General features: G+C 43.6%; 3 protein-coding genes, 1 long non-coding RNA gene and 2 pseudogenes across 15 annotated transcripts in view; 5 read left to right on the top strand and 1 right to left on the bottom strand.

Moving 5' to 3' along the window:
- The first annotated feature begins 944 nt into the window (after window positions 1-944).
- On the top strand, window positions 945-1802 carry LOC141407239 (p53 apoptosis effector related to PMP-22 pseudogene; annotated as a pseudogene).
- Window positions 1803-11715: 9913 nt separating this feature from the next.
- Window positions 11716-12488, top strand: LOC135971903 (uncharacterized). The gene is made up of 3 exons (XR_010588275.2): window positions 11716-11780; window positions 12033-12141; window positions 12251-12488. It is a non-coding gene; the product is annotated as an uncharacterized lncRNA (long non-coding RNA).
- A 6763-nt stretch (window positions 12489-19251) lies between these two features.
- LOC141407237 (uncharacterized) lies at window positions 19252-41421 on the top strand. Its single transcript, XM_073996734.1, has 7 exons — window positions 19252-19430; window positions 19517-19877; window positions 20849-20992; window positions 21614-21662; window positions 28508-28612; window positions 37617-37694; window positions 41336-41421. The coding sequence occupies exons 1-5, from the start codon at window positions 19399-19401 to the stop codon at window positions 28537-28539; spliced, it is 618 nt and encodes a 205-aa protein (XP_073852835.1). The 5' UTR covers window positions 19252-19398; the 3' UTR covers window positions 28540-28612; window positions 37617-37694; window positions 41336-41421.
- Window positions 41336-73787, top strand: LOC102121806 (uncharacterized). Of its 12 annotated transcripts, none has more exons than XM_073996720.1 (14): window positions 41336-41457; window positions 46759-46854; window positions 52684-52762; window positions 65229-65348; window positions 65970-66029; window positions 66930-67044; window positions 67441-68390; window positions 68658-68736; window positions 70355-70429; window positions 70857-70947; window positions 71202-71310; window positions 71458-71546; window positions 71628-71719; window positions 72047-73787. In XM_073996720.1, the coding sequence occupies exons 2-12, from the start codon at window positions 46805-46807 to the stop codon at window positions 71485-71487; spliced, it is 1758 nt and encodes a 585-aa protein (XP_073852821.1). In that variant the 5' UTR covers window positions 41336-41457; window positions 46759-46804; the 3' UTR covers window positions 71488-71546; window positions 71628-71719; window positions 72047-73787. The 12 variants fall into 12 exon arrangements, with proteins under 12 accessions (XP_073852821.1, XP_073852827.1, XP_073852823.1 ...); XM_073996726.1 differs by having other exon boundaries at window positions 66957-67044; XM_073996722.1 differs by lacking the exon at window positions 72047-73787 and adding an exon at window positions 71804-71943.
- Window positions 73788-131734: 57947 nt separating this feature from the next.
- Window positions 131735-132943, bottom strand: LOC107130295 (gamma-aminobutyric acid receptor-associated protein-like 3; annotated as a pseudogene).
- A 2645-nt stretch (window positions 132944-135588) lies between these two features.
- The window catches only part of ZNF774 (zinc finger protein 774), a 10137-nt gene continuing 2009 nt past the window's right edge, over window positions 135589-143716 (top strand). Inside the window, exons 1-4 of the mRNA XM_005560515.4 lie at window positions 135589-135716; window positions 138008-138130; window positions 141905-142011; window positions 142776-143716. The exon at window positions 142776-143716 is cut by the window's right edge and continues 2009 nt beyond it. Coding sequence (XP_005560572.3) covers window positions 138027-138130; window positions 141905-142011; window positions 142776-143716 — 1152 coding nt within the window. The 5' untranslated portion in view covers window positions 135589-135716; window positions 138008-138026. The remainder of the gene's footprint in view (window positions 135717-138007; window positions 138131-141904; window positions 142012-142775) is intronic.

The raw sequence follows: 143716 nt of genomic DNA on the forward strand, positions 1-143716 counted from the left end.
TAGAGACAGAGTTTCACTGTGTTAGCCAGGATGGTCTCTATCTCCTGACCTCGTGATCCGCCCGTCTCAGCCTCCCAAAGTGCTGGGATTACAGGCGTGAGCCACTGCACCCAGCCTAATTTTTTATTTTTAGTAGAGTCAGGATTTCACTATGTTGGCCAGGCTGGTCTCAAACTCCTGTGCTCAGGTGATCTGCCCGCTTCGGCCTCCCAAAATGCTGAGATTACAGCGTGAGCCACCACGTGAGACAGGCAGATCACCTGAGGTCAGGAGTTTGAGACAAGCCTGGCCAACATGGCAAAACCCTATCTCTACTAAAAATACAAAAATTATCTGGGTGTGGTGGCAGATGCCTGTAATCCCAGCTACTGGGAAGGCTGAGGCAGGAGAATTGCTTGAACCCTGGAGGCAGAGGTTGCAGTGAGCCAAGATTGTGCCACTACACTTCACCCTGGGTGACAGTGAGACTCCATCTCAAACAAACACCTCCAATGCTCTTTCTCAAATACCATGGCTACCCTTCTTCCTGCTTTGCTTCATCTGTCACACAAGTAATATATACTCATTAAAGAAAAAGACAAGCAAAATGAAAACAAAAGTCATCCCTAATCCCACTGCTGAAGAGTTACTATCTTACCAACATTTTTCTAAGCATATGTACAACTTTAAAACAAGCACAAAAGAATAATATTGCGCCGGGGACAGTGTCTCACGCCTGTAGTCCCAACACTTTGGGAGGCCCAGGCGGGTGGATCACTTGAGGCCAGGATTTCGAGACCAGCCTGGCCAACATGGTGAAACCCTGTCTATATTAAAAATACAACAAGGAGGGACTCCCCGCCGCCGCCTGGGCCCGGCCCCACACCGCGGGTCGACGTGATCCGCTGCAGCCTGGCCTGCGAGCGCTGCCGCTGGATCCTGACCCTGCTCCTACTCAGCGCCATCGCCTTTGACATCATAGCCCTGGCCAGCCGCGGCAGGCGGCAGTCAAGCGACCACGTCCAGACGTCCTTGCTATGGTGGAGATGTTTCCACGAGGGCAGCGACGGCAGCGGGTCCTAAGAGGACGGCTGCTAGAGCCTCATGGAGTACGCGTTGGGTAGAGCAGCAGCTGCCATGCTCTTCTGGGGCTTCAGCATCCTGGTGATCTGTTTCATCCTCTCCTTCTTCTTCATCCTGTGTGTACCCCAGATGCTTGTCTTCCTAAGAGTGATTGGAGGTCTCTTTGTCTTGGTTGCTGTGTTCCAGATCATCTCCCTGGTAATTTACCCCGTGAAGTACACCCAAACCTTCAACCTTCAGGCCAGCCCTTGCTGTCACTTACATCTATAAATGGCCCTACGGCTTTGGGTGGGCAGCCACGATTATCCTCATCAGCCGTGCTTTCTTCTGCTACTGCCTCCCCAACAATGAAGATGACCTCCTGGGCAATACCAAGCCTAAGGACTTCTACACATCTGCCTAACTTGGGAATGAGCGTGGGAGAAAATCGCCACTGCCAAGATGGATTCCAGAAAAAGAAACTGTTTGTCTAGGCTACTTTGAACCTATTTTTTGGCAGTGTTCATAGTCAAAAATGCTAAAATAATTTGGGAGAAAATATTTTTAAAGTAGTGTTATAGTTTTATGTTCACCTTTTATTATGTTTGGTGAAGTTGTGTATTTTCACTAATTACCTATATTATGCCAATATTTCTTTATATCTACCCATAACATTGATGCTACATTTGTAAGATAATATGAACATGAAACTTAACACTTTATAAGGTAAAAATGAGATGGTTTCCAAGATTTAATAATCCGATCAAGTTCTTGTTATTTCCAAATAGAATGAACTGGGTCTGTTAAGGGCTAAGGAGAAGAGGAAGGTAATGGTAAAAATTGTCAATGACTGGCTGGGTGTGGTGACTCAAGCTTGTAATCTCAGCACTTTGGGAGGCTGAGACAGGCCGATCACCTGAGGTCACGAGTTCAAGACCAGCCTGGCAAACATGGTGAAACCCTGTCTCTACTGAAAATACAAAAATTAGCCGGGCGTGGTGGCACATGCCTGTAATCCCAGCTACTGGGGAGGCTGAGGCAGGAGAATTGCTTGAACCTGGGAGGCAGAGGTTGCAGTGAACTGAGATCGTTGCATTGCACTCCAGCCTGGGCAACAGAGCAAGACTCTGTCTCAAAACAAACAAAAATTGTCAACGACCAAACATTCTGAAAGAAATGCCAAAAAAAGCTTTTTTTTTTTTCAAGACTTCAAACGATTTAAAGAAGCAAAATAGTTTCCTAAATGCATATTGTTTGTGAGAATTTCTCACTAATATCCTGAATAATTCTTTTTTTTTTTTTTTGAGACAGAGTCTTGCTTTGTCGCCCAGGCTGGAGTGCAGTGGCCGGATCTCAGCTCACTGCAAGCTCCGCCTCCCGGGTTCACGCCATTCTCCTGCCTCACCCTCCCGAGTAGCTGGGACTACAGGCACCCGCCACCTCGCCCGGCTATTTTTTGTATTTTTTAGTAGAGACGGGGTTTCACTGCGTTAGCCAGGATGGTCTCGATCTCCTGACCTCGTGATCCGCCCGTCTCGGCCTCCCAAAGTGCTGGGATTACAGGCTTGAGCCACCGCGCCCGGCCGATTTTTTATATTTTTAGTAGAGACAGGGTTTCACCGTGTTAGCCAGGATGGTCTTGATCTCCTGACCTCATGATTCGGCCACCTCGGCATCCCAAAATGCTGGGATTACAGGTGTGAGCCACTGAGCCCGGCCCTGAATAATTCATTTTTGCTAAGCTTCATGTTGACTCTATATATCATCTAAGAAAGTATTGTTTTGTGGTCCAAACCTGTTGCCATGGTTAGTAAGGCTTTCTTAGGTGTGAAATATTTAGATGAAATTTTCTCTTTTAAAGTTCTGTATAGGGTTAGGGTGTTGGAAAATGCTATATTAATAAATCTGTAGCATTTTGTGTTTATATGTTCAAAACCAGAGTAACTGGATTGAAAGATGGACTGATAGATCTAATCTATCAGTCTAATTTATCATGACTGATAGATCTGGTTAAGTTGTGTAGTAAAGGATTAGGAGAGCCATTCCTATCACAAAAGTGCCTCTAAAACAGTCTAAGGAGAAAAATGGCTTGCTTTTCTAAACTTCAGATTTATCTGGGCTCTAATCATGTAGACAGGCTTCTGACAGATTGCAACTGTCAGTAGAAACCTACATATAGTTAAAATCCTGGTCTTTCTTGGTAAACAGATTTAAAATGTGTAATGTAAAACATGCCACAGAAGAATTCAGGGATTTGAGTTTCCCTGAATAGCATATATATGATGCATCAGATGAGTTATTACTATTTTTTACCATTTCTACTTACATAATGAAAAACAATTCATTTTAAATATCAAAGTATTATTTTGTAAGTTGTGGAAAAGGGCAATTGAAGTTTTCATTATGAAGTTTTCCCAATAAACCAGGAATTCTAAACTTGAAAAGAAAAATAGAATTAGCCAGATGTGGCTGCACAGGCCTGTAATCCCAGCCACCCAGGAGGCTGAGGCAGGAGAATCACTTGAACCTGAGAGGCAGAGGTTACAATGAGCCGAGACTACACCACTGCACTCCAGCCTGGGTGACAGAGACTCTGTCTCAAAAAAAAATAATAATGAAAATAATATGGGGATTATACTGTACGCTCAGGTATACATTCTTTCTTACATGTATTGTGAATATATTTTGACAATAAATATCTTTACTTCACTTAAAATAATCACCTCATATTTTGTTTTATGGAATACAATATTATTTTGTTGTATGAAGTCAAATATTAGATTGAACCATATATCTGATCTTTTTTTTTTTTTTTTTGAGACGGAGTTTCGCTCTCTTACCCAGGCTGAAGTGCAGTAGCGCGATCTTGGCTCACTGCAACCTCCGCCTCCCGGGTTCACACCACTTGCCTGCCTCAGCCTCCCGAGTAGGTGGGACTACAGGCGCCCGCCACTACACCCAGCTAATTTTTTGTATTTTTAGTAGAAAGGGGGTTTCACCATGTTAGCCAGGATGGTCTCGATCTCCTCACCTCGTGATCCACCCGCCTCGACCTCCCAAAGTGCTGAGATTACAGGCGTGAGCCACCGCGCCTGGCCTATCTGACCGTTTTTTACCTATAAAAATAGCAGTTGGCTATACTCCCAGTTACTTGGGAGGCTGAGGCAGGAGGATCCCTTGAGCACAAGCGTTCAAGACTGCAGTGAGCTATATAATTATTCCTTTATTGTGGAACATTTAGATCATTTCTAAATTTTCACCAGTGTTGTGATAAACCTCTTTTAATGAATCTTTTTGGTCTTGTTTATTGACATATAATTTTATCATTTCCTTAGAATTCCCAGAATTAGAATTGGTGGGTCAAAGAATAGATACCTTTTTTTTTTTTTTTTTTTGAGACAGAGACTTGCTCTGTCACCCAAGCTGGAGTGCAATGACATGATCGCAGTTCACTGCAATCTTTGCCTCCTGGGTTCAAGCGATTCTCCTGCCTCAGCTTCCTAAGTAGCTAAGATTACAGGCGCCTGCCACCACGCCCAGCTAACTTTTTGTATTTTTAGTAGAGATGGGGCTTCACCATGTTGGCCAGGCTGGTCTCGGACTCCTCATCTCAAGTGATCCACCCGCCTTGGCATCACAAAGTGCTGGGATGTCAGGCATGAGCCACTGCACCCTGCCAGGAGGTGACATTTGAACAGAGCCTTGAAGATGCTGTGTAGAAAGTCTGACAGGTGGCCAGGTGTAGTGTCTCATGCCTGTCATCCCAGCACTTTGGGAGGCCAAGGTGAGAGGATCGCTTGAGGCCAGAAGTTTGAGGCCAGCCTGGGCAGCACAGTGAGACCCTGTCCCTTAAAAAAAAAAAGAATTAGTAAACCTGGGAGGTGGAGCTTGCAGTGAGCTGAGATCCGACCACTGCACTCCAGCCTGTCACAGCGAGACTCTGTCTCAAAAAAAAAAAAGAAAAAAAGGGAAAAAATTAGGCCAGGTGTGGTGGCTCACGCCTATAATCCCAGCACTTTGGGACGCCAAGGCGGGCAGATCATGAAGTCAGGAGATTGAGACCATCCTAGCTAACACAGTGAAACCCCATCTCTACTAAAAATACAAAGAATTGGCTGGGCGTGGTGGTGGGTGCCTGTGGTCCCAGCTACTCAGGAGACTGAGGCAGGAGAATGGCATGAACCCGGGAGGTGGAGTTGGCAGTGAACAGAGATCGTGCCACTGCACTCCAGCCTGGGTGACAGAGCAAGACTCCATCTCAAAAAAAAAAAAAGAAAAAGAAAAAATAGCCCAGCGTGGTGGCCCTTGCCTGTGGTCCCAGCTGCTCGGGAGGCTGAGGTAGGAGGATCACTTGAGGCCAGGGAGTTGAGGCTACAATGAGCCATGACTGTGCCACTGCACTCCAGCCTGAGTGACAGAGCAAGACCCTGCCTCAAAAGAAAAAAAAAGTTTGATAGGGCATATGGAACAAGAGACAGGAACAAGAGGGAAGAGCATGAACAAAGGTATTGAAGAGTAGCGGGACACTGTGTTGGGAACTGAGTGGTGTGGACTGCACAGTGGTGGGAGGAAGGGCAGAGGAGAGTTTCCAAAAATAGCTGGGACCAAACTGGGAAAGGCCTTGAATGCCTTCCCAAGGAGTTAGGAATTTATTCCATACCTGGTGCCCATGAAGGAAGCAGATTGCTTCAAGGTTAAGCTCAGGCTTTGGAGACAGACTCTCCGGGTTTGGATTCAGGCCCTGCCACTTATTAGCCATGGGGCTGGGCTCACCCAGCCTCAATTTCCTCATCTGTAAAATAGGAGTAATAATCACAGGATTGTTGTGGGGTTTCAATGAGAGAATGCATGTAAAATGCTTAGTACAGTTACTGTCACTTATTTCTCAATAACTGCTGGCTTTGGTCATCAATAAAAGAGAGAAACAACATTATCAGATCTGTATTTAGAAGGCATTCTGGCAGATAGGGACAGATTTGGGCCAAAATCTCAAGCCAGTATTTTTCAAGGGTACACTAAACCTTGGTACATATCTAATTATAATACATTTTTTAAAAGCGTTAAATGAGTATAGTTGAAACTGCAGAGGTTTTTTTTTTTTTTTTCCTTTTTCTTTGTCTTTCTTTTTTTTTTTTTTTTTTTTGAGACAGAATCTAACTCTATTGCCCAGGATGGAGTGCAATGGCACGGTCTTGGCTCACTGCAACCTCTGTCTCCCAAGTTCAAGCAATTATCCTGCCTCAGCCTCCCAAGCAGCTAGGACTATAGGCACGTGCCACCACACCTGGCTAATTTTTGTATTTTTAGTAGAGCTGGGGTTTCACCATGTTGGCCAGGCTGGTCTTGAACTCCTGGCCTTGTTATCCACCCGCCTTGGCCTCCCAAAGTGCTGGGATTACAGGCATGAGCCACCATGCCCAGCCAGTTCTTTTTTTAGGAAAGTCATTTTAGTACACATGGCTAGCCACACACGGCTTGACATGGTGGGCGTGCTGGCATCCAGAGAAAGAGAGAGCCAAAGCTGTCCATCTTGCAGACCGATGGGAGGGAGCCAGGACACAGCTAGGCTTGCTCGTGCCCAGAGAGAGAACGAGTTAAGCTGCTTACACTGAAGGCAAGGGAGAGTCAGCTGCGCAGCTCTGTGTGGGGGCAGCTGGCTCAAGCAGGGCAAACAGTGGTAAGAGTAAGCTCCTAAGAAGAGAGCTAGTGTAAGAAAGCTGTTAATGAGAGCTGCTGCTGAATAAAACTATCTTTCACCTGCCTACAGTCCCCTGGAGTGTTCTTTCTGTTTACCCACCCACTCCCCTCAGACTTCAGCATGAGCAGGACCTGGACTCTGGGATCTGACACACATCTCTACTGAAAATACAAAAATTAGCCGGTATGGTGGTATATGCCTGTAATTCCAGCTACCAGGGTGGCTGAGGCACGATGATTGCCTGAACCCGGGAGTCAGAGGTTGCAGTGAGCTAAGACCACGTCACTGCACTCCACCCTGGGCAAGAGAACCTGACCCTGTGTCAAAACAAAACAAAGTTAAAGACCATTTGTCCAGTATAAACTCTTTCAAAATATATACTCAAGCATAGAAAAGTCTAGAAATGTCATCAATGGTAATTTCAGGAAAGAATGTTAAGGTGATGTTTTTTCTGCATTTTTTTTCTTTTCTTTTCTTTTTTTTTTTTTTCTTTTTTTTTTTTTTTTTTTTTTTTGAGATAGGCTCTTGCTCTGTCACCCAGGCTGGAGTGCAGTGATGCAATCAGGCCTCACTGCAGCCTCGACCTCCCAGGCTTAAGCCATCCTCCCACTTCAGTCTCTTAAGTAGCTGGGACTACAGGCACAAGCCACCACACTTGGCTAATTTTTGCATTCTTGTATTTTTTGCAAAGATGGGGTTTTGCCATGTTGCCCAAGCTGGTCTCAAGTGATCCGCCCACCTTGTCCTCCCAGAGTGCTGGGATTACAAGTGTGAGCCATGTGTGCCAGGCCTACATTTTCTTTTCTATAATAACCATGACCCTGGATTTCATGTACCAACATTTTCTTTTTTTTTTTTTTCTTTTTTTTTTGAGACGGAGTCTGGCTCTGTCGCCCAGGCTGGAGTGCAGTGGCGCGATCTCGGCTCACTGCAAGCTCCGCCTCCCAGGTTCACGCCATTCTCCTGCCTCAGCCTCCCGAGTAGCTGGGACTACAGGCGCCCACAACCGCGCCCGGCTAATTTTTTTTTGTATTTTTAGTAGAGACGGGGTTTCACCGTGGTCTCGATCTCCTGACCTTGTGATCCGCCCGCCTCGGCCTCCCAAAGTGCTGGGATTACAGGCGTGAGCCACCGCGCCCGGCCAACATTTTCTAACAATAATATTTACAAAGCATACTATGAAAAATGTTCAGAGAAAAGAATACACAACTGTAAAAATCATATATAACTAGTTTTCTTTTTGTTTGTTTGTTTGTTTTTAAAGCCAAAAAAGAAACAAAGTAGATTGTCCAGGGAGATAGTTACTTCCACTTTGCACTTCTCTGGTGAACTCATTAGGAACTCTAAAAAGTTCCAGGAGGGCCAGGCACGGTGGCTCACACCTATAATCCCAGCACTTTGGGAGGCTGAGGGGGCAGATCACGAGGTCAGGAGATTGAGACCATCCTGGCTAACACGGTGAAACCCCGTCTCTACTAAAGATACAAAAAATTAGCCAGGCATGGTGGCAGGTGCCTGTAATCTCAGCTACTCGGGAGGCTGAGGCAGGAGAATCGCTTGAACCTGGGAGATGGAGGTTGCAGTGAGCCAAGATCGTGCCACTGCATTCCAGCCAAGGCGACAGAGTGAGAATCCACCTCAAAAAAAAAAAAAAAAAAAAAAAAAAAAAAAAAATTTCAGTAGTAGAATCATTGGGTCAAATTACCCTGGCTTTAAGTTCTGGTTCAGAGAATTTTAACAACTTACATTGTCACCAGCAAGGTCTTTGACTATATGAGCAACTCTCACCTTAAAGTATTTCTCATCTGACATTAGCTGCCCGGCTTTCCACTGATACGTTGACTCCAGGAGGCTCCTTGAGTTCTGCGTGTTCGGCTGGCCTCCAGTGGCCCCATTACTATTTTCTGCCAGGTAAATGTCAGTTACCTGCACACAGATCTCATCACTCATGATATGCTGCAGCTTGAATCAAAGGCAAGCTGTTAGTGAAGACAGAAAACATTTCTCCACTACACAGTCAATGTTCCTTTAACTGATCCAGTCACTCCACTCAAAAAAGGTTTTGGGTTTTTTTGGCTGGCAATTTTAGAAAATTAATCACACAAACCACTGTATCATTTTCTCGGAGAATAATCAAGCCAAGATTTTCAACCATATCAGTGATTCATTGTAAAACTTTCATATCTATTTAAAATAAAAATCATAGAGAACTCAGGTTAATGTGCTGTTTAAAATTCTAAGGCTCTTTAAATAATTTTCCATGGGTAATATTTTTATTGCATTTTAAATGTAATAATTTGCTTTTACAACAATTAAATTAAATGCAACAATTTGCTTTTACAAATATTCTCTCTCATTTGATCCTCACAACTACCCTGGGAAGCAGGTTGGAGAGAGAGTTGGGCCTGTTAGGAGAGAGATTTACACAATGCATAAGAAAGCTCACTGTGAGCCAGGGCAAGGAGGGGAGCCTTGGAGAATCATGAATGCAATATCTATGTCTATATTCCCAGACCAACAGCAAAGCCTGAAACTCATTAGGTATTTAAGAAATAGCTGCTGAGTTATTGCCTAGGGGTGCTCAGCTGAAGAAGCAGGGTTGGGACTAACAGTCAAGCTTCCTGACTCCTAGCCCAATACTTCTCCAAACACACCACTTATTTTTCTATATCTGATAGAAAGTAAAGTGCTTAAGTTGTACATAATGTTAACTCACTTTCCATACATGCCAACCATGATTGACTATCAGTAACTTTTGTGATAATCTTAGGAAACTAATTACTAGAAAGTTGAACCTTTCAGGGTTCTCATTCTCATGTCATATACTATTTCTATTGTGAAATAAAAATCCTTCCAAATGAAACTTTACCCATCAAAATGACAGAGAAGTGAAAAATAGATACAAGAAGAAAGCAAAATGTTTATTTCAATATCGATTTGACTATTTTGCTGTAAAATTATCATAACCACCAAGCCATTCTATTTTTAGGAAGATACATTCTTTTTGAAGTCTTAGGAACTATGATAACTATTTATTTATTTATTTATTTATTTTGGAGACAGAGTCTTGCTGTGTCGCGCAGGCTGGAGTGCAGTGGCGCAATCTCAGCTCACTGCAAGCTCCGCCTCCCGGGTTCACGCCATTCTCCTGCCTCGGCCTCCTGAGTAGCTGGGATAACTATTTATTCTTAATTTTAAGTCCTAAATGATCAGTATGTATATTAGTAGATAACTGGACACAGAGCAAGGTCAGAAGGGTGACTGAGTGTGGCAGAAAGGGCAGTATCTCCAGTATTATCTGGACAATGAGTCCAGATAATGGATTCTGATACAACCATTCAAATAATGCTTATGAGTACTTGATAGCAGGGAAAAGCTTAAGATACAGTATTTTAGAGAGAAAAAAGGCAAGTTGGAAAAAAATATATGGAAAGCATGACTTCAGTCATGCATAGAGATGCTTCTACTTTAAACCCTTTTTTTTTTTTTTTTTTTCTTTTTGAGACAGGGTCTCGCTTTGTCGCCCAGGCTGGAGTGCAGTGGCACGGTGATCTCGGCTCACTGCAGCCTCAACTTCCTGGGCTCAAGCAAGCCTCTCACCTCAACCTCCTAAGTAGCTGGGACTACAAGCATGTGCCACCACACCCAGCTAATTTTTTGTATTCTTAGTAGAGATGGGGTTTTGCCATGTTGCCCAGTCTGGTCTCAAATTTCTGAGTTTAAGTAATCTGCCTGCCTCGGCCTCCTAAAGTGCTGGGATTACAACACATAAGCCACCGTCTCTACTTTATACTTTCTTGTTGAAGTAGACTGTATTACTGATTCCCCACCCATGCCCTCTTTTTGGATATCTGGCTCCTCCTCAAGTCTCTGGAAAGGGCAGCACTACAAATCCAGGGACAACTAGGGAACTCCCACCCTCGCTGCTAGGCAGACCAGTCTGTGGCTTACAGTTTAAATAGTTGGAAGAAGGACCTGAAATTTGAGGCTGGAGAAGGAGGCATGGGGTTCTAGGCAAGGGAGGCATTAGGCCTGGAACAAGGGACCAGGGGCCTGGGCAGGCCACAGAGCACCACAGTGCCCTCACTACCCTATTAATGGGCCAGGAATCTGGAAGCTAGCCACCACATGCCCTCATGCCCAAGGTCTTCCTGCAGGTGGAGCTGAAGAGCCAAGAGGCTCAGAGCAGTGAGACCAGTACCCGGGTCACTGCAGCAGTACCTGCTTATCAGCAGCAGGTGGCCACTTATCAGCAGCTGACCTCTGAGAACGAGGTGCTGCACAGGTAGTTACTGGCTGCAGACCCAGCTCCTGGACCAGCTGCAGCAGCAGGAAGCTCAGGGCAAAGCGGTGGCTAAGATGGCCCGCCAAAAGTTGCAGGAGACCCCGGGGAGGGAGTTGCTGAGGACAGGGCCCCGAGAGGGACAACCTGGCAACCTCCGTGCCTTCTCACCCTCTTTCCTGGCCTCTTAGGAGCACCTGGAAGCTACCAGCCAGCAGAAACAGCAGCTAAAGCCCAGTTGAGCCTCATGGTTCTCCCTGGGGAAGGTACGGGAGACCACTCGGAGGAAGAGGCGAGAGCCCCAGGAGGAAAGGGGAACTGTTAGCAGCATAGGATTGAGGAGTTGGAAGAGACCTTTAAGACAGCTGGTCATTATGCCGACCGGGTGTCCGCGCTAAGTTTGGTATCAATATGGTGACCTCCTGGGACCAGGAGGCCATCAGGTTGCCTAAGGATGGGAGAACTGGCCCAGGTCAGAAAGGGACCAGGTCAGGTCTCCCGCACCAATCGGTAGTGGGACTGTGCCTGGGCAGTATAGCAAGATCTTGGTTCTTAAAAGTAATAATACAGAACAGCTCATTCCCCTCTGGGAATGGGCTGGCTCAGGGCTACACAGTGAGGGTGGGGGCAGAGGTGGGCCCCCAGTACTTCCCTTGTTGGGTTGTCTGAGGACCCTTCTGGCCACTCCCTAGAAGAGATGGAGGAGGCACCTCAGCCCATGCAGAACATCCCAGAGGACCGGGAGAGCTGGGAGGTCAGGTGAGCCTGACTTTCCCTGCCCCTACTTTGTCACCTTCCTCGGCGGTCCCTCCCAGATCCCCTTATGTTCTTGGTTTCCCTACCTTCTGATCTGTGGACTTTCACTCCTTCCGGGAGCCAGTGGTCAAACACCATTTCACCTGTGACCAACAGGTGCACACTCTGAGCCCCAAGGGAAGGGGCTGCACTCCACCTCCCTGCCCTGGTTGTTCTGTGTATGTCCCTACAAGAATACTCACCTCTTGCCTTCAGGTGACATTTTTCAACGATGCTGGAGCCAATGCCCAGGAATAGCAAAGGGTGTGCTGCCAGCCCCTGGCTCACCCGGTGGCTTCATCCCAGAAGACCCCAGGGACTGGGGGTGAGTCTGTGTGTGGGGAGACCCACCGAGCCCTGCCGGGGGCCATGAACGGTGTGGGTGGGGCAAGGCAGGTGGTTCCTGAGATGTGACCACATTATTTTGGCTTCAGGACGACTTTATGGAGGAGAAGGTGGACATGAAGGAGCATGCGGAGAAACTAGAGCTTTCACTTCACTTTTACCTGACACATATAAATGACTAGGAATGACCTTCAGATAGTGTTTAGCATCTGTAACCTATCTGGCAATAATGTGTTCATCAGGGACCTCTGGATTAAATCACATACTGGCATATTTAAACTGAATGTCAGTCTGAAAAATAAATGTGCTATATTACCTGAAATACCACTCTTTGTGTAGGAATTTTGTCATATGTTTAAGAAAAAGCTAAAAAGAATGGAAATCCTGTGACAATAACTTAAGTCTTTCTTCAAAGTGCATGCAGTCATTTACAATACCTCATTCAGCCAAGTATTTGTTCTCTTCCTCATTCAGTATAAGGCAGCTTTCAATTTGCGTAGAAGGCAACATTAGAAGGTTAGAGTTCAGCAGAAACAGAATTTTAAAATATGAGTTCAAACTAAATAAATGTGAATTTCTGTAGGAAGTGAAGAATCAAAATATCAATTTAAAGACTGCAATATATGATAATTATTTTTAAAGTATTTGATTAAACCTGATACGTTTCTCTGAAATGAAAAAAATCAGTTCTAAAACCAAAGGTGAGTTTTATAAAACATGAAAATGTAAATCAGCCCTATCCATAATACTTTCTCTAAAACTTTATCTTACAGTCACTTTCAAATAACTATTCAAAAACATAACTGCTATAATAACATCTTGAAATAAGTTAAAACATTTTAAAATAGGAACACTGTAGTGTAAAACAAAGAATCTAGGGGAAGGAAAAGTAGAGAGAGAAATGCCAATTCCAGTCCAAAGCTTTATTTGCCAAGTTTTCTTGGCAAATAATTTTACCAACTTATGATTTTTTGTAAACAGAATGTATAATGGAAATACTGACTTTTGTCTAAAGTGGCATTATTGACTTCTGTGATGCTACTATAATGTAATAAATTATGAAATTGTTGCAAGGTGCTGTTTTTGCCTTAAAATTTTGTGTGTCTTGAAAACTATAGTGTTAAAGGTATTGAGACTGTGCAAATGTTGGGCACGCTTGTCATGAGATAATCAGTTTTTATTCTCACAAAATTGTAACTATGTAAGTGTGTTTATTAAAAGAACATAAACTAAAAAAGTTACAGGAATTAAAAGTTGTGGGATGGAAAAGTTATGGGATAAAAAATATGGTGGAAAAATTGTGGCAACAAGTCCAAAAAAAGTAAAAAAAAAAAGTTGCATGAAAGGTTTTTTAAAAAAGTTATGAGAAAGAAGTTACGGGAAAAAGTCATGGAATAAAAATAAATAAAAGCAAATAAAAATAAATAAAAGCAGGCCCCTATCAGCATAAGCCTGGAGAAATGGGTCTGGAGTCTTCACCCCACCATGTCCCTACAACCCCTTCCCAGTCACCTTTTTACCATTAGGTAGCAAGACAAGACGCCTGACTAATGGAGAGAGAAAAACAGACCCTTTACTACCTTGACCAAGGCTGAGTCCTTACATTTCTGGATGATGATGTTTGTTATTTAAGAGCCAGAGGTTGATAGATTTGGTTTGTTTGCAGGAGGTCAGATGGCCTCCTTACTCTCACCAAGGCAACTTTTCTCTCGGGGGCGTTCCCATCTTCTTATTCAGAGAGGCATCTGAGGCGGGACAGTGGAGCTAACTGTAGACCAGGCGAGGGCACAGGCTGCTAGGGGTGACCCACCCTTCCCCCATGTATATACTGTATCTGTGTAACATTCTGTATGTATCGTACCTAGCGGAGGTTGCAACTGGCACATGAGGCAGAGGTTCTGATAGTTATTTGCAGCTGGGAAACTTATTTATTGCTAGCATAGGAGCGAGGAAGGAGGCAGGGATGGAGTCATGGCTCCCCGGTGATGGGACTCCTGTTTTCTTTGTTTTTTTATTTGGGAATAAATGGATTTAGCTATACTGCTCAGCCTGGTATGTTCCCGTTTCCCTCAATGGGTCCTGCAGTTTGTCCCATTGAAAGAGGAGCCCCAGAGTGTCTGAGCATGCCCAGTTGGGCTGTTGGGAATCTTCCAGGCCTGTTGCCTGGATGCTGCCTGGTGACACCTGGTGGATTTCACAGGGACTGCCATGGTGCCTAATGGGCACAGTGCAGCCCTGACAGCCAACAGGTTCAGAAGACTGATCTAGCTGTGGCCGGGAAGACAACACCAGCACCCGAGGGCACTGACTTTCACCCACCCCAGGTGTCTTCCATTCCATCCCCCTGCCTCCCTCTCCTGTCTGCACCGGGTGGCCTGTCTGTCCCTCCAGAGTGCAGGCTGCCCCGCAGGCTCCCTCCAGGTTGAGTTCATGGCCTTGCCCCCTAGTGGCCAGATCCGGCTTCACAGGATAAGAACCCGCTAAGCTCCAGGGACTTTCTAGGAAAAGTGTCCCTTGGAAAGGGTGTGACCTTTTCACCGCTCCCAAAAGCACCCTAAAAATGGCTTGGACTTTTCCCTCCCCTGAGCTCCACAGAGAGCACAGCGAGCAGAGGACACATTCTCTGTCATCCAGAAATGAGTTGGAGTCTCAGCCAAGGGACAGCAGGACTGGAAGACTGTCAGTCCACACAGCTGCCTGCACAGCACCCCCATGCTTGCCCAGGAGGCGGGAAGGATGGCGGGGGCTGGCTGTCCACAGGCCGGGCATGACAGGGAGGCTCCCTGGAGGTGGTGCCCTTTTGAGGGGCAGTGTCAGGAGACAGCTTCCTCTTGTTGGGCCACAAGTCTCCACAAGGACAGCACGAGGACTGATTCCCAGTGCTAGAGGCCAGGCAGTTGGCCACGTGTGTGTGTGTGTGTGTGTGTGTGTGTGAGAGAGAGAGAGAGAATTTATAGCTATTTATAGAACAGGGCAGGGGCATACCACAGAGGGGGCACAAGTTTTCAGCAATGGTCACAGCTGGATGTGCCAGCTCACCACTACAACAGACTAAGTCACAGATGAAGGGGGCTGGCTTTGGGGCTGGGGGAGCCACTGTCAAGTCACAGGACACCCATCCAGGCAGGCTTGGAAAGGGAGGTCTCTGAGAAGAGGAGGGATCTGTTCAGAGGTCGAAGGGGAGCCTGGGGCTCTCAGGACGGGATGGACTTGCCTGACCCAATCAGCTGGCATTGGAGAGAGCGCAGAGAGAAAACAGGTTAGAGAAAAGCCAGAGCTGGTGAGGCAAGGGCAGAGCATGGGTGCACCGTAGCAGCTGTGAGAGGGCTGGAAAGGGGAGGGTGTAAGTGTGGGCATGGCAAGGTTCCCGGAAAAGAGAGGCTGGAAGGGAAAGGGGAGGAAGATAGAGGGAGAAGCCAGAGCTTCATAGGTAGTGCCCGGGGGCTGTGGCGGCCCTCCCCACCCCACACACGCTGACCTCTCTCATGGCACCCAGGCAGTCCACCCACAGTTCAGACCAATGCCAGCCCCCAGGACTTCCCTCTTCTCTGGTCACCCTGTCTTCCAACCCACTGGGCCAGGGCCACCCCTTGCTTGGGGAGCCCCACCCAACAGCCACCAGGCCTGATAGAGAAGGAACACTGCTTGAAACAAAATGGTGAAACTATAAGGGGATGGCTGGCTGAAGTGAGCGCCAGAGGCCCCTCTGGGTAGTCAGAAAGCCCAGTGTCCTCTGAGGGACCCTGGGGAAGGCAAGGAGGACAGGTAGCTGGATGCCACTGGACATAGACTTATAAGTCTAAGAGGGGAGCCTCAACTGGTAGGCAGGGGGCTGCAGGTTGCATAGGTGAGGCTGGGCCCATCCTGCTCAGAAAAGCAGAAGAGGAAGAGTCCATGACAGGACAGGCAGGTGGGCTCGCTAGGCGGAGCTCGGCTGGGCCAGCAGGCACTGTGGTCTCCTTGGCTGAATAGCACAGGCGACCCCTAGGAGCAACAGGCCAAGGTGAGTGAGCCTGCTGGTCAGCGGTAGCGCTTCAGCGGGGGCCAGGGACCCTGCCTTCAGTCCACACTAGCAGCTATGATGGTACCTGGGAGGGAGGGAAGGGGGCTGTGTGTCCCTGCCTGGTCTGTGAAGCGTGTTGTGGGATGACCGTGTGTATGGGACTCTCAGGCTTTTATCCTCGATCACCACTGGATTGCTGACAGATAGAGGACATGGGACCCTAACTATCACCCTTAATCTGCAGTGGATTTGGCTCTCGGCACTCCCAAGCTGGGAGCTGGATACCTGCCCTGGCAGCATGATTCAGACTGCATGACAGGTACAGCATGCCCAGGATGATGTTCCTAGGCCTCTGACGGCCTCAGAGTCCAGCACTACACACAACCCGCTCCAAGTTCCCAGCCCCTACACCATAAACCATGAGCTCTGTGTCCTCTCTGATGGTTCCACATCTGCCAGTTTGGCCATGGAGCCTGTTCTAAGAGCCGCCAGGCTCAGCCATGGAGACCTGGAGCAGTGACACTGAGTCCCGTGGCTCGCAGGGAGGGAAGTGAGACAGCCAGCAGCACAAGGACAGAAAGAGGAAAGAGCAAGTCTGCAGCTCCAGAAGGGAGGGGCAGGGAGCCTGGTTCTGAGGTCCCAGGTGTGCCCCCCGTGTGGAGCTGAGGCAGCGGGGCGGGCAGACCTTTCATGCAGCAGGCAGCAAAGCATGTACCTACCATGGCTGACGCTCCTCAGGGAACACCGATAATGATTCTGAAAGACAGCATCAAATCACATGGCAGGTCACACGCATGGGTGGGGCAGGCCTGAGGGTGGGGGACACACATGCACACGCCGGAGTGTGCACACACATACTGTGAGGCCTCACGGCCCGCATGCACACACTAACACACATGCCCACAAACAACACGCATACGCCGCCTTCCCCGCCACCTCCAGGTGCCCAGCACCCTCACCGGCCCGCATGTGCCGCATGGATCTGGGACATGCAGCCACACGGCACACTGAAGCACATGTGTGGGCAGAGTCACAACACAGATGCTCGCCCGCACACAGAGGCATTTGCACCAGCTCCCTGCACACTCGTGCCTGGTGTGCTCAGAGGAACACCCACGCTGCTCATGGAGACGGGGCTTGCTCACTAATGTCCAGCTGTCATTTCTCCACCTGAGAGCCTTCCATGGCTCCCTACTGCCTACAGCATTGAACCCCAACAAGTCATACTCTTCAGACTTTGAAGGTTCTCCACCGTATGCCCCACCTTCCCCACAGAGCTCTTCCTCATTCTGTCTGTGTTCCCTGCTTTGGCCGGGGGCTATCCTCGATGCGACCCACACTACACCTCTGCCCATGGCAGCTTTTTACCCAGTTATCCTCCAATTCCTCACCACGTAAGCCTATCTCAGTCATGCCCCGGACTGCATTGAAGCCAGCCTGCCTTGAAGAAGCTCTCCCAGACTGCCCTTTTCCCCAAGGTAGGGTCATGATTTGTCAAAAGTTTAGCGTGTGTTAGCAAGACTGGAGTCGGAGCAGGCATCAAACCTTACATCCCACATGTCACACTTCACCATAGACCTGGGTGCCAAATAGTCTGAAGAGTCTGAACTCACATTGGCAGTTAGCAAAGTGCTCCTACGGCTGCATCTGCAGTTAATACAGCATCTCTATGGCCACTGCCTCCCTGGATCTCCACAGCCATCCTCGGAGAAAGGCAGAACATCATCATTTGATAGAGGAGATACTGGGGCTCTCGGAGGGAAAGGGACTTGCCTAAAGCCCCAGGATGAAGCAGCAAATCTGGACTCTCACAGACAGCCTAGAGCTGCCAGCATTCCCTTAAGATCTGTGCCCTTGGGCCTGGCTTAATTTTTTCCTCTCCAAAGAGCCATTTGTAGCGACAGAGGTTGGCAAAGCCTGACTCATTTCTGGATGCCAGTTCCTTTGCCTGACTTTCAGTGATTCCTACCTTACCCTGGGGTTTTGTGTTTCTTGTCTCAACACTATCATTTCTCATTCCTCCACAAGTTGAATTGCTCACTCCCACCACTTGAAGCATGCTCTTCTTGACACAGTTAACTCTAGGCACATGGTTGGTGCTTAAAAGAAAAAAAGAGCATTATGACAATTTCATTGATTAACAAAAGTGATGGCTCCACTACAAAGTAAAGTAGATACTGCCTGGGCCTCTGAGTTCAAGAGGCTTTTAGACAAATGGCTCTGAGCTAAAACATGAGCATGCACGCATCCGCATCTGTCTCGGTCTGATGCGATAATCTGGATGCTTAGTTGTTATCCTTGAGCATTTTCCTGCCTCATTAATGCATGTGTAGCCAGCACAACAATAATGTGCTAATAATGGCTAAAGCTGAGGGCTTTCCTAGGCCAGGCAGTGGCATGAAAAACTTTAACGTGGCCTTTAAAACTTTAACCCCTAAAGCTGAGGACTTTCCTGAGCCAGATAGTGGCTGTAAAAACTATAAAGTTTTCACATAGACTCTCCTTGAATAATTTCTGTTTTTCAGATCAAGAAACTGAGACTTACTATCACATTTGGGATTTAGTTTAAAAAAAAAAAAAAAGAAAGAAATTGAGGCTTAAAGCCGTCAAGTATTTCAAAGCCAGCAAGTGGCTAAATCAGAACTTGAACCCAGGCAGTCTAGCCCTGGGATCCTGTGCCCTTACCCAGTATCCAGTGGCGGCTACACAAAACTAACGAGTACATGTTTTCAACTATAGTTTAAGGGGGTGACAAATTTTTCACTATATTTTATGTAGGTGACTTTCAGTTTGGGGGTATTCTACTTACACAATCTATTCAGCTGGATATTAACTGAGAACAAACAGAAACTAATGAACTCTGAAAAACATAAAACGTGAGCAACATGATGTCACTGCAAAAGACAAAACAGCACATAGCCTTCTGCTGACTCTATTTTGCTGACAGTCCATGAGCAAATACTCAACCTGAACTCAGCAGTGCTGTTCTCTTGGGAGACACACACACACACACACACACACACACACACACACACACACACACACACACACACGAGTTGGTGGTTTTATGCACCGCCCCCCCTCAACACACACCAGAGTTGGTGGTTGTGCCGCCCAGAGCCTCCAGTCCTTGAGTATGAGGAAAGAACCAGATGGCTCCAGCAGTGCTGGGTCAAGGCGAGGAGGGGGCAGCCCGAAGCGCGCGCATGCTCTGGACTGGTTGCACCAGCCGAAATGGGTGCCCACGGGCCGCCAGGGGATGAGGGGTGAGGGGTAAGGGGTGAGAGGGACGGGGGCGGGGGCAGCCTTTCCCAGGAGGTAACGGGGGCGGTGGTGCTGTTGCCCTTTTAAGCTGCGGCTTGACAGGAGTAGCGCCTCCCGTCGGTGGAGTCGGTTACAAGGGGAGCAACCGCCCAGGCCGCCACGCAGCTCCCCGGAAGGGCCTCGGTGCCCCTTGCCATTTTCCAGCTCTGCTCCGACTACAGTCGAGGCAGCGGGGAGAGGCGGAGCCGCGACAGCGCCACCGAGCGGTCCGCCCTGTGGTCGCGGCCATGACAGTGGCTCCGGACCGGCTCACCTTCGGCGCCCTTCCCTCCGGAGATGAGGGTAAGATGTCCTTGTCAGGGTTCAAGGCCAAGCTGAAGTTGCTGGCCTCCATCTTCCACAAGAACCAGGACCCGCCGCCTCAGCTCACCCTCCACTGCAACATCAAGGTGAGGTGCCCAGCGCGGCCTCACGGGGCAGGGCGAGGGCGGAGAGGAGGCGCCCGAAGTCCCGGGTCAAAGGGGAGCCTGTCCAGGAGAGGCCCCGTTTTCCCGGGCAGGGCGAGCGGGAAACTGGCCGCAACTGGCCCTCCCGCAACTGGCCCTCCCGGATCCCAGGGACTGCCGGAGGCTTCAGTGGAAGGAGGTGGAGGGGGCGTCTCTCTGACTCCTTGCGCGGGGCTGGCTTGGGGGCTGCTGGCACCTCTCGCCCCCGTCGCCGTCCCCCGAGGTGCGAACCCTCGTCGCCTGCAGCCCTTTTGGGGCCCATGATCGCCCTCAGTCAGCCGGCCTGCTCCCCGGGATTGCGACGGGGCGTGGCAGAGCGGCTCCAGCTGTTGTTTGAGCCCAGGCAGGGGAGGGGAAAGGCCTTTAAGATTATTGGTTTTTTGACCAGGCGCAGTGGCTCATTCTGGTAGTGCTAGCAGTTTGGGAGGCTGGGGCTGGTGGATCACCTGAGGTCAGGAGTTCTAGACCAGCCTGGCCAACATGGTAAAACCCTGTCTCTACTAAAAATACAAAAGTTAGCTGGGCATGGTGGCAGGTGCTTGTTGAGATGGAGCCTCTCACTCTGTCGCCCAGGCTGGTGTGCAGTGGGATGATCTCGGCTTTCTGCAGCCTCCTTCTCTTGACAGTCCATTGCTTCAAGCGATTCTCCTGCCTCAGCCTCCCGAGTAGCTGGGATTACAGGCGCCCGCCACCACGCCTGGCTAACTTTTGTGTTGTTTAGTAGAGACGGGGTTTCACCATGTTGGCCAGGCTGGTCTCAAACTCCTGACCTCAAATGACCCACCTCTGCCTCCCAAAGTTGTGGGACCCACCGCGCCCAGACCCAAGGCCCTTAAGTGTAAAGGCCTCATTCTTCAGTCAGGTTTTCCTTGTTCCTGCATGTTCAGCCAATCGTTTTTAAGTTTGTGTTTAAGGAGAAACTAACAATGAAAAGGGACTCCTTGAGGGAGGAAAAGTTGGAATGCAGCCTCTGGTGCTGTTCAAGCGATCCCTCTCCCCAGGGCCGTGCTGGCCGCTGCTGTGTTCTGGAAAGGCGCATTGTACCCTGGTTGCTGCAGGTAAGAGTCCTGTACAGGCGCTCTGCCCGCTTTTCCTTACAGGCTTTTGTATCAGCTATTTTTCCCTTATAGAATGTGCCCCTGACAGCCACCCCCTAACCCTACCCAATTTGGCTTTGCATGTCTGACCATCAAGGCTCTTCTGGGTCATATTTAGTTCATGCTGATATTTCCCCTTCCTCCCCTCTTTCGTCCTTACTATTTTTGCTTTGGTCGTGTTATGCTGTGTTCTGTAAGGCTTTAAAAAATGTTTATAGTGGCAGGGGAGAATGTTTTATAATTATGCTTTGTGCTTTTTATCTCCCACTCAATAAATGCTTGGGAAAGATTTGTTTTATTGAATGTCTGAGCCTATTCTAGCTATCTTGTGCTTGAACAAAAATCTTAACTGCCTTGTAAGTTAACTGCTAAGACTTTGTCAAAAGTGCAGAGATAACATCAAGAACTTGTCATGGATAGTACAAAAAGGTCTCTAAGGGCTTGATTGAAGTCTGTAAATTGACTTCATATGAAAGAGAGTGTAAGAAGTGAAAATGTAAAGCATGACTGGAGAGCCGGAGTGATGAAGCCAGGGACCCTTTCTCCAGATTCTTTGTAACAGTGTTATGTCATCTCTTCTAGAAGATCGTTCTGAAAGATAATGCCAGCTCGGAACCTAGGAAACCCTCCAGTGAGTTTCTGCAGCTTAGATGGTACAAATCCTCATTACACCGTTGCTTGCTCTGCCTCAGCTTGCTTACAATGATGTTCTCAGTATCTGTAATTGCTGTCTGTCTTTGAATCCTTAAGCATTTTTTTTAGATGACAGGGATATATGTGCATTTTTATTTTACCAAGTGTTAGAATTTCTACTCTGCTTTTGTGGGCTCTGGGTTAGCTACTTAGTTATTGTAAAATGATTAGCAGGGAAAATCGTGTGTGTCTGTGTCTGTGTGTGTATTTTAAGTTTATATTTTTTTTCAGAGGACTTAGAATTTCATTTTATATGATAATTCTGTCAATTTACTTTATTCTCCACCCCACATTTATTGAACAGCAAAGTATGAAAGTAATGTGTCGCATAACCGACCTTCAGAAGAATTACAACTGCTGTGTATCTGAAATTCATTTTTTTATTATTATTATTATTATTTTGAGACAGAGTCTCACTCTATCACCCAGGCTGGAGTGCTGTGGTGCAGTCTTGGCTCACTGGAACCTCGGCCGCCCAGGTTCAAGTGATTCTACTGCCTCAGCCTCCTGAGTAGCTGGGATTACAGGCACCTGTCACCGCACCTGGCTAATTTTTGTAGTATTAGTAGAGATGGGTTTCACCATGTTGGCCAGGCTGGTCTTGAACTCCTGACTTCATGATCTGCCTGCCTCAGCCTCCCAAGGTGCTGGGATTACATGCGTGAGCTACCGCACCTGGCTGAACTTTCAAGAAGAAGTTTGTGCATTAGTTTTCAAAAAATCATGATATCAAAAGATAGCTGTGCCCTACATTTGGAAAGATACAAAAACACATACTGACAGGCATTTTTGCTTGCTGGTGCTTGAGGTAGAGCCACACATTGGTCTCAGTGGATTTATGGAGAAAAATAGATACAGAAAGTTATTTCTAAATAAGACCAAAAAATCCTTTCTTAAGCAGTGACAGGTAAAGAAGTTGTCCTGGCCAACCTTCAATTGTGTTGTCCTTGATTGAGACAGTTGTATGGTGGGGATGGTAGTGGTGATAAACTTCTTTGAAATTTGTGTGCTTATAGTAACCTTTGTGGTAGCTGTCACAGACAACTTCATCCTCACAGGCCTTGAAATTACTATAATACTAATAGAATGGAGAAGAAACAAAGGACCTGAATACTTAGATGCTTAAATAATTGTTCTGTGTTTTCATAAACGGTGAAAAAGAACAGTGTTAGAATCAGTTAAACATTCCATGTAAGGAACACTGCCTGAATTTATATTGCGATTTTTGAGCATCATTTACTGTTTAAAAACTGGCATATTGTAGGTCATATTTTAAAGACAAATAGAACACTTATCTTTTCAAGATGGTTATAAAGCTTAACCTTATCAAAATTACAACATGTAAAGCATATGCTTGAAAAATATTAATGCATAGGTTTAAATGTTGGTCATCATTTTAGTTGTCTTTCAAAATAGATTGTCTCTTAAATATTAAACTGAGCAAACATGGAACATGTTGTAGAGTTTGTGCTTAGGGTGAAGTTTCCTGGGGTGATGGATATTTTATAATATGGATAACAAAAACTTCTTATTTTAAGAAATTTAGAAAATTTTTAGGCAAAACTACAAAATCATACCAATAATTCTACCACTCAGAATGTACCACCACCAGAATTTTGTATCTTTCCAGTCCTCTGGTCATCTCTTTTCTCCTATGCTTATATGTGTTCCCTCTCCCTTAAAAAAATCAGATTTTTTTTTTTATAATCTGCTTTTTCACTCAACAATATTGTAGATCCATGTCATAAGTTACTCCTCTACACAGTGCCTTCAGTTATTCTGTGGTTGTGTTGGATGACTATACCATCTAGTCATTCGTGTTTCCTGGTACTGAATACATAGAGGTGAGTGAGTGAGTGAGTGTGTGTGTGTGTGTGTGTGTGTGTGTGTTTTCTACCTTAACTAATGCTTTGGACATCAATAGGTAGAGCTAAATCCTTGAAACCTTCCAAGAGGTGGCTTTCAACTCTCATTGCTGAATTGATTTCTAGAGATGGAACAAATTATATTGTATGGAAAAAAATTTTTTTGAGATGAAGTCTCGCTCTTGTCACCCAGGCTGGAGTGCAAAGGCATGACCCTGGCTCACTACAACCTCCACCTCCCAGGTTCAAGTGATTCTCCTGCCTCGGCCTCCTGAGTAGCTGGGATTACAGGTGCCTGCCAGCATGCCCAGATAATTTTTCTATTTTTAGTAGAGATGAGGTTTCACCATGTTGGCCAGGCTGGTCTGGAACTCCTGACCTTGGGTGATCCACTCTCCTTGGTCTCTGAAAGTGCTGGGATTCAGGTACGAGCCACCACACCCGGCCTTTTTTTCTTCTAGGTACCAGCTTCTACTTATGAGATTGGTAAAAATGTTAGAAAGTGTGCAATGAAATGGGCATTCTCACAGTCATGGCAGAAAGTATAGTTATCTTTGACTTTCTAAAAAGCAGTCTGGCATTCTAGAAACTTGCCTAACCTCTTCCCATTTAGGCAAGATGAATTCTGACCACCCCTCAGTGGCCAATCTTGTCCCTGTGATTCCATATCTCCCAGAAAGAGAGGTCTAGTCTCAGGGAAAACCCAGATTTGCTTGGCTTAGCCCACCTGACAGCTAATCACTGGAAATGGGGTGGGCTGGTCGAGTCCTTTGGTCAGGTTTTGTGTCAAGAGAGGGATGTGGAAAGATGGGAGAGAAGTAGCAAAACTGGCCTCAATGGAACTAAGTAAGTTAACATAGAATGACAAAGGAATATTTCTTCCAAGGAAGAAATTCTAGGGAAGGAAGAAAGTGGAGGGGAAGGCAGCAGTTCTCAAAGTTTTGGGATCAGGATTCCTTCACACTCGTAAAAATGTATTGATGGCCCAAGGAGCTTTTGTGTATGTAGGTTGTATCTATTGGTATTTATCACTAGAAATTAAATCAGAAATATTTAAAATATTCTTTAACAGCTCACCAAATATTGTTATAAATGCTTTTATGAAAAGAAAATTTCTAAACCCAAAGTAGTACAATCTTATATCTTTTGCAAATTTCTTTGATGTTTGATGTGTCATTTGCATCTGCATTCAATTTATTGTGTGATATTTGCTTGCAAAAATGTGAAGACAGGCCAGTCTCATACAGATAGCCATTTTAGATCATTGTGGATATTTCTTATTTATTTATTTTTTTTGAGACGGGGTCTTGCTGTGTTGCCCAGGCTGGAATGCAGTGGTATGATTACAGCTTACTGGAGCCTCAGTCTCTGGGGACTCACGTGATCCTCCTAACTTAGCTTCCAGAGTAGTTGGGACTACACGTGTGTGCTACCACACCTAGCTAATTTTCTTTGTATTTTTTGTAGAGAGTAGAGACAGGGTTTTGGCATGTTGCCTTGGCTTCTTTTTTGATACTCCATCAAAACTTGATTTTTCTTGAACTTTGGATCTTTTACCTGGCATGATATTATAACATCATGCATTGGTCACTTTAAAAATAATGGTTCACCGAGATCTTCCATATGTTGAAACATTTGATTGTAAGGTATCAAAATACGTACATCAATATCACCATCCATCTCATCAGAATACTTTTGGAAAGTGATAGTGGATATACATTTTCTAAAATTCTAATTTTTTTCCAAAAGCTTGAGTTTTACTATTAGCAATTTTATTGTTGAATTTTATTATGGCCTCTCTGTTGTTTTGCCTTTTCTTTCAAGGGTCTGTAAGTCTGCAGTAAAAGTCAAAGGTATTCAAAAAGGAACTTTTGTTTCTGTTTTTAGTTTATAAAGAAATGTAACTTTCCATGTTGGAAAAATTTTTTTAAAATTTTTTTATTATAAAACACATGAGCAACCATTGTTGAGAAAATTTGCAAAGTACAGAAAAGAAAAAAGAAACAAAATAAAGTCTCCCATAATTTCTCTACCTAATATAACCACTATTGACAGTTGACATGATGGCCATTTTCTATCGGTATATGTTTTTTCTTTGCTGGTAAAATACATAACTTTTATACATATATTTAAATAACTGAGGTTGTATTGTGTATAGTTTTATGCTTTTTTTTTTTTTTTTTTTTTGAGATGGAGTCTTGATCTGTCACCCAGGCTGGAGTGCAGTGGTGTGATCTGAACTCACTGCAAGCTCCCCCTCCTGGGTTCACACCATTCTACTGCCTCAGCCTCCCCAGTAGCTGAGACTACAGGCACCCACCACCATGCCCAGCTTATTTTTTGTATTTTTTATTAGAGACAGGGTTTCACCGTACTAACCAGGATGATCTCAATCTCCTGACCTCGTGATCTGCCCGCCTCAGCCTCCCAAAGTGCTGGGATTGCAGGCATAAGCCACTGCGCCTGACCCTTTTATATTCTTTTAAAAAGTATTTACTGTATTTCCCCATGATGTCATAGTCTTTATATAAAAATAACAATCATTATTTTCAGTCAACATGATTGTTTACCTAAAAATATCCAAAGGAAACAACTGAAAAAAAACAGTTTTTAAGATGACTGGTTAAAAGCTCATTTATATAGAAACCTATAGCCTTCCCAAATGTTAGCTATAATCACATAGAAGATATAGTGATGAAATATATTTTCAGGTATTTCAGCAAAAATTAAATATCTAGGAATAAACTTAGATGTGCAGGACTTTTATCAAGGACATGACAAAATTTTGCTGAGTGGAATCAAAGATTTGCATTCTATGTTCCTGGATGAGCAGATTTCACATTATAAATATGTTAGTTATCACCATGTCTTCATATTAATTTATAAATGTAATTTCTGCTGGGCACAGTGGCTCATATGTGTAATCCCAAAAGTTTGGGAAGCTGAGGTGGGTAGATGACAATTAGCTGTGTGTCTGTGGCACACACTTGTAGTTCCAACTACTCCTGGGAGGATCACTTGAGCCTGGGATTCAGAGGTTGCAGTGAGCTGAGATCATGCCTCTGAACTCCAGCCTAGATGACAGAGTGAGACTCTGTCTAAAAAAAAAAAAAAAAAAAAAAAAGTAGTGAGTGTGTACATACATATTTACAAATTTCATACAAATTCCAGCAGATTTATTTTTGGCACTTGACGAAGTGACTCTAAAGTTTGTTTAGAAGAGTAAATAAAAAAAAGTAATAAAGTATAGACTCTCAACCAGATATTAAATAAAATATTGTGGACTAGCCCTGGGCCAGACACGTAAAGGCAATGGACGTTTAGAACCAGAGTCATGCAAAAGAGAATTTAGTATAAGGAAAAGATGGTATTTTAACTTATTTGTCAAAATAAGTTAGAGTTGGTTTAAACACATCTATTCTGAAAATTAGAACAGAAGAACATCGGTCTGAAGATGTTTTAAGAGTGAAGGCTGAGGCTGGGGACATTGGCTCACGCCTTTAATCCCAGCACTTTGTGAGGCCAAGGTGGGAGGATTGCTTGAGCCCAGGAGTTTGAGATCAGCCTGGGCAACAAAGCAAGACTCTCCCTCTCTCGATATAGACATACCTATAAATATACATATACAAATACAAAAAAAAAAAGAGTTAAGTTTTGTCTGGAGAGCCATGAAGATAAGAGGTAAAAATTAAAGGCTTGATGGACACATGTTTGCATCTCCAGCAAGGGGGTTGATGGGAACGAATGATAGACAAAGCTCCAATACTGCTACCTCCTTTTAGGAAGTTGCTTCTGAATATGTAAAGATAATAGTTTTATAATAGCAGAAATGAGTTATTTTTCAGTGTCTAAAACATTACATGAGATACATACATAAACATGTTCATAAAGTTAAATGGAGTAGCATACAAAATTGGGCCTAGTGTTTTAAAAAGTAAATATATTTACATGAAAGAGAAAACAACTCACCTCCCACTCTTAGAGCCTCTGCCAGTTTACCATAGCCTAGTTTCTCGAGAGAATAAGCTACAAGTCTTCACCTTTTTTCACTGAGCTCATTATAATCTGGATTCTGCCTTCATCATGGTGCTAAAATTTATCTCCCAGTTGCCAAAACTGGTGGCTCCCTTCTTAGTCCCCAAAATGACCCCTCTGCAGTATTTTGATACTGTTGATTGTTCCCTTGTTGAAACATTCCTCCATTCTTAATGTCCACCAATAAAGAGTTGGTTAAATAAAAATTATAGTGTACATTTTATAACAGTTGTTGACCAAAAAAATGCAGCCATTCTTTCCATAGAGCATGTGCAAACTTCTAAGATATATTCAGTAAAAAAAGTAAGGCATAAAATATTGTTTATAATCTGACCCCTTTAGTATACACTGTAAAAAATCTCTATGTCTGTGCTTGTTTCTACTTACTTTTTTTCTCCCCTGGTGGATACAGGAAATTCTGAATAGTAGAACACAATTAAAAAAAAAAAAAATGTGTGTCTTCTCTGCCAGGACCTGTGATAATTTGGTATAAAAGACAAAAAAGGCATGTCCCTGTCCTCTTTTTCTTTATTTTTGGTAGCCTCATTAATGCATTAATGCTCTCTTGTTTGAAGTTGTAAGTTTGTAAGGAAACAAGGTAGCAATGAGAAATTGGACAATGTCTGAAACTTCCTTCCTCTGTCTTTATTGTTGTCATTCTGCTAGGTATCAGTTGTAGTGATTATACCCCAAGCAATAGTAACTTTCTTAAACTAGACGCTCCTGAAAATATTTTAAAGAGTTTTTATCAATCTGTAAGCTGCAGTTGAGCAGTAACAAACTTTTTTATTTCCTCCTGGATTGATTACTGTAGATATAACATTATTAATGTCTTCTAAGGGCTCTTTAACATAATGCTTATTTACTGAAATGTGTTTTGTAGTTTCATCAGCAATTGAAGTGGTTGATATGTGAACTCTGCAGATTATATAACCTTCTTAAACACCTGGATGTTGAGATGCCAGATCAACCACTACCCATGGGTCAGGTAAAGTAAAAATTCTCTAGTGTTCAAGAGATAAAATAAATTGTCTCAAGCAAAAGTCAAACTAGGATGATTTTTTTATTGCTCAACTTATTTAGAAGTTAGTTTTTCTGTTCCTATTGAATTGTTCTGTTTATTCTGTTTTAGATACTAAAAATAACCTTTTCATTCTTTGGAGCTGTTGGTATTTAGTATGACAGGCAACAATTGCCCTTTTCCCTAACATCAGCTTTTTGTTGTGAATATTCTTGGTGTCCATAAATGTTCTTGCTTCTTTCATTGTTTGTCTTTTCTCAATGAATTACCTTCACCTAGAAATGCCATCTCCTTAAGTCTGTCTATGCTTCTTAAGGACTTGCCCAAATGTTGTTTCCTGCAAGCGACAGAAATCTCCACTAGGTCACCACTACCCCTAACTTCTTCCTGGGTGTACCTATTTAGACATCAGTTATTGACATTTTAGTATAAGGATATTTCTTTTCATGGTCCTGCCTTTTGTTTTGCAGTGTCTTCCTCATAGTAGTAACTTTTAATTTAAAAAACTCTGTCATATCCCTTTCTCTGAGATCTCCTTCTCTTCCAAAGCCTTTGGCTCCTCTGTGCCCACTTTGGCATGGTTGTTCTTTGGGTTGGCTGTGCAGATGTCATCTTGAGGTTTTTCTCATCTGCTCTCCTAGAGTAGATCCATTGTTTCCTGGATCCCATGTCATCTTTCTTGGCTTTCCCTTTGTCATTTTCCCTGACTGTGTCCTCCAGTAAAACCCAAAGGAAGCATAGAGTGGCATATTTTCTGATCTCTAGCTTCTGAAAAAAAAATGCAATGCAGTGTTTGGATTTTGGAGTCAGTCGAGATAGATTTGAATCTTGGTTCTACTACTTATTAGCTGTATGCCCTTGGGCTGATTCCCTAAGTGCTCTATGCATCAGTTTTCCATTTGCAAAATGAGGGAGCCAGCAATAGTATTAGTACCTATGTTTCTAGGGTGCTATGAGAATTAAATGAGTTGGTACGTGTAAACCATTTAGAACAGTGCCTGGTGCATAGCACATCCCCATCACTATTCACTTTTGTTATAATCTACCCTCACACTTGATTGATAGTTTGGTTGATTATGTATTTCTAGGTTGAGGATAATTTTGCCTTAGAATTTCAAAGTCTGTGCTGTTGTCTTCTAACCAGTTGTGGTGGTGAAGCCTCATGTCATCCTGAGTGTCACTCATTTAGGTATGACTTTCTCTCTGGAAGCTTTTAGGATTTTGTCTTTTCCTTGGTGAGCTGAAATAGCACAACATTGTACTTAGGTCTTTTTTCATTCACTGTGCTGGGTACACCGAATGGATAGGCCTATGGATAGGCTCTTTCAAAGTTGGAATCTTGAATCTTGTCATATTTTTGTTAACTTTCTCCTTTCCATTTTATTTGATCATTTTGAGGCATCTGTTAATTGGATTTTAGACCTCTTGTCTTGACTCTTGTATCTCATGTTATTTCTAATTTTTTTTAAAATTTTAAATTCTGGAATTTTTTCTTATCTTTTGACTTGTAGGAAATGTTATTTGGACAGTCAAAACTTTAAGTTTTGTTTTGGTTATTTATTGTTGCTTAACCAATTTTCCCAAAACTTAATGGCATAAAACTACACATTTATCTCTCTGTCACTACCGTATGGGTTAACTGGTGATAGCTGGACAGTTTTTCTGCTGGTTTCATTTGGCATCTCTCACTGTGTGGTTAGACGGTGTCAGGGACTGGTCATCTGGATACTCAGCTGCAGTGGAATGTCTGAGACAGCTTCTTCACCCACAGGTCTGCCGCCTTGGTGTTTCTTCATGTGGCCTTCCTCTCTGCCTAGCATCTCGTGCTCTGAGGCCTCTTCATGTGGCTTCTCTTTCTCCAAGAAGATAGTCAGTACTTATTTTGGCTTCCAGAAGCACACAAGTGGAGCTGCCAGGTGTTCTTCAAACTTAGACCTGGAAAGGTTCAGTGTCATTTCCAGCAAATTCTCTAGGCTAGAGTGAGTCTTGGGGCCAACACAGATTCACTGTGGGATGGGCCTGTCCAAGGAGATGACGACAGGAGGTGTGGCTCATTGGGGACCAACTCCCAAGATGAACCCTGAGTTCTAAGAACATTTTCTTTTCTGATTATTCCTTATTCATATTCTATTTTTGTTTTATTCATGTAATATATTCACAAGTGTCTTTATGAAGTGATTTTGACACTCTTTTGTCTTCTCCCTAGCATCTCTTTGTTCTTTAATAAATTTTTTCTTAGTTTATTATTTGTCTTATTTTTCTTTTTAAAGCCTTTCCTTAAATTTTATCTATTCTACGTTGCTTATCATTTGTAGTCTTCTTTTTTTTTTTCTGTTTTGAGACAGAGTTTCACTCTTGTTGCCCAGGATAGAGTACAAAGGCGTGATCTCGGCACACCGCAACCTTTGCCTCCTGCGTTCAAGTGATTCTCCTGCCTCAGCCTCCTGAGTAGCTGTGATTACAGGCATGTGCCACCATGCCTGGCTAATTTGTGTATTTTTATTAGAGACAGGGTTGCTCCATGTTGGTCAGGCTGGTTTCCAATTCCCAACCTCAGGTGATCTGCCCACCTAGGCCTCCCAAAATGCTGGGATTAAAGGCCTGAGCCACAGTGCCCGGTCTGTGTGTGTTTTTTTTTAAATTCCTTTTTTTGTTCATTCATATCTGAGAGAGATACTAAAAGACTGGGAGGCTGGGTGTGTCAGCTCACACCTACAATCTCAGTACTTTGGGAGACTGATGTTGGAGGATCACTTGAGCCCAGGAGCTCAAGACTAGTTTGGGCAATGTTGTGAGACCCGATCTTTACAAAAAATAAGTGAAAATAATAGCCAGGTGTGGTGACCCCCACCTGTAGCCCCAGCTACTTGGGAGGCTGAGGCAGGAGGATCGCTTGAGCCTGGGATGTTGAGGCTGAAGTGAGCTGTGATCATCCTGCTGCATTCCTGCATTCCAGCCTGGGTAAAAGAGCAAGACCCTATCTCAAAAATAAAAAATATATAAATTAATTAATTAAATAAATAAGTACTAATAAAAAACTTTAAAAATTGATTGGGAATTCTTCATGGCCAAGATTTGGCAACTGATAGCTTTTAGGGGGAATATATGCTGATTCCTGATTGTTTTCCTCTAACGCTCTTTCTTATCTCCCGGTGCAATCATAAATGATGGCTGGAACTACTCCATTCCTCTGGAGATGAAATCTGCATTCTCTTGTCTGAGGTAGATATGTTTGCTTGGGTTCTGCTTAAGGAGATGGGGGAGAGCAGTGCATTTCAGTGCCTGAAAAATGTGTTCTCTATATAGGCTTTTGGTTAATCTCTGTTTTCAGTCTTGCCTATCAGTCCCACCCTCGGGGATACCTGGTGTCTGAGTCGAGAACCTTTCTAGGTTGCTGTGGGACAAATTAGCTTCCTTGTTATCGGTATCCCCCTGACCTCCACTTTTGTTTGCTTTGCTCGACTAATTAACCATTTTCCATTTACTGTCATTGTCTAATGGAGGTGAATTCTCTTCTGTTGGTAATCCCATTTCTTTTTTTGTAATTGTGTGTTTATATAATGTTTCTTCTTCACTGTATTTCTAGAGGAGCCTCAGGACAAAGAGCAGATGGTGGAAATATGTGTTCAGTGTTCAGTTTTTTTCTGTAAGACATTTGCAAATTGTGTTTTTCACGAAATATCACAGGGACTTAATGCATATAGAGCTACCTTGTATTTCATGATTGTGCCTACAATTCTATGGAGAAATATAATTTGTGAATTACCTGATGAAATTTTCCTAATTTTGAATCATCCTTGCATTCTTATAATAAACACTGTAAGAATGGCTATGGTAATATTTTATTTTTGCATTTTTACTTCTGTATTAAATAAGATTATATTTTGTTTGTTTCCTTTAAGGCTCTTATTTCCTTTCAGTATCCAGGGTATGCAAGGATAGCTTGGGAAGCTTTACATCTTTTTTCTAAGACCTAGGATGTAGATCTAGTCTGCACAGTAATTTTCAACTACAGGAATATTATGCCTCCCATGGGATGTTTGGAAATATCTGGAGACATTTTTGTGGTCACAACTGGTCATGCTTGGGAGGTCTTATTGGCATTTCATGGGTAGAGGGGATATTACTAAATGTGCCACAACACAGCAGGAGAACCCTCCACAAAGAATTGTCTGGCCCAGTATATCAATATTGCTGAGGCTGACAAACGCTGGTTTAAATGAACGTCCAATTTGGAAGATGAGTCTTTGTCTTTTCCTTCTTCTGCGTATTGGTCTCCAGATTTTCCATTTCTTCAGTCAGTTTTTGTAACTGTAGATTCTTAAAAGAAATGAGCACTTCATCCATACTTCTAAGGTGTTATAAAGATGTGTAAAGTTTTCACTTTTTGCATCATATTCACATGTGGCTATATACCCTTTTCTCTTCAAAGTTTTCTTTATCTTGATCACTTATCAGAGGCATGACTCTTTTATTATCTTAGTCTTTTGAAAGAATCCTCCTTTCAAAATAAATATTTTTTATTTTATTAAAAAATAAAATAGTGGTTTTTTAAAAATTTAGTGGGGTGTTTTTCACTTTTTCCTTAGGTCTTCATTATTTTCCCTTTTTATTTTGCTTTTTCTAGTGTACTGGATCAAGGTAATTTAAATTGATTTTTAAACATATAAGGGTATACACTTCCTTTGGGTGCTGTTTGACTTTATTGCACAAGTTTTAAAATCTATTTTCTAAATAGTTTGTATTTTCTAAGTCATTTTATTGCAACCTCTGTTCACATTGCTCTTACTACTAAAACTTTCTGTTGGCCAGGCATGGTGGCTCACGCCTGTAATCCCAGTATTTTGGGAGGCCAAGGCAAGTGGATCACCTGAGGTCGGGAGTTTGAGACCAGCCTGACCAACATGGAGATAGCCCATCTCTACGAAAAATACAAGAACTAGCCAGGTGTGATGGTGCATGCCTATAATCCCAGCTACTCGGGAGGCTGAAGCAGGAGAATCGCTTGAACCCAGAAGACAGAGGTTGCAGTGAGCTGAGACCATGCCACTGCACTTAAGCCTGGAAAACAAGAGCAAAACTCCATTGAAAAAAAAAACAAAAAAACAACAACAAAAACAAAAAAAACCTTTTCATTGTGAGATATGACATGTATGGAAATTATATAAAACATAAGCTTAGTATAACATATAGTTAGAGTCAGTACTTGGGAACCAACACCTAGCCAGCACCGAGGTGAAGAGAAGGCACATTGCTTGCACTACAGAAACCTTCTGCAGGCTGCTTCCCAATCACCATGCCTCTGTACACTTCATCTTGCCTTCTGTTTCTCTAGTGTTATCACTCATGTATGCATCCTTGAACAATACAGTGTAGTGTTGCCTATTGTTTGAACTTTTGAAAATCATACTATATGTATTTTTTCATCTCTTCGTTGTGCTCAACATTGTGTATGAAATTTGTTCCGGGCCGGGCGCGGTGGCTCAAGCCTGTAATCCCAGCACTTTGGGAGGCCGAGGCGGGCGGATCACAAGGTCAGGAGATCGAGACCACAGTGAAACCCCGTCTCTACTAAAAATACAAAAAATTAGCCGGGCGCGGTGGCGGGCGCCTGTAGTCCCAGCTACTCAGGAGGCTGAGGCAGGAGAATGGCGGGAACCCGGGAGGCGGAGCTTGCAGTGAGCCGAGATCGTGCCACTGCACTCCAGCTTGGGCAACAGCGTGAGACTCCGTCTCAAAAAAAAAAAAAAAAAAAAAAAGAAATTTGTTCCTATTGTGTGTAGCTATAGTTCTTTTGCATTGCTGTATTTATTCCATTGTTTGAAAACACCATACCATTTATTCCCTAGACTAGATACAGACACGTGGGTTGTTTCCCATGTTATTAGGAAGAACAAATTCTGCTATGATCATTTTAATCTATATTTAATGGTACCCCTGTGCCAGCATTTCTCTGGGGCACGTACTTAGGAGTTGGATGACTGAGGCATGAGGATCAATTTCTTCTTTTACCCAAGACTTATCCAGGAAAAAAAAAATTTTTTTAAGAGTTTTCAGGTGGCTTTTGAGGTATTTTAAGTGCATCAATATGGTCAGAGAATTTGGCCTGTGACCTTTCAGCTAGATTATCAGCAATCATTTAGACTTCACAGTTGGCGTTACTGTTGTCTTTGCTTATTGCTACTTCTTGTATTATGTCTCCTGCTCCCTGCCCCTCAAGTATATCCCTGAATAATATCCTGGGTTTTTTTTCCCCCTAGAAAGGGTTTGTGGGGATGTGTATGGAGTGTGTTCCATGAACTTGCTGTGTGTTATCACTTGTTCAACAAATATTTGATTCTGTATGAAATACTCCATCCATATCAGTGTGGAGAATCCCGAGGCATACATACACAGATATGATTCCTGTCTTGATGGAGCTAGATATAGAATTCTGAGGTCATAATTGAGTTTCTATCCAGGTCTTTACACTTTTATGTTCTGATATTTATTGTTATAGATGGAAAGTCTCATGCCTATCTGTTTTGTAGTTCTTTCTGATAGTTAGTATGATTTTCTGTGTAACTGTAAACTGTGGGGTTTTAATTTTTTTTTTTTTTTTTTTGAGAGGAATTCTTGCTCTGTCACCCAGGTTGGAGTGCAGTGGCACGATCTTTGTTCACTGCAACCTCCACCTCTCAGGTTCAAATGATCCTCCTTCCTCAGCCTCCTGAGTAGCTTGGACTACAAGCATGTGCCACCATGCCTGACTAAATTTTTGTATTTTCAGTAGAGACAGGGTTTCACAGTGTTAGCCAGGATGGTCTCGATCTCCTGACCTCATGATCTACCTGCCTCAGCCTCTCAAAGTGCCAGGATTACAGACATGAGCCACCCCGAATGCTTTGCTGGGTCAAGTCCATTGTGCTCTGGCTCTTCTACTCGTGATTTTTTTTGGTTGTTTGTTTTTTGGATGGGATGGTTTTTGGTTTATTTTTGTTTGTTTGTTTTGGTTTAGGGGTCTTATTTTTACCTCCTAGAATTGTCTTTTGCATTGTAATCTGTTTTATATTTTGTGGATACAGTATCTTCTCAATTACTGCTAAAGGTTCCAATTAGGTTTTACAATTCTGTTTATTTCCTTCATTAGCAGTGCTTCAGGTCATTTGTGCTTCTTTGACTTGGCACCTTCCTTTCAGGTTGCTAATTTTCTTCAACTCTCTGCTGATACATGGTTATCTGTTCATATATACATGAGGTATACCTTTGAGCAGTATCAGTTGTTATGAATGTCTTCAGAATTGTCACTCTTTTCTGCTGTGGCCTCCCCCTCCTGGTTTGCAGACCTGTGCTCTTCCTGTGGCATGAGGATGGGGAGGGGCTGGCCAGTGAGCTTTCCAGATTTTGAACTAAAAGGAAGAGCAGAATCTGTTATAAGATTTTGCTGCTGCATTGAGTTATATTAAAAAACATTCTGTCTTTTCTCTCTGGTTTTGACACTGATAGTAAGAGACCTTCAAGATAGGCTTCCTATTAGCGGAGTGATCCTTACCAACTATAGCTGGGACAAGTACGGTGAAGAGAATGTTTGATTCTTCCAACAGAATTGGTCCCTCCATTATTTGGATTGGGTTTGTGGCTTTCTTGAGGCCAGCAGTCTGATTCCATCTGCTTTGTATCTTCCAGCATGTCCTTATAGTTTTGGTTCACTAAGGGTATTCTTTTTGTATTTGTTGTTTTGCTGCTGCTGCAGCACACTTACTCTCTTTTATAAAATTCTGTCATTTCAGTGGGGTTTTAGAAAGAGGACCAGGTCACATCTTGAAATGAAATTAATCTTAGGATTTCACAGCCCTAACTCATTTTTTGTTTTGATTAAATTACTTCCCCTTTTTGAGGGGGAAGGGGCTCAGCTTTCTCATGTGTAGAATGAAGGATAGTAAATGGGGTAGTGGTGATAGACCCAGATGCATGTGAGAATCACCTCAGAGAGCTTTTCAAAACAGATTCTTTGGGTAGGCTTTGAAATTAGCATTTCAAAAATGCTGTTTCAACCATTGATGCAACCAGATTCTTTGGGACTTTGAGGCTAGGTATATATTCTTTAGATACCCCAAATAATTGGATTTGGAATATAACAATTTAGGAAAATGAAGAAGGGGTGAATTCTATTTTGGAGGCTGCTGCTTAGATGCTGCTGAGACCTTTCTTGGTCTTGATTTCTGGATCCTAGTTTCTTGATCTTTTACATATTCTGGATTCTAACCTGAACTGGCCTTAATGGTTAAAGATGCACTTATATACTATGTCCTAACCAGGAAGCGTATCTTTTGAACTTTGCCCAAACTGAGTATGAAGGCCCTTTCTAAAAATTCATTACATTCATTTCTGAACTTGATAATTGTAATTTGTGTTAATTGGTAAATTATGTCTTGTAGAGAGATATTTGATAGTAAATTACATGCTTTTAAAAAGAAAATTTGCTTTATAGTGAGGTGGTAATCATTTCATAATTCTTAGTTTCGGGAAGTGTCTACTATAGGTAACGCATCTGACCTTTTACAATGTAAGGAAATTGACTTTATGTAATGATTCAGGCTTTTCAAAGTTACAAAGGTAGCTGTTTTGAGAAATTGATAGTTTGGGACATTTATTTTGAACAAAGTAAGTCTTTGATCTTATGCACATAGCCATATAAGTAAAAGGTTTCCTTATTTTAAATTAGATTATATTTTAAAGTTTTTTTCATTTTTCTTTATATTTGACTGATTGCTTTTCTTTATTCTGAAGGCATCCATTAAGTTAAATTGTTCAAAATCATTTCAATTTGAAAAGCTGAGAACTGTTGTTTGTCAAATCAAAGTTGGATTTAAAAATGCACATTTTAATTTTAATAAGCTCTCTGGTAGTGGGACTGCAGTGACAGATGGTTGGGAGTTTGTCCCTAAAGCTATGACATCAGTCTTCTAATGTGCATATTTGTTCCGTGTAGCCCTGGAAGATTCTTTCTCTATTTTCGAATGGCACAACAGAAGTGACTTCAAAAGAAGAGGAAGAAGAGATGGCTGAAGTAGGTATATTATATAAGAATAACATTTTGGCCAGGCCAGGTGGCTCATGCCTGTAACCCCAGCACTATGGGAGGCCAAGGGGGGCAGATCAGCTGAGGTCAGGGGTTTGAGACCAGCCTGGCCAAAGTGACAAAACTCTGTCTCTACTAAAAGTATAAAAATTAGCCGGGCCTGGTGGTGGGCACCTGTAATCTCAGCAACTCAGGAGGCTGAGGCAGGAGAATGGCTTGAACCAGGGATGGGGAGGTTGCATTGAGCCAAGATCGTGCCACTGCACTTCTGTCTGGGTGACAAGAGCAACACTCTGTCTCATAAAAGAAAAAATCATGAATATCTTCAGTTTTGATCATTTGAGTAATTCTCTAATCTCCCTTATAAATAACTACTAATGTGGAATAATTGAAAGCATATCATATTTGGAATGCAATTTAATTTATAAATTCTGGCTTTACCTCTAACTCATGATATGCCTTTGAGCAAACTTTTTATCTGAATTCTTGGATTTGATTTTCTGGAAAACAAAAGCTCTTAACTTTTAGCACTAAAATTATATGTTATACTAATCAGTACTTAACATGTCTCAGGGCCTTCTTGTTGCATCCTCACACAGTAGCAGGCAGAAGGGCAGGAGAGCAAGCTAGTCCAGTGTGTGAAGCCTCATTCATAAGGGCCTTAATCCTTAATCCCATGAAGGAGGAAGGAGCCCTCTTGGCCTAATAACCTCTTAAAAGTCCTACCTCTTAATATCATCACTTTGGCAACACTTGAATTTTGGACAGAATACATTCAAACAGTAGCAAATTTAGTACAGCAAATTCCAAAGACATGGAGCCTAGGCCAGTTGTCAGTCATGGGTATAATTTTAGATGTTTTCAGGCTCTGAAGCTTTGCATTTAAATTTAAACTTTGGAACAAAGATCTATGTCTCTGCATTGACCAAATAGAATGTATGTGAATTCCATGGTCTTGATTGTTTTAAAAGATTTTTTTCTGTTTGGGGTCTTATAATTAATTTAGGATTCCATTTTCTTAGTTTGGAAGTTATTAATCTAAACTATACTTTAGAGTGCTTCAGAACTAACAAAGTAGTGTTGTAGGCTTCTTTTTGTTTGTTTTCTGAGAGAGGGTTTTACTGTCACAGAGGCTGGAGTGCAGTAGCGCAGTCATGACTCACTGTAACCTTGAACTCCCAGATTCAAGCGATCCTCCTGAGTAGCTGGGACTACAGGCCAGTGCCCCATGTCCAGCTTATTTCTTTTTTACTCTTAGTAGAGTTTGAGTCTCGCTCTGTTACCCAGGCTGGTCTTGAACTCCTGGCCTCAAGTGATCCACCACCTTGGCCTCCCAAAGTGCTGGGATTACAGGTATGTGCCACTGTGACTGGCTGTAGGCTTGTTTTATGAGTCTGGGAGTAAAATACTTCTTAAAATTGTCCAGTTACAATGAGAGTTTGTTTTAATGTTTTTATGCAGTTTGGCTTAGGTGGAATAAACTTCATGGAAACATTAAACCTTTTCCATGGGTCAAACATCCATTGTACTAAGATTCATGAACCGTTTCATTTCCCATTCACAAGTTAATAAACAAGGAACTGCCCCTTTGAGGGAAATCTACAAAGGTAAGAGACTGAACTTTGGAGACATCAGATTACGCCAGGTGAAAAGCAGATATTCTAGGCTCCTAAAATAATGTGGGAACAGGCTCAGAGCAATTTTGGACATGGTGTGTTTGGGTGTATTGGATGCTTTTCTTTTGAGAAGGAAGGTTGATGTGTTGAAGTCATGGAAAGCAAGATTGTCCAGAAAAGGAAGATGGTTGAAAGTCTTGAATTTGAGAATGGAACGTTTCTATTTGTTGTGTTTGTTGATAAGAAGGCCTTAAGCAGGGAATCGTGTGCTGATAATATTGTTTTAGAAAGATATGTTGAATTCTGTTTGGGATGTGCTGACTAATACTTAGGTGGAGAAGTTTTGTGAATGGGAACATGACTGAGGTTAAAGACACAGGAGGAAATACAGGCCAAAAGCATTTGTGAGCACTGTGGGGAAAACAAGCATAGGATGGAAGATCAGAGCTGAAAGGTGCACACAGGGAGAAGGGAGCTCCATGAAGTACAGAGTCATGGGCAGAGTTTGAGAGGAGGTAGTCAGTAATCTGGTCTAGAAATCGGGTAATTAGCCAACTTAGGGGGAAAAATTGAGATAAATATAAAGTACTCCTTTAGAGATTATGGCAATTGAAGTAGAAAAATAACATAATTGAAAAAAGTTAGGGTTTAAACAATTCTGCATATATTTGTATATATGTAAGAACAGATACTATGGGAAAAGAGGGGGCAGAATGATGTGAATAAAGATTTTGTTCTTCCGGGTATTATTCAAATTCTTTTAAAAGTATTCTTAGTTTTTGAGATAGGGTCGCTGTCACCCAGGCTGGAGTGCAGTGGCATGATCATAGCTTACTGCAGCCTCAAACTCCTGCGCCCAAACGATCCTTCTATTTCAGCCTCCTGAGCACCTGAGATCAAATGCTTTTTTTAACTTATATTTAAGTTGTTAACATCAATAGATGCTTCCTACATAAAACCATAAACCTGGAAATTAGGGGAAGTACCAAATCTCTCCAGAGATAATAACTAAAATTAATTGAAATTAACATTTCAATATGAGTTCTTCTGGTCTTTTTCTGTGCTTATTTCAGCATAATTAAAATTCTTTCTATTCCTTTGTGTATTCCATTTTTCATTTCAAAGTTTTTCAATACAGGAGAAATTATGCTGTATTGGTATTTCAGTGGCCTCTTAATATTTCATGGACTTGAGTTAACTGTTTTGCTATTTTTGCACATGCAGATTTTGTGTTTGTTTTTGTGGTTGCAAGGTTGGAATAGATATCCTTATGCCTAAATTTGTGCTTACATCTTAGACTAGTTTCTTCTAATACAATTCTAGAAGTCGAGTTTCTGGAACAAACTATGAACAGTTAAGGTTCTTGACACCTGCTGCCAAACTGTTTCAAAGGTTTCTCTTAAGAGGAGATTTAAAAGATGGCTTGGCCGGGCGTGGTGTTTCATGCCAGTAATCCCAGCACTTTGGGAGGCTGAGGTGGGCAGATCACTTGATGTCAGAAGTTTGAGACCAACCTGGCCAACATGGTGAAACCCTGTCTCTCCTCAAAATACAAAGGAATTAGCTGGGCATGGTGGTGTACGTCTGTAATCCCAGCTACCCAGGAGACTGAGGCATGAGAATCACTTGAACCTGGGAGGCAGAGGTTACAGTGAGCAGAGATTGCCCCACTATACTCCTGCCTGAGTGACAGAGTGAGACTCTATCCTCAAAAAAATAAAAGAAGATAAGTTAAATAAAGAAGTATATAAATTAATGATGGTCTATTTCATACTAGTTGTGACTTTGTAAAGCTTTTAAATCTGCTTTACCCAGAGTCTAGCTTTTAAAGAAAATACAGGATATAAAATGTGGGACCCCTTGAATGGAATGTGGGGCTTTTTCTCTCTCACCGTAGGATAGATATATTCTGTTTCTTGTTCCCCATTGAGTCAAGAATAATTGAACTTTCAGCATAAGAAACTGTTGAAGAAAAGTCGGTTGAATAACCTAACATTTCTCTTCTTTTTGCAGGATATAGAAGACTTAGATCACTATGAGATGAAAGAAGAGCCTATGAGTGGGAAACAGTTGGAGGATGAAGGAACTGAAAAAGAAAATTGGGCAATATTAGAGAAAATTAAGAAGACTGAAAGGTAAGACCATTTAAATGTGGAAGCGTGTATAAATATCTGGAGCCTGGATTTTATGGTTAAGTAATTATAGTTAATACCAGGCAATTCATGAACATGACAATCTCAACTGCTCTCCCCTTCCATTCCTGCCTTAGTGGTGGATTCAGTTATATGCTTATTGTTTTTGAGACAGGGTCTTGCTCTATCACCTGGGCTAGAGTGCAGTGGCACAATCATAGTTCACTTTAACTAGCCTTTATCTCCAAGGCTCCAGTGGTCCTCCTGCCTCAGCTTCCCAAGTGTCTCAGACTACAGGTATGTGCCACTACACCAAGCTAAATTTTTTTATTTTTAGTTGAGATGAGGTCTCACTGTGTTGACCATGCTGGTCTTGAACACCTGAGTTCAAGCACTCCTGCTACCTTACCCTGCCCAAGTGCTGGGATTACAGACATGAGCCACCATGCCCAGCCACACTCATATGCCTTGTTGCCCAAGGTTACCTTTCTCATCTATGAATAGCCACTTTTTACCCTGTTCATCTGCTCTTCACATCCTGGAACCACCTGCTGATCCCTGTATATGCCCCTTTCCAGCTTGTCTATGCTATTTTCTCTGCTGACCTTCCTTCTGTAGCATCTGTACATTCAAATTCATTCTCTCCTACAAAACACAGCTCAAATTATTTCTCCTTCATGAAGCTGACTTTGATCCATCCTGCTCTCACCAGACCAAAAGTAATGTTTCTCTTTTGACTTAACGTCTCTTTTGTGTGAAGAAGCAGGATGGGAAAGGAACACTGAGTTTGGTGACAAACACACTTTGTATGGTTTCACTTTTCTCAACTCTAAAATATGGATAGACAGTACATATCTTTTGGATAGTTGCTATGAAAAATAAATTAAAATGGTGCATATATACACATAAAATGCTTAGACAGTGTAGGGAAATATCAGATGTTTCTCTGAACACTTACTGCTTCCTGCCTTGTATTAGAGCTATTTACCAACTCCACAATATCCAAGAACCAGTTATGTTGTCTTGGTCACAGGTTCTCCAAAACAGGAAATGAATTGTTAGGCAAGTAAATGCCAAATGTTGAAATCAGATAGCTAACTCTCCCTCCTTCAATCTTCTTTATATATTAATTTAATAGGTAGTTTTTCATACAACAAAGAAATGTAGTTACTTCCCCATATCTTGATTATTTACAAAACTAAGATTGTAGCATTTGAATTAATGTCACTGTACTTTCTGTGTCTTGTGATCAATTCCAGTTTGAGTTATCTTCAAAAGAAGTATAAATTATTGAACATTTTTGCATGACTGATACTATGCTAAATACTTTATAGATCTTTTCATTTAGTCATCATACCAACTGCGTGAAATAGGTACTCTTGATATTTTAGAGATAGGAAAAACTTCTCATATTTTATAGATATGAAATAAGTTCATGGTTACATAGCTAGGAAGTAATATTTTTATCAACTTGATTTTTTTGCCCTTCGAAGTCTAGTGCAGTCTTTAAAACCTTTAGTTTCACATGACTAAAAAGTAGTTCCATTTCTATTTAGTCTTAGAATAACATATTGATCTATTTTCATCATTACAGGAGTCCCTGCACTGAAAAACTGAAACCAGTTGCATGTTGGCGCACATGGTTCTCAGTGTCTAATGTGTGAACTAGACCGTCTGTGCAATATTCTTACTTGTAGTCTTTTGAATGGAAGCCTATTTTAGTTAATAATGTCACCCTGAGTGTCTTCTAGTATTTTCAAAAATTGCTGGGGTTTGAAATAGACTCATACTGAATTCTAGGCTATCATGGAGTCCATGGTGGTATGAACATGTTGGCTAGAGGTTTTTAGGTGATAAGAAAAAGGAAATGAACCATTTGTGTCTAGTTTTATACTCTCTTGAAACTTCATAGTGCTTCATTTAATTGTACTTTTTTTTTCACTTCTTAGATTGTTGAGTAGTGATCAATTTTTATTGTAATCTTTTTCTTTTTTCTTTTCTTTTTTTTTTTCTTTTGAGATGGCGCCTTGCTCTGTGGCCCAGGCCAGGGTGCAGTGGCACCATCTCAGCTCACTACCACCTCCACCTTGCAGGTTCAACTGATTATCTTGCCTCAGCTTCCTGGGCACCTGGGACTACTGGGACTACAGGCACGTGCAACCACACCTGACTGACTTTTGTAATTTTTTAGTAGAGATGTGGTTTCATCCTGATGGCCAGGTTAATTTCAAACTCTTGGCCTCAAGTGATCCACCTGCCTCAGCCTCCCAAAGTGCTGGGATTACAGGTGTGAGCCACCGTGCCTGGCTACTGTAATCTTTTAGAGCAGGTTGAAATACCTCAAATCTTTACATTAGTTGATTCAGTTGACCCTAGTAAACAGTGGCCTTTCTGTTTCAGCCTGCAGTGTCTGGGTTAGTGCAAGCTTCAGATAGACTTATGAAAGGGCTCAGGGACATATACAGATCACAGAGTTATAAAACAGGTAAGGATCTCTAAATCCCTGCTCTTCTTACTGTTCTTTTGTTCTTTTCTGTTGTCTGATTATAAATGTCATTTCTTAAAACTGGGCAGAAATGGAAATGATTACTAGCTTTATTTTGTGAAACTCGAATGTGGAAGATACTCATACCCTATGGTTCAGGAATCTTGTGGATATATACTCCACAAGAAATGAGTACATAGGTGCCAGGAGACACAGGAATGTTCAGAGCAGCATCATTTATAATAGCCCCAAACAGAAAAGAACCCAAATGTTCATTCCAATAAACTGGATGATTGTGGTATTCATAAAATGGCTTACAGTTATGTGGGATGAGATGGACAGATCTTGAACACTATGTTGAGCAAAAGAGACCAGACCTTCAAAACTTATTTTGTACAATTTCCTCTATACAGACTTCAAAAATAGGCAAAACTAATGTTGGTTAGGGCATACATTCTTAGTGGAGGCAATATCACCTGCAGTGGAGTGAAAATCGGTCCTTAGAGTGAAAGAAAGTCTTACCTATTGTAATGGTCTGCTGCCCTCCAAGGAGCCATAGAACATAAATGAAAAGAAAACTGAGAAACACTTATTTATGGATTCATAGTTGGGCAGTAAAACTATCAAGAAAAAAGAGGGGCCGGGCGCGGTGGCTCACGCCTGTAATCCCAGCACTTTGGGAGGCCGAGGCGGGCGGATCACAAGGTCAGGAGATCGAGACCACGGTGAAACCCCGTCTCTACTAAAAATACAAAAAATTAGCCAGGCGCGGTTGTGGGCGCCTGTAGTCCCAGCTACTGGGGAGGCTGAGGCAGGAGAATGGCGTGAACCCGGGAGGCGGAGCTTGCAGTGAGCCGAGATCGCGCCACTGCACTCCAGCCTGGGCAACAGAGCAAGACTCCGTCTCAAAAAAAAAAAAAAGAAAAAAGAGGTGATTACACACAGGGTAGGGTAAGGAGTCCATCTAGGTGGGAGGTAGAGAGGTGTGAACTGAAAGGTACATCTGTGGGCTTCTTGGATACTGGCTGTAATATATTTCTGGACCAGGGTTGGTGGTTACATGGACAAATAATTTAGAATAACTTGTTAAGGTCTACTTTTTTTTTTTTTTTTTTTTTTTTTTGAGGCGGAGTCTTCACTCTGTCGCCCAGGCTGGAGTGCAGTGGCACCATCTCGGCTCACTGCAAGCTCCGCCTCCCAGGTTCGCGCCATTCTCCTGCCTCAGCCCCCCGAGTAGCTGGGACTACAGGCGCCCGCCACCGCGCCCGGCTAATTTTTTGTATTTTAGTAGAGACGGGGTTTCACCGTGTTAGCCAGGATGGTCTCGATCTCCTGACCTCGTGATCCGCCCGCCTCGGCCTCCCAAAGTGCAGGGATTACAGGCGTGAGCCACCGCGCCCGGCCAAGGTCTACTTTAAGCTATATTTTGTGTACTTTTCTGAACGTGTTATATTTAATAAAGTGTTTTTAAGATACTAAAAATAAAGGTTACAAAAGAATAACAAGAAAATCTAGAAAAATGTTAATGATCTAATATGGAATCTGGATAAGACGTAATGGTTTAAAATCTATGGCTATATGAAGTATTTTGATGAAAAATACTGAAATTTGTATAGCTTCTTTTTTGTGATTGGAAGTCTTACAGAAGTGGGGTAAAGGTCACAGTATGCTAGGTTAGTTATGAAATGTTCTGTAGACCCTCAAAATATGAGTAATTTAAAGTAACTTGAGGATTTTCAAACATTCAGCTGACTAATTCCATTATGTGACATAATCCACATTATGGTGATTAAAATCTAAATATCTCCAGCCCTTACTTTGATCATTTCTATGGTTGAGATAGTAATAGTTGCATTTAGGGTAAAAATATGTGTGACTACTTCAGACTTCAGAACTCTCTCCAGAAGAGTTTTGTTGCTATAGTTATTTTTTCAGTTGTATTTCCTTTACATGCTTATGTATGTGTTTTGGGAGCTAACATCCTGTTAAGAATCATTCTGTATAATCAGAATACATATTAACTGTGGTGTTGATACTACAGAATAGTTTTCTGGACATGATATCCATCTGTAAAAGCTCAGAAAAACAAAAGCGTGGGGAGGGAAAAAAACTTAGCATTACATATGGATGTGCTGAGCTCATTTTGAGTTTCCCCACACAGTAAAGAAATATTGGTTTTATTATTTACTTAATTAATTGTATTGAGACAGGATCTTGCTCTGTTGCCCCAATGGAGTGGGTGGTACAATCACTGCTCACTGCAATCTCTGCCTCCTTTTCTTTTTTTTTTTTTTTTTTGTAGCTTCTACTTTCAAGAATGAAAAAGGTATCCCAGCACTTTGGGAGGCCCGGGCCGGCAGATCACAAGGTCAGGAGATCGAGACCATCCTGACCAACATGGCGAAACCCCATCTCTACTAAAAAAATACAAAATTTAGCTAGGCATGGTGGCGGGCGCCTGTAGTCCCAGCATCTCGGGAGGCTTAGGCAGGAGAATGGCATGAACCCAGGAGGTGGAGCTTGCAGAGAGCCAAGATGGCGCCACTGCACTGCAGTCTGGGAGACAGAGCTACCTGCTGGGATACACATTAACAGTAACCTTTATGTAAGGTTCTAATTTGGTCATGTTGGGCACTTAGAACATTGGTTTGTTGTTTTTTGTGAGATTCTGGAAATGTTCCAATTTTACTTTTTCTCCTTTACTCCAGACTTTTTAACACTGATCTGCTGCTGTTAAGTTACATGCTATTTTGTTAGGCCTTCTCAAGAGGGAATCAGGAATGCTGCGGTGTTCTAGAGATGTTTTGTTCTTCCTCTAGGGCTGAAGCAGTGCCTACTCGATAGAATCAATCATCATGCAAATAAATGCCACCTGAGTCAAAGGCAAAGCCAACGTGCAGCTTGGAGCAAAGAAGGTACTTTTATTAAGAATTTGACAGAAACCCTAAGACTTATTTTGTATTACTTTGTGAGCCTTCTTTCTGTCTTAATTATTTTTATTCATTTCATTTTCATTCGGTTTGTTTTCTTTCTGTTACAAACGTGATCTATAGAAAATATAGAAGTATAAGAAAATTAAACATACTGACTGATAATCACTTAATGATTTAGTATCTGATTGGTCTTTGTAATATTTAGTGTAGACAAACATGTCTACAGTTGTAAATTTATTATCTGTATGTATACCATAGTAAAAGTTGTATGTACTTTGAAGTTTTGCAAAATTGTGTTCATGTTATAGAATTAATTCCTGATGAATTTTTATGTGCTAGACACTAGCCTTTTCAATTACTTATTTTTACTTTTTTTCCCCTCTGTGCCTATGCTTACCAAGTCTTTTTATTTCTTACATTTCATTAGCTCTTGTTTTTTACTTTTTATTAGCTCTACCAATCCTCTTAATAACTTAAAAAGAGAGTATTATTAATATCTGCATCATATGGATGAGGCAACTAAAGGTAGGTAACTTGTCCAAGGTCACAGGTAACAGAGCGAGGATTGCAACTAGACAGCCTGGCTGCCCTAGGCCCAACCAAGAGGAGCTGAGAGCAAGCCATGGGGCAGAAGGATGTTGGTCAGGCTGGTTTTCTGTTTAGTTAACATGAAGTGCAGCCTGTAACCTGAATTCTAGGACATTACTGAGAAAGCCTTCCAAAGCCAGAGGTGTTTTGTTTTGCTTTTTGAACCATGACCATGACTTTTAGCAAAAAATTTGATTTTGTTTAAAGACAACATGGTGCTCTAAGAAGCTTCCATTCACACTCTTGTGGAGGGAATGGTAGTTGAGCTAAAGAGTGAAATGCTGCAGCACACAGCCTTTAGGGCAGCTTCTGACCTATTTCTATGGTCAGGAAAGACACCCGTCTTTCCCTGCAGCCCACAGCCTCCAGTTATTCACCTTCAGAATTTCCTAGTCTGTGATCACATTCAGATGAAAGATCTGTTTTGTTTCTTCCAGGGTAGGAGGAAGGGAGTCACCACTTATACTAAGCAGTCTAGTCTTCTGTGTATAAATGAGCAAGGTTGGGGAGCCAAATTTGAGAACCTTGTGTAATGCTGAGATTCTCCAAGAGAATCCAAGAGAATGTCAGGATTATGCATGGTGGTAAAGTGGTCTCATGTTAGTTGTGCCGACAGCTCTCATCAGAAGCAGACACAGATACTTTTTGTAGGTAAGCATCTCTACCTTAAGCCTGTAGGATTCCCAAAGATTAAAAGCAGGCAAATATGAATTCAGTCAAATCATAGCATTCAAGTAGTTTCAACCCAACATATTTGAGAATTGTTAGAAATAATTAATAATATGTTTCTCAAAGACTATAGGTTTTGGAATTATCAGATACAGAGCACAGGCTTCAAATATTAGAATTGTGAGAAAATAGTTACACATAAAACATAATTTAAAAAAAGATGGACCCATAAAATTGAGCAAGCAGTAAGACTGCCAGGAATGATGAGGAGGACCTGAAAAGAAAATGGATGAAATAGAACTTACAGAAACAAAACATATAGCTCGATATGGTGGCTCACACCTGTAATCCCAGCACTCTTTGGGAGGCTGAGGTTGTAGGATGGTATGAGACCAGAAGCTGGAGACAAGCCTGGGCAACATCGTGAGAACTCATTTCTATAAAAAATACCCCAACACCACCAAAAAAAAAAAAAAAAAAAAAAAAAAAAAAAGAATAGCTGGGTGTGGAGCATGTGCCTATAGTCCTAGCTAGTCAGGAGGCTGAGGCGGGAGGATCGCTTGAGCTTATGAGGCCAAGGCTCCAGGTGCGTGCCACTGCAGTCCAGCCTGGGTGACAGAGTAAGACTCTGTCTCAAAATAAAATGAAATAAAGAAATAGAAAATGTAATTGTTGGAATAAGAAACTCAGAGGATAGATGAGACATCAGAAGAAAGAATTAATTGGTTAGACAATTATCTCCCAAAAGTAAGTCAGTATGTTGCACAGAGAGACATGAGGATAGATGACAGGGTAGAAGTTGGTGGGGTTGTGGGAGGAGGAAGTCCAGAATGAGGTCTAAAATATGTCTTAGTGGAATCCTAGGAGGAGATATTAAAATTATATTAGAAAGTGAGAGAAATAGAAGTTCTAAAGATGAGAGAAGGAAGTCCACATAAATCAGTCACAACAAATGTAAATGGCCGAAAGTTACTAGTTAGCCAGATGGAACCAAAAAGAAAATCCAGCTGTTTTAATCCATCATATTTAAACTATGAAGATATGAGAAGATTGAAAGTTTTTATAAAGGAGAGAGAGTGATAAAGATATGACAGTGTACATTAACCAAAAGCAAGTGATGGAGCTTCAGTATCAAACAAAAAGGGATTTTGGAACAGAAAGCATTAGTAAGAACTTGATGCTAAATGACTGTTAATTAGGAGGATGTAGCAATTTTCATATTTTAGGTACCTGTAAAAATAACCTCAAAATACAGAAGAAAAACTGAATAAACCACAGGGAGAAACTGACAAGTCTGCCATCATATTTGGAGACCTCAGCATACCCTGCTTACCATAAGTAAGTTACACAGAATGCCCATATGTAGATTTGAATAACCAGTGAAAGAACATGGTATAACAGACAAATATAGACCTTTGTACCCAATAATTAGATACTCTATTTTCTTCTCAAGCATATGTGGACTGTGGGAGAAACATTAATTATATATTAATTCATAAAGCAAGTCAGAAGATTTAACAACAATTGGTACCACCCACACCATATAATTTATAATTTAAATGTGAAGCAGTTAAAGTTAGAAGGCAATAATGAAGAGATTAACAAAAAGCTATGTGAATTTGGAAATCAAACACCCTTGTTATTCGTGATTTAAGAAACTCAATGCAGGCCGGGCGCGGTGGCTCAAGCCTGTAATCCCAGCACTTTGGGAGGCTGAGACGGGCGGATCACGAGGTCAGGAGATCAAGACCATCCTGGCTAACACGGTGAAACCCCATCTCTACTAAAAAATACAAAAAAAACTAGCCGGGCGAGGTGGCGGGCGCCTGTAGTCCCAGCTACTCGGGAGGCTGAGGCAGGAGAATGGCGTAAACCCGGGAGGCGGAGCTTGCAGTGAGCTGAGATCTGGCCACTGCACTCCAGCCTGGGCGACAGAGCCAGACTCCCTCTCAAAAAAAAAAAAAAAGAAACTCAATGCAATTTCAGAATGCTTAGAATTGAACCATAGTTAAAATACAAAACTTCTATCTATTCGTCTCTCTCCCTCTCCCTCTGTCTTCCTATCTGGAACATTCAAGAAGCTACTCTTTTCAATGAAGATCACCCCAAATACTGAAAGGTAGAAAAAGGACAGATGTCATTTTCTGATCTTAGTTGAATCTATAAGTTAGTAACAAAACCAGAAAACAAATGTTGGTTTGTGGAATTTTAAAATTAATGCCAACAGCCCTTAGGTCAAAATGGGACTTGAAATTAAAGCTGCCACGTATGTAGAGAATAGCAATAATGCAATCATTACTGATTAGAGACTAGAGGAGAGCTCAGAGAAATATTCATTGCCTTAAAATCCTTATGTCATTAAGAAAAGAATGAAAATGAATGAAGCCTCTAACTCATTCTTAGAAAGGACAATCAGAAAACCTGATGGAAAGCAGAATGGGGAAATTATTAAAGATATATCAGTAGAGGCTGGGTGCGGTGGCTCACGCCTGTAATCCCAGCACTTTGGGAGACTGAGGCGGACAGATCACGAGGTCAGGAGATCGAGACTATTCTGGCTAACACAGTGAAACCCCATCTCTATTAAAAATACACAAAATTAGCCAGGCGTGGTGGTGGGCACCTGTAGTCCCAGCTACTCGGGAGGCTGAGGCAGGAGAATGGCATGAACCCGGGAAGGCGGAGCTTGCAGCAAACCAAAATTGCACCACTGTACTCCAGACTGGAGACAGTGAGACTAGGTCTCAAAAACAATGACAAATTAAAAATTAACAAAAAAAGATATACAAGTAGGAATCAGTGAGTTAGAAGAATAGAAAGGGCTAAATCTCCAGTACAATAGAGAATCTGTAGAAGCATTCCTTTAAACTGGGCTTTGAGTACCTTGCTACTGATGATTGAGTATGGAAGAGGATAACATTCTTATTTTCTCCTTGTGTTTTGGGTGGCGGGCAGTAGGTTTTGAAAGTGACTCCTTCACACTCACTTGGGAGTTTCAGGGAATATGTACTTTCTATGTACAGTTTGTTTCTAAATCTTTTATTTTTGTCCTTTTTATGAAAACATGGACTGATTAGAAAACACTTTTTTTATTAGTGTTAAGAAAAGCATGTTACTGCATATTTTATATCTTAGGCTTTTAACAGCGTTATGGCAGGGCTTTACTATTTTGAAGAGCTCTTAGAAGTTCAAAAAGACTACCCTGTAAAAAATGGGAGAATTGGCGAGGTGTGGGGGCTCACACTTAAAATCCCAGCACTTTGGGAGGCTGAGTTGGGTGGATCATCTGAGGTCAGGAGTTTGAGACCAGCTTGGGCAACATGGTGAAGCCCCATCTCTACTAAAAAAATAAAATAATAGCTGGGTGTGGTGGAAGGCACCTGTAATCCCAGCTTCTAGGGAGGCTGAGGCATGCGAATTGCTTGAACCAGGGAAGTGGAGGTGGCAGTGAGCCGAGATCACACCATCCCACTCCAGCCTGAGTAACAGAGCAAGACTCCATCTCAAAGAAATAAAACCTCAATGAGCTTGTTAAGCAAACAGAAACCAACACTTACCTGCAATTAGAAGTTAACCAGAAGCTTTCAAAAACATATTACCTGACAAGGAAGTCAAGAAAAAGAGGAAAATTATGTATGTGATCCCTAATAGTAAAATATATCAAAATCAAGGTAAAATTAGAAATAGCAGCATTTTCTAAATTAAATTCAAGGCTGCCAGATTAGAAGGACAATATCAATATAATACAATCTCTTTTCCATTAATGTTTACAACTTCTCCTATACTGACCTTTAAATTTGTCCCACTGATGAAATGGAATCTGAAAATTGGGATACAGATACTGTGGGAAGAATGATAAAAATTGAACTTAACTGTAGCAACAGTCTAGTCTCTGGACCAGGCCCAAGAAAATAAAACAGAAGCATACTCAAGTAGGATTAACAATTCATTTAGCAAGGGGTGAGAAGGCCTATTGTAATTGAGTGGTTTTCAGTCTCTGGAGTACATGGAATCACGCAGAAGTTTATCCACACCCATACTTTTCAGTTATTCTGATTTGTTAGGCCTGAGCCAAGGCCCAATTCTGATATTTTTGCTTGTTAATTTGCTGATATATGCAAAGGCCAAAGACTAAGAATAATTCCTTGAACATAGTGACAACCTCTACCTGGAATAGGCCAAATCCTAATTATCCTGATTCCTATACCAACAGTTCCCAAACTGGTGTACTACAGAGTCTTGCGAAAGCTCCTTGAAAAAAAAACAAAAAACAAAAAAACACAATCATGGCCATATAAATTCATTGTTCTGAGAAGTCCTGTTGAATTTACCAAGCATTTCTCAAACTTATTTATTAATTTGTTACCTCTATTACATGTATTTATTACATTTTTAACCTAGTAACTGTTAATAACCGCAAACTTATAGAAACAATGCCCCAAGGATGTCCTGTGATGTTACTGTTATCCTGTTGGAAATGTACAGAACAGTCAAAACATGTACTCTACTTATTTATTTATTTATTTATTATTTGATTTTATTTATTTTTTTCAGATGGAGTCTTGTTCTGTCACCCAGGCTGGAATGCAGTGGCACAATCTCAGCTCATGCAACCTCCAACTCCCAGGTTCAGGTGATTCTCCTGCCTCAGCCTCCTGAGTAGCTAGGACTATAGGTATGTGCCACCACGCCTGGCTAATTTTTTGTATTTTTAGGAGAGACAAAGTTTTACATTGTAGGCTGGTCTCAAACTCTTGACCTCAAATGACCCAGCCACCTCAGTTCCCAAAGTGCTGGGATTACAGGCATGAGCCATCATGCCCAGCCTTCTAGAAGGCATTTAAAGGCACTTTCAAAGGCACAATCAACAGACTTGCCAAAAGTCAGTGGCAAGATCTGTAGACTCAGACCCGCCTTCAAATTCCAACTCCCCGAAACCCAAAGCCCATCAATTGTCCTACCAGAATAACATCAAATAGCAATTAGCACGTGGTCCTCGAATTCTCCAGATCAGCTCTGAAAAGATATATACTATTAACAGTGGAAATATTGAGAACTGAAATATTTAACAGATAACATTAATCAAAAGCATTCCCATGGGTAAATGATTATATATAAAGTATGTTTCACACCAACGAAAGTCTATAAATTTCAGACTGATCTGATGACAAATTTACTTATTTTTAAATGCATAATTATGTCAAACAAATGCCATTACAAAGACCTGAATACAGTCTCTGAGTGTAAGGTCCTCCCCATCTTCTCCTCCATTTCACATTTGATTATACACATATATGAGAGAACATCACTCATTATTTGTTTTAGGAGTATTATCAGATATTATCCAATACTTTGAATATTATCAAAAGTAATTGATTGGAAGTCAATGGCACTATTTATACTAAAAGAGTAGGATCCTCATCAGTAGATAGAGGCATATAAGTGTAGTCATATTATGTCTATGAAGTGTCAATATCAGGAGGCAGCTCCAAAGCCAAAGTGGTGGTTGGATGGAAAGAAGAATTTTAATTGGCAAAGGAGTTAGATAGAGAGAAATAGAGATTCAATAATAACATGAAGACCATGAAAGCCTGTGGCTATAAAGAATGTTGAACCATAGAGTCCATCAGAGATAGTAAAGGGGTACTGGAAATACTCAGAGACTTGTAGAAGGGTAAAGTAAATACCTAAGGTAGTTGAGATGGATAGTCCTTGAAGTATTTGCTTTTTGACTACCTTCTATCAGGCTGTGTACAACCTTGAAAGTTTCTTGAGGGCAAGAATCAAGACTTTTACAGCTTCTAGCATGCCTCCGTGTACCCAACAGGTCCTCAATAAATAATATGTTACCCTACTTTGTCATAAAATACAAGACACACTTAGCTGTACAGCACGATGTCATTTGATCACACCCAATCTATGAGGGGAGAATGATAGCACCGAATCTGTTTAAAAACAACACTCCCCATCCCCTTTTCACCTTCACAATATTTTCATTTGGTTTCTAGTAACGTTGGTTCTATCCATATGTTTTTAGATAATAGCACCAACTGTGTCATGCCTAAGCAAAATTATACCAAGAATTGTATGGGGGAAAAGCTAATGCACTGCTTTTAGTTTTCATTAAGATTTTAGATGTTTGGAAATATAAATTCAGATATTGGACAGTGAGGGTTTCATTTTGGAGGTTGGAGATTGAACCTCCTTTGTTGGAGTAACACTGATAGACTCCTTTGGCTACTTGTGTATCAGGGTGGGGAGAATATACAAGTTTACTAAATCTTGCAAATTCTCACAGTGCTTAGTTTTGTGACTGTACAAAAACTGTCATTGTTTTTCCTAGGTCTCAGTGGAGAAATGTAAGCTGTGAGTTTAGCATCCTGTTTACTGTGTTTTGGCCAGGGTTTTGCAAGCTTTTGTGGAGACAATTATATTACTTTCCTTATCCTGTTTGTAACATATATGTACATCAATATGCTTCCTTGTGTTTTACTATGGTAAAATTCTATCTTGCATATAGAGAAATAAGTCTATTAGAGTGAATTAAAAGAAATCTTTAGCGTGAGGTGGCAGCATTGTCTAATGGATCGTATGTTTAAGCCTCGTTAATACATCACATTAGAGCCCAGCGTAGTGGTGTGTGCCTGTAATTACAGCCACTTGGGAGGCTGAGTCAGGAGGATTGCTTGAACCTGAGTTTCAGACCAGCCTGGGCTACATAATGAGACCCCATCTCAGTCAATCAACCAATCAATCATTTACACTAAAAAGACCAAGATATTTCTGGCTCTTTTAGAATGTTTTTCCCAGACATTCTAACAAATGTCTGGGTGTCCAAAACAATGAAAAGGGTTTATGACATGGTTACAGCAGTTGTCAGGGGAAAATCATGGACAAATTGCAAATCTATACCAGTTGTGAACTGCTATGACTGCAGTTGAAATCCGACGTTACTTTTGTAGCATTTTTGGGTGTATCTGTGTTTAATAATGACTTGTTTGCAAATTTAGAGGGCTGTACCTATCATTTCTTAGAGACCTTGACCTTGAGGGGCTTAGAGATTAATGGAAGAGAGAACTAGAAACCAAGAATTCAATGCAAAGAGTGAGGTTCTGCAGTACAGGGTGTATACAGGGTGCAGAGAAGCGCTGGGGCACCGTGTTCTGGCCTCATCTTCTACTGCTCTAGACTTCCTAAGTTCCATTTCCTGAACCTACCTGTTTTTTTCCACCATCTAGACTTCTCTCTGTAGGCACCATTCTCTCTCCTTGCAAGCCTTTTCCACACCTTATGTGTATGGTGAAGTTGTTTCTTCAAAAGCTTCTTGAAGCCTGCCTCTAGCTCATCCAAATAATTGTTTTGTCTACATCTCTGCTCTTTCTTTATAAATGATTACAGTCAATTCTTATTTTTTGCAGTAGTAATATTCTATAAAGTTGCCTGGAACACTGAATTAATCAAATACTAAGCCCTTGTTTCCAAGGTAAATATGTACATATGTACATATCTCACTTAGGTTATAATCTTAATCCTAAAAACCACTCATCCTGATAGATTGAATTTTTTCTTTCCAAAGAGTAAGGGAGGTGCAGAAGTGTTAAGTGATTTACCTGAGGTCGCTCCACTAACAGGTGCCAGTGTTAAGATTCAGACCCCATCCAACTGGCCCCAGAGCCACAGCATCTTGCACCACACTACACTACCCACTACGGTCTCTGTCCTCGAGTCATCTTTGAATGAGAGCTGAACAAGAAGACCCAGGGTCACCTTATTTGACCTTATCTTGGGACGTGTGCAAGGAGTGACACAATTTTCACTACTATGTGTATTTCCATGAATCACCTTGAAAGCTCCACAAGTATTAATTTGGGGATTACAAAGACATTTCAGCAAGTAAGCAAATTTGCAAATGTGGGATCCACAAATAATGAGGGTCAACTGTATTTGTAAGTGACTGCTAGGGTCTGTTTCATGGTAATCCCTTCCCCCAAGAGTGTGGAATGTTTCTTTAGCTTCTTTGATAGTTCATGTATTTATTAAGTACTTACTATAAACCAGACTCTGCTTTAATTTGTGGTGAACAACCTAGAGATTACGTTCTGCCCTGCGGATTTTATATTAGAGTAAGAAAAACAGATAACTAAGACTGGAGCTCAGGGGTGAGGCCCAGGTTGGAATTATAGATTCACTTGACCAAGGTGAAACCTGGTGTGCCTCCTCCTACTTCACATCCCCAGAGATACTTCTCAAACATTTCTGTTCTATTCTTGTGTATAAACTCTTCCTTTACAGCCTCTCTCCATTGAAGCATGTCAATCTATACTTGTCCTTTGTTGATTTTGAGGCCACTTGACCAGGTAACTGGCAGGATATTGAAGAAGAATCATACCGACCTGGTTCTGCTACCTAACAGCTGAGTTACTTTGGTCAAGCTCTTGGACTTCTAGGCCTGTTTCCTAATTTCAACAGTGGTGATATGATGTGTTAGGCCCTGGTGGGTTGCAAGGAAGAGGCACACACATATCACCTTGGATGATGAGGGCCCAATGTTCACTTGGATGGAAATTCATCCCAACAGTGATATTGTCTCTGGCCCTAGTACTTTCAAAACCTCACAGAATATTAATTTAGCAGTATTTAGAATAGGGTTTGAGCTCTGAGGACCTGTAGTGTGGTTATTTGTTCATATGGCTGTTTTCCATGCTAGACCATGAGTTCCATAAACGCAGGGTCTACATTTCCTTCTTTCTATCCTAAGGACTCAGTTCAGTGACTGACACACAGTAATAGAGGCACAAATGTTTCAAAAGTTGTGGAATTTTCAACTCTTACTGAAAGAATAGGAAGATATAAAGGCTTCTCAGAGAAGGCATTATTTAAGTTGGTTTTTGGTTTTTTTTGTTTTTTTTTTTGAGATGAAGTCTCGCTCTGTCGCCAAAGTTGGAGTGCAGTGGTGTGATCTCAGCTCACTGCAACCTCTGCTTCCCAGGTTTGAACAATTCTTCTGCCTCACTCTACTGAGTAGCTGAGATTACAGACATCTGCCACCATGACCAGCTATTTCTTGTAATTTTATTAAAGACGAGGTTTCACCATGTTGGCAAGGCTAGTCTCAAACTACTGACCTCAGGTGATCCACCCACCTTGGCCTCCCAAAGTGCTGGGATTACAGGCATGAGCCACCATGCCTGGCCTAATTAAGCTGACTCTTTAAGGATGAGTAGAAACTTTTTCCAGGTGAATAAAACCTTGAGATATTATTCCAAGCAGAGACCAGTAGGAGCAAAGACACAGGGATATAGTGATGTTGAAGTTACCAAACACTGCTAGATTAAAAAAACAAAAAGGAAACTATCAAACTCAAAAATTAGAATTAAAAATCACCTAAACTAAAAACTATGAATGGGCTTGGCCAGAGGTCACATCGCAATTGAGTTAACTATGACTGTAGACACTCAGTAATGGATGGAAGTTTTAGGGAAAAAGCATAACATTCTCAGGTTGTTGGCAGAGTATCTAGAACAATTTACAAATACAGGCATTGAATTCTGGGAATGATAACATTATAGTGATATCATTTCCTTCTCTGCGTATGAAGCATGTATGTATTGCACGTTTTTCAAGGTGCTGAAAATCAGACTCTTCTCGAGGAGCTCATGAGCAATCAAGGGAGATGGATGGGTGAGCAACTGATTATCATGTGACAAGTGAGGTAATAGAGACATGACTAAGATGCTATCTAAACAAGAAGAAAGGAATTATTCATAATATATCGAATACCGGGGAAAGATTTCTCAAATGAAGTTGACTGGGTATGATGGCTCCCACTTGTAATGTCGACACTTTGGGAGGTGGAAGTGGGAGGATCTGGGAGGATCTAGGAGTTCAAGACAAGCCTGGTCAACAGAGCAAGACTCTGCCTGTCTCTAGATAAAAAAAATAAATAAATAAAAAATAAAAAAAATTAAATGAAGTGATATTTGAGCAGTCTGGAGCACTATACAAATATAGGACAGACTGAAGGAATGTATCCAGCTTAATTTGAGTTAACATTTTTTGAAATTTTATGTTGCAAAAATAGTACATATTCACATTTTGAAACTAAAAAGAATTGATAGGCAAGGAGGGCTGTCTACAAAGCACTCCATAGATCCACCATACTGAGACAATGCTTAATGCTTTGATGGATTTATTGTATACTTTCTATGTATATGCGTGTATTATACACATACATGTGCATGGTTAAATAGAAAGATTTCTCCTTGGTGTTCTGTTTATCCATTTATTGTTTGAAGTAAATCCCCAAGGAGCACATTTGCTTTGCCCAGGGGAGTCTTTTGCTACATACTGCTGTACATAATGAAAACTAAAAATGGGGCTAACTATTCAGCCTTGTGACCTTGTGGTGATTCAAATAGAGGCTTCATCAAAGGCAGATCCAGAAATGAACTTGGCATGTGTAGGTGGTTTTCCTTGGCATTATTGTTTGTAAGAGTATGATAGTGATGACTTCAGTGTCCACCAACAGGGAACTGGTTAAGTAAACTGTGGTACATCCTAACGATGAATACTGTGCAGTTGTAAAGAAGAATAAGAAAGACCTCTGTAGAAAAACTCACATATATTGTGTGTGTGTTTTAAAAGGAACAAGGAATGGCATCGTATGAATGGTATGCTACTTTTTGTGTTGAGAGAGAAGAGTAGAATAAGAATATACATGTGCATTTGCAAAGATAAATTCTGAAATGATATATAAGAAACCAATTAAAATTGTTTGGCTGTGGAAGGAGAATAAGACTGTGAATGGGATTTTGTCACATACATTCATAGTTATATTTAAAAATTTTCTGAACGATGTATTTGTACACATGACCCTTTTAAAAATAAGTGAATGAGGAAATGAAGTAGGATTATGAGAAAGAGATAGGAACAAAGGATCTAAGGGGCTGCCCATCTTTTTAGTACCCAGTGAATATTAATACATAACAATAGCAGCAAAAATTGGAAGAGTAGCCCCAGGAGGGTAGGGAGTCAGCCTTTCCTTTGTCTTTTTCTCAATTTCATATGTTAAAAAATAACTGAGAACAAGAAAACAATTTGAAATAAAAATGTCTCCAGATCTCTTAAAAGGAAGATGGGGCAGTGTTATGTAGTGCACTTCCCAAAAATGGGCTGATCTACATCAAGAGGCAGGGATTCTGACCTACACGGGAAACATACAGGAGAAAAAAATAAGAAAAAGAAAAGAGATTTAAATACAAATACATGAAAATAGCAATTCTCCCTGATTGTATAGGAAATGATCCCTTTTGTAATTGTTTGGATGACAAATATTAAGAAAAATCTTTAATTTGCCACTCAAAACATTCTGGTTTGTTACTTTTTATATGTTTTTATGCATATAAACCTTTTAAAAAGTAGAATCATAATACTTTTGTCACGTAGTATATTTTGGGCATATTTCTGTGGCAGTCGATATATCCTGGCATCATCATTTTTAACAGCTGGATGTATATTAAGTTAATCATTGCCACCCCAGAGGTGAATTTTCTTATATATACATTTTAATGGAGTTGACCAAACATTTTTGGACTGGATTCATAGAAGTAGAATTTCTGGAGGAAAATAATTTTTAGGGTTTTTAATCAAAATTTTCAAATTATCCTCCAGGAAAAGTGACTCAGGTTATACTCCCACTAACAAGGACAGAGCTCCAGGTACCCCCTTCCATTTGTCATCTTTTGTGCCTTTATACAGAAAATCTCACCGTTTTCATGATTTTTTTGATTTTTAGTGCTTTTGAATCTTTCTATATGCCATTGGCCATTTTTATTCTTGTGAGAAGTGCCAGTTTCTCCATTGCCCATTATTAGTTGAAATTCATTTGTTTTTCTTTTCTTAATAATTTTAAAGATTTCTTTATAGACTAAGGATACAAACCTTTTATCTGTCATTGAGGTTACAAAAACTCTCTCCCATTAAGTAACTTGTCATTTCATTTTTTCTTCCTTTATTTCCCTTCCCTTCCCTTTCCTCTCCTTTCTTTTCTTTTCCTTCTTTCTTTCTTTCTGCATTCTTTCTTTCTCCTTCTTCCTTCCTTGCCATTCTTACTTTGGTTTTTTCTCCCTTTTTCCCTCTTTCTCTCCCTTTCTTTCTTTCTTTTTCTTTTTCTTTCCTCTGTCTTTCTCTCTTTCTTTCTCTTTTTCTTTCTTTCCCTCTCTCTCTCTTTCATCCCTTCCTTTCTTTCTCTTTCTTTGTTCCCTCCCTCCCTCCCTTCCTCCTTGCTTCGTTACTTCCTTCTTTCTTCTATCTGTCATTTCTTTCTTTCTTTCTTTCACTAGCCAAGCTCCAAAGTCACATTTCACTTAATTTTTATCCTACCAAATTTGAAAGCCTTTTAACTGAGTGATTTTAGTGTAAACAGGGAGCAGGAGAAAATGTAATTATCTAAGTTTCGCTCTGACACCCAGGCTGGAGTACAGTGCCGTAATCATAGCTACTGCAGCCTCGAACTCTTGGGCTCAAGCAATTTTCCCACCTCAGCCTGCCAAGTAGCTAGGACTACAGCTGTGTGCCACCACGGCCAGATAATTTTTAAATTTTTTTGTGGAGACGTCAATTCGCTATGCTGCCCAGGCTAATCTTGAATTCCTGACTTCAAGTAATCCTCCCACCTTGGTTTGCCAAAATGCTGGGATTACAGGCATGAACTACTGCTCCTGGTGGAGAGTTTAGTTTTGATTGGTAGTGGTGTTCTTGGTATCTTTTCATATTTGAGGCTTTGGGGCTAATGCTGAAGTATTGCACTCACCATTCGAGGTTTACAGGACTTTTGTTTCAATGTTGAACAGATGGAACTTTTTGGTTCTGCATCTTTGCAGGTATACAAAATGTGCCTACCAGGAATCTGCTTTATATTCATGGAAAGCAAGAAATAATACAATAAAACTTTGCCTGGCTAGAGGCTTTGAAAGAATGGTGTATTCTGGTTTAATTATATTAAATTGGAAGTATGAAGGTGAAAAAAACTCAAATTTCCTGTTGAATGCAATTTGGAAATATAGCCAGTGATTCCACTCTTCTTCTCTAGTAAGGTTGGACATTCCAATCTACTTGATGTTTTATGATAGAACTGCTAGTGTGCCTGAGTCTCACATTGTGAAGATACATTTTTCAAACTTGAGGTGTAAGAGGATGTAAATGGTTTTGTATGAGATCAGGCTGGATGAGAACTGACACTTGTAAATATATATTTTAGACTAAATCTCTGATTGCCACTTGTTTTCTAATTAACTCATAAAAATAAAACACGTTGGATGGAGGGTGGGAGTAGGAAGGAGATTTATGACTTTTAATTGCATGTCATTGTTGCATAACAAGGCAAAACATACGGTATCCCTGGCTTGGACCTACAGAAGGAAACATATTTTTCTACCTGCTGTATGCCAGAGGTTCTTGAACACCTGGAGGGACTACTGCAGCACAGACTGCTGAGCCCTACTCCAGAGTTTCCGATTCACCAGGCCCAGGATGGGACCTGAGAATTTGCACTTATAAAAAGATTTCAGGTGTTGCTGGTGCTGCTAGTCTATAGACTACATTTTGAAAACCACTCTTGTCTATTAACTGTAAACTGTAGAATTCTAGAAAAAAACTTAGTTTGGTCTGGGATAAGAGGCACACAGGTTATGGAGAAAATCATGAAAGATTCAACCCTTGATCCCAGCCTAGTGTGGAATTCAGGTAACAAGCAGTACACAGTGACATAACATAATTCTCGGTTTTCATGATTGCAAATCATAGCCAAGTATCAAGTGAGAAATTCAGTTTCATTTGCAAGGCTTAGAGAGGTCAGGTGATTCTAGAATACTGGGACTTATATTTCTCTTAAACAAGTAGAGAGTTTTAAGTGCTTATTAAATTGAAAGCTTTGTGTTCTTACTTATTTTGTGTTTTATTTTATTTCTTTTGAGATGGAGTCTTACTCTGTTGCCCAGGCTGAAGCGCAGGGGCGTGAGCTTGGCTCACTGCAACCTCCGTCTCCTGGGTTCAGGTAATTCTCCTGCCTCAGCCGACCAAATAGCTGGGATTACAGGCACCCACCACCACGCCTGGCTAGTTTTTGTATTTTTGGTACAGACAGGGTTTCATCATGTTGGCCAGGTTGATCTTGAACTCCTGACCTCAAGGCGATCCACCCACCTCGGCCTCCCAAAGTGATGGCATTACAGGCGTGAACCACCACACCCGGCCCAAAAGCTTTGTGTTTTTAAAGATATTAGACATGTTTATCATTTAAAAAAAAAAAAAAAACTTCGTAATGTAGGAGAATAAGAGAAACGTTCTTCCAAAAAAGAGAAATCATTGTGATTATTTTGTCTTATTGGAATGTTGGATACTATAGTCTACTTCATTAATCATCAAGCATGCTATGAATTTTCCATTTTTATAGGACCTGTATCTCAGTGAAGGTGATACTGGTAATTCTTGTACTCCATTTGAAGATGAAAAATATAGGCCAAACTCATAGACTTTGCATAGAAGCTAGATAATGAAGACAGCTCTGGAGGAACGCATAGATACACACACACGGACACACATATATATAAAGTATACACATGTATACATTTTTAAGTTTATTTTTTACAGTTTTTTTTTTTTTTTTTTTTTTTTTTTTTTTTTTTTTGAGACGGAGTCTCACTCTGTCCCCCTTGCTGGAGTGCAGTGGCCGGATCTCAGCTCACTGCAAGCTCCGCCTCCCGGGTTCAGGCCATTCTCCTGCCTCAGCCTCCCGAGTAGCTGGGACTACAGGCGCCCGCCACCTCGCCCGGCTAGTTTTTTTGTATTTTTTAGTAGAGACGGGGTTTCACTGTGTTAGCCAGGATGGTCTCGATCTCCTGACCTCGTGATCCACCCGTCTCGGCCTCCCAAAGTGCTGGGATTACAGGCTTGAGCCACCGCGCCCGGCCTATTTTTTTACAGTTTTAAAGCTTTTAAAGCAAAAGGCAGACCCTTGCCTCTCCCAGAGTGGGCGGCCCCTCCCCTCCTTCTGAGTAGAGCGGAGAGAGCGGTTGCATGGGCAGCTTTCCTTGTGATGCCACAGGTCCCTCTGGACATGCTGCCACCTGGCCATGCTTCCTTTCCCTTTCATCTTTCTCACTGACCAATGGGCTTGGAGCATTAAGGCCACGCCCCTCTTCTGAGTTCTAGTGGGGCCCTGGTTAGGCCTCCTCTGGCTCAGTTGCACAGCGGCCTGGTAGGTGACTGGAGGCATTCAGCCGTGCTCACTGGGATTTCGCTGATGTGACCCCAACCCCGCCTCCCTCCGCACCCCATGATGTCAGAAAAAACACGACAGGGAAAATTCACCACAGCCAAGAAAAAGGTAAAATGCACCAGGTCATAGCCCCCAACCCATCCACAGATCCTCTCCGACGACAAGACCATGGCCAGAGCCCATACTATTCCTCAGGCATAGTGGAATGGGACCCCCAACACCAGCAACTCTGGGTTCCCCCCACCAAATTCTTGTCAGTCAGCCCCACCCCTTCAGCAAGCAGCCGAATCCCTGCCCTTGCCGATTTTTACCCCAGGGTGACTTTGGGTTGGTGACTCCTGGGGCTCCCCGCTCCATACTCGGCCCTCACCTCCTGCTGCCCCAAGCCTGACCTTCCTGGACTCTTTGTGCTTGTGTCTCCCAGGACCTGGGTACCCCAGCCCCAGACCCCACCGTCGCCAGTCGTCCTTGGGTGACTTTTGGCTGGTGATTCCTGGGGCTCCCTACTGCGGACTCTGCCCTCCCCTCCTGCTGCCCCAAGCTCGACCTCCCTGGGATCCTTCGGCTGGTGTCTCCAAGGACCTGGGTCCAAACCCTGTGTTTCCCTCCCCCATCATGGATTGGTGACTTGGGCATCACGCTGATGTGGTCCCCTCCACTGGGAGGAATGGAATGTAGTGATGTCACAGTCCCCCTAGGAACTGTCATTACTGCTGCAAGACCAGCCTTTCATCTTACAACCCAGTCCCCTAAGTTTTCTCACCCCATTTCCTGTTCCTCTGGTCACAGCACAAATTTCCAGTTGGAAGGGGAATGGGGACTATGGGACCCAGGAGCAAGAGGTTTCAGGCTGCCTTACTCCCTTCACATAGACATTGACAGTAGGAAAAGCCTGCACTTCCCCTGTGTGCTCAAAACGTTGACAGTATCTCTGGGTGGCCATGGGAGAACGGGTTTGGTTTGGTTTTCTCCCAGGCTTCTACTTTGCAGAGAGACTTTAACATTCTTTTCTGAGTTCTCCATGGTTCTGGGACCAGACCGCCCTTCAGTCAGTGGTCTCTGAAGTGAGATTTGCTCATCTTCAGTGGAGTAGATCTTGGGAAACTGAACTAGATAGCTTGAATCTTCCTCATATCTCAACCTGGGGTACTTTGAGTGCCACAGGATGAATGTGGGACATCTTTCTGAAGCATCATTTTCCCTTGATTCTCTTCAGATCAAACATTAATGTCCTTAGGGATGACAGTCACGTAGGTTTCCAAGCATATACCAGACTTCTCTCTGAAATCAGGCTTGAGTTGTCCTCTTTCTGAAAAATTCCCAGATTTAACAGAAAAGCTGCCTTCTGCCCAGGCGACAGAGCGAGACTCCGTCTCAAAAAAAAAAAAAAAAGAAAAGCTGCCTTCTGCCATGAGGACACATTGATATGCAAGTGTGAGAGGTACTGGTGCACTTCTTCACACTAACGGACATGTGAGGATGTATGACTCTAAACCGCACGGCATACAGTTCCTGCCTGCTTCATGTTTACTGTTCTAACTCCGCCCCTGGTTTTGGTCCCTGGAAGCTGCTGATTCATGGCAAAACCCCAGAGCTTGGAGTCAGAAGACTGAGCTTAAGTTCCAGTATTAACTATTTCTTTTTTTTTCTATCCATGATATCAATTCCTCTCAGTCACTAAAGGATTGTGACAACACCTTGTACAGTTGGTGGTGGCGTTAAATCAGATGGTGTATAAGAGTATTTTGTGAAAACTGTAAAGGAGGATGTGGCTGTAGGGGCTGATAGTTCTCATGAGTGTTACTGCTCTTTTTTCCCACAGTTAAAAGAATATTGGCAGAGGAAGAGCCCTGGCGTTCCAGCAGGAGCTAACAGGAAAAAGAAAATCAATGGCAGTAGCCCTGACACAGCCACTTCTGGTGGTCACCGCTCACCTGTGGATGTGAGTCTTGGCTGGCCAGGCTCCTGGGGACAGGGGACCCAAGGGGCAGTAGAGGATAATTGTAAAGATTGTGGATGGACTGTTGGGTACTGGTTAAGAATTCTGGGTTTGAATCCTGCCTCTCCATCTGCTAATGATTGATTAGGGATTAATTAGGATATGATTTAGGGCAAGTTGCTTGAGGTCTTCGGGTCTCTCTTTTCACATCTGTATAATAGAGGTGGGATTTTTTTACATCTATTTGTGAAGTTTAAATGAGATTTGTTATTGTTGTTTTTATGAGAATCCTTAGTACATGGCCTGCTGTAAACACCCAGGACACCCACGAAATGGTCACTGCAGTCTGATTTTTCTCATTCCCAGTCTCAAGGGGAAGCCAGACCAATGAGAAGAGTCACTTGCCATCAGGCTGTCCCTTTAGGAGTCACTGAAAGGGCCCCAGGGTGGGATGGTGGGGTGATAAAAACCATGAGAGAAGTTGGCACAAAGGAGTTATGGGACAACTGGTCCAAGATAGGTAGAAAAGAAATGTTTGTCAGTTGATGGGGAAGAAAGGAAGTCAGAGGGCTTAGACACTGAGGGGCGACAGAACATCTCCATGTGCCCTCTCATCTCTTGTAGTCAGCAACAAGTGTCTACAGGGAGGGCCCTGTGTCATCTACTACCCTGAAAGATCTAGAGGTAAGAGGCCCTGGGCCGAGGTTCAGTGACCCTGCAGGCCAGCCCTCCAAGCTCCTCCCACAGTAGGGGCTGGTTGCCTCTCTGCCAGCTGAGACAGCCCAGACACACCCCTCCCCAGCCCCAATGATTGTTCTCTCTACCGCTCCCCGCAATCCTCCTCCAACTCCTCCTCTCTGCATGCACCTCAGAGCCAGTATCAAGAACTAGCAGGAGCCCCGGACTCAAAGCTCCACAATAATCAGTCAACCCAGTGAAAACATCCATTCACTGTGAAGAGTCCAGTGGCGTCCTCTGATTCCACGCTGACAATCCTGTATTCATTTCCCCTTGGGGCCCTGAGTAAAGCGGCTAGGGGCCCCTGGTGCCATGGGAAAATGGGGAGCTGGGGCACGCAGGCCTCACCTGGATGGACCCCAGAGCACAGAACGTGCAGCATGGCTCTTCTGCACTGCTCTCTCTGCTGACTCTCTCTTCTCCAGACACCCCGCTTGAGTCCTTGCCACACACGCCCTGGGGTTGTTGCCTCTCAGGGAGGCACTAGCCTGACTGTTTGTCAGGGGCCTGTATTTCTACCCTGACTCAGTCCCTAATTTGCTTTTGAGTCTGGACAAGCCTTCTCTCCTCCTTGGGCTCGTGTTTCTGGAGGAGGTAGAGAGTATCAAGGTCTCTGTTAGCTCTGGGAGTCCGAGATTTAAAAGCCCCTAGAATGGAAACCTCAGGGCCAAGGGCTCCTGTCTGTCCTTTTCTGTCTTCTGTCTCCGCTGTGAAGAACCACACCTGGCCTGTAGGTGCTCAGCACATGTTTGTTGAATGAACGCACCTTTCTAAATCACAAGCTGGCAGGACGGGGGGGCCTTCCTCAAACTCTGTCTCTAGAGGTTCACCAGCCCCTATCACCAGGGCCCTTTCGCCCTGTGCTTTGGGCAGGTTCGCACATTGAAGGAGGAGAAGAAGCGTGAGATACATCGGGTACAGAAGCTTGGGAGGAGCTTGTTCAAACTCAAACACCAGAGGGGTAAGATGGGGCTGGCATGACCTGGGAGCAGGACTGGCATCAGAGGACTGTGGGGGTGGCTTAGAATGCCCCAGGGAGGTGGGTGGATGGAAGGGCTTTGAGGCAGAGGGAGAGAGGTCTGTGCCAGGAGACTGCAAGCCTTGTCATCTGCTTGAGCCTTGGTGTCCCCATCAGCAAAGAGGGAGGAATGCCCGTTGTCAGCCACCCACAGTGCTCTCCATTGAAAGTGGCTTGGAAGATTGGCTACCACCTGGGTGCGAGGGATCCTTAGCAGTGAGGTCAAGTTTGGGAAGCCTGAGAGGAGGAGCTCTGCACCAACGGGAGAATTTTGTTGTTGTTGTTGTTGTTGTTGTTTTTGAGAATCCAGAGACCCTTATTGTCTGCTTCCTTTCTCAGCTGAACCCCGGGCCTCAGATCCCCCAGCAGGGCCCTCTGAGGTGGAGCAGCTACAAGATGAGACCAAACACCTAAGGAAGGAGCTGGAAAGTCTAGGAAGACAGCTCCAGGCTGAGGTGGAAAACAATCAGATGTTGAATCTCCTGAACAGGAGACAGGAGGAGAGGATACGTGAGCAGGAGGAGAGGATACGTGAGCAGGAGGAGAGGATACGTGAGCAGGAGGAGAGGATACGTGAGCAGGAGGAGAGGATACGTGAGCAGGAGGAGAGGATACGTGAGCAGGAGGAGAGGATACGTGAGCAGGAGGAGAGGATACATGAGCAGGAGGAGAAGCTACATGAGCAGGAGGAGAGGATACATGAGCAGGAGGAGAAAATACATGAGCAGGAGGAGAGGCTATCTGGGCAGAAGGAGAGGATACATGAGCAGGATGAGAGGATACAGGAGCAGGAGTGGCTGCCAGAGCAGGAGAGGCTGCTGGAGGAGGTAAAGAAGCTATTGGAACGGGAGAGACGGGAGGAGGAGGAGGAGAAGCTGCTAGAGCATGAGAGGCTGCTGAACCAGGTAGAGAAGCTGCTGGAAGAGGAGAGGCTGCGGGAGGAGGAGGGGCTTCCAGAGCAGGAGAGGCTGTTGGAGCAGGTGGAGGAACTGTTGGAACAGGAGAGGTTGCGGGAGCAGGATGAGAGACTGCAGGAGCAGGAGAGGCTGCTGGAGCAGGTGGAGAAGCTTTTGAAATGGGAGAGGCGACAGGAGGAGCAGAAGAGGCTGCTGGAGGAGGAGCAGCTGCTGGACCAAGTGGAGGAGATGCTGGAACAGGAGAGGCTGCGGGAGCAAGATCAGAGGCTGTGGGAGCAGGAGACACTGCGGGAGCTGGAGAGGATGCTGGAGCTGGGGTGGGAAGCCCTCTACGAGCAGCAGGTGGAGCCACACGGCAGCTTCGAGGAGCTGGTGGGTGGCCCCACCTGGGGAGCCTGCCCTCTTCCCTAGCCCTCCAGGCCTTTGTTTCCCCACCTGTAAAATGGGGCATTGTAGCCCTCACATGAAATGGTACTTCTAAAGGCACCTGTGAGCCAGAGCCCTGCTCTGATGGCTGTGGGAGAGAGGGGATGATTTTTCTAACCTGCCTCTACCCTTCCCGGTGCTATGGGAGGCAGACACCAAGTTCTGGGGTCTCCAGCTATAGTGGGTGGCCAATGATTGCTTCTCTCTGTCCAGAACAACGAGAACAAGAGTGCACTGCAGTTGGAGCACTGCAGTAAAGGAGCTGAAGAAGCTGGGCGAGCTGAAAGACACGGTAACCTCTGACCCATCCATGAGAGGTGGGAGGTGCCAGGCCAGAGGCAGCTGCAGCCTGGGAGCTGGTGACCCCAGCACTCTCCAGGGCAGTCCTATGACTGTTTCTTGCTTCCTGCCCTCTGAGTTTTAGAGGTGGGGAGCGCTGGGCTCCCCCCAGGTCTGGAAATCATCATCCCAGCTAGAGGCATGGAGCCCTCCAGTCACAGGGGAAGAGACAGTGGTATAAGAGGTTGGCCGGGTGCGGTGGCTCAAGCCTGTAATTCCAGCACTTTGGGAGGCCGAGATGGGTGGATCACAAGGTCAGGAGTCGAGACCATCCCGGCTAACACAGTGAGACCCCGTCTCTACTAAAAAATACAAAAAACTAGCTGGGCGAGGTGGCAGGCGCCTGTACTCCCAGCTACTGGGGAAGCCGAGGCAGGAGAATGGTGTAAACCCAGGAGGCGGAGTTTTCAGTGAGCTGAGATCCGGCCACTGCACTCCAGCCTGGGCAACAGAGCCTCAAAAAAAAAAAAAAAAAAAAAAGAGGCTCCTTATGTCGGTGTGGTGGCTCATGCCTGTAATCCCAGCACTTTGGGAGGCTGAGGCAAGAGAAACGCTTGAGGTCAGGAGTTTGGGACCAGCCTGGCCAACATGGCAAAACCTCATCTCTACTACAATTTCAAAAAACAAAAAATAATTAGCCAGGCCTGGTGGTGCATGCCTGTAATCCCAGTTACTCAGGAGGCTGAGACATGAGAATCATTTGAGCCCAGGAGGTGGAGGTTGCAGTGAGCTGAGATCGCACCACTGCACTCCAGCCTGGGACACAGAGTGACACTGTCTCAAAACAAAACCAAACGGAAAAACCAAAAAGACTCCTTAGATTCGAACTGGATTTCGGCCTCAGTTCCACTGGTTATCATTCAAGTACCTTGCATCTCTACATCTCTGTTTCCTTAACTTCAAAAGGAAGTTAGCGTTTTCCTTGCAGAGGTGCTGAGGATTAAATGAGATAACACATGGAAACAGTAGGCATGTAGTACACTTAGCAGATGGTGGTTGGCTCTCCTTGCTATTCCACCAGTCCATGGCCTACAGTTTAAATGGTGGGGAAAAGGATGTGAGATTTGAGGCTGGGGAAGGACGCATGGGGTTCTAGGCAAGGGAGGCAGTCTCTTAGGCCTGGAGCAAGGGACCAGGGGCCTAGGGAGGCCACAGAGCTCCACAGTGCCCTTGCTGCCCTATTAATGGGCCAGGAATCCGGAAGCCAGCTAGCAAATACCCTCATGCCCAGGGTCTTCCTGCAGGTGGAGCTGAAGAGCCAAGAGGCTCAGAGTCTGCAGCAGCAGGGAGACCAGTACCTGTGTCACCTGCAGCAGTATGTGGTCGCTTAGCAGCAGGTGGCCACTTATCAGCAGCTGACCTCTGAGAAGGAGGTGCTGCACAGGCAGTTACTGCTGCAGACCCAGCTCCTGGACCAGTTGCAGCAGCAGGAAGCTCAGGGCAAAGCAGTGGCTAAGATGGCCCGCCAAAAGTTGCAGGAGACCCCGGGGAGGGAGTTGCTGAGGACAGGGCCCCGAGAGGGACAACCTGGCAACCTCCGTGCCTTCTCACCCTCTTTCCTGGCCTCTTAGGAGCACCTGGAAGCTACCAGCCAGCAGAAACAGCAGCTAAAGCCCAGTTGAGCCTCATGGTTCTCCCTGGGGAAGGTACGGGAGACCACACGGAGGAAGAGGCGAGAGCCCCGGGAGGAAAGCGGGACTGTTAGCAGCATAGGATTGAGGAGTTGGAAGAGACCTTTAAGACAGCTGGTCATTATGCCGACCGGGTGTCCGCGCTAAGTTCGGTATCAATATGGTGACCTCCTGGGAGCAGGAGGCCATCAGGTTGCCTAAGGATGGGAGAACTGGCCCAGGTCAGAAAGGGACCAGGTCAGGACTCCGGCACCAATCGGTAGTGGGACTGTGCCTGGGCAATATAGCAAGATCTTGGTTCTTAAAAGTAAAAATAAAGAACAGCTCATTCCCCTCTGGGAATGGGCTAATTCAGGGTTACACAGTGAGGGTGGGGCAGAGGTGGGCCCCCAGTACTTCCCTTGTTGGGTTGTCTGAGGACCCCTCTGGCCAATCCCTAGAGGAGATGGAGGAGGACATCTGGACAGTGAGGAGGAGGAGGCACCTCAGCCCATGCAGAACATCCCAGAGGACCGGGAGAGCCAGGAGGTCAGGTGAGCCTGACTTTCCCTGCCCCTACTTTGTCACCTTCCTCGGTGGTCCCTCCCAGATCCCCTTATGTTCTTGGTTTCCCTGCCTTCTGATTTCTGTGGACTTTCACTCCTTCCAGGAGCCAGTGGTCAAACACCATTTCACCTGTGACCAACAGGTGCACACTCTGAGCCCCAAGGGAAGGGGCTGCGCTCCACCTCCCTGCCCCGGTTGTTCTGTGTGTGTCCCTACAAGAATACTCACCTCTTGCCTTCAGGTGGCATTTTTCAACTTCGCTGGAGCCAATGCCCAGGAAGAGCAAATGGTATGCTGGCAGCCCCTGGTTCACCCAGTGGCTTCATCCCAGAGGACCCCAGGGACTAGGGGTGAGTCTGTGTGTGGGGAGACCCACTGAGCCCTGCAGGGGGCCATGGAAAAGGTGCAGCTGAGTAGGTCCTGGCATGGGCCAAGAACGGTGTGGGTGGGGCAAGGCAGGTGGTTCTTGAGATGTGACCCCATTATTTTGGCTCCAGAGCGACTTTATGGAGGACAAAGTGACCTGAAGGAACCAGTGGAGTAACTGGAGCTTCGATTCATCCACCTCTCAGGACAGACACCATAAGTGAGCGGGAAGCCAGGGTATGGCAGGGGGAGCTGCTGGGCCGTCAGAGGGGCCCCAGCCTCTGAGTGTGTCCTCCTGCAGGAAAGTACATCAGCCAGGGGGCAGTGCCAAAATGCGTCACTGGGAGAGGAGGACATAATCAGGCTGGCCCAGGACCAAGAGATGCAAGTAGGGTGTGCAACATCTCTGTGGGGGTGGGAGTGGGGGTGAACTTGGGCACTGGCACCAGCATGGCAGCTAAGCACCTCTCCCTCCAGATGAACCTGCTGGAGCTGCAGGGACAGGTGTTGCGGCTTGTGGGCGACCACAATGAGGGGCACGACAAATTCCTGACCACTGCCCAGAGTTCTGGTGATCAGCCCGCTCTAGGAGCCCCAATCCCCCTGGAGCTTGGGTGTGCTGACAAGCAGGGTGGTGGGTAGAGCGCTCAGGCGGGGTGGGCAGGCAGGAGCAGGGGAGGCTCACACTGACCTCAGATCCCCTCCTCCCTCTGTCTGAAGATCTTCGTGGCTGAGCCTCACTGACAGCGTGGAGCCTGCACCAGGAGAAGCCAGAGAAGGTTCTCCCCACGACAACCCCACTGCACAGCAGATCGTGCAGCTGCTTCCTCTAACGCAGGACTCTCCAGGAGCACCGAGGCTTGGGCAGCAACCCCTGCATGCTATTCTTTTCGGGCTGCCAAGAACAGGGAGATAAACCATCACTATCATCTAAGAGCTGGTCAAGAAAAAAAAAATAAAAAAACTTAAGGGGTTAATCTCCTACACAATTCATTTACTTCATTTGAATGTTAGAGCCACTCACATTTATTTGTGTTTTTCTAATTTATAGTTTAAATTTATTTGTAAAAAGTTAAAGGAGAGTGGGTCGTTCCCTCATGTTCACTGTGACATTCTTTAGCACCTTTTTTTTATTTGATAACTGTAGGTTATTAGCATGCATATCGAGTTCGCCCTTAGGTGGTGGGAGTTCAAACACGCAAAGACCCACTATTTGCACAAAACTGTTCTTGCAGGTTTGGAATAGGCTGCCATGTTTTTTAAATGTTATTGCAGCATGTATATTCATTACGGAATTCAGATAAAATTTGCCTATGTTCTGCTAGTATGCTTGATCCACTCCTAATCACAGTGAGCTCTTCATTAGCTCAATATGTGGTTTGCCCTCAAGTACGCTGTTTATTAGTTTGTAATGTGCCACTGTGAGTAGTGACATTTACAGTTGTTTAAAGCTGGAGCACTGGAGAGAGCCTTTCCCCCTTTTTCTGTGCATTGGGAATGCGAGGAGTAACACTTTGGGGAGCTTTTTTTTTTTTTTTTTTTTGAGATTGAGTCTCACTCTGTTGCCCAGGCTGGAGTGCAGTGGCACGATCTCAGCTCACTGCAAGCTCCACCTCCTGGATTCACACTATTCTCCTGCCTCAGCCTCCTGAGTAGCTGGGACTACAGGCACCCACCACCGCACCTGGCTAATTTTTTTGTCTTTTTTTAGTAGAGATGGGGTTTCACCGTGTTAGCCAGGATGGTCTCCATCTCCTGACCTCGTGATCCGCCCGCCTCGGCCTCCCAAAGTGCTGGGATTACAGGCGTGAGCCACCACGCCCGGCCTGGGGAGCTTTTTAAATCTCCCAAAAGAGGAAAGTGGCCTGCTCTGGCAGGTGTGTACAGGATAGAATATGTTTCACTTGTTCTGGTACCAACAATGAGTGTGGTACTATGGTAGTTCCCTTAGGATTTGTATGTGCTCTGGGCTCATGAAGATATTACATCATGAGCTGGGGCAGTTGTACTCTTTTTTGATGACCTAAAAAGGGGTTATTTCTGAGGAATGAAAGACTTAAAGTCCTGTTCTTGCTTTTTTTTTCTGAACTTGCCGCTTTTGCATTCCTTGAGTTCAGTTTAAAGGCAGTTACTTTAAGTCCATTTTAAACTCTCAGGCTAGAAATCGTACCACTGTTAATTAGCCACATTATTTGGTCTAACATTTTTTCTTTACAATTCTGAAACTGGGTTTATCTAACACATTGATAAATTATTTCAAAGGTATTTTTGTAGTTCAAATCACTTCACTTTTACCCTGACACATATAAATGACTAGGAATGACCTTCAGATCGCGTTTAGCATCTGTAACCAATCTGACAATAATGTGTTCATCAGGTACCTATGGATTAAATCACATACTGGCATATTTAAGCTGAATGTCAGTCTGGAAATAAATTTACCATATTAACTGAAATACCACTGTTTGTGTAGGTATTTTTGTCATATATTTAAGAAAAAGCTAACAAGGATGGAAATCATATTACAATAACTTAAGTCTTTCTTCAAAGTGTGTGCAGTCTTTTGCAATACCTCATTCGGCCAAGTATTTGTTCTCTTTCTCATTCAGTATAAGGCAGCTTTCAATTTGCTTAGCAGGCAACATTAGAAGGTTAGAGTTCAGCAGAAACATAGAATTTTAAAATGTGAGTTAAACTGAATAAATTTGAATTTTTGTAGGAGGTAAAGAATCAAAATACTTGTATATTTAAAGATTGCAGTATATGATAATCATTTTGAAGTATTTGATTAAAACTAATAGGTTTTCCAGAAATTAAAAAAAACAATTTTAAAACCAAAGCAGATTTCTAGAAAATATGAAAATGTAAATCAGCCCTATCTGGAATATAGTTTCTGTAAAACTTAGTCATTTTACAATAGTATAACTATTAAAAAATGTAACTGCTATTTTAATGTTTTGAAATAAAACATTTTAAAATATGAATACTGTAGCTTAAAAGAAAGAAATTGGAGAAGGAAAAGTAGAGAAAGAAATGCCAATTCCAGTCCAAAACTTTATTTGCCAGGTTTTCTTATGATGACTTTTACCAATTTATGAATTATTGTAAACAGAATCTATACGGAAATACTGAAAGACTTTTGCCTAAAGTGGCTTATTGAATACTGCTATGATGCTACTGTAATGTCATAAATTATTGTTACAAAGTGCTGTTTTTGCCTTAAGTTTTTATTTTGTGTGTCTTGAAAACTATAGTATTAAAGGTATTAAGATTGTGCAAATGCTGGGCACACTTGGCATTAAATAATGTTTTTATTTTTACAAAATTGTAGTATGACCATGCAAGTATTTAATTAATTAATTAATTTTGAGATGGAATCTCACTCTGTTGCCCAGGCCAGAGTACAGTGGCGCGATCTTGGCTCACTGCAACCTCCGCCTCCCAAGTAGCTGGGACTACAGATTCATGCCACCATGCCCAGCTAATTTTTGTATTTTTAGTAGAGATGGGGTTTCACTATGTTGGCCAGGCTGGTCTCAAACTCCTGACCTCGTGATCTGCCCACCTCAGCCTCCCAAAGTGCTGGGATTACAGGCATAAGCCACCGTGCCTGGCTTCAAGTGTTTATCAAAAGAACACAAACTGAAAAAATAGTTACGGGATTTTAAAAAGTTAGGAGATTTTAAAAAGTTATGGGATTTAAAAAGTTATGAGATTAAAAAGTTGTGGATAAAGTTACATTATGGGATAAAAAAGTTATGGGATAAAAAATGTTATGGTCAGTGGCTCACGCCTTGTAATCTCAGCACTTTGGGAGGCCAAGGTGGGTGGATCACCTGAGGTAGGGAGTTTGAGACCAGTCTGACCAACATGGAGAAACCCCATCTCTACTAAAAATACAAAATTAGCCGGACGTGGTGGCGAATGCCTGTAATCCCAGCTACTCAGGAGGCTGAGGCAGGAGAATCGCTTGAACCCGGGAGGTGGAGGTTGTGGTGAGCTGAGATTGTGCCATTGCACTCCAGCCTGGGCAACAAGAGTGAAACTCCATCTCAAAAGAAAAATTAAAAAGTTGTGGAAAAAATTCCAAAAAAAGGTTTATGAAAAAATTTATGTGATAAAAATTAAATAAATAAATAAAAGCAGGCCACTGTCAGCAAAGCCTGGAGAAGTGTCTAATTGGGGAGACAGGTGCAGATGAGTTGAAGATCACCGTCATCCAAAAGCAGGGAACTAGGCCCGGGGCTATAGCTCACACCTGTAATCCCAGCACTTTGGGAGGCTGAGGTGGGCAAATCACCTGAGGTCAGGAGTTGGAGACCAGCCTGGCCAATATGGTGAAACTGTCTCTACTAAAAATTTAAAAAATTAGCCAGGCGTGGTGGTGGGTGCCTGTAATCCCAACTACTCAGGAGACTGAGGCAGGAAAATCGCTTGAACCCAGAAGGCGGAGGTTGCAGAGAGCCCAGATGGCACCACTGCACTCCAGTCCGGGTGACAAAGACTCCACCTCAAAAAAAAAAAAAAAAAAAACCTTAATTAAAAAAAGAAAGCAGGACCCTGTCAGCAAAGCTTGGAGAAGTGGGGCCGGAGGCTCCATCCCCACCATGTCCCTATCACCCCTTCCCAGTCACTCCTTTACCATTTGAGTAGCAAGACAAGACCCCTGTCTAATGGGGAGAAACAAACAGACCCTTTGCCACCTTGGCCAGGGCTGAGTCCTTAAATTTCTGGTGATGATGATTGTGATTTAAGAGGCAGAGGCTGATGGAGTTGGTTTGTTTAGGATCAGGCCTCCTTACTCTCACCAAAGCAATTTTTCCCTCAGCGAAGCTCGTGTCTTCTTACTCGGAGAGGCAGATGAGGCAGGACAGTGGGACTAACTGTAGACCAGGCGAGGGCACGGACTGCTGGGGGTGGCCCCCCTTCCCCCATGTACATACTGTTTCTGTGTAACGTTTTGTATATTCCGGGGGGTAGGGCTGCCCCTGTATTGTTCCTAGTGGAGATTGGAGCTGGCACGGGGGAGTGGGGGATGGAAGCGGGGGAAGGTTCTAATAATTATTCGCAGCTGGGGAACTTATTTGATAGCATAGGACAGAGGAAGGAGGCGGGGTTGGGTTCGTGGCTTCCTGGCGATGCGACTCCTGTTTATTTTGCTTTTTATTTGGGAACAAATGGATTTAACCATACTGCTAGCCCGGCATGTTTCTGTTTCCCTCACTGGGTCCTGGAGTTTGCGCCACTGAACGAGGAGCCCCAGAGTGTCTGAGCATGTCCAACTGGGCTGTTGGGGACCTCCCAGGCCTGTTACCTGTATGCTGCCTGATGACGCCTGGGGGATTCCACGGCACCTATGGGGCACAGTCCGGCCCTGACGGCCAACAGGCTCAGAAGCCTCATCTAGCGGTGGCTGGGAAGGCAGGATGCCAGCACCCAAGGGCACTGACTTCCATGCACATGAGGCGGCTTCCTTTCGGCCACCCTGCCTCCCTCGCCTGTCTGCACCTAGTGGCTTATTCTCTGTCCCTCCGGAGTGCCGAGGCCGCTCACCCTCCCTCCAGGCTGAATTCATGGCCCTGCCCTCTAGTGGCCAGAACCGGCTTCACAGGATGAGAGCCGCTAAGCTCCAGGGGCTTTCCAGGAAAAGTGTCCCTTGGAAAGGATGTGGCCTCTTCACTGCTCCCAACACCCTAGTAATGGCTTGGCCTTTCCCCTCCGCTCAACTCCACAGACAACACAGCCAGGAGAGGACACATTCCCTGTCATCCAGAAATGGGTTTGCTTGTCAGCCAAGGGACAGCAGGACTGTCAGGCCACATGGCAACCCTCATTCTTGGCAGGGGGTGGGAGGGATGGCAGGGCTGGTTGTCCACAGGCCAGGCATGACAGGAAGGCCCATTGGATGTGGCGCACTTTGGAGGGGTATGTCGGGGGACAGATATGGGTCTCAGTAAAGAGATCTGCTCTTTTACAATTTCTGCACCAATTTGCCATACTTGGAGATGACACATAGCAGCTTATTTTTTACTTTTTCAAGAAAGGATATCATGGAAAGAAATCGAGCTGCCTTTCTATGAATAGAACTCAATTGCCTTCCAGCCGTAGGCTGCATGCTTCAAAATGTTTATCAGAAATAAGAAATGGGTTGAGCAGCACCATCCATAGCCTTACACTGAGCATTCCCACCATGACCTCTACCATGTATGAAGTGCCTTGGTTAATTATGAAACCGGTGAAAATGAGATGAAAAGTCCTATTCCCATGCAGACCAGTTGGGTTATGCAGAGATGCAGTCGCCAGGACACAGCCCTAACCACAATGTGCCCTCTGGAAAACGTGTGTCTCTGTTCACATGGAAATGACACAAGTCTAGTTCTTGTCCAAAAGTCATGCAGCAAAACAAAAATGTCTGCAAAACTGGGAAGAACTTTTTACCATGACTTTAATTTTGAGGGTGCTCTTTAGCAGAGGCTGTTGATGAAGGAAGAATTCTATCAACCAGAACCACTGAGCAGGAATGAATCTATAACCCCCTTTTTTTTTTTTTTTTTTTTTTTTTTTGAGACGGAGTCTCGCTGTGTCGCCCAGGCTGGAGTGCAGTGGCCGGATCTCAGCTCACTGCAAGCTCTGCCTCCCGGGTTTTTACGCCATTCTCCTGCCTCAGCCTCCCGAGTAGCCGGGACTACAGGCGCCCGCCACCTCGCCCGGCTAGTTTTTTGTATTTTTTAGTAGAGACGGGGTTTCACCGTGTTAGCCAGGATGGTCTCGAACTCCTGACCTCGTGATCCGCCCGTCTGGGCCTCCCAAAGTGCTGGGATTACAGGCTTGAGCCACCGCGCCCCGCTATAACCCCCTTTTTTAAGGCCAGAAAGGACCTTAAGTTCCTTCTATTTCCAGAGCAGGGAACTAAAGCCCAGAGATGACAAAAGATTTGGCGTCTTTAAAGGCTCCATCCAGCCCCTCCATGAAAAGGAAATGGGCCAACGTTGGCTTCAGTATTCTAAACTTTTGGAAAGTGGTAAAAATGAAGGACATTGAACAAAAATACTAGGGTTTATTTCCATCTTGTTCAGTGAGTGTCAACACACTACATGTTTTTCATAATGGTTAATTTTTATGATAAAAAGATATTATCATTGTATAAAATTTGGGAAATTAAAAAACCTATGGAGAAGAACATTTAAATTATCCATAACCCCACAATTTATTCATTTGCTTATTCAAGCAACAAATAAAAGTGCATGCCTTACCAAGAGCAGGGCGTGTTCCAATACTGACTACCCAGAAATGATAGTTTTGAATTGATTCCCTTCCAACCCTTTTCTCAATGCAGTACTACTAATAATTTAAAAATCAGGTTATTTAGTTTTGGAATCTCCTTTTCACTTAATATATCACAAACTTTTTCCCAGGTTATCAAATAATATTCCAAGCTATGATTTTAACAGCTGCATCACATCATATCAGTTTACATTATTAAACCATTCTACTTGAGACATAAGAGATGATCAATTTTTCAACATTATAAATAATGTTGCATGTAATATTCTTTGGTCACACACCTGATTATCTTTGGAAAACTTCCCTAGAATTCAGATTGTTAGATCAAAAGTCTTAAATATTTTTAAGGTTCTAAATACACAATGCTCAATTGCTTTCTTGAAAGAGTGTAATAATTTTACTTCTACCAGCTACAAGAGTGTCTTTCATTCACACAGCAAGGCCTGCCTCTCAAAGCAATGGGTTTTAAACAAATCACTGTCACTGAGTCAAAATGGTTTTTCTTTTAATTTGTATTTTTTACTTGACACCGTAAATCAAATTTTAAAAATTCTGTTTCTTCATAAATTACCTATGCATGCTTTTTGCCATTTTCCTATGGAATTGTTAATATTTCTTTCTTTTCTTTTTTTTTTTTTTTTTTTTTTTTTGAGACGGAGTCTCGCTTTGTCGCCCAGGCTGGAGTGCAGTGGCCGGATCTCAGCTCACTGCAAGCTCCGCCTCCCGGGTTCACGCCATTCTCCTGCCTCAGCCTCCCGAGTAGCTGGGACTACAGGCGCCCGCCACCTCGCCGGGCTAGTTTTTTGTATTTTTTAGTAGAGACGGGGTTTCACCGTGTTAGCCAGGATGGTCTTGATCTTGTAGCCTCGTGATCCGCCCGTCTCGGCCTCCCAAAGTGCTGGGATTACAGGCTTGAGCCACCGCGCCCGGCCTCTTTCTTTTCTTTTTCTTTTCTTTTTTTTTTTTTTTGAGACGAAGTCTTGCTGTTTTGCCCAGGCTGGAATTCTATGGCACGATCTTGGCTCACCGCAACCTCTGCCTCCCGGGTTCAAGCAATTCTCCTGTCTCAGCCTCCCGAGTAGCTGGGATTACAGGCATGTGCCACCATACCTGGCTAATTTTGTATTTTTAGTAGAGACAGGGTTTCCCCATGTTGATCAGGCTGGTCTCAAACTCCTGATCTCAGGCGATCCACCAGCCTTGGCCTCCCAAAGTGCTGGGATTACAGACGCGAGACACCACGCCCAGCTGGAACTGTTAATATTTCTTCTTAGCATTCTAGTCTTGTTATTTCTTAGTGAAGGATTTTTCTGACTGCATTGTGAGATCTAGCCTCCTGGCTGGGGCAGCAGGAGGTGGAGTGGAGAAACAGCGGGAGTCAGAGCCAGGCTTTTTCTCTTAGTCCTTCCACAATCACCAAGGTGTGACCTTGGCCAACTCTTTTGGTATCTCTGGGCTTCAGTTCCCTTCTCTGTAAATAGAAGGGTCTTAAGGTCACTTCCAGTCCTATAAAAGGGAGTTTCAAAGCTTCTTTCACTGTCATAATTGTGATCGGCTTTGAAGGAGGTAGTGCTAATGGGTAAACATCAAATAATAAGCTTGCTTCCCCAGTTCTAACCTACTAGTACCACCTACACTGAGAAAATCACTTCAACACTCTTAGTTTCTTCATCTGTAAATGGAAAACTTGTTTTACAGATTTGTTGTAAAAGTTATGTGAAATAATAAAAATCAAAGTGTATAGATTATAATATACCACAGACAGACAGGCTGGGCATGGTGGCTCACACCTGTAATCCCAGCATTTTGGGGGGCTGAGGCAGGCAGATGACTTGAGGTCAGGAGTTCGAGACCAGCCTGGCCAATATGATGAAACCCCAGCTCTACTAAAAATACAAAAATTAGCTGGGCGTGGTGGCTCATGCCTGTAATCCCAGCTACTCCAGAGGCTGAGGTGGGAGAATCACTTGAACCCTGGAGACAGAGGTTGCAATGAGCCAAGATCACACCACTGCACCCCATCCTGGGCAACAGAGCCAAACTCCATCTCAAAACAAAACAAAACAAAACAACAAAATATATATATATATATATTTATACATACATAATATACTCTGTATATATTATATACACCACAGACATACACACACACTGTGAAGTTGCATTTTTAAAGAATTTAATTTTCATAATCTTAGTGCACAAAAAAGTAAAGAAAAAATTTTTTAACTTGTTGCATGTAACCTCCCTTTCAAACTAGACTCTAGCCTCCAGTGCTCCAAAAAGAATGAGACAACAGAGAGAATGTAAATAGAAACAAAAGAAGCTAAATCTTAGTGTTTGAGCTTCTAAGCATGGAGCCTCAAGTGATATGCAATTTTGTGAAGCACTTCTGTACATGATTTCTCCTTGTGTGTGCTGACTTGACAGCTTAATTCACACACATAATATGCACACACATACCACACACACATAAACCTACCTTATATATATACCTTACATAAGTGCTTCACACCCACTATATATCTAATCCCTTTTATAGGCATTTGGCAATAAAAGCAGAAAATGTGATTCAAAAAATAGAAACCACTCTCATTTTAACTCTTTCCTTTAATTTTTGTCATTTAAAACTTATAAATTTGACAGGCTGTATTTTTAAAACAGACTATTTTTAAAACCTTTAATACTAGTCTCATATACGGTCTATTTCTATTGGTTATAGTTTGTCAGCAAATTGCATTTTCTACCCACAGATAAGTGTAGCACTGTTCTGACCACCAAGACATAGGTAGGGAACAGACACTACCTTAGGATCAAGAGGAGACAAGACATGTAAACACGTCATTAGCTAAGTGTGTCCATAAATCCAGTTCTGTCATTAAAGAGTAAATACGAGAGCAGGGAGATTTTTCTGGTGGGTGAGTGATGATTGCTTTTTTCTTCCCCACGCTATCCTGGCATTTTTCTCCCCTTCCTTGGTACTGGATTATAGAATGCAGGGGCAGGCCGGGAACAGTGGCTCACGCCTGTAATCCCAGCACTTCAGGAGGCCGAGGCTGGCGGATCACGAGGTCATGAGTTTGAGACCAGCCTGGCCAACATCACAAAACCCCGTCTCTACTAAAAATACAAACATTAGCCAGGCCTATATATCAGGCACCTATAATCTCAGCTACTCAGGAGGCTGAGGCAGGAGAATCTCTTGAACCCAGGAGGCGGAGGCTGCAGTGAACCGAGATCGCACCATTGCACTCCAGCCTGGGCGACACAGCAAGACTCCATCTCAAAAAAAAAAAAAAAAAAAGTAGGGATAGTTGTTCAGCTTATACATCATGGGCATAAATAATGGCCATTAATTTAAATGCTAGTTTAAAGTTAGCCAGAAATAGCTCTTCACAAAAGAGACCAAGTTTTTTACTCTGCAAAAAGAGAGTGGTAGCTGAGAAAATATTTCTGAAACTAAATTGACCTTACACAAAGAACACATCCAGAGTTCTAGATATATGGATATGCTAGAGGAAGAAATACAGATGCAGCCAAACACCTCTCCTCAATCAAAGAGGCAGAGGGTAGACTATGATCTCTGTTCTATGGCTGTTTTCACTTTCTGTTCATTCTTACCCACTTGTGATGTGTTATTGTGGTTGTGGTTTCCCAGCAAACGCTCTTATGTCTGTTACATAACCTTGCTAAGCACTTTACATATATGAACTGATTTGACTCACATAATAACCTTATGGGATAAAAACTATTAGTATCATTCCCATTTTACAGATATAGAAACCAAGGCCCCGAGAGATTCCATAACTCTCCCTGGCAAGTGGGATTGAGCTCCAGGAAGTCTGGCTTCTTGGCCTACATTCTTGACTATAAAAGTTGCACTGTCTCTTTAGCTGAAGGGTGAACTTAGGCATTTGAAGAGCCAAGGGGATGTGGATAGAGTGAGAAAAGAAAGGAAAAGCTTTGAAAGTTATCCTGTTGTTTGAGAACACGAAAAGAGAAGAGAAAGAGAAGGAGAGAGCCTGGGATAGGTGTGAGAAGGCAATATAAGAAGTGCAAAGACTTGGAATCAACCCAAATGTCCATCAGTGACAGACTGGATTAAGAAAATGTGGCACATATACACCATGGAATACTATGCAGCCATAAAAAATGATGAGTTTGTGTCCTTTGTAGGGACATGGATGCAGCTGGAAACCATCATTCTCAGCAAACTATCGCAAGAACAGAAAACCAAACACCGCATGTTCTCACTCATAGGTGGGAACTGAACAATGAGATCACTTGGACTTGGGAAGGAGAACATCATACACCAGGGCCTATCATGGGGAGGGGGGAAAGGGGAGGGATGGCATTGGGAGTTATACCTGATGTAAATGACGAGTTGATGGGTGCTGACGAGTTGATGGGTGCAGCACGCCAACATGGCACAAGTATACATATGTAACAAACCTGCACCTTATCCACATGTACCCTAGAACTTAAAGTATAATAAAATAAATAAATAAATAAATAAGATTTAAAAAACAAACAAACAAACAAACAAAAAAAGAAGTGGAAGAACAGGAAGTGGAAGACAAAAAGCAAAGAGAAATTAACCTTGGCCCTGCTAGGCTCCTTGGCGACCAAATCTAATGGCTTAGGCTGGAGGGGCTAGAAGCAGGTGTCTCTTCTTTCAAGTAGCACATTTAACTTCACCAGTTTTCCCCAGGCGCTCTCTGCAGCAACCCCCATGAGGACCTCTTTTCACAGCAATTATGAAAGTGATGGTGGGAGGAAGTACTGCTCACTTACTGAAATTAAAAAGCCACCCAAGTAAAAGCATTAACCCAGTAGTAAGATTAAATTCCTGGCCCCAAAGGGAAATTGTCAGGAGGTGTCCTTTCCCATGTGTGAAATGGAAACACTTCCCTCTCTTAGGCAAGATAACCAACTGCTGTGGGAGGTGGAAACCAGTGCAGTGTTTGGGGAAAACTTGGGTTTCTCTGATGGGTTCTGTGAAACGCTAATGTCTGACAGGGCTTGTTCAGTCTATCCGGTAACATTATTTTCCCATGACCTTGGATCTTAACATTGGCTCTGCTCTTAAATTACTGTGGAATGGGAATGAGAGAGTAAGCTCTTGACAGCTACAGGGAAATGCCCTTCTAAAGAACTTGGTGTCAAGAGGGAAAATGAGGTGGTCCTCCAAGAGCTAAACAACAAAATCAATACATATTGTATGGAGCAGAGATTTGCAAAGTCATCATGTTGAACATAGTAATCTGATTGAGGATAATAACACAGCTAAAGGAGTAATAGTCAATTTAAGGTAGGGTTTGATTCCATGAAAGAAGAAAAAGGAGAGAGAGGTAAATGCATGTATTCCATATATAAATTGAGAGTCTGCTAAGCACTGTGCTAAGGGCATGAACAAATTCTACTCCTGCCTTTATGGGGTTCCAGAACAGGCTGACAGGGTCCATCTAAGAACATCTCAGAAGAAAAAAATGCATCTTCGTCAAAGATATCCAGTATCCTGGCCAAGAGCAGTGCCTGCCCTTTTTGTAGACACTGTTATTCTTTTTCCCATATTCCCATCTCAGGCTCGTAGATGAGGGAACTTCCCCCCATCTGACTTGCAGACCATTTTAGGGAACATGGACGGACATATACTCTCTCTCTTTCCCTCCTTTCATTCTTCTCTCCCCAGGGTAAGAGTAGTGAATCTGACTCAAGACAGCATACCACCCATGTGGCCTCATATATCAGAAGGGGGCAGTTATGGAGTTGGGGCACTGCTTGTGCATGGGACACTTTTTTGCCTTCTTTGATTGGCCTGCCCAGTCTCAGGGCCCTTGCGCCCCAGCTCCTCAGCAGGCTTCCTTTTGCTTTCCTTCTGCTCCAGCTTCTCACAGTGCATCCAGGCAGGATGTCACGTTGGCCCTGCCCTCTCTCCAGTCTGCGTGAGGTATCAAAGGCCAGCACTTCGGCTCAACCCCAAGTTGAAGTCTCTAGCTCTGAGCACTGGGGTTTGGGGGACACAGCCTACCACTCTCATCTCCGGAAAGTCCCCTGGGTCTGTCTCCTTCTCATCAAGAAACTACCTAGGTAAAAGGTAAAGATTGGTAAGCCTCACTTCAAGCCATTCTTACTGGATAACATTAAACTTTTATAGTCACCTCCCATCCCCCTTTCTACATCAACATTCACCAGGCAAACTTCTAACTGGGTTATGAGTTCGCTTGGGCTGATCAGGCTGGCTCCAGTAGTCCAGGCTGTGTCACAGTTATTGTCATCATAGGTTAATCAGGAGGCATTCTGGTTGTCCACACCTCCACTGAATGACATGACCCGTATCCAAGATACCAACTCTCAGCTCGTTGACAAATGTGTGTGTCTGAACCTGCAGAGCTAAAGAGGGTTAAAGTCAGCAAGTTCACGGAATCCCATGAGCCTTGTGCTTGGACAACCCGCTTATCTTTCCCTTTAACTCCCCAAAACCAATGCCTGCTGTCCTTTGATGTGTAAAACTTCCACAAGAACAACCTTGTAAGATTTTTGGGAAGATGAAAGATAATGCAGGAGAGCCCGTAATAGGGTGCCTGACAGTCAGTAGACAATAACCATGGAAATTACTGCTGCTGCTATTTATTAATATTTTAGAGATAAGTATATATATTTATATGATATAGGTATATCTATACATATATATTTATCTATCTTAAGAGGAGTAATTATTATTATATTTATAGATTATAATTATTATATAAAATTATATATTATTAGTATTATTAATATATTAATAATATATAATTGTGTTTACTTATTATATTATTATATTTATTGTATTTATTATTGTAATTATTATATTTATTATTTATTATTATATTATTTAATTCTAGATAATTATATTATTATGTATAATTAAATATATAAAATTATCATTACTCCTTTTAAGATAGATAAGATAAATATATATATTTATACATATATGTATTTACACACATATATATAAACAATATATATATGTGTGTGTGTCTTAAATTATTCTTTTTTTTTTTTTTTTTTTTTTTTTTTTGAGACACAGTCTCAATCCGCCGCCCAGGCTGGAGTGCAGTGGCGCGATCTCGGCTCACTGTAAGCTCCACCTCCCGGGTTGACGCCATTCTCCTGGCTCAGCCTCCCGAGTAGCTGGGACTACAGGCGCCCGCCACTACGCCCGGCTAATTTTTTTGTATTTTTAGTAGAGACGGGGTTTCACTGTGTTAGCCAAGATGGTCTCGATCTCCTGACCTTGTGATCCGCCCGCCTCGGCCTCCCAAAGTGCTGGGATTACAGGCATGAGCCACCGCGCCCGGCTTAAATTATTCTTAAAAGGAGTAATAAATAATTACTATCCATAAGAAGTAGGAGAAATTATTTCCCAATGTATCTAAAGACACTGAGGTAGCAGTTAGGCCACAATAGTTCTAGGGCCTGCCATTTCCTACTTTCTTATAACTCTTGCAATTACTTGGTCTGAATGGCTCTGTCTAGCCCAACTCCCTAACTGACTGTTCATCTTCCAAATTATACCCAGGTATCATCTGCTTTAAAGTGGCATGCATTCGTGATCTGACTCAATATCTAATTCTAGCCCTGTGAAGCACAGGCCCTGATTGTAAATCCTGCACGTGCAGGCATTCGTGGTCCCTGTGGATGCACAAGATCAGGGGACATTCCCAGCTACCTTTTCATTAACTCCTCACAGGCATTCATTAATGCTCTCAACAGCAGGGCCGTTAAGCCTTTCTGATAACCACAGCAAGAAGTGTACACCCAATACACACACGTGCACATGCACACACATACACACACACACATACACCTATAGGACTGAAACAAAAGCCTTACTCTTAAAATGTAGATTAATTCAAAAGTCTATTTTTTTAATACTAGCTAAGATTCACTAAGTTGATTTCAAAGCCTACTAAGGGCTCAAGCCCGGCTATTTTAAAAGACACTGTAATAAATACTCTACACGGAGATCACCAGATCTTGTGTTACGGTCTCAGCCTAGTTTTTCACCACATTTTCTTCTTGCGAGTCCTGAGAGTGCAGTATATCTATTGTGAAGCTTTGCTGTTATTTTTGTTGTTGTTTTTGATGTTGCGGCTAACAGATGATGATGAGACATGGTTTAACAATAGCTTTACATTAGGAAAAGTATTTTTATTACCCAAAACAAAGAGTTCTGAGAACCTTGGTGTCTTGAGCCTGTGCACAATATGGAGGGAAGATGATGATGATGATGATGGTGATGACAATTGTGCTTTTAGTGTATTAAAGAATCAATGTAAAAATACAAATACTGCCCACACACCTGGCACCAAGGAGGGACCCATGGGAGAGGAGTGATGGGACTCCTGCCCAGCCAACACTCACTCTCCACAGGTCCACTGACCTATCATGTGACTGAATGGAGGGCGACCTCAGGCTTTGGGAGGCAGACCCAGGTTATGAACCTGATGACACTGTTTTCCAGCGATGCAACCTTAGGCACATCATCTGATATCCCTGAGCTTTGGTCCTCTCATCTCTGAAATGGGCATGATACCAAATCCACGGACTCTTTGAGAGGCTTGAGTGAGGCTGCATCGTATGCACAAAGGGAAGTCCGCCAGTCCTACATGGCTGGAGCAGGAGGAAGAGAGAGCCAAGGGCAAGGTACCCCACATTTTACAACAGCCAGCTCTGTGAGAACTCTATCATGAGAACAGCAAGGGGGAAGCCTGCTTCCATGATTCAGTCACCTTCCACCCGGCCCCTCCTCCAACACCAGCTCAATCTTCGCTCACTGCAACAATCTCCGCCTCCTGGGTTCAAGCGATTCTCCTGCCTCAGCCTCCCCAGTAGTTGGGACTACAGGCATGAACCACCATGCCCAGCTAATTTTTGTACTTTTAGTAGAGACGGGGTTTCCATGTTGGCCAGGCTGGTCTCAAACTCCTGGCCTCAAGTGATCCACTCGCCTCGGCCTCCCAAAATGCTAGGACTTACAGGCGTGAGCCACTGTGCCTGGCCTGTCTTTTGAATAAAAGCTATTTTAACTGAAGTGAAATGATGTCTCATTGTCATTTTGATTTGCATTTCTGTGATAATCAGTGATGTCGAGCACCTTCTCATGTATCTGTTTGCCATTTGTATGTCTTCTTTTGAGAAGTCTCTATCAGATCTTTTGCCCATTTTTCAGTTGGATTATTAGATCTTTGCTATTGAATTGTTTGAGGTTGTTATCTATTCTGTTATTAATTCCTTGTCAGATAGGTAGTTTACAAATATTTTCTCCCATTCTATGGGGTGTCTCTTTAGTTTATTGATTGTCGCCTTTGCTGCACAGAAGCTTTTTAATTTGATATGATCCCATTTGTCCATTTTTGCTTTGGTTGCCTGTGCTTGTGGGGTATTGCTCAACAAATCTTTGCCCACTCCAAAGTCCTGGAGAGTTTCCCTAATGTTTTCTTTCAGTAGTTTCATAGATTGGAGTCTTATAATTAAGTCTATAATCCATTCTGATTTGATGTTTGTATGTGGCGAGAGATAAGGGTTTGGTTTCATTCTTCTGCATATGGATATCCAATTTTCCCAGCACCATTTATTGAAGAGACTGTCCTTTCCCCAGTGAGTATTCTTGGCACCTTTGTCAAAAATGAGTTCACTGTAGATGTATGGATTTATTTATGGGTTCTCTATTCTGTTCCATTGGTCTATGTGTCTGTTTTTATGCCAGTACCATGTCACTTTGGCTACTTAGCTCTGTGGTATAATTTGAAGTCAGGGAATGTGATTACTCTAGTTTTGTTCTTTTTATTTAGGATAGCTTTGGCTATGGTGGGTCTTTTGTAGTTCCATATACATTTTAGGATTTTTTTTTCTATTTCTGTGAAGAATGTCATCAATATTTTGATACGGATTGCACTGAGTCTGTAGATTGCTTTGGGTAGTATGGACGTTTGAACAATATTGATTCTTCCAATCCATGAACATGGAATATCTTTTCATTTGTGTCCTCTTCAATTTCTTGTATCAGTGTATAGTTTTCATTGTAGGGAACTTTGGCTTCTTTGGTTAATTTCTAAGTATTTTATTTTATTTGTAGCTATTGTAAATGGAATTGCTTTCTTGATTTCTTTTTCAGACTGTTTGCTGTTGACATATAGAAATGTCATTTGATTTTTGTATGTTGATTTTGCATCCTGCAACTTTACTGAATTGATTTGTCAGTTCTAATAGTTTTGTGTGTGTGTGTGTGTGTGTGGTCTTTAGGGTTTTCTAAAAATAAGATTATATCACCTGCAAATAAGAATAATTTGACTTCTTCCTTTCCAGTTTGGATGCCCTTTATTTATTTCCCTTGTCTGATTGGTCTAGCTAGAATTTCCTGAACTGTGTTGATTAACAGTGGTTAAAGTGGGCATCCTTGTTATGTTCTAGATCTTAGAGAAGAGGCTCTCAGTTTTCCCCCATTCAGTATGAAACTAGCTGTGGGTCTGTTGTATATGACTTTTATTATGTTGATGTATGTGCCTTCAGTTTTTAAGGGGCTTTCATCATGAAGGGATGTTGAGTTTTATCAAATGTTTTTTCAGCATTCATTGAAATTATCATGTTTTTGTTCTTCATTCTGTTGATATGATGTATCACGTTGATTGATTTGGGTATGTTGAATTATCCTTGCATCCCTGGGATAAATCCCACTTGGTCATGATGAATGATCTTTTTAATGTGTTGTCGAATTCAATTTACTAATATTTTGTTGAGGATTTTTGCATCAATATTCCTCAGTGATATTGGCCTGTAGTTTTATTTTTTGGATGTATCTTTCATTTTGGTATCAGGGTAATACTAGCCTTGTAGAATGAGTTTGGAAGTATTCCCTCTGCCACTATTTTTGGAGTAGTTTGGGTAAGGTTGGTATTAGTTCTCTTTAAATGTTTGGTAAAATTCAGCAGTGAAGCCATCAGGTCCCAGGCTTTTCTTTGCTGGGAGACTTTTTATTACAGCTTTGATCTCATTATTTGTTGTTGGTCTGTTCAGGTTTTGCATTTCATCATTGTTCAATCTTGGTAGGCTGAATGTGTTTAGGAATTCATCCATTTTTTCTAGGTTTTCCTATTTTTTGCATGTACTTGCTTATTGACTGACTGATGATCCTTTGAATTTTTGTGGTATCAATGGTCATGTTTCCTTTTTCATCTCTGATTTTGTATATTTGGGTCTTCTCTCTTTTTTTCTTAGTCTTAGGCTAAAAGTTTGTCAAATTTGCTTATCTTTTCAAAAAACCAACTTTTCATTTCATTGATTTTTTTATTGTTTTCTTCATTTCAATTTCACTTATTCCTGCTCTGATCTTTATTCTTTTTTTCTACTAATTTTGCGTTTGGATTGCTCTTGTTTTTCTATTTCTTTAAGATGCATTGCTACATTGTTTATTTGATGTTTTTCTACTTATTTTTTGTTTTTGTTTTTGTTTTAAGATGGAGTTTCACTCTTGTTGTCCAGGCTGGAATGCAATGGTGTGATCTCGGCTCACTACAAACTCCGCCTCCTGTGTTCAAGTGATTCTCCTGCCTCAGCCTCCCAAGTAACTGGGACTACAGGCATACGCCACCACGCCTGGCTAATTTTGTATTTTTAGTAGAGACAGGGTTTCTCCATGTTGGTCAGACTGGTCTCAAACTCCTGACCTCAGGTGATCTGCCCACCTCAGCCTCCCAAAGTGTTGGGATTATAGGCATGAGCCACCACACTGGGCCTGTTTTTCTACTTTTTTAAGGTAAGGGTTTATTGCCATAAATTTCCCTCTTAGTACTGTTTTTGCTGTATCCCATAGGTTTTGATATGTTGTGTTTCCATTATCATTTGTTTCAAGAAATGTTTCCATTTCCTTCTTAATTTCTTAATCAACCCACTGGTCATTCCAGAGGACATTATTTAATCTCTGTGTGTTTGTATGTTTCCAAAATTTCTCTTGTTATTAATTTCTAGTTTTATTCCATTGTGGTCAGAGAAGATGTATGACATTACTTCAATTTTTTAAAATGTATTAAGACTTGTTGTGTGATCTAAGATATGGTGTATCCTTGAGAATGATCCAGGTGCTGAGGAAAAGAATGTGTATTCTGTAGCCATTGGATGCAACATTCTGTAAATATCTATTAGCTCCATTTGGTCAACAATACAGATTAAGCTTTGTTGATTTTCTATCCAGAAGATCTGTCCAATGCTGAAAGTAGGCTGTTGAGGTCTCCAGTTACTATCGTATTGGGGTCTATCTCTCTCTTTAGCTGTAATAGTGTTTGCTTTATATATCTGGGTGCTCTAGTGTTGGGTGTATATCTATTTAAAATTGTTATATCCCCTTGCTGAATGACCCCTTTATCATTATATAATGATCTTCTTTGTCTCTTCTTATAGTTTTTGTCTTGAAATCTATTTAGTCTAATGTAAGTATAGCCACTCCTGCTCTTTATCAGTTTACATTGGCGTGGAGCATCTTTTTCCATCCTTTTATTCTCAGTCTATGTGGGTCTTTGTAGGTGAAGTGTTTCTTGTAGGCAACATATCATCGGGTCTTGTTTTTTTGTTTGTTTGTTTTTTCCATTCAGCTACTCTGCATAACAACTGGTTATGATTAGGGCCAATGACTCCCCCTCCACTTCCCGGCAGATAAGTCTCAGGTATTGAACAGAGAGTCCCTTTGGGCCCTGAGGATGCAGGAAGTACCTGCTCCCACCTAAGACCTCCATCATTGCTTCATCCAAACTACTTCCTAATGTCAGAATAAGAAACAAGTCTCTTCTGGGCCCACATAGGGTATGTGTCTCATTTTTGCTGGTTGTGTCATGGACTCAGGGCCACTAAATGTGATTGGGAAAAGACCATCAGGCAGTGTTGTAGAATACTGTAAGACTGGTCTAAGGAGAAGGAAAAGGCTAAAGGGGTGCTCATCTTAAGAATACCAGGCCAGGCGCAGTGGCTCATGCCTGTAATCCTAGGATTTTGGGAGGCTGAGGCAGGTGGATCACCTGAAGTCAGGTGTTTGAGACCAGCCTGAACAACATAGTGAGACTTCATCTCTAATTAAAAAAAAAAAAAAAAAAAAAAAAAAGGCCAGGCACGATGGCTCATGCCTGTAATCCCAGCACTTTGGGAGGCCGAGTTTGGCAGATCACAAGGTCAGGAGTTCGACACCAGCCTGGCCAACACAGTGAAACCCCGTCTCTACTAAAAATACAAAAAAATTGGCTGGGCACAATGGCTCACCCCTATAATCCCAGCACTTTGGGAGGCGAAGGCGGGTGGATCACAAGATCAGGAGATCGAGACCATCCTGGCTAACATGGTGAAACCTTGCCTCTACTAAAAATACAAAAAAATTAGCCAGGCGTGGTGGTGGGCGCCTATAGTCCTAGCTACTTGGGAGGCTGAGGCAGGAGAATGGCATGAACCCGGGAGGCGGAGCTTGCAATGAGCCAAGATTGAGCCACTGCACTCCAGTCTGGGAGACAGAGCGAGACTGTCTCAAATAAACAAAAACAAACAAACAAAAAATTAGCCGGGCATAGTGGTGCACACCTGTAATCCCAGTTACTTGGGAGGCTGAGGCAGGGGAATTGCTTGAACCTGGGAGGCAGAGGTTGCAGTGAACTGAGATCACGCCACTGCACTCCAGCCTGGATGACAGAGCAACACTTCATCTCAAAAAAAAAAAAAAAAAAAAAAAAAAATGCCCAGACAGAGACATTGAGGAGTGGGATCAGGGAAGTGTTGACTTAAAAGAGGGAGGAGTGAAATTCAGTCCAAGAAAGTGTCAGTGAATAATTGTGAAATCAAGTATTGCATGACGCATGCCCATGTAAAAAGAAAAGCTACAGCAGGAATTTTTTTTTTTTTAGAATTTTTTTTTCATCCCCCAAGGCCAGTATTGCTTGCATTTTGTATTAATGGTTTGCATTAAGTGTGACAGAGGGAGACCCTTTAGCTTTAGGCTTTGGACCTTGTGGTCCTCCTTGGAGGACACTGGTTTTTCTCTTAGTTCTCCTGTGCTGGCCTGAACTTGTCCAGGACTGGATTCCCTAGGCCCTGTTCCAGCCCCTTCTAGCCAAGAGGAGGAAGGAGAATGGATTTACAACCTCTAGCCAGTTCCCACGCCCTATTCTGAACTGCGCTATTCAAGGATACTTGTGGGAGGACACAGGGGTGCTTTCGGGCTGCACAAAATGACTCAGAGGCAGCCCCATGTGGGGCGGTCCTTGCCAAGACACAGAGACAAGAGTGGTGCTGGAGTGACTTGGGACAGAGTATGTTTTAGAGGGGACTTATCTCCGTAATCTTTAATGTCCCCAAGCTATTACAAGTAAAGACTAATTATAAAGACTGGAAGGAAAAACAAGGGAGGGAAAAAATTTAAATACATACACACATATACATGCATATATATTTGTAGCCCCCCGGCTGTTTGGTTTATAGGAAGAAAATTATCCCTAAAATAATTAGTTGGCCATTGGAAAGAAAAAAAAATCTTGTAAACTTCAGTAAAAGCAGTGACTCTTGGCAAGCAAAAGTGGCTTTAAGATAAGTTCCCTAACCAGCTTGTCAAACCAGACTGCTGCTCCCAAACTACACCTATTACAAATATTAAAGCCACTAACTATGAGATTTACCGAACCACATGACCTGGAGATGGAAACATCCTCAGGGAATGGTCTGGTGCCAAAGACTGTTCCCTTAATGGCTTTACTGTTCCCTTAGTGGGCTTTTACTACTGTGTGTTTGATTCACTTCATATACACACAAGCAACTTGAATTTTTTTTTTTTCTCCAAGATGGAGTCTTGCTCTGTCACCCAGGCTGGAGTGCAGTGGCGCCATCTCAGCTCACTGCAACCTCAAATTCCTGGCACAAGTGATCTTCCCACCTCAGCCTCTCAAGTAGCTGGGACTACAGGTGCATGCCCTACATCCAGCTAATATTTTTATTTTTTTTGTAGAGACAAGTTCTTGCTATGTTGCCCAGGCTGGTCTTGAACTCCTGGCCTCAAGCAATCCTCCCACCTCAGCCTCCCAAAATGTTAGGATTACAGGTGTGAGCCACCACATGCCAAGCCATTAATTTTTTTTTTTTTTTTTTTTTTTTTTTTTTTTTTTGAGGCAGAGTCTCTCTCTGTGGCCCAGGCTGGAGTGCAGTGGCCGGATCTCAGCTCACTGCAAGCTCCGCCTCCCGGGTTTACGCCATTCTCCTGCTTCAGCCTCCCGAGTAGCTGGGACTACAAGCGCCCGCCACCTTGCCTGGCTAGTTTTTTGTATTTTTTAGTAGAGACGGGGTTTCACCGTGTTAGCCAGGATGGTCTCGATCTCCTAACCTCGTGATCCGCCCGTCTCGGCCTCCCAAAGTGCTGGGATTACAGGCTTGAGCCACCGTGCCCGGCCTTTTTTTTTTTTTTTTTTTAGACAGAGCCTCACTCTATCACCCAGGCTGGAGTGCAGTGGCATGATCTCGGCTCACCGCAACCTCCAGCTCATGGGTTCAAGCAATCCTCATGCCTGGCTAATTTTTTTTTTTTTTTTTTAGTAGAGACAGGGTTTCAGCATGTTGGCCAGGCTGGTCTCAAACACCTGACCTCAAGTGATCCACCCCCATCGACCTCCTAAAATGTTAGGATTACAGGCGTGAGCCACCGCGCCCAGCCCATTAATAATCTTTAAAATGCAAATGAAAGCATATATACACACACACGCGCGCACACACACACACACACACATTTATCCTATAGTGTTGGGTATGGGCAAATTTTTAAGTGTAATAATACACAATGGTGTTGGTAAGAAAATAATTCACTTTCACACTGTTGGTTATAGTATAAATTGGAATATATCATATAGATGTAATCACAAAAATATGCCAATATATGTACAAGAATGTTTATTACAGCAATATTTATAACCAAAAGCAGAAAAACAACTAAATTATTTAAATGTTTGTGGACAGAGGCCTAGCTTTAAAACATATGGGACATCTATACCTTGGAATTCTATTCAGCCATTTAAAAAAAAATGAGGGCCGGGCGCGGTGGCTCAAGCCTGTAATCCCAGCACTTTGGGAGGCCGAGACGGGCGGATCACGAGGTCAGGAGATCGAGACCATCCTGGCTAACACGGTGAAACCCCGTCTCTATTAAAAAATACAAAAAAAAACTAGCCGGGCGAGGTGGCGGCGCCTGTAGTCCCAGCTACTCAGGAGGCTGAGGCAGGAGAATGGCGGGAACCCGGGAGGCGGAGCTTGCAGTGAGCTGAGATCCGACCACTGCACTCCAGCACCGGCGGCAGAGCGAGACTCCGTCTCAAAAAAAAAAAAAAAAAAAAGAGGTTGATTTTTACATACTTTAATTAATTTATTTATTTATTGGAGACATGGTCTCACTCTGTCGCCCAGGCTAGAGTCCAGTGGCACGATCTCAGCTCACTGTAACCTCCACCTCCCCAGTTCAAGCGATTCTCCTGCCTCAGCCTCCCGAGTAGCAGGGATTACAGATGCACACCACCATGCCCAGCTAATTTTTGTATTTTTAATAGAGACGGGGTTTTGCCATGTTGGCCAGGCTGGTCTTGAAATCCTGACCTCAGGTGATCCCCCTGCCTTAGCCTCCCAAAGTGCTGGGATTACAACTATGTGCCACTGCACCTGGCCATTTTTTTTTTTTTTTTTTTTTTTTTTAATGTATATGCGTATGGTGTAGAGGTCAAGAGGATAAGTTCTTCTTGGCCTTCTGAAGTTTCCCTGAAAAATCAACTTGGAAAAGGCAGGTTAATAGGAGAAAAAGCACACAGATTTATTTAGCAAGTATACAATTAATGAAGACTCAAAGATACAGATGGAATTGTCTATTTTTATGCTTAGGTTTAACAAAGTATGGAGAGCCATGTAAAAATATGATTGGGCCAGGCGCGGTGGCTCACACTTGTAAGCCCAATGCTTTGGGAGGCTGAAGGGGGGGGGTTGATCGCCTGAGGTCAGGAGTTCGAGACCAGCCTGGCCAACATGGTGAAACCCCGTCTCTACTAAAAATACAAAAAAATTAGCTGGGTGTGGTAGTGGGCACCTGTAATCCCAGCTACTCGGGAGGCTCAGGCAGGAGAATCACTTGAACCCCGAAGGCGAAGGTTGCAGTGAGCTGAGATCATGCCATTGCACTCCAGGCTGGGTGACAGAGCAAGACCCCATCTCGGAAAAAATAAAAAATAAAAAATAAGACATACAAATGGCCAACACGTTATGAAAAAATCCTTCATCTCATTACTCATAATGGAAATGCATAGCAAAACTACAATGAGATATATATCACCCCAGTTAAAATAGCTCTATCCATGATGAAACTCCATCTCTACTAAAAATACAAAAATTAGCTGGGAGTGGTGGCACATACCTGTAATTCCAGCTGTTAGGGAGACAGAGGCAGGAGAATCGCTTGAACCTGGAAGGCAGAGGTTGCAGTGAGCTGAGATTGCACCACTGCACTCCAGCCTGGGCAACAGAGCAAGACTCCATCTCAAATATATATATATATATATATATATATATATGTACGTATATTACTGGACAGAAAGGGTATGGTCTACTGCGAATAGACTGAGTGGGGAAACCCAGCCAGGCCTGTCTCTCCAGATTCTTGGCCTTTCTCTGCAGCATTCCTTCCTGCTGAATAAGGGGCAGGGACCTCCCGGGAATGAAGGTCTTATGATCTACAGTCAAACAAGGTAAGTCAGATAATTTTTTTTTCTTTTTTTTTTTTTTTTTTTTTTGAGACGGAGTCTGGCTCTGTCGCCCGGGCTAGAGTGCAGTGGCCGGATCTCAGCTCACTGCAAGCTCCGCCCCCCGGGTTTACGCCATTCTCCTGCCTCAGCCTCCCGAGTAGCTAGGACTACAGGCGCCCGCCGCCTCACCCGGCTAGTTTTTTGTATTTTTTAGTAGAGACGGGGTTTCACCGTGTTCGCCAGGATGGTCTCGATCTCCTGACCTAGTGATCCGCCCATCTCGGCCTCCCAAAGTGCTGGGATTACAGGCTTGAGCCACCGCGCCCGGCCAATTTTTTTTTTTTTTTTTCTTGACACTGGGTCTTGCTCTGTCACCAGGCTAGAGTACAGTGGCATGATCATGGCATACTGCAGCCTCAGCCTTCTGGGCTATAGTAATCCTCCCACCTCAGCCTCCCAAGTACTGGAACCACTAGAGTGCACTGCCACAGCAGGCTAATTTTTTGATTTCTATTTTTGTAAAGACAGGGAGTCTCCCTATATTGTCCAGGCTGGGTCTTGAACTCCCGGCTCAATCAAACCTTCGCCTCTGCCTCCCAAAGTGCTGGGATTACAAACATGAGCCACTACACCCATCCAGATAATTTCTTTTTTTTTTTTTTTTTTTTGAGACAGAGTCTCACTCTGTCACCCAGGCTAGAGTGCAGTGGCATGATCTCGGCTCATTGCAACCTCCACCTCCTAGATTCAAGTCATTCTCCCACCTCAGCCTCCCGAGTAGCTGGGACTATAGGCACACGCCACCATAGCTGGCTAATTTTTGTATTTTTTAGTAGAGATGGGGTTTCACCACGTTGGCCAGGCTGGTCTCGAACTCCTGACCTCATGTCATCTGCCTGCCTCAGCCTCCCAAAGTGCTGGTATTATAGGCCTGAGCCACCGCACCCCACCCAGTTAGTTTCTTTATGGGCAGTTTGACACAGAAAGGTGGAGGAAAAATTCGAGTAGTTTTTTGTTTTGTTTTGCTTTTTTGAGATGGAGTCTCACTCCGTCACCCAGGCTGGAGTGCAGTGGTGTGATCTCGGTTCACTGCAACCTCTGTCTCCTGGGTTCAAGCGATTCTCCTGCCTCAGCTTCCCAAGTAGCTGGGACTACGGGCATGCACCACCACACTCAGCTAATTTTTGTATTTTTAGTAAAGATGGGGCTTCTTCATGTTGGCCAGGCTGGTCTTGCACGCCTGACCTCGTGATCTGCCCTCCTTGGCCTCCCAAAGTGTTGGGATTACAGGTGTGAGCCACTACACCCAGCCTAGAGTAGTAGTTTTAAGTTTTATGGCTGACTATAGGGAAAAGGGACTCTCATTTTTATGGCTAACCTCGGGGGAGAACGGTACTGAGAGAAAGGAATGGAAGAGAAAGTCAGAGGAAAACGTTTGCTTACGAAGCTGCTTGCTGAGGTTCTCATTTTAGGCTATTGTTTTCTGAACCCCAACAGTGGCCAGTTGTACCATAACAATCAGGATGCACTTAAAACTTTTTTAAAAACTAGTTCTATCCTTTAACTACTGAATTAGCCAATTACCTCCTTCTTAGAGCTACTCCTTCTCTGGGATTGCCCAGGAACCTGAGGCATATGTAATGCACAAAGGAGTCCTGTGGACATTCATACCCCTTGTAGCTGAGCCCAGGCGTCCCTAGCGCTGGTCTGTGGCTGTTTCTGCCCTTGCTCTTGACCACCACAAGGTGTCACTCTTTGCTGCTCCTGCGCGTTCCCACCAAGGCGGTAACTGCTGTCAAGAGTAAGAATTCCGCTGTCCCAGCACCAGGTAATCGAGTCCTTACCAGTTCCCAGGGCTTCATTCATAGTGCCCAGCCCTTTCAGGCCTCCCCAGGCCTCGCCCCACAAGCCCCCCGCCAGCCCCAGCACTATGTCAGGACTGGCTCAGAGGAAAACCCATTCCAGACAGTAACAACATTTTCTTTCTTGCCCAGGTGTTTTCCTTTTTTTTTTTTTTTTTTTTTTTTTTTGAGACGGAGTCTCGCTCTGTCGCCCAGGCTGGAGTGCAGTGGCGCGATCTCGGCTCACTGCAAGCTCCGCCTCCCGGGTTCACGCCATTCTCCTGCCTCAACTGTCTCCGAGTAGCTGGGACTACAGGCGCCCGCCACCACGCCCGGCTAATTTTTTGTATTTTTAGTAGAGACGGGGTTTCACTGTGGTCTCGATCTCCTGACCTCGTGATCCGCCCGCCTCGGCCTCCCAAAATGCTGGGATTACAAGCATGAGCCACCGCGCCCGGCCTTGCCCAGGTGTTTCCAACCCTTAAACCAGACTGGACTTGTTCTATTTTTACTTCTTAAAATTTCAACTCCTCTAACTATCATTCCCAAATGGGCTTGTTCTAATTCCTTCCCGGACCATGGAGCTACAAAATTCCCCCAAGAGTGACTTCCAATAGGTTTTTGGGCATCCTTGGTGTGCCCTTTCATACGTAAAGGTAGGTCAAGGGTCCCCCACCTTCCCTGACAATAGAGCCTGATTGTCTCCACTTGGGAGACCAGCCCTTTCAAACAGGTAAATTCCTTTTACTTTCCCTAGAGGAAGGGGAGCTCTGTGGGGAGTCAGCTACTCAGGGGCAGACTTTCTGGCATTCTTTGGAAAAGCAGTGAAAATAAAACTCACAAGTTACATCTTCAGCAGAGTATCTGCTACATATGAATATATTGTACACATATTTTGTATGGTTGCAAACATAATAAATATAGGTCCATGTCCTCATTTTTCATGCACTGCAATGTATGTTGAGTATTTTCCATGTCATTGTAAATTCTTCATAATCATTATTTGCAGTGGTTGAATGATCTTTTTCATGATAGGGTTCTATTGTAATTTTGTAATAATTTACTTATTTTTAGACACTGATCATTTTGTTTTTTGCTGTATTGACTATTCTTATCATATATTTTTGTATGTATTTCTGATTATTTCCTTATAAGAGACCTAGTATTGAAATTACTGAGTCAAAAACGTTTGCAAATCTTTTTGTTTACGCTGCAAAAAACTTCCTAGAAAGCTTGCATCATTGTGTACTATCAACAGCAAGTACCATAAGGAATGTGCACCTAACTGCACCCTAATCAAAAGTAATGAAAACAACTTTATAAATCTCTCTTATCAGTGCGCTGGTTAAAAAAAAAAAAAAAAAAAAAAAAAAAGATGTTTTAATTTGCAATTAGGCTGGACGTGGTGGATCATGCCTGTAAATCCAGCACTTTGGGAGGCCAAGGCAGGAGGATCACCTGAGGTCAGGAGTTCGAGACCAGCCTGGCCAACATGGTGAAACCCCATCTCTACTAAAAATACAAAAAAATTAGCCAGGCGTGACGGCATGTGCCTGTACTCCCACCTACTTGGGAGGCGGAGGCAGGAGAATCGCTTGAACCCGGGAGGTGGAGGCTGCAGTGAGCTGAGATCGCACCATTGCACTCCAGCCTGGGCAGCAAGAGCAAAACTACCATCTTAAAAAAAAAAAAAAAAAAAAAATTCAATTAATTACTAGTATAAATGAACATTTTAAAATGCATATTTCTGTTTCTATAAATTGTTAGCAGTTTTTACTTATTTATTTACTTAGAGACAGGGTCTTGCTCTGTTCCTAGGCTGGAACACAGTGACAAAATCGTAACTCACTGCAGCCTCAAACTCCTGGGCTCAAGGGGTCCTCCTGTCTTGGCGTCCCAAAGTACTGGGATTACAGGCATGAGCCATGATGCCTGGCATTTTTACTTAGTTATTTATTTATTGGGATCTTAATTTTAAAATCCATTTGTATGACCCCTTTATTTATTGAAGATACCAATCTGTTGTCTGCTATATTGTTATAAATGTTTTCTCAATTAAGTGTATTGCTTAATTTATAGTTTTATGAATATTTTTGTCACAGGCTGAACCCCCAATTTTGGGGTTCAGTCAACCTGGGAGGCCATATGGGTTCTTGGCTTTGCACAAGAAGGAATTCAAGAGCAAGCCAACAGAATGAAGAGAAAGCACATTTAATAAGAAAGTAAAGGACTGCTGGGCGCCGTGGCTCACACCTGTAATCCCAGCACTTTGGGAGGCCGAGGCTGGTGGATCACCTGAGGTCAGAAGTTCAAGACCAGCCTGGCCAATACGGCAAAACCCCATTTCTAGTAAAAATACACAAATTAGCCGGGCGTGGTGGCACACACCTGTAGTACCAACTACTTGGGAGGCTGAGGCAGGAGAATTGCCTGAACCCGGGAGGCAGAGGGTGTAGTGAGCCGAGATTGTGCCACTACACTCCAGCCTGGGTGACAAAGTGAGACTCCATCTCAAAAAAAAAAAAGAAGAAAGTAAAGGATTTTGGGAGGCTGGGATGAGTGAATAACTTGAGCCCAGGAGTTCGACACCAGCCTGAGCAACATACGGGGACCCAGTCTCTACAAAAAATTTAAAAATTAGCCAGGCTTGGTGTTCTGCACCTGTAGTCTCAGCTACTTGGGAGGCTGGGGCAGTAGGATTGCTTGAGCCCAGGAGGTAGAGGCTGCAGTGAACTATGATCATGCCACTGCACTCCAGCCTGGGCAACAGAGCAAGACACTGTCAATAAATAAATAAATAAATAAACTGAGCAAAATCCCCTGGTGACCATCCAGCAGTCCCCAGAGACAAAAACTCCTTGTCTGAGGAATTTGGAAGTTATTAGACTTCCCTGTTATCTAAAGACACTTGGTTCCAAGTCTCTTTTCAACTTAAACTGTATACGTAACTAGGATTTCTGTACGTCTCCGGAATGCATGCATGCCAAAACTGGTTGTTCAACCCTTGCTAACATTAAGACACCAAAATGTCTAAAAATGTAATCATTTATCATGCAGGTTACCCTTCAGCTCCTGCTTTAGGTTCATAAATATCCCTAAGGAAAAGACCACCTCAGTGGCTCAGTGCTCTCGCTGACGCACCCCACTGCACTTTTCTGCAATGTTCCTTCTTTCTATAATAATAAAACTTTCCTTTTTCACACCTGTACTGTTGTCAGTAAATTCTTCTTACCCATCCTCAAGTCGACTGTTACCAGAAAGGGGTCCCAGTCCAGACCCCAAGAGAGGGTTCTTCGACCTCTCCCAAGAAAGAATTCAGGGTGAGTCTATAAAGCAAAAGCAAGTTTATTAAGAAAGTAAAGGAATGGGTGGGGCGCAGTGGCTCACTCCTGTAATCCCAGCACTTTGGGAGGGCGAGGCGGGCAGATCACGAGGTCAGGAATTCGAGACCAACCCGGTCAACATGGTGCAATCCTGCCTCTACTAAAAATAAGAAAATTAGTTGGGTGTGGTGGTGGGCGCCTGTAATCCCAGCTGCTTGGGAGGCTGAGGCAGGAGAATCATTTGAACCCAGGAGGTGGAGGGGGCAGGGAGCCGAGATCATGCCATTGCACTCCAGCCTGGGCAACAGGACGAGACTGTCTCAAAAAAAAAAAAAAAGAAAGAAAGAAATATATTCATGTACATTTCCACATTTCAGATAAAACAACATGGAGTCCATACACTATAGTCTATTTGTGGTTTTTTCCACCTCATTGTAGCCCCTTCTCAAGGCCCTAAAACTAGTGGAGCCAGTGAGCTATTGGGGAGTTCCTGAAGGGTGAGCACTCTTTCCACTCATTTCTAAAATAATAAGTTTTTTTTTTTTTTGAGACGGAGTCTCACGCTGTTGCCCAGGCTGGAGTGCAGTGGCGCGATCTCGGCTCACTGCAAGCTCCGCCTCCTGGGTTCACGCCATTCTCCTGCCTCAGCCTCCTGAGTAGGTAGGACTACAGGCGCCCGCCACCGCGCCCGGCTAATATTTTTTTGTATTTTTAGTAGAGACGGGGTTTCACTGTGGTCTCGATCTCCTGACCTTGTGATCCGCCCGCCTCGGCCTCCCAAAGTGCTGGGATTACAGGCTTGAGCCACCGCGCCCGGCCCTAAAATAATAAGTTATGAAAAAAATAATTTTTATCTGACTAACGCTAGTCCTTTTTTTTTCTTTTCTTTTCTTTTTTCTTTTTTTTTTTAAAAAAAAGGTCTTGCTTTGTTACCCAGGCTGGAGTGCAGTGGCATGATCACAGCCCACTGCAGCCTCGACCTCCTGGGCTCAAGCAATCCTCCCACCTCAGCCTCCCCAGTAGCTGGGACTACAGATGGGCATCACCACACCTGGCTAATTTTTTTTTTTTTTTTTTGTAGAAAAGGGGTTTCTTGGCTGTGTGCAGTGGCTTAAGCCGTAATCCCAGCACTTTGGAAGACAAAGGGGGGTGGATCACTTGAGTTCAGGAATTCGAGACCAGGGTCACCAACATGGTGAAACCCCCATCTCTACTGAAAAGACAAAATTAGCAGGGGGTGGTGGTGCATGCCTGTAATTCCAGCTGCTTGGGAAGCTATTATTTTTAGTAATAATAATAAGTTAGTAATTTTTGTATTTTGTATTTTCACCATGTTGGTCAGGCTGGTCTTGAACTCCTGACCTCAGGTGATCCACCCACCTCAGCCTCCCAAAGCGCTGGGATTACAGGCGTGAGTCACCACACCTGGCCACTGAAAACAGCTTTATTGAGGCAGCAGTGTTACAGCTCTGTAACTGCTCCTGCAGGACAGAGCTACCCAGTAGTCAGTGTGTTGAGAGTAGCAGCTAAGGGGCAGTTCCACAGTCATATTTATACCCACTTTTAATTACATGCAAATTAAGGGATGGGTTTTTCAGAAATTTCTAGGAAAAGGGTCTAACTCCCAGGTTGTTGCCATGGAAAGGGGGAGTAACTTCTGGGTGTTGCCATGGCAACGGTAAACTGACATGGCATTGGTGGACTGGTGGACACATCTTATGTAGAGGCGCTTTCCCCTCTTCCCTGTTTCAGCTAGTCTTCGGTCTGGTCTGGAGTAAAGACCTGCCTCCTACCTCACAACTGCTGCTAATCAGGGTGTATACTAATGGCAACTTGACTCTATGCTCCCAGTTTGCAATATCTAGCTTGACCCAAATAGAACCTCTCTCTTACTATTGTTATTTTTTTAGAGAAAAGGTCTTGCTCTTGTTGCCCAGACTGGAATGCAGTGGCAGGATCTTAGCTCACCATAACCTCAAATTCCTGGGCTCAAGCAATCCCCCTGATTCAGCCTCCTGAGTAGCTGGGACTACAGGCATGAGTCACCATGCCTGGCTAATTTTTAAACTTTTTGTACAGATGGGGTCTCACCATGTTTCCCGGGCTGTTCTCAAACTCCTGGCAAGCAATCCTCCCACCTCGGCCTCCCAGAATCCTGGATTACAGGAGTGCGCCACTATGCCCAGCCCCAAATAAATTCTGTACTTATTTTAATTTTGCTTCCTTTTAGGTTGACAGTTCCCAGTTGACTCTCAAAATGTTTATGAAATTAAGCCATTTCAGTGGGGCGTGGTGGCTCACGCCTGTAATCCCAGCACTTTGGGAGACCCAGGCGGGCAGATCACTTGAGGTCAGGAGTTTGAGACCAGACTGGCCAACATGGTAAAACCCTGTCTCTACTAAAAATACAAAAAAAAAAAAAAAAAAAAAAAAGTCAACTAGGCATGGTAGTGCATGCCTGTAATCCCAGCTACTCGGGAGGTTGAGGTGGGAGAATCACTTGAACCTGGGAGGTGGAGGTTGCAGTGAGCCGAGATCATGCCACTGTACTTCAGCCTGGGCAACAGAGAGAGACTTCATTTCCAAAAACAAAAAATAAAGGCTGTTTATTTAGTGATGTAAAAGTTTTCATGGACATATAAGGGAATCAGGCAGTCCTCAAGGAGGAAGAAGATGAAGCAACAGAGCAGGGGAGGAAGAGGAGGGAGGAGAATCTCCCCCCAGGCTGAGCAGCCCAGGGCACTGAGCTCTAGATGTTTGCACCCCTCCTTTGTTTTCCCCATCTCTTCCCTACTCCCCAGGCCAGTCACATGGCAAGGCCTGGACAACTGGAAGGAAAGAGAGTGAAGGATGGAACTGGGACAGCAGCTGTGATGGCCGAACAGGTCCTTCTGACTGGGCAGCATGGAGGCCACTTTTGTCAGCCTGAGAGTTGCAGAAGTAGACGGTAGGGAATCCCCTGCTTGGGGAATGGCACAGTAGGTAGATTAGAAAGTTGGAGAACGGGAACTGTAAGCCACTAGCAGACGACTGTAGAGTCCAGACTGAGGGAGCAGGTAGAAAAGGAACAATAAGCGAGGAAGCAGAGGAGGCTGTGGCAAGGACAAGGGGCAGCCCCAGTTATTCTAAGGGAAAAGGAGAGATGGAGTTGAGAGGCTGAAATGGAAGGAGCTCTCTCATGTGGCCAGCCTTTCGAGGTTACTGGAGCAGAGAAGGTAAAGGGACCATGCGCACCAGTGGTGGAGCTGTGATAAATAAGTATGAGGCCGGGCGCGGTGGCGCATGCCTGTAATCCCAGCACCTCGGGAGACCAAAGTAGCTGGATCACTTGAGGTCAGGAGTTCGAGACCAGCCTGGCCAACATGGTGAAACCCCATCTCTACTAAAAATACAAAAAATTAGCTGGGTGTGGTGGCAGGCGCCTGTAATCCCAACTACTCAGGAGGCTGAGGCAGGAGAATCACTTGAACCCGGGACGTGGAGGCTGCAGCAAGCTGAGATCGTGCCATTGGACATGACAGCCTGGGCGACAATAGCGAAATTCTGCCCCCCCTAACAAAATAAATAAATAAATAAATAAATAAGTATGCTGAAGCCACTGAGGATGAGGGCAAGACACTGGGATAAGGGGAGCCTGGTAACCAGGTCCCAAAGCCATTCCAGAGGGCTGCGGAATGGCCCAGAGAAGAAGTTCTCAGCTAAGGCAATGACATTAATGACTAATTGATGGTTGTAATCATTTCTTCCTCTTTTTTTCTTTTTTTCTTTTTTTTTGAAACAAGGTCTTGCTCTGTCACCCAGGCTGGAGTGCAGTGGCCCAATCTTGGCTCACTACAGCCCTGAACTCCTGGGTTCAAGCGATCCCCCTTCCTCAGCTTCCCAAAGTAGCATTACAATCAGCACCAGGAATTGAGCCCAGCTGAACTGTGCCACCATATGCGTAGCAACTACAACTGAAATCTAGATGGGAGTGCTGTGTGTGAGGCAGGTGTTGGTAGGTGACAGTGGAGAGGACATGCAGATATCCTGCGCATATGTAACTACTGTTGGAGTTTGGAGGAGGTCAGTAAACAATGCCCCTCTTTTCTTCACCCAAGTTTAGAATTAATGGAGAGATGGACTCAGATGGAATCCATTCAGATGAATCGTTCACTCATTCAACAAAATTTATTGAGCATTATTTATATGTGCCAGGATGTACCAATGATTCAGAGAGAATAAAACAGCAAAATCCCTACTCTTGTTGAGCTTACATTCTGGTTGGAAGAGATGGACAGTAAATTAAACAATTAAATAAAGCATAGGCTGGGCGTGATGGCTCATGCTTGTAATCCTAGCACTTTGGGAGGCTGAGGCGGGAGGATCACTTGAGGTCAGGAGTTCAAAACCAGCCTGGCCAACATAGTGAAACCCCGTCTCTACTAAAAATAAAAAAATTAGCTGGGTGTGGTGGCAGGTGCCTGTAATCCCAGCTACTTGGGAGTCTGAGGCAGAAGAATTGCTTGAACCCGGAAGGCGGAGGTTGCATTGAGCCGAGATTGCGCCACTAAACTCCAGCCTGGGTGACACAGCGAGGCTCCATCTCAAAAAAAAAAAAAAAAAAAAAAAAGGAAAAAAAAAATTAAGTAAAGCATATGGTATGTTAGAATGAAGCAGAGAAGAGGAGTGGAGAGTACCGGGGTGTGACTGTGAGCAAGATGGTCAGGAAAGGCCTTGCTGATAAGCTTATGAGGGGGAAAGACTGGAAGAAGATGATGGTTCACACCTTGCTGCTATCAGAAGGAAGAACATTTCAGGCAGGAAACTGCAAGGGCAAGGCCCCTGCCACAAGACTGGCTTGAAAGCATGATGTATGCTGATATAATAACAACAACAGCAACAACAACGACAACAAACGACTGTGTAGCCTATCTGAGAACTCTAAGCTAATCATGCTAATACTATTTTCCTTCCCAGTGACTGGTGTAAGGGGTGAACAATTCTGACACATGAGGTGATGTCACCTACCTAGGGGCTCGTGAGAATTGTTTCCACACTCTGACGAGAGGCCCACATTCTGTCTATGGACTTTTCCACAGTTGATGTGATGTCTGAAACTGTTGTAGCCATGTTGTGGCGAGAGGGGACCCAGACTGAGATGGCAGAGCCAGAAAGACAGAAGGAACTTGGGTTTTTCATGACATCAGTGAGCCACTGATAATGCCAAGGCTTCAGCTGCACGAAGACCAATTCAGTATCATGTCAACCCTGGGCAAGTTGGTGTGTATGGTTCAATGAATGTGTAGGTTGATGACAATGTGTATAAGTTCAGAAAATTATATGAGGATCCAGCTATTATACTTTTTCTTTAAAACCTTATAAAAACAAAATATCATTATATGACAATCATATTGGCAAAAATAAAAAATGTCAGAGAGGGCTAGGTGCAGTGGCTCACACCTGTAATCCCAGCACTTTGGGAGTCTGTGACAGGAGGATTGCTTAAGCCCAGGATTTCAAGATCACGCTGGGCAACATGGTGAGACCTTGTCAGTATAAAAAATTTAAAAATTGGCCGGGTGTAGTGGCTCACGCCTGTAATCCCAGCACTTTGGGAGGCCGAGGCAGGTGAATCACCTGAGGCCAGGAGTTCAAGACCAGTGTGGCCATTATGGTGAAATCCAGTCTCTGCTAAAAATGCAAAAACTTAGCCAGGCGTTGTGATGGTAGCCTGTAATCCCAGCTACTCGGGAGGCTGAGGCAGGAGAATCACTTGAATCCAGGAGGCAGAGGCTGTAGTGAGCCAAGATGGCAACACTGCAGTCCATCCTGGGAGACAGAGTGAGACTTTGTCTCAAAAATAAAAATAAAAAATAAAATAAAAAACTATTTAGCATGGTGGTTCACGCCTGTAGTCCCAGCTACTAGGGAGGTTGAGGTGGGAGGATCACTTAAGCACAGGAGTTCAAAGCTGCAGTGAATTATGACCATACCACTGCCCTCCAGCCTGGGCAACAGAGAGAGACACTGCCTCTTTAAAAAAAAAAAAAAAAAGTTAGCTCTTAGTACACAACAGCTACCCATTCCCCACCCTACAGAAGGCAGCTGTGCACCAGTTCCTGGATCAGCATGTAAACAGCTTGCATGAGCCAGGGTATGCAAAAAAAACATGCCTGATGTCCAAATATTGAGGATCTGTGCTCAGATCCCTGATTGCTGCTTTTCATCAGAGAGGTGCAGAGAAAGAGAGAGGTGGCCATTGTTTTCTGGACATCTCCCGTTGCTGCAAGCCCCTTCCACTCTGACTAACGTAATTCCCAGGACATTTAAAAGGCCAGTGCCCTTTTTCTTCCTCTTTCATTTTTCTCTTTTTTCCCTTTTGAGGGCCACACATTAAAGACCAGGACATTAAAAAGGAACTACATATATGGGGGATATTAGAAGGTGAGTGTTCACGTTCAGGGAAAGGCTCAGGCTCAGAAAAGCCCTGAAAACATAAGATTACTTGTCAGGATTATCATTCTTGGTACAGAGACAGCCTACAATAATTTTTTAAAATAGTAAAAAACAATAACAACAACAACAAAAAACCCCAGCAAATCCTAGTGGAAGAAGAGAATCTGATTTCCAGAGTCATCCCATTATTAGATTCAAATGTCCAGTTTTCATGAAAAACTCACAAGATATACAAAGAAACAGGAAATGACTCATTCAAAAATAATAATGTCACCAGAAACCATCCTGTAAAAGACCCGATGGCAGATCTACTAAAGACTTCAAAACAACTGTCTTAAAGATGCTCAAAGAATTAAAGGAAGATATGCAGAAAGTCAAGAATATTATGTATAGCCAGGTACAGTGGCATATGCCTATAGTCCCAGCTACTCTGAAGGCTGAAGCAGGAGGACCACTTGAGCCCAAGAGTTCAAGGATATGGTGCACTATGATAGTATCTGTGAATAAGTGCTGCAATCCAGCATGGGCAACATAGCAAGACTCTTGTCTCAAGAAAAAAAGAAAGGGAGAAGAGAAGAGAAGAGAAAAGAAGAGAAGAGAAGAGGAAAGGAGAGCAGAGGAGAGAAGAGGAGAGGAGAGGAGAGGGAAGAGGGTAGAGAAAAAAGAAAAGAGAAAACAAAACAATGTATGAACAATATATCTATTGTTCAATTTATTCAACAATAAATTTCTATTTATGATAGAAATATCAATAAAGGCATAGAAAACCTAGAAAGAAACCAGAAAGAACTTCTGGAGCTGAAAAGTACAATAACTGAAATGAAAAATTTACTAGAGGGATTCAAAAGCAGATTTGAACAGGCAGAAGAAAGAATTGTTGAATATAAAGATAGGACAATAGAAATTATCAAATCTGAGGGACAGAAAGAACAAAGATTGAAGAAAAGTGAACAGCTCAGGAAATGCTGTGGGATGCCATCAAGCAGACCAGTATAGTCATTGTGGAAGTTCCAGAGGAAGAGAAAGAGGCAGAGAGAACATTTGAAGAAATAATGGTTGAAAACCTGCTAAATTTGATGAAAGACATGAATATAAATATCTAAGAAGCTCAACAAACTCCAACTAGGATGAATTTAAGGAGACTCACACCAAGACACATTATAAATAAACTTTTGAAGGCCAAAGACAGACAGAAAATCTTGAAAACAGCAAAAAAGAGTGATTTATCACATACTAGGAACCCTCAAAAGGATTATCAGCAGATTTCTTATCAGAAATTTTGGAGACCAGAAGGCAGTGAATTGATATACAGTCATGCATCACTTAATGACAAGAGTATATCTGAGAAATGCACTGTGATTTCATCCTTGTGCAAACATCATAGAGTGCACTTACACAAGCCTAGATGGTGTAGCCTACTATATATCTAGGTATATGGCATAGCCTATTACTACTAGGCTACAAATATGTATGGCGTGTGTGTGTGTGTGTGTGTGTGTGTGTGTGGTGTGTGTGTGTGTGTGAGTGTGTGTGTGTGTTTAGACAGAGTCTTGCTCTGTCACCCAGGCTGGAGTGCAGTGGCGCGATCTCAGCTCACTGCAACCTCCAACTCCTGGGTTCAAGTGATTCTTCTGCCTCAGCCTCCCAAGTAGCTGGGATTACAGGCACACACCACCATCCCTGCCTAATTTTTGTATTTTTAGTAGAGACAGGATTTCACCATGTTGGCCAGGATGGTCTCGATCTCCTGACCTTTTGATCTGCCTGCCTCAGGCTCCCAAAGTGTTGGGATTAGAGGTGTGAGCCACTGCGTGCTGACCAGCATGTTTGTTTTTTGGGGTTTTTTTTTTTTTTTTTTTGGAGACGGAGTTGCACTCTGTCGCCCAGGAGGGAGTGCCGGGGCATGATTTCGGCTCACTGCAACCTCTGCCTCCCAGATTCAAGCAATTCTCCTGCCTCAGCCTCCCGAGTAGCTGGGACTACAGGCGCATGCTGCCATGCCTGGCTAATTTTTTGTATTTTAGTAAAGAGGGGGTTTCACCATGTTGCCCAGGCAGGTCTTGAAATCTTGAGCTCAGGCAATCCTCCCACCTTGGCCTCCCAAACTGCTAGGATTACAGGCATGAGCCACTGTGCCCAGCCTGTTTTGTTTTGTTTTGTTTTGTTTTGTTTTGTTTTTTAGATGGGGTTTAGCTCTTGTCTCCCAGTCTGGAGTGCAATGACGCAATCTCGGCGCACTGCAACCTCTGCCTCCCAGGTTTTTGCGATTCTCCTGCCTCAGCCTTTCAAGTAGCTAGGATTACAGGTGACCGCCACCATGCCCAGCTAATTTTTATATTTTTAGTACAGACAGTGTTTTGCCATGGTGGCCAGGCTGGTCTCAAACTTCTGACCTCAGGTGATCCACCCCCCTCTGCCTCCCAAACTGCTGGGATTACAGGCATGAGCCACCGCGCCCAGCATAGCATGTTACTGTACTGAATACCATAGGCAATTATAACACAATGGTAGGTATTTGTGTATCTAAATATACGAAAAGTACAGTAAGAATTCAGTATTATAATCTTATGGGACCACCGTCATATATGTGGTTCATTGTTGACTGAAACATTGTTATGTGGCACATGACTGCATATGCTGTTTATGGGAAGCTGTCTTTAGATCCAAAGACACAAACAGATTGAGAGTGAAAGGTTAAGGCCAGGCGTAGTGGCTGACACCTGTAATCCCCGCACTTTGGGAGGCCGAGGTGGGTGAATCACCTGAGGTCAGGAGTTTGAGACCAGCCTGGCAAACATGGTGAAACCCCGTCTCTACTAAAATTAGCTGGGCATGGTGGTGCACACCTGTAATTCCAGCTACTTGGGAGGCTGGGGCGGGAGGATTGCTTGAACCTCAGAGACGGAGGTTGCAGTGAGCTGAGATCGTGCCACTGAAGCCCGGGCAACAGAGTGAGACTCTGTCTCAAAAAAAAAAAAAAAAAAAGAGAGAGAGAGAGTGAAAGGGTAGATGAATTCCATTCAAATAGTAACCAAAAGAGAGTATGTGTGGCTATACTAATATCAGACAAAATAGACTTTAAATCAAAACAGTTTACAAAACACAAAGAACATTACGTATTACAAAAACATTCCAAGCAACAAGATATAACAATTATAAATATTGTGCACCTAAGTTCAGACTACCAAAAATATGAAGCAAAAAACTAACAGAATTAAACAATTGTACTATTCTCCAATAATAGTTGGAGACTTTAATATTTCCCTCTCAGTGATGGTTAGAACAACCTCCCTAAACTCCTAAAGTTAGACTTTAATACCTCCCCCTCAGTGATGGTTAGACAGAAGATATGTAAGGAAACAGAAGATTCTAAAACCACAATGAACCAACTGGATCTAAGAGACATATACAGAACAGTCTACGCAATAACAATAGCATATACATTCTTCTCAAGTGTATATGGGATGCTTTCCAGGATAGGCCATATGTCAGGCTACAAATTAAGTCTCAACCAATATTATTTTATTTTATTTTTTGAGACGGGTGAAACCTGAGAACATTATAAGTTAAATAAGCCAGTCAGACAAAGACAAATACTGTATGAGTCAGCTTATATGAGGTACTTAGAGTAGTTAAAATCTTACAGGCCAGGCACAGTGGCTCACACCTGTAATCCCAGCACTTTGGGAGGCTGAGGTGGGAGGATCGCTTGAGCCAAGGAGTTTGATGCTAGCCTGAGCAACATAGTGAGACCCTCTCTCTAAAAAATAAAATAAAATAAAATAAAATAAAATAAAATAAAATAAAATAGGCATGGTGGCACACGCCTGTAATCTCAGTTATTCCAGAAACTGAGGTGGGAGGATTAACTTTGAACCTGGGAGGTCGAGGCTGCAGTGAGCTATGATCACACCATTGTATTCCAGTCTGAGGAACAGGGCGAGACCCTGTTTCAAAAGAATAAAAAATTAAAAAATTATAGAGACAGAAAATATGATGATAATTGCCAGGGGCTGGGGACAGGGGAAAGTGGGGAGTTATTGCTTAATGTATGGTATAGAGTTTCAGTTTCACTAGATGAAAAGAGTTCTGCAGATGTGTGGTGGCGATGGTTGTGGAACATTATGAATGTACTTAATGTCACTGAACTGTACACTTCAAAACAGTTAAGGTGGTAAATTTTATGTTATGTGTATTTTGCCAAAATTTTATAAAAAATTAAAAATAAAAATAAAATAATGGGAGGCTGAGGTGCGAGGATTACTGGAGCCCAGAAGTTCGTGAGTAGCCTGGGCAACACATCGAGACCTCATCTCTATGAAAAGTTAACGATTAGCTGGGTGTGGTGGCACACACCTGTAGTCCTTCCTACTTAGGAGGCTGAGATGGAAGGGTCGCTTGAGCCCAGGAGTTCATGACCAGTCTGGGCAATACAGCAAGACCCGGTCTCAAAAGGAAATAAAATATAATAAGTAAAATATATTGGTAATATCCAGTTTGATAAAGATGCAGAAAAAGAGGCACTTTCATAAACTGTTAGTAGAAGCATAAATTGAAGGAGCCTTTGAGAATGTGATTTAGCAATACCTATCAATACTTTAAATGAGTACGTTCTTTGAATTAACTTTGTACTTTTGGGTATCTATTCTGAGAAATATTTGCATAGGTGTGTATAGAGACATGCACACATTGGCTGTAATGTAAAAAGGTTGGAATCAACAATGAGTGGTTACACTGATTATGGTAGAGTCATATTATTTAATTGTAAGTACAGTTGATGCTCATTATCTGAGGGAGTTGTTCTCTAATATCACACTACAAACACTGAATCCATGAATATGGAACCATTGCTCCTAGAGGAAATACAGGGTTGGTTCCTGTAAGCCTCTGGTCACAATATTTACATTCATCAATCATGTGTGCTTCTGTTTGAAATACATTATTCAGTATATTTTTCTTACAAATGATTGATTGCGTAGTCCTTCAAAGATTTAAAGCCTGGGATTTGGAGACTATTTGCATTATATAGGCTAATTTGCCAATGTCCTTGTAAAACAAGCCAGTCTCATCAGAGTTGAAAAACTGCTTTCCTATCTAACCCTTACCCTTTTTCCATATTACACTTAGCTTGTATAGCTTTATTTTATTTATTTATTTATTTATTTATGAGACAGGGTCTCACTCTGTCGCCCAGGCTAGAGTGCAGTGGCATGATCTCAGCTCATTGCAACCTCTACCTCTCAGGTTCAAGCAATTCTCCCACCTCAGCCTCCTGAGTAGCTGGGACTACAGGCACGTACTGCCACATCCAGTTAATTTTTGTATTTTTTTGGTAGAGGTGGCTGGTCTTGAACTCCTGACTTCAAGTAGTGATCTGCTTGCTTAGGCCTCCCAGAGTGTTGGCATTACAGGTGTAAGCCACCATGCCTGGCCTTGTATAACTTTTTTTCTTTTTTTGAGACAGGGTCTCTCTGTTGCTCAGGCTGGAGCGCAGTGACTCAATCACAGCTCACGGTAGTGTCGACCTCCCGGGCTCAAACGGTCCTCCCACCTCAGCCTCCCGAGTAGCTGGGACTACAGGTTCAAGAAACCATGCCCAGCTAATTTTTTATTTGTAGAGACAGGGTCTCCCTATGTTGTCCAGGCTGGTCTATGAACTCCTGGACTCAAGCAATCCGCCCACCTCGGCCTCCCAAAGTACTAAGATTACAGGTGTCAGCCACCATGCCTGGCCTTTAGCTTGTATTTTTAAAATTCTTCTGCAGCCTCCCTATCTGTAGAACTTGTCTATAAAAGTAATTTTTAAGGTTATAACACATTTTGAAACATTTGAGGCAGCAATACTAGCTAAGCCAATTTAACATTTTCCTGACCCAATGTGACTGTAAATTTCTTTGGCTTTTCAGCCTCACAACAGCTGTTAAATGCCCCCCCTTTTTTTTTCGGTCATCATCTCCTGAATCCACAAATTTGGCCGCTTTCGTATCTTTTCCACAGCTTCACCATGCAGTACACACATTACTCTATGTAGCACTTTCTGGAGCAGCCTCATGTACAGGTTGGCCAATTTCCTCTTCGTTTTTTTAGGTATGTTGTGTCGTTGATTCATTGAGGGACTCACAGCACTATGACTCATGTCTGAACGAAGCTTATCTAACTATGTCTGTCAGGCACATCCCATCACAGGCTTCTTGATCATATAAACACTGGATAACATTTCAGCACTGCACTACACTTCAGCTTTTTTGCATTTAAAAAGCAAAATCAGCCAGGCACGGTGGCTCACGCCTCTAATTCCAGCACTTTGGGAGGCTGAGGTGGGCGGATAATTTGAGGTCAGGAGTTCAAGACCAGCCTGGCCAACATGGTGAAGCCCATCTCTACTAAAAATACAAAAATTAGCTGGGCGTGGTGTCATGCATCTAGTCCCAGCTACTAGGGAGGCTGAGGCAGGAGAGTCACTTGAACCCAGGAGATGGAGGTTGCAGTGAGCCAAGATCTCACCACTGTACTCCAGCCTAGGTGACAGAGCAAGATTCCGTCTCCAAAGAAAAAAACAAAAAAAAAAAAACAAAAAAAAAATCAACAGCAAAAAGCATAAAAATTCAAAAAACAGTGGCACCAAACGGACCACAGGAAGAACACTTGTATGACAGCTGAAACAAGAAGATAGTGTCGCCCTGTTCAGCCTCATTTAGGAATGTGTGCGTCAAGCAACTCAGATTTATCACTGCTTTGCGCAAGTCTACAAATAATCCCCAAAGCTATATGAATATTGATTTTTGGGTTACAAATAAATGCAATGAGTAGGCAAATTCACACATATGGAATCCACAAATAATGAGGACAGACCATACCTATTAAAAATAATACAATAGGCCTGGCACGGTGGCTCAAGCCTGTAATTCTAGCACTTTGGGAGGCCGAGGCAGGTGGATCACTTGAGGTCAGGAGTTCGAGAACAGCCTTGCCAACATGGTGAAATCTCATCTCTAGTGAAAATACAAAATTAGCCAGGCATGGTGGTGTGTGCCTGTAATCCCAGCTACTTGGGAGGCTGAGGCAGGAGAATTGCTTGAACCTGGGAGGCAGAGGTTGCAGGAAGCTGAGATCACACCATTGCACTCCAGCCTGGGCAAAAAGAGCAAAACTTCATCTCAAAAAAAAAAAAAAAAAAAGAATACAGTAGATCGGTATGTATTTGCATGGAAGGATGCCTGTGATATGTTTTCAATCAAAAAAAGAAGCTAGGCCGGGCGCTGTGGCTCAAGCCTGTAATCCCAGCACTTTGGGAGGCCGAGACGGGCAGATCACGAGGTCAGGAGATCGAGACCATCCTGGCTAACACGGTGAAACCCCGTCTCTACTAAAAAATACAAAAAACTAGCCGGGCGAGGTGGCGGGCGCCTGTAGTCCCAGCTTCTCGGGAGGCTGAGGCAGGAGAATGGCGTGAACCTGGGAGGCGGAGCTTGAAGTGAGCTGAGATCCGACCACTACACTCCAGCCTGGGCAACAGAGCGAGACTCCGTCTCAAAAAAAAAAAAAAAGAAGCTGAGGCTGGGAGCGGTGGCTCACATCTATAATCCCAGCACTTTGGGAGGCTAAGGTGGGCAGATCGCTTGAGGCCAGCAGTTCAAGACCAATTTGGGCAACACCTGGTTGCCCAAAACCCTATCTCTACAAAAAATACAAAAATTAGCCAGGTGTGGTGGCCTATGCCTGTAGTCTCAGAGACTCATGAGGCTGAAGTGGGAGGATCACTTGATCCCAGGAGGCGGAGGGGTCTCAGTGAGCCAAGATCATGCCACTGCACTTTAGCCTGGGTGACAGAGCAAGAACCTGTCTCAAAAAAATAAATAAATAAAATAAAAGAAGCTGGTCATGATGGCATGTGCCTGTGGTATCAGCTACTCGAGAGGTTATGGGAAGATCGCTTGAGCCCAGGAGTTTGAGACCAGCATGGGCAACATAAAGAGAACTTGTCTCTACAAAGAAAAAGAGAAAGAAAGTCACAGAACAACACGTACAAAGGTTTTTTTTTTTTTTTAAAAAAAAAAAAAGCAAACACTTGTAAAAGTCAGGCAGGCAACATAAAATGGTAAGGCAGTCCAGTGTAAGACACCTGGGAATGGTGGGGGCTGGAGAGGAGGAGATCTCGCTCTTCTACCAAGGGCAGCCCACTACTCAGTGTCAGTCAATTATTCCCAGGCAGCAGGGCAAGCCCAGTGATGCCTTATTTTTCAGGTTTTCGAGACTCCCGTGAAATATCCCAATTTTAAAAGCTGGCTACTAATTCAGAATATAAGAAGAAAATACTGCCAGGCATGGTGGCTCACGCCTGTAATCCCAAGCACTTTGGGAGGCTGAGGCGGACAGATCACCTGAAGTCGGGAGTTTGAGACCGGCCTGACCAACATGGAGAAACCCTGTGTCTACTAAAAATACAAAATTAGTCGAGTGTGGTGGCACGTGCCTATAATTCCAGCTACTCAGGAGGCTGAGGCAGGAGAATCACTTGAACCCGGGAGGCAGAGGTTGCAGAGAGCGCCATTGCACTCCAGCCTGGGCAACAAGAGTGAAACTCCGTCTCAAAAAAAAAAAAAAAAAGAAAATACTATACGAGTCAAACAAAACCCATTATGGAGCCAGGCTTGGTGGCTGCTATAGCTGGGACTATATACTATGTATGATGGTTGAGGCGAGGGCTCAGGAGTTGGAGGCGGCAGTGAGCTGTGATTGCATCACTGCACTCCGGCCTGGGTGACAGAGTGAATCCTCATCTCGAAAAATAAAATAAGAATAAATAAAAATCCAAAACCCATTATGGGCTACATTTGGACTACATGCTGGCAGACTGGGGCCTGCAGTGTGTGGTAGAGTTTATGAGAAAAATATACACATGAATAGAAAGGTACAGAAAATGATCTATACCCCATTAGACCAGTAATAATGTGTACCTTGGGGTAGAGAAGAACGAGGTCACTGAAGGTATGGAATAGGTCTTTATCTTTTCTGTATTGTTTGTGACCTTGAATGTGAAAATGTAGTTACCTATTACCTATGTACTTTCTTTCTTTAACTTTTTTTTTTTTTGAGATGGAGTCTCGCTCTGTTGCCCAAGCTGGAGTACAGTGGCACAGTCTCGACTCACCGCAACCTCTGCCTCCCAGGTTCAAGTGATTCTCCTGCCTCAGCCTCCCGAGTAGCTGGAATTACAGGAGCCTGCCATGACACCCAGCTAATTTTTTTATTTTTATTTTTAGTAGAGCTGGGGTTTCACCATGTTGGCCACGCTGGTCTTGAACTCCTGACCTCAGGTGATCCACCTGCCTCAGCCTCCCAAAGTATGGGGATTACAGGCATGAGCCATCGCGCCCGGCCTACCTATGTACTTTAAAAAGAAGAAAAGTGCCCCCTGAATTAGAATACCAAACATTATTAGTCCTGTGGCCCTCTAGGTTGGGCAATGTTAGAATTCTCTGCTTTGGATTGCAAGCCTTCAAAAACAAAGCTTATATTTCAAACTTGCTTTTTAAAAAAAGTCATAGTAATGTTTTCCTTATTTGGGGAATGCTGATTTTCAAAGAATGAAAACTCACTCAGAATAGCACCAGAACAAAAGAGGGATTTGGTGGGAAGGCATAGGGTGGTTTTGTAGCATCCAGGGCATGAATTGAAACCAGGCGCACAAGGAACAAGAACCCCAAGGCTGGAAGCCACGTGGCCCCAGAGCCAGTCTTCTTGTCTTCTCCTGTCAGCTTTCTGCTGTTTGTTTCTGCTGTTTATTCTTCTGCTTGTTTGCCCACTAGCTAGTTCGTTACACATGGCCCTATGGCACCGTCAATCACAGGGTTGCCATGACTTCACAAGTCCTGCACACTTGGGTAGGAGTCTCCAAAGTCCCACGTCCATATTCCTGGGACAGAGAATCTGACTGTGGCCACTGAGTTTATGACCTAGATCAAATGTCCTCTCCCATCCAACCACTGGACAAGAGGAAAGTGGGATCCTATGGTTGGTGCAAACTGGCCCCAGGGACCTTCTCCGGCAGGAAAGGGCATTTCTGAGAGATGGAGGATGCAGCCTGGAGAGGGGCCTCAAAAGGAATCCACAGATGCAGCTATTGTACAAGTTCCATGTTTATAGGCACTTGTGAATGCTGAATTGGATAGAACACATTTGTTCATAAGGGAGGTAGCAGAGCAAAGTGGCCGAGATCTGGGACTTCAGTAGGATGACTAACCATCCCAGTTTGCCTAGGACTGAAATAGGTTGTAAAATTGAAAGGACACAGCTTTTCATGTAAAATTGAAAGGACGCAGGCTTTCAATTTTAAAATTGGGACAGTTTTTAAAGATTTCCCAGCATGTGAGACTTTCATTGCCAAAACCAGGAAAGTCTCATGCAAACCACGATGAGTTGGTCCCCTTAGATTTTGGAGCTGGATCTAGTTATGAATCCTGGCTCAGCCGCTGCAGCTGTGTGACCCTGAGCAAGTCACTTTGCCTCTTATACCTCAGTTTTCTCCTTGCAAAATGAGAATAATAATAGTTCCCACAGTAAGATAAGCACCTATGAGTACTCAGTAGAATTAGGCAATTAGGTAATGTCGACGAAAAGAGTCAAACTCTATAACATATTTGAAGAAACTTATTCTGAGCCAAATATAAGTGACCATGGCCCATGACATAGCCCTCAGGAGGTCCTGAGAACATGTACCCAAGGTGGTCAAGGTGCAGCTTGGTTTTATACATTTTAGGGAGACGTGAGACTTCAATCAAATACATTTAAGAAATACATTGGTTTGGTTCATTCAGAAAGATGGGACAACTAGAAGCGGGGCATGGGTTCCAGGTTATAGGTGGGTTTAAAAATTCTCTGGTTGACAGTTGGTTGAGTTTATCTAAAGATCTGGGATCAATAGAAAGGAAAAGCCTGGATTTCCTTTCTGGAAACCAGAAAGGATTGCAGAGACCAAAGTTCTTATTTTCAGGGGAAGCCTTCAGAGAGAATACATTATAAAATGTTTCTTATCAGACTTAATGCCTGTGTTGATGTAAATGCCAGCAAGGTATAATGAGGCATGTCCGAACCCCACTTCCCTTCATGGCTGAACCAGTTTCTCAGGTTAATTTTTTTTTTTTTTTTTTTTTGAGATGAAGTCTTGCTCTGTCGCCCAGGCTGCAGTGCAGTGGTGTGATCTCAGCTCACTGCAGCCTCCGCCTCCCAGGTTCAAGCGACTGTCCTGCCTCAGCCTCCCAAGTGGCTGGGACTACAGGCACCCACCATAATGCCTGGCTAATTTTTTGTATTTTTAGTAGACATGGGGTTTCACCATGTTGGCCAAGCTGGTCTCGAACTCCTGGCCTCGGGTGATCCACTGTGTTGGGCTCCCAAAGTGCTGGGATTTCAGGCAGGAGCCAACTTGCCCAGCCTCAGGTTAAATTTTAAAAGGGCCCTGCCCAAGAAAGTACATGGTTGGTGGGGGCCTTAGAATTTTATTTTTGGTTTACAGTAATAATATATATGGTTAAAAAAATGTCTACAATCAATAATAATTTAATTGTACATTTAAAAATAACTAAAAGAGGGCTGGGTGCAGTGACTCACGCCTGTAATCCCTGCACTTTGGGAGGCCAAGGCAGGAGTATCACTTGAGCCCAGGAGTTTGAGACCAGCCTGGGCAACATAGTGACAGCCTGTCTCAGTTTTGGAAAATAATAATAAATAACTGAAAGAGTATATAATTGGATTGTCTGTAACACAGCGGCTTTTGAGGGGATGGATAACCAATCTTCCATGATGTGATTATTACGCATTGCATGCCTGTATCAAAACATCTCAGGTACCCCATAAATATATAAACCTACTATGAACCCACAAAAATTAAAAATAAAAGTAAAATTTCAGGCCAGGCACGGTGGCTCACGCCTGTGATCCTAGCACTTTGGAAGGCTGAGGTGGGTGGATCGCCTGAGGTCAGGAGTTTGAGACTAGCCTGACCAACATGGCGAAACCCCGGCTCTACTAAAATTACAAAAATTAGCTGGCCGTGGTGGCGCACGCCTGTAATCCCAGCTAACTCAGGAGGCTGAGGAAGGAGAATTGCTTGAATCTGGGAGGTGGAGGTTGCAGTGAGCCGAGATTGCGCCACTGCACTCCAGTCTGCGTGACAGGAATGAGACTCCATCTCAAAAAATAAAATAAAATAAAATAAAATTTCAAAATTGAAAGCAAAACAAACAGTGAAAAGTAAGACTCACTCCCACCTCTGTCGCTCAGGCCACAGGTCCCCAGTTCTCTTCTCCAGAGTAACCACTTAGCAGTTTCTTATGTATCCTTCCAGATAGTCTGTGAATTATAGAAAGGTATATACAGATCTTTTTTTTCTTTCTTTCTTTCTTTTTTTTTTTTTTTTTGAGATGGAATTTTGCTCTCATTGCCCAGGCTAAAGTGCAATGGCACAATCTTGGCTCACTGCAACCTCCACCTGCCAGGTTCAAGTGATTCTCCTGCCTCAGCCTCCCAAATAGCTGGGATTACAGGCACCCAACACCACACCTGGCTAATTTTTTGTATTTTTAGTAGAAACTGGGTTTCATCATGTTGGCCAGGCTGGTCTCGAACTCCTGACCTCAGGCGATCTACCCACCTTGGCCTCCCAACATGCTGGGATTACAGGCGTGAGCCCCAACACTCAGCCCAGATCCTTTTCTTAATTTTTTTTTCTTTTGAGATGGAGTTTCACTCTTTTGCCCAGGCTGGAGTGAAGTGGCGCAATCTCAGCTTGCTGCAACCTTCAACTCACCAGTTCAAGCAATTCTCCTGCCTAAACCTCTCGAGTAGCTGGGATTATAGGCGCCCACCACCATGCCCAGCTAATTATTGTATTTTTAGTAGAGACGGGGTTTCAACATGTTAGCCAGGCTGGTCTCAAACTCCTGACCTCAGGTGATCCGCCTGCCTCAGCTTCCCAAAGTGCTAGGATTATAGGTGTGAGCCACCACACCTGGCCCCAGATCCTTTTCTTATACAAATATTAGTAGACCACACATTCTGTTCTGTTGAAAGCTTTTTTCATGTAATACTACATCTTGGAAGCATTCCATATCAGAATGTTTAGGTCTATCTTTATTATTATTATTATCATTATTATAATTATTATTGAGACAGAGTCTTGCTCTGTCACCCAGGCTAGAGTGCGGTGGTGTGATCTCGGCTCATTGCAATCTCCGCCTCCCAGGTTCAAGTGATTCTCCTGCCTCAACCTCCTGAGTAGCTGGGATTACAGGAAACCACCACAACACCCAGCTAATTTTTTATGTTTTTAGTAGAGATGGAGTTTCACCATGTGGGCCAGGCTGGTCTTGAACTCCTGGCCTAAAGTGATCTGCCCACCTCAGCCTTCCTAGGTGCTGGGATTACAGGCATGAGCCACCGCACCCAGCCAACCTCATTATTTTTAATGGCTACATACTGTTTCATGGCCTTGGAATCATAATTCATTTAGACTTTCTCCTATTGATTGAGATTTGGGTTGTTTTCATTTATTATTATTATTATTTTTAGAGATGGAGCCTCACTATGTTACTCAGGCTGGAGTGCAGTGGCTATGCCCAGGTGACATAATAGTGTACTGTAGCCTTGAACTCCTGGGCTCAAGGGACTCTTCAATCTCAGCCTTCTGAATAGCTGGGGCTACAGGTATGTGCCACCATGCCTGGCTGTTCTACTCTTTTGTTACTACAAACATTATGACAAACAACGTAATATTGTCTTGTATACACAACTTTGTTTGCATTCATAAGTATCTCTAGGATAAATTCTTAGAAGTGGAAATGCTCGGTCAAAGGAGCTATTATTACCATTCATTGTTATTATTATAATTAATCTCTAAGAAGTCAGATGTTGGATCTACTCCTTCCTTCTAAAGGCAAATAGTAGCTGTTATATCTGAGCATAAAGAGATCTTCTATATCTACTGCCTTTTGTGAGTAAAAAATTTTTAAGTCCTGATACTGACATCTTGGAAAATTCCAGAATGCTTCTGCTATCTCTCCTATGTTTTCACACCCATTCTCTTTTCCCTATTTACATTGGCACATGACCACATTCCCACAAAATGTGTCGGTTAAGTCGGTGTCTTAGCCTGGGTTCCTTAGAAAACAGAGCCTGAGGCAAAGCTTTATGAGAGTGTAGAATCCCAGGAAGGCATGAGTAAAGGGAAAAGGGGAACAAGTCAAACAACGAGGACGAGTCAACATAACAGCGTGCATGATGGTCCTGACCACAACTTAGGCAACACAATTGCCTCCTCACTCTTAGAAGAAGCAATTGAGCTCGCATAGAGGAAACAAGTCTCTGAGAAGCCAGAGTAAGCCACTGCATCTCTGCACAGTCTGTGGAGTCACAGGAAGAGGCCCGGGTGGGGAGGGGGTAAGGAAGGGAATACATTTATCTACAGGCTGCCATCTCCTATTGGTCAAAGTTTGCCCCTCAGGGTGTCAACTCCTTTTAGCTTATGAGCTGAGCCGCCTGACTCCTCCAGCAGCCATGGAGAAAGCCAGAACCCAAGACAGCAGTGTCAGCCTCTATGGCCAAGCATCAACCTGGAGGGTAAGCCACTGCACATCCATGAGGTTTGAGATGGTCCACAGGGTCTCTCATATCAATAGCAACAGGAAACCCACATGGCAAGAGGATAGGAGCAGAGATGCTGGTACAAGGCCAGGTGCTACTGTATCATGCCCTCATGTGACATGAGGAACCTGGAGTAGCCACCAAAGAGCAAGTCGTTGCTAGAGTTCTGGCCAGCAAGGCAAGCGCAGGATTTGTAATGGCATGTAAACTGAATCTGGTACAGGGCCAGGCTTGGTGGCTCATGCCCATAATCCCAGCACTTTGAGAAGCCGAGGCAGAAGGATCACTTGAGCCCAGGAGTTCGAGACCAGTCTGGACAACATAGAGAGACCTCCGTCTTTATAAAAAAAGATTTTTTGGCCGGGCGCGGTGGCTCAAGCCTGTAATCCCAGCACTTTGGGAGGCCGAGACGGGCGGATCACAAGGTCAGGAGATCGAGACCATCCTGGCTAACACGGCGAAACCCCGTCTCTACTAAAAAAAAAAAACACAAAAAATTAGCCGGGCGAGGTGGCAGCGCCTGTGGTCCCAGCTACTTGGGAGGCTGAGGCAGGAGAATGGCGGGAACCCGGGAGGCGGAGCTTGCAGTGAGCTGAGATCTGGCCACTGCACTCCAGCCTGGGCGACAGAGCGAGACTCCGTCTCAAAAAAAAAAAAAAAAAAAAAAGATTTTTTAAATTAGCTGGGTGTGGTGGTGCACATCTGTAGCCCCAGCCACTCTAGGGGCTGAGGTGGGAGGATCATTTGAGCCCCAAACATTGAGGCTGCAGTGAGCCATAATCATGCCTTTGCACTTCAGCCTGGGTGACAGGGCAAGACTCTGTCTCAAAAAAAAAAAAAAAAACAGAAAACAACAAAAAAACCAGTCTGGTACAGGTGGGAACACTGGCACATTGCACTCATTCTGAGATGGACATTTTATTACCGTTTTTTTTCTTTGAGTTGGAGTCTTGCTCTGTCGCGGAGCCTAGAATACAGTCACGTGATCTCGTCTCACTGCAACCTCCGCCTCCCTGGTTCAAGCGATTCTCCCACCTCAGCCTCCCGAGTAGCTGGGATTACAGGTGCCCGACACTATGCCCGGCTAATTTTTGTATTTTTAGTAGAGACAGGGTTTCACCATGTTAGCCAGGCTGGTTTCGAACTCCTGACCTCAGGTGATCCGCCCATCTCGGCCTCCCAAAGTGCTGGGATCACAGGCGTGAGCCACCGCACCCAGCCATGTTATTACCTTTTAACATCATCGAAATCAGGATTTATCTCACAATTGACAGAATGTCAGAGTTTAATTGGCAGTTTCGTTCCCTTTCTTAGTGGTATATAAGTGGCCTTCTAGATGAAATAAGGTAATGTATTTAGACTGATGTGTACCAACAAACATGTCTCTTGATATCCTTGGCCCAGAAATGTTCTCACAAAAGAGGCGCTGCCCATCTCCTATGAGAAAGACCCACAATGGGGAAGAGCAGTTGGCAAATTCGTAAGCCAGGGATGTTGCATTCCCATTGTCTATAACAAGCATTCATTACAATTACCATTAATATGACCAATTGTTGCTTATAGGTAGCGGTGTTGAAATGTTTGCTAATGTCAAGCCCAGGCGGTGAAACAAAAGTTCATTCATGTGTTCATGATGAGTAATGGCTTTGGTTAAGTCAGAACTCAATGCTAAAAATCGATACCTCATTAGCCTTGATAAAGGAAGTGTAATGGGGTGTTTCAGCAGAGCCCAGGCTGGGAATCAGTTTGGTTGTATTTCGATCTGATGGGTCATGATGCTTTTGTGGATTTGTTTGCATGAATCATTATGTTCATAAATATGGTTAAGTTAAAGAAGCAAGTTACTAAATAATATCAACACTATGAGTTCATTATTGCTTGTTTGAAAAAAAAAAAGTGTGTATATGTATCAGTGTGTTTAACCAGTGTGTTCCAGGTTCATGTCTACATTGATATCTTAAATCACTGTGCTCTAAAATGTAGACTTTGGTGTCTAAATCTTCACTACTCAAAAGCGTTGTCCTTGAACCAGCAGTATCCCAAGCAACACCTGGGAAGTTGCTAGAAATGCACAATCTCAAGCCCCATCCTAGACTGGCTGAATCAGAATATGTATTTAAAATGCAAGCTCCCACATTAACTGATGAATGGATAAACAAAAATGATACATTCAGTTGGGTGCAGTGGCTCATGCCTGTGGTCCCAGCTATTCCAGAGACTGAGGCAGGAGGATCACCTGAGCCCAGGAGTTTGAGACCAGTCTGGGCAACATGGTGAGGCCTCACCTCTACTAAAAAAATACAAAAATTAGCCAGGTGTGGTGGCACGTGCCTCTGTAGTCCCAGCTACTTGGGAGATTGAGGTGGGAGGATCACTTGAGCCCTGGAGGTTGAAACTGTACACGCTACAATATGGAGAAACCTTGAAACATTACACTAAGTGAAACAAACCAGACACAAAAGGCCACATGTGTGATTTCATTAGTGTAAAATGTCCAGAATAGGCAAAACCATAGAGACAGAAAGTAGAGTAGTGTTTGCCAAGGGCTGGGAGAAGGGGTAATTGGGAAGCACTGCCAATGGGTACAGAGTTTCCTTTTGGGGTGATGGAAATGTTGTGGAATTAGATGCTGGTGATGATTGCGCAACATTAGGAATAAATTTAAAAACACTGGGCCGGGTGCGGTGACTTACGCTTGTAATCCCAGCACTTTGGGAGGCCAAGGCGGGTGGATCACTTGAGGTCACAAGTTTGAGACCAGCCTGGCCAACATGGTGAAACTCTGTTTCTATCAAAAATACAAAAATTAGCCAGGCATCGTGGCACCTGCCTGTAATCCCAGCTACTCCGGAGGCTGAGACAGAAGAATTGCTTGAACCCAGGAGGCAGATGTTGCAGTGAGCTGAGATCATGCCATTGCACTCCAGCCTGGGTGACGGAGTGACACTCCATCTCAAACAAACAGACAAACAAACAAACAGAAAAAACAAAAAATAACATACTGAATTGTACACTTCAAAAATTTGAATTTTATCTTGTGAATTTTTTTTCTCAAAAAAATTAAAAAACAAAACCAACTTAGCATATTGCCTGGAAACTTTTAAAAATAGCATATTGCTTTCTTTTGTTCCCACAAAGGAGGAAAAGAAAATGCTGTGAAAGTCATCATATTCCCAAAAATTGCCATATGATATTTAATGTTCCCTGAGTACTCAAAAATACTGCGGATTTATTTTGGATCATCCATGTAAGTGTAACGTACAAGGTTCCTTGAAAATATAATGCTGCTGCTACCGTCATGAAAAGTAAAAATGATCAAATTAATAAAAGGTGTTTAAAAGGTTTTTTTTAAAAAAATGCAAGCTCCCCAGGTGTTTGAGATGCAATTTGAGAAACACCATCTCCTTAACTACATGGCCTCAGTGTTCTTTCTCACCGTCGTTCAGAAAATCCTTCCCTTTTCATTTGGGAATCTCCACAGGTGGCACATTTCGCATATGAAGCATATCCCCTGCCCTAGTCTGCAGCCTCCTCCACCTCCCCGCTGCCTGCACTGCAGCAGTCCTGCTTAGCAGCGTAGCGCTACCATGGGGAGCCACCGTCGGCAACTGATTAAGGACATGGCATTGCCTGGAACCAAGGTCTCACTCCTCTGTTCTCAGTTGCTGTCATGGGCTGGCAGAAGAAACCAGCTGACATCAGACTGTTCACCAGTGTCCTCTCTGCCTCCCTAGGCACCTCTGTACCAAAAATCTCCCCTCTCTTTAAACATAAAAGTGTTTACATTACAGGTTCATGCCTGTAATTCCTGTGATATGGGAGGCCGAGGCAGGAGGATCGCTTGAGCTCGGGAGTTGAAGGTTGCAACGAGCCGTGATCAATTTAAAAATTTTTTAAAAGAGAAAAAAAACACCAGATGTCAACACACATAGAGGATTCAAATGGAGTAGGGAAAGAAAGGAAGGAATCTCTCCCTCTCCCCAGAGATGTCTGAACTCTAGCTTCTGCTCAGAGACAATTTTCTATTGCACAGACTTGAAAGATATGTAACAATTTTTTTTTTTTCTTGAGATGGAGTCTCACTCTGTCCCCGGGGCTGGAGTGCAGTGGCAAGGTCTCGGCTCACTGCAAACCTCCATCTCCCAGGTTCAAGCAATTCTCTTGCCTCAGACTCCCGAGTAGCTGGGATTACAGGTGCATGCCACTACACTAGGCTAATTTTTGTATTTTTATTTACTTATTTATTTATTTATTTATTTATTTATTTATTTTCTTGAGACAGAGTCTCACTCTGTCTCCCAGGCTGGAGTGCAGTGGTGTGATCTCGGCCACTGCAACCTCCGCCTCCCAGGTTCAAGTGATTCTCTAGCCTCAGCCTTCTGAGTAGCTGGGATTACAGGCACCCACCACCACACCTGGCTAAGTTTTTTGTATTTTTAGTGGAGATGGGGTTTCACCATGTTGGCCAGGCTGGAGGTTTTGTATTTTTAGTAGAGACAGGGTTTCACCATGTCGGTCAGGCTGGTCTCGAACTCCTCAACTCGTGATTGCCCTGCCTCGGCCTCCCAAAATTCTGGGATTACAAGCATGAGCCACCACATCTGTCCTAATTTTTGTATTTTAGTTGAGACGGGGTTTTACCATGTTGGTCAGGCTGGTCTCAAACTTCCGATCTCAAATGATCCGACTGCCTCGGCCTCCCAAAGTGCTGGGATTACAGGCATGAGGCATAGCGCCTTCAACAAGCATCTTTAAATAGAGACTTTCTGTCTTGCAAAAATTAGTGTACGAAGGTCACAAAGCCTTCCTCATACGGTTCACAGCACACAGAACAGTCTTTTTATAAAGGATGTGGGGTTGCAGAGACAGGAAACGAAGTTGGTTCCCAGATCTTGGCAGGCATAGATGGGGAGGCCCTCCAGAAATCTACTCAGGCCTCCCTCCTGCAAATGTGGGCATGCTGACCCCTGTTATCTGTAAAGAGGGAGCTCTTAAGATAACTGTCCATTATCAGACCAATTGGTGATAATCCCTGCCTGAGCCTTTTAAATCACTTAGACCTAGACATTAAATACTTTGTTTTGAATTTCTACCAAGAAGTTGAATTGGTTAATTATCCTGGAAGTGGTTCAGCTTAAAAGGGTTTGAGATAATTTTGCTATTTTGTTATTATTAGCAAGGATGAAAACCTCTCATTTTGTTTCTAATTTTATTCACTTTTGTGTGAATTATCTGGACTCTTTACAATGAATAATTTTAAATGGGTAATTCTAAAAACTGGTATTAAAAATTAATGTGTTCTTTAAGGTAGATTTAAAATACAGATGAGCAAAATGTATTCCTGTACTATATTTATGTACATGTATGTGTATATGTGTATACATATGCATGGATTCTTTTTTCAAACAGAAATGATGATGCATTAGTGGGAAATGTTTGAATTGCAAGTGCCTGGACTTTACCACTCAAACTATCTTAGGCAAGAAGGGAATATTTATTGACTCATAAAACAAACTTAAGGAAAATTCAGAGTTATTTCTGGCTTCAGTGACCCAGGACTCAAAATGCTCTTAAAAGTTTTCTAGCTTCTGCCCTCTGCTTCCCTCTCTCTGCCTTCGTCTCATTCTCTCGGAATGCGGTTCAGCTGGCAGGAAATACAGCTGCCATGGCCTACAGACTCACATCTTCCCATCTTTACTTCCAGAAAGGAACAGGTCCTTTTCCTTTGGTTCCAGCTTACAAAGTCCCAGGAAAGGTCCCTGATAGACTCAGCATGAGTCATCTGTGCTCTTCTTGACAAATCATTTTGGGCCAGATAGCACAGTTCTGCCGTCAGCTTGGTTTGGGTTGAGTGCTCACCTCCAAACCAGACCCTGTGATAGAGAGGAAGGATCAGGTAAGCAGATTGCAGCTCCCATCTGAACTATGCATGGGGTGCTGTTCTGTAAAGAAAAATCCGGTGCTATTTCCCCTAGAAAGATAGTGTGCTGGTAGACAAGTGACAGATATTCACCAGATGCGAATGGAATCATATTTCACATGTGTTTTGCCACACACTTTTTTACATCTTTCATTTGTCTATGTTCTATGACATAATTTCAGTGATAATAACATTTAATGACAGAGCAATATTCTATTCTGGAATACAGCCATGATGACTGCAAGCGACCATGAGGACAAGAGCCACCCACCAAGGTTGACAGAGCAGGAAGACAGAGAACACCCAGGTCCTTGACAGCATCCTGGAGTTGCTTTACTAGACATGTATTACTAATCTCTAGATTTTTTTTTTTTTTTTGAGACAGAGTCTCTCTCTGTCATCCAGGCTGAAGTGCAGTGGCGTAATCTCGGCTCACTGCAACCTCTAACTCCCAGGTTCAAGCGATTCTCGTGCCTCAGCCTCCTGAGTAGCTGGGATTACAGGCATGCGCCACCATGGCCAGCTAACTTTTTGTATTTTTAGTAGAGACAGGGTTTTGCCATGTTGGCCAGGCTGGTCTCAATCTCCTGGCCTCAAGTGACCCACAACTTTGGCCTCCCAGATTGCTGGGATTACAGGTGCGAGCCACTGCAACCAGCCTTTCTCGACTTCTTGATACGTGAGAAAAATCCCTGATTTGGATAAACCACAGTAGTCAAGTTTCTCTTGCATATGGACAAGTGCAGTTCCCAATAAATACACTTCTTGACAGCCTTGCATGATTAAAGGTAGGCCAGGGAAATTAACATCAATGGGAAAGGTAGGGAAGGGTAATGATAGGAACCCCGGAGAGGTTGAAGGGAAGCGGAAATAAAGGACCTTGTAGCCTACTCCTTTTTTGAAGTGTTGAAGGAAACTGGCCCATAGAGCATCCTGGAGCCAACATTCGGTGGTTGCAACAGAGTAGAACTGGCATTCATAGCTGAATTGAGTAGCAAGAAGGTAAGAGGTAGTACCCAAGACTTTGATCCTATGTAGCATGAAGGGTTGCAGAAGTCTCTAAGGCTCCTAGTTTGAGTAATGGGATCATCTCCCCCATTCCCCATACATAGAGATCTTTACTGTAAGTTTCCTTAAAGAGCTGTCATAGGAGCATGACAGAGTACATCAAGGACAATGTCCTAAAGTCCTCTGTAGTCCCTGTGGTAGTCAGCCTCCAAGGTGGCCCACTATGATGGTTAATTTTAGGTGTCGGTTGGGTGTGGTGGTTCAAGCCTGTAATGCCAGCACTTCGGGGGACTGAGGCAGGAGGCTCACTTGAGCCCAGGAGTTCAAGACCAGCCTCAGCAACATAGCAAGACCTCCTCTCTACAAAAAATTTTAAAATTTGCCAGGTGCAGTAGCACATGCCTGTAGTCCTAGCTGCTTGGGAGGCTGAGGTGGGAGGATCACTTGAACTTGGGAGTTTGAGGCTGCAGTGAACTATTATCACACCACTGCATGGAAGCCTGGGTAACAGAGTGAGATCCTGTCTCTAAAAAAAAGTTTTAGGTGTCAACTTGACTAGATTAAGGAATACCCAGATAGCTGAGAAAGCATTATTTATGGTTATGTCTGTAAGTGTGTTTGGAAGAGACTGGCATTTAAATCAGTAGACTGATAAGGAAGATCTGCCCTCACCCAGGGTAGATGGTACCATCCAGTCAGCTGAGAGCCCAGATAGTGCAAAAGGACAGATGAAAGGCGAATTTTCTCTCTCTTTCTTCTGAGCTGGGACACCCTTCTCTTGATCTCAGACATTAGAACTCCAGGTTCTTCAGCTTTCAGACTTCAGGACTTGCACCAGCAGCCCCTCAAGTTCTTGGGCCTTTGAACTTAAACGGACTCACACTACTGGCTTCCCTGGTTCTCTATATCTATATATCCTATTGGTTCTGTCTCTCTGGAGAACCCTGACTAATATACCCACTATGATCCTTGCCTCTAAGTATTCACACCTTTGTGTAGTCCCCTCCCACACTGTACCAGGGTTGGTCTGTGTGACCAAAAGAGTATGGCAGAAATGATGGTCTATCACTTCCAAGGTTAGATTGCAGCTTCTGCTTCTTTCTATCTTAATCACTCACCCTGGGGAAGCCAGCTGACACATTGGGAGGAGAAGCTACAGGTGAGGAAACAGTCACATGAGGGAGATTGGGAGCAAGCAGATCGTCTGGCCCCAGTCAAGCCTTCAGATGACTGTAGTCCCAGCCAGTGTCTAGACTGCAACCGTGTGAGATACCTTCAGAGATACTCACCTAGGCTGTTCCAGATTCCTAATCAACAGAAATAAAATAATTTTTTTTTGAGACAGGGTTTCACTCTGTCTTCCAGGCTAGAGTGCAGTGGTGCCATCCTGGCTTACTGCAGCCTCAGTCTCCCCAGGCTCAAGTGATCCTCTTACCTCAGTCTCCCAGGTAGCCAAGACTACAGGTACGCATCACCAAGCCTGGCTGATTTTTTGATTTTTAGTAGAGATGAGGCCTTGCCATGTTGCCCGGGCTGGTCTTGAACTCCTGGGCTCAAGCAATCCTCCTGCCTCAGCTTCCCAAATTGCTGGGATTATAGGCATAATCCACTGCACCTGGCACATGTTTTGTTTTGTTTTTTAAGGTAAGCAATTATTTTATTTCCTTGGCCTGATGGCATTGACTTCATTACACAAGAACTTGCAGCTGACAGAACTGACACACAGATTTCCCCCAAGAGGAAGAACCCTTTTCATTTGCAGAGATGAATTGAAATGTCATGTCTGAGTGCAATTCCTGCTCCCCACTCCCACCCCAAAAACCCTAAAAGTGATAACAAATCAATAAATCAGTAAAATTCCCATGATTTACTAAAAGTCATCCCTGCAAACCTTTCTAACTAGCAGCTGCAGTGGATAACCAAGAAGGGAAGCAGTTGGCCATCACATAGTATTTCTGTGTGAGACTGAAGGGACAGTGGCATGGGAGCAAGAATCCTGAATGAGTGAGAGGTGTAGATAATCTACCTTACTTCATACCTGCCCCTTCCCTACATAAGACATCTCTGTCCTGATACATGGAAAATACTAGAGAAGATGCTAGGAGTGGTTTTATTCTGCAATTGGAAATGCCTGAAGCTTATTAAATTCCAAGGTAGGGGTGATAGAAGGAGCACCAGAGAGAAAGAACAGTTTAGACAGAGATGCTCAACACTCTGTCAATTCCAGTTTAATGCCATTTAATAACAAAACTGTCTTCTTAATCATAACCACCCTCATGCCTAACCCCTATTTTCCAAAAATAAGAGATCCCTGTCTAAATTTCTGGGTTGATGTCTACTGCCTCCCCTGGGGTGGCACTGTGATGTTTGTGAGATTGTAACTGGGATAGGAGAAAAGAAGTGTGGGACAGGGAAGATCAGGGGCCACGATGCATCAATTACAGTGGGTCTCTTTTGGTTCCCAGGTATGGTCCACTACCACAAGTCCCCTTTCCCTACCTTTATTGTGCAACTGTCAAAAATAGAATATGTGCCTAAAGAGAAGGGAGTACACGGAGTTGCTGCTGGACTGCCATCATCTCTGACCCCAACTTGTCCACCTCCTGACCCTTCTATGAAATTGCACAAAAATTAAATCTCAGGAATGCCGTAAAATTACATCATCCCCATTCCTCTATCAAAGCCAATGCAACAGCTCCGTCCTGATAAGCTTTCTCCCTGAGCTGAGGAAGCAGCAAAAAATATCAATTGAGCATGTGAAAATGTGATGACGGTGTGTGCGGTGTAGTTTCTAGATGTCTTCACCTTCTGTCTCCTCGTGGTGGGAGCCGCCCTCTCTTTCCCCAAGTCGCTCATACACCCCTCCCCTACCCCCAAGTCCAGATGCTTCCATCTGCTGGGCTTCCAACCATTCATTTCCCATAGACACTCTCATTACTGTAGGCCACATACAGAAAATCATCTTCCTCATGACTGTCCTCATACAGTTGGCCCACGGTAGCACTAGTGGGAGGGATTGTGTTGTTGACAAAGAAGAATAAGGCGTCCTCAGGTCTCAGGTGGATTCTCTTCCGGATTAAGAAGTAGAACTGGCCATTGGTAAGGTCGGAGGGCACTAGGTACTTCCTCTTGTCCAGATCAGGCACCCTGGCTTTTGGAGCCTTCTCTACAATCACAGGTACCCTGTCCGGATATTTCTTCCGGATATTTTCTGCTTCCCTTTTCCGCTACTCAAAGGGATGGTCCTCCTTGTACTGGAACTTCATGATGAATCACATGGCTTCCGAGATTCCCGCGCAGGGCCTGCCTTCTTCGCCGCTGACCGCAGGCCGCGTCCCGCTCCCTCTGCTGATGTGTGCTCAGAATAGGGGCAGAAATATCAACAGCGGTGGTCCGAGTGTCCCGGCGGGCGGAATGTGGGGTGGGAGGCGGACCTCAGGTGCTCTTGCCTGGTGGTAGAGGAAAGCCAGGTGGAGAAATACTGGCGGCTTTTCCGAACAGCTGGGAGCACAAAACCAAATATTTGGTTTTTCAACCAATAAATTTGGGGGTAATTTGTTACACAGCAACAGATGATAGACTCTCTCTTTAAAAAAAATCAGTTCTGGCCGGGTGCGATGGCTCACGCCTGTAACCGCAGCACTTTGGGAGGCCGAGGCAGGCGGATCACCTGAGGTCAGGAGTTCGAGACCAGCTTTGCCAACATGGTGAAAACCGGTCTCTACTAAAGATATAAAAAATTAGCCGGCGTGGTGGTGCACGCCTGTAATCCTAGCTACTTGGGAGGCTGAGGCAGGAGAATTGCTTGAACCCAGGAGGCGGAGGTTGCAGTGAGCTGCAGTCGTGCCACTGTACTCCAGCCTGGGCAACAGGGCAAGACTCAGTCTCAAAAAATAAAATAAAATAAATAAAACAAAATAAATTCAGTTCTATTAACTGCTGAAGTCTTTCTCTGTTTTCATGCTCCTTGAAGTCCTTTCACAGTTTTTCCTCGCTCCTCTATGCCTCCTCTCGGCCACGCCCTTTAGCACCCAACCCCCAATAGGTCATGATCCTCTCTTCAGGTGGCCATTGCGGGTACACGATTGGTTTCCTGCACTGACTGCTCTTGTCATGAGACCAAACTTCCTTTCCATCACTCCCCACACACCTGATCATTGTGAACAAACCGCTGAGAGAACAAGGTAAGGCAGAAGGAACAGAAGCTGGAGAGAGTGACAGGGATAGCCACCAGCCAGATTCTGTGACTCTTCATTCATCTCCCCACTCCAGTCCCAGATTGAAGAGTAATCTTCATGATCTCCCTGATGGCAAAATGCTAGAAAGACTTACCGAGGGGCCTGAAGATGCCTTCAGTTCTCCAGGTCCTGAACTCTGTTCCAGTTACAGAAGGCCTGGCAATCCCTAGGTTTCCTGGGCATTCCTTTGTTACTGAGCTCCTCTGGGATTTCCATTTTCCTCATTTTCATCTGACTAAATCTAACTACATCTAACTACCTCTGCTAACCAGATATTTGTTCACAGTCGACAGAGTTTCTGAAAATGCAATGTAATTATCTTGCAGATGACTACAATTGTAGCAAAATAACTAAGATACAACTGGCTATATGAAAAAAAAAAAGACAAAATATTACTTAGGATTTTCATACCTTTTATGGTTTATCTCCCCTTTTGGCCTGTAAACTTCATGAAGGTAATGGTTATGTATGATTCCCGAGTAACCACAGTTCCCAGAACGATCTTGAGTATAGAATGTTCCCAATAAATATCCACTGGAAAATGCACACTATTTTTGTTGAAGGAATGGTGGAATTAGCATCAAAGGGATCTTCAACATTAACTCTATGGCTAGCAATTCTTTGTTTTTTTTTTTTTTTTTTTTTTTTTTTTTTGAGACGGAGTCTTGCTCTGTCGCCCAGGCTGGAGTGCAGTGGCCAGATCTCAGCTCACTGCAAGCTCCGCCTCCCGGGTTTACGCCATTCTCCTGCCTCAGCCTCCGGAGTAGCTGGGACTACAGGCGCCCGCCACCTCGCCCGGCTCGTTTTTCGTATTTTTTAGTAGAGACAGGGTTTCACTGTGTTAGCCAGGATGGTCTCGATCTCCTGACCTCGTGATCCGCCCGTCTCGGCCTCCCAAAGTGCTAGGATTACAGGCTTGAGCCACCGCGCCCGGCCTATGGCTAGCAATTCTAAGCGTTTTATAGTACATCACAAAATGTTCTTTCTTTTTCTAAATTGCACTGAATCAACAAACGGAGTAGACAGGCACATTTTCTTCACTTTAAGGAAAGACATTATTTTTTAGCTAGGGGCCGACCCAAAGTGACCACTGGCTTTCACATGAGACCCAGGAGCCTCCCCAGTTTGAAGCCCAATATCACATTTCCCAGAATACTTGATGCCCTCGCCCGCCTCCTCTGGCTATCAACCAGACGGAAAGGGGATGCGCCTGGGAGTTTGATGCCAAGGGAAGGATACGGAATGTCTGTTTTCTCCTAAGGGCGTCTGCTGGGCCTTTCTTATGTCCAGTTTGAGTTGGTCTGGGACCCGGCCTCCGCAAACACTCTGCAGGCTCCGGCCGCCGGGTGTGAGGTGGAAGACTGGGCAGAAGAGAGGCTGCAAAGGCCAGAGGGCTGAGCTGCTCTGCGCTGGGGAGGGGCGAGGTGCCAGAGCGCGGGAGACCTCACGTTGGGCACCAGGCTGCTCCGCGGTAGGTGGGTGAGGCCAGGAGATTCACATCAGCAGATGCCACACTGAGGGTACGGCATTTAGATCCCTAGGCTCCAAACAGGCGGTTCCTGGGGGCCGGTAGCTGGGGAATTGGGTTTAGCACTTTTCAACGCTTGGAACTGGATATGCAAGGCTCCGAGTCCTTTGAGGTCTTGCTCGGGACTACGTTTCCCAGAAGGCTAGGCGGTAATTGATAGCTCTGTCAGCCTATGGACAGAGAAACATTCTAGCCATGGAAACTAAAAAGCCAATAGCAAGAGGACAGGGGCGGTACTTTCCGGCTGCGAGCTGTCGAAGCCTGAGTCCCACCTGTGTCCCCACAGCCCTGTCACGAATCCCGGTCGGGTTCTGGGAGGGACCGCCTCGGGGTTGCGGGCCGGGTGCGGCTCGGCGGTGGAGGACTCACTTCCTGCTCCATCCCCAGCTGGGCCCTGGGGCGGTGAGTGATCCAAGGAGGGAGACTGCGGCGGCAGCGGCGCGCTGCTGAGAGGCGTGGAGGGGGCTCGCCCGCCACCCAGACGTTTTCTCAGAGGGGTTCCCACGCTGGCCTTTGGGAGCCCCCGGGTCTTGCTGGGGTGTGGGAGAGGTAGCTGTGGTCTCTATACCGTCGTCGAGATAAGTCATTCTCTTAATCAGTTTTCTTGCTTCTTGATGGTGGTCCCCGGGTTTCAGCTGATCTGCCACCCTCTGACCGCCGCACCCTGGTTAGGGCCCCAGCACCGAGAAGAAGAACGGGGTTCAGCCCCACGCGTGCAGTCATGTTCCTATTAATAAACCCGGTGAACGCACTGGAGATTCTCACAATGGCACTTAGTCACAGCCCCTCAGAGCTGTAGGGCCTTTGAGGTCATCTGCGCATGGGGAAAGGGACGGGCTGGGAAACAGGGTTTCTATAACCGTGGCTAAGAAGTCTCCAGCAAGGGGGCCCTGCAGCTGTGTTTTGTAATGAATGTAGAAATAAAAATTATACTAAAAGCTCTTTTTTTTTTTTTTTCCTTTTTCTTCTTCTACTTCTTTTTTTTTTTTTTTTTTTTTTTTTTTAGAGGGGATTTCGCTCTTGTTGCCCAGGCTGGAATGCAACGGTGCTATCTCCGTTCACTGTAGTCTTTGCCTCCCGGGTTCAAGCGATTCTCCTGCCGCAGCCTCCCGAGTAGTTGGGATTACAGGTGTGCGCCACCACACCCGGCTAATTTTGTATTCTTAGTAGAGACAGGGTTTCACCATGTTGGCCAGGTTGATCTCGAACTCCTGACCCCAGGTGATCTGCCCATCTCGTTCTCCCAAAGTGCTGGGATTACAGTCATGAGCCACAGCGCCCGACCAATACTGAAAACTGTTATTACCATTTTTACTTTCTAATTACATTATTGTTGTTTGTTAAAGTTTTAAACCAGAGCAATGGTTTTTAGATCCTTAAAAACTCAATACTTTATAAATGACCAATAATAATGTCTGTAAATACATAAATATTTCCCCCAAAAGTGTGTCTGTGTGTGTGTGTGTGTGTGTGTGTGTGTGTGTCTGTGTCTGTATCTGTGTTCCAGTAGTAAATAGGTGCTTTGTAGTGGGACAAAAGATGTGAAAGAGTAAAACTTCTTCACCCTAGTCTGGTCCTTCCTCCCGTGAAATGCAATATTCTTTGTAGTGGGTGGTCATGCTGGCTGAATTTTTTTTTTTTTTTTTAAGGGAGAGACAGGGGCTCACTCTGTTGCTAGGCTGGAGTGCATGGAGTGCAGTGGCGCCATCATAGCTCACTGCAGCCTTGAACTCCTGGGCTGAAGTGATCCTCCCACCTCAGCCTCCTGAGTAGCTGGGACCACAAGTGCATGCCACCATGCCTGGCTGATTTTTAAAAGTTCTTTGTAGAGAAAGGGGTCTCAATATGTTGCTGAGGCTGGTGTATTGGAAAGTTTTTAAGGGAAAAAACATTATCTTAATTTCTTTGTGACTCCTATGCCTGGCAACATATTGATTGTTGAATAAATTACTGATCCATCCAGTAGTTGACTCTGACTATCCTCCAAAAAGTAATGTTTTTCATGATATTGCTGTCAATTTATTAATATATTAATGATTGGTTTCAGCCTCTAAGAGTTGTGTTTTGTGCTTATCCCCATTGACTTTCACTTATTTTTACAACTTATCCATGTCTTTTTTTAAAAAAAAAAAACACATGTCTTTTTCAGTCTTATTTCTGACTCCATTAAGATCTTGAAATAGAGTGGTATCCAACACAGTTCTCTTTGGGGTTCTGCATAATCTGTCCCTTGAGGTTGACCCCAAATCTGCAAGCCAAGAAGTCAGCTGTTCTCATAACTAATATGAGTATAGTTAAGTCCACAATTTCCTTGGTTGCTGAGGAAAATGAAGTTGGGGAGAATCAAAAGCTTTCCAGAAATCAAATTGTACCTACCAACTCTCTCCTTTGTTTACCTTGTTCATCGTGGACAATTTTTTCCTCAAAAAGTTAATGTATCTAAAAGACTGGGTTCTGTCCATGTGTTTGGGAGGCCTAGGCCTCTCTTAGTAATGGGAAAGTTGGCCAGGAGAAGATGTATGTAAAAACAGACTAAGAAAAGCAACCCTCTGTGGTTGACAGAATTTACCTCAGGACCATTCTGATCAGGTGTGGGGGGTTGTTTGTGTACACTGATGGCCATTTTTTGGCTTTCAGACAATGGTGAGAATACCTAGGGAGCTACTGATGCATATCGAGGTCTCTTGCTTTAGGAACTGATGACCCTTGATAATGTGGCTGAGGACTTCAGGGAAGAGTGGGTTACCTGGACACTGCTTAGAGAATCCTCTTCAGGAATGCCACCCAGCACAGTTAGAAGAATGGGCTATCAAAGGGTAAGAATGCTACTCTCCTTTATTTTATTTATTTATCTTGTTTTTTTGAGATGGGGTCTCGCTCTGTCATCCAGGCTGGAGTGCAGTGGCGTGATCTCGATTCACTGCAACCCTTGCCTCCTGGGCTCAAGCAATTCTCCCACCTCAACCTCCTGAGTAGCTGGGATCACAGGCATGTGCCACCATGCCCAGCTAGTTTTTGGTGTTTTTAGTAGAGACAGGATTTTGCTATGTTGGCCAGGCTGGTCTCAAACTCCTGAGCTCAAGCAATCCACTGCTTCCACCTTCCAAAGTGCTGGGATTATGGGTGCCACCATGCCTGGCCACTACTCTCCTTTAATTTGAGACTTAGATAAAGGGCCCAGGTCTGAGTAGTCTCTGGTATGTTGGTGTCTTAGAGCTCCAGACCTCTGTAAGATTAATTGTTGCCTCCTTGGCAGAAAAAGAATTACGTCTTTATGCATTTTATGGTTTGTAAATATCTTTGCTATTTATTGTCTTTTTAATATCTCATCATAACTTTTTGATATATGTATTACTGTCCCCCTTTTCCAGCCTGGGTTGAACTCTCACCTCTGCCACTTAACTTTTGAGACTTCTGAGGTCTTTGTGGAAAAGGAGGTAATTTTTTCTGTCACTTAAAAACAGGCTGGGTGCAGTGGCTCACACCTGTAATCCCAGCACTTTGATAGGCCGAGGTGGGTGGATCACAAGGTCAGGAGTTCAAGACCAGCCTGGCCAACATGATGAAACCCCATCTCTACTAAAAATATAAAAATCAGCTGCGTGTGGTAGCAGGCGCCTGTAATCCCAGTTACTCTGGAGACTGAGCAGGAGAATCGCTTGAACCTGGGAGGCGGAGGTTGCAGTCAGCCGAGACCGTACCATTGCACTCCAGCCTAGGCAATAGAGCAAGACTCTGTCTCAAACAAACAAACAAAATACCTCCAATTGCTCTTTCCCAAATATCCTGGCTACCCTTCCTTCTGCTTTACTTTTTTTTTTTTTGTGGCAGAGTCTCACTCTGTCACCCAGGCTGTAGTGTTGTGGTGCGATCTCGGCTCACTGCAACCTCTGCCTCCTGGGTTCAAGCGATTCCTGGATAATTTTTTTGTATTTTTAGTAGAGATGGGTTATCTCCATGTGGGCCAGGTTGGTCTCAAACTCCTGACCTCAAGCGATCCGCTCACTTCGGCCTCCCAAAATGCTGGGATTACAGGAGAGAGCCACCGCACTCTAATTTTTGTATTTTTAGTAGAGTTGAGGTTTCACCATGTTGGCCAGGCGGGTCTTGAACTCCTGACCTCAAGTGATCCACTGGCCTTGGCCTCCCAAAGTGCTGGGATTAGAGGCATGAGCCACTGCACCTGGCCTACTTCATCTATTATACAAGTAATGTATACTCATTAAAGCAAAAGACAATCAAAATGAAAACAAACGTCATCCCTAATCCCACCACTGAAGAGTTACTATCCTACCAGCATTTTTCTAAGCATGTATATGATTTTAAAACAAGCACAAAAGGATAATATTGGGATTATACTGTACATTCAGCTGCACATTCTTTCTTCCATGTTGTATCATGAATATATTTTGACAACAATAAACATCTTTCTTTACATCACTTAAAATAACCACCTAGTATTTTGTTTTATGGAATACAATATTATTTTGTTGTTGAAGTCAAACATTAGATTGAACCATATATCTGACCTTTTTTTAACCTATAAAAATAGCAATTGCCTGAGCTACTTGGGAGGCTGAGGCAGGAGGATCCCTTGAGCACAGGAGTTCCAGGCTGCAGTGAGCTATATAATTATTCCTTTGTTGTGGGACATTTAGGTCATTTCTAAATTTTCACCAGGTTGTGATAAACCTCTTTTAACTCATTTTTTAAAAGTGTTTTTTTATTGAAGTATAATTTTATCATTTCCTTAGAATTCTCAGAACTAGAATTGGTAGGTCAAAGAACAGATACATTTCTAAGGTATTTAATACTTTGCAAAATGCCTTCCAAGAAGATCGAATCAATTGATTTATTCCCACAAACATTATATGAAAGTATCCATTTCTTTATATTCTACCTTTCACAGTGGGTATAATAATTTAAATAGTCTGGGGCTGGGTGTGGTGGTTCATGCCTATAATCCCAGCATTTTGGGAGGTTGAGGCAGGAGGATCACTTGAGCTCTGAAGCTCAAGACCAGCCTGGGCAACATAATGAGACCCTGTCTCTACAAAAAGTTACATTAGCCAGGTGTAGGGGCTTGTGCCTGTGGTCCCAACTACTTGGGAGGCTGAGGTGAGAGAATCGCTTGAGCCAAGAGCTCGAGGATGCAGTGAACTGTGATTGTACCAGTGCTCTCCAGCCTGGGTGACAAAGCAAGAGCCTGTCTCAAAAACGAACATGCACACAAAACACAAAAAAAGAGTCTGGGAAAAATAGCAATGATAGTTAACATTTATTGAGTCTTTTTTTTTGGAGATAGAGTCTGTGTCGCCCAGGCTGGAATGCCGTGGTGCAATCTCAGCTCACTGCAACCTCCGCCTCCCAGGCTCAAGCAATTCCCATGCCTCAGCCTCCCAAGTAGATGAGATTACAGGTGTGCACCACCACATGTGGCTAATTTTTGTATTTTTAGTAGAGACAGGGTTTCTCCATGTTGGCCAGGCTGGTCTTGAACTCCTAGCCTCAAGTGATCCATCTGCCTTGGCCTCCCAAAGTGCTGAGATTATAGGTGTGAGCTACTGCACCTGGCCAATGGATCTTATTGTTATCCCTTTTTTTTTTTTTTTTTTTTTGAGATAGAGTCTCACTCTATAGCCCAGGCTGGAGTGCAGTGGTGTGACCTCAGTTCACCACAACCTCTGCCTCCCAGGTTCAAGCGATTCTCCTGCCTCAGCCTCCCAAGTAACTGGGACTACAGGCCTGTGCCATCATGCCCGGCTATTTTTAGTGGAGACGGGGTTTCACTATGTTGGCCAGGCTGGTCTCAAACTCCTGACCTCGTGATCCGCCTGCCTCGGCCTCCCAAAGTTCTGGGATTACAGGCGTGAGTCACCGTGCCCGGCCTCTTATCCCTATTTTATTGATGAAGACATCAAGACGCAGAGTTTAAGTAACTTTCTTAAGGCCACACAGCTTGTAAGAGGCAGGATTATGACTCAAACCCAGGCAGTGTGAATGCTGAGTTTGTACTCATTATCTCTACACTATATTGCCTCAGTGTATCATTGTTATAATGGAATTTCTTTGATTATAGTGAGGTTAAACATTTTTCATATATTTATAGGCTACTTAACAAGTGTTTATCTTTTTCTCGTGGCTTTTTTGACTGCTGCCGTTCTGGGAAAATTTTAAAGCCCAACATTATAGTTAACTTCCTTTATTCTTTCTAAGGGTGAGGTCATGGCAGCTTTGTTTCTGATCAAACCCTCTCCATATTTAACTTTAGCCTTGTGCCTTCAGAAATGGTTATTGTATTTACTTATTCAGAGTTTCTGTCAACTGAGTCTGTTTTTTTTTTTTGTTTGTTTTGTTTTTGTTTTGTTTTGCTTTGTTTTTATGGGAGGAAAAGAGCTTTTTTTTCTTAGTATTTTGGGGAAATCACCCTGTTTTATCACTGTACCATGGCTGTACTTTTAATGAGACCAAATACATGTTAGAGTTTCCCTGGTGTTCTCTCATATCTAGGCAGGGAGTAGGGCTTCGATTTTGGTCAGGCCTTGTGTGATTGACTCAGACTCACATCCTATGTTTACATTCCTGTGTAGAATTTCCAGGCCTAGTGTAATCTCCCAGTTGGAGCAGAAAGAAGAGCCATGGGTCCTACCACTCCAAAACTTTGAAGCAAGAAAGATCCTGAGGGAAAGCCACGCAGGTGAGATGTGAGTGCTCCCCAGTGGAAGGAAATCTAGCATTTCAGCCTTGTTTAGATGAAGAATTTGGAATGCCGCCCTAGAATTTTGTTCCTACTAGCAGACATTTAAATTTGACTTAATGGTCAGTAGTTGACTAAATAAAGTCTACATTTTGACTAAGCATTTCACTTTTGTCTAACCTATGTTTTTTCTGAGATGGAGACTCCCTCTGTCTCCCAGCCTGGAGTGCAGTGACACAATCTCTGCTCACAGCAACCTCCGCCTCCCGGGTTCAAATGATTCTCCTGCCTCAGCCTCCCGAGTAGCTGGGACTATAGGCATCCACCACCATGCCAAGCTAATTTTTGTATTTTTAGTAGAGATGGAGTTTCACCACGTTGGCCAGGCTGGTCTCGAACTCCTAACCTCAAGTGCTCTGCATGCCTCGGCCTCCCAAAGTGCTGGGATTACAGGCGTGAGCCACCACGCCTGGCCTAAACCTTTAATATTTTCTAAAGAAACTGCCCAATATTGACAATATGTGGTCTTCACTTGAAGGATATCAAGATTCATCTGGCCATCTTAAAATTTAAAAAGTTTAGGAATTCATATGTTCTGACAGCTCAATGAACCTCAATAAACTTTTCACAAAGTGAAAAGCAGAACGGTTGAATTAAGTGCAATCTGCTACAGAAACAGGGATTTTAATCTTTTTCACTGTTTTCTGATATTCCTTCCTGGTAACTGATAACTTTATTCTCTGTTACTTACATTAATTTTTCAGACTTTGAGCATCAGGTGGCAAAGCTCAATCAGGACATTTCTGAAACAGCAGAACAATGTGGAACATCTTCAGAAAGAACCAATAAAGATCTTTCTCATACTCTTAGTTGGGGAGGAAACTGGGAGCGAGGCCTAGAATTAGAAGGGCAACATGGAACCCTTCCAGGAGAGGACCAGCTGGAGCCCTTTTCACAGGAGAGGGATTTAAACAAGCTCCTGGATGGATATGTAGGAGAGAAGCCTATGTGTGCAGAATGCGGGAAAAGCTTTAACCAGAGTTCCTATCTCATAAGACACCTAAGAACCCACACTGGCGAGAGGCCCTATACGTGCATTGAGTGTGGGAAAGGCTTCAAACAGAGCTCAGACCTTGTCACCCATCGCAGAACACACACAGGAGAGAAGCCCTACCAATGCAAGGGGTGTGAGAAAAAATTCAGCGACAGCTCAACACTCATCAAACATCAGAGAACCCACACAGGGGAGAGACCCTATGAGTGCCCAGAGTGTGGGAAGACTTTTGGGCGGAAGCCACACCTCATAATGCACCAAAGAACCCACACAGGCGAGAAGCCCTACACGTGCCTGGAATGTCACAAAAGCTTCAGTCGAAGCTCAAATTTCATCACTCACCAGAGGACCCACACAGGGGTGAAGCCTTACAGGTGTAATGACTGTGGGGAGAGTTTTAGCCAGAGCTCGGATTTGATTAAGCACCAACGAACCCACACAGGAGAACGGCCCTTCAAATGCCCAGAGTGTGGGAAGGGCTTCAGAGATAGTTCTCATTTTGTAGCTCACATGAGTACTCATTCAGGAGAAAGACCTTTCAGTTGTCCTGACTGCCACAAAAGCTTCAGTCAGAGCTCACATTTAGTCACGCACCAAAGAACACACACAGGTGAGAGACCTTTTAAGTGTGAAAACTGTGGGAAAGGATTC

Source organism: Macaca fascicularis, chromosome 7 (assembly GCF_037993035.2).
Source record: "Macaca fascicularis isolate 582-1 chromosome 7, T2T-MFA8v1.1".
Taxonomy (NCBI): Eukaryota; Metazoa; Chordata; class Mammalia; order Primates; family Cercopithecidae; genus Macaca; species Macaca fascicularis.

Coding starts and splice junctions, on each gene's coding strand:
- LOC102121806 (XM_073996720.1), top strand. CDS start 46,805: ATGCCACCTGAGTCAAAGGCAAAGCCAACGTGCAGCTTGGAGCAAAGA. Junction 67,045..67,440: donor CAAACTCAAACACCAGAGGG/GTAAGATGGGGC, acceptor TTCCTTTCTCAG/CTGAACCCCGGGCCTCAGAT. Junction 71,311..71,457: donor GAGGACCCCAGGGACTAGGG/GTGAGTCTGTGT, acceptor TTTTGGCTCCAG/AGCGACTTTATGGAGGACAA.
- LOC141407237 (XM_073996734.1), top strand. CDS start 19,399: ATGGGTGCCCACGGGCCGCCAGGGGATGAGGG. Junction 19,431..19,516: donor GGGCCGCCAGGGGATGAGGG/GTGAGGGGTAAG, acceptor TGCCCTTTTAAG/CTGCGGCTTGACAGGAGTAG. Junction 19,878..20,848: donor CCCTCCACTGCAACATCAAG/GTGAGGTGCCCA, acceptor TTTGTGTTTAAG/GAGAAACTAACAATGAAAAG.